Source organism: Nomascus leucogenys, chromosome 22a (genome assembly GCF_006542625.1).
Source record: "Nomascus leucogenys isolate Asia chromosome 22a, Asia_NLE_v1, whole genome shotgun sequence".
NCBI lineage: Eukaryota > Metazoa > Chordata > Mammalia > Primates > Hylobatidae > Nomascus > Nomascus leucogenys.
Genome location: NC_044402.1, coordinates 134175017 through 134278943, shown reverse-complemented (window position 1 = coordinate 134278943; position 103927 = coordinate 134175017). Strand labels below are relative to the sequence as shown.

The window sequence follows — 103927 nt, the reverse complement described above, 5'->3', positions numbered from 1 at the left end:
GTTAGAAAATCAGCTTTCTTATCACGCCCAACATTTCTTCCCCATAAAATTCATGCGTTGTTCCTAGTTCTGCACTTGGAGATACATTGATCAACATGAAATAGACACAAGCAGCTATCCCATGCTCCTTCTTTCACAGGAGTGCCCCTCTGCACTACCTCCTCCCACTCCCCACTGAGCCTTCTTTTCCGTTTGAAAGATCACTGAGGTGATGTGGTTGCCAAGTCCATTCCACAGGCCCAGAATGCATGCCTACTGTGTGCAGCTAAGTATGGCTTTCCATGCTGCAGTGGATATAGGGTAGGTGGAACACATCTCTGTCCTCTGAAGGTCTTCGGACTCAACACATGAAAAGTGATACATTTAGAGCCAGAAGTGAATGTGTCAGCAATTGCTGTGTAACAAACCACCTCAAAACATAATGACTGAAAACAACCAATTATTAAAGTTCACAAGTGTATGAGTCACCTGCATGGGTCTGTGGGTCTGTGCTTTGTCCAGCCAAGCACAACTAGAGTCTCACTCATGCATCTCAGACAGCTAGAGGGCTGGCCATTGGCTCACTGTTGGCTGAACTGACTAGGGTGATGGGGACATCGTGCAGCAGGGGTCGCCCAGGCTGTTCTCATAGCAGCTGGGCAGGGTTCTGAGACAGTCAGTGGGAATATGAAGGCTTCTTGAGGCCTAGACTTGAAACCAGTGCTCATCACCTGCCACATTCTGTCAGCCAAGGCAGGTCACAGGCCAGCCAGGACCCACAGGCTGGAGAAATAGATAACTCCTTTTCATGAGAAGAGTTGCAAAGTCACATTGTGAAGGATATGGCAATCAGGAGGAATGGAGAAAGGGGTCATTCTTAAATTACACACAGGTTGAGTGTGTAAGCTATGGCCAAAAGTAAGAGGCCCCTGAGCATGTTATCTAGAGAGGACATGAAGACAGCGAGACCAGGGAGGAAAAAGTGGCCTCTGCTTGGTTTTCCAAATTGAAAATACTTTTTTCATGGGGAAACCCTGTCTCTACTAAAAAATACAAAAATTAGCTGGGCGTGGTGGGGTGGCGTGTGCCTGTAATCCCAACTACTCGGGAGGGTAAGGCAGGAAGAATCGCTTGAACCCAGGAGATGGAGGTTGCAGTGAGCCAAGATCACAGCACTGTACTCCAGCCTGGGCAACAGAGCAAGATTCCATCTCAAAAAACAACAAAAAAGTAAATACATTTTTTTTCTGATTACAACAACAATATTGAACTCACAGTCCACTCACAAAATCAGCTTATCTTAGATGCTGTCACTCTATGGCACTTTGCACCTCTACTTCTATGGCAACTACCCATGAAATAAGAAAACACTTTATTTGTAGCATCCTGTGAGCTTAAACACACAAAAGAGCCAAGACATAATGTGGGAAAATAGAAATATTGTGCAGAAGCTGACTGTATTAGTCCATTTTCATACTGCTAGGAAGAAATACCCAAGACTGGGTAATTTATAAAGAAAAAGAGGTTTCATGGACTCACAGTTACACATGGCTGGGGAGGCCTCACAATCATGGCAGAAGGTGAAGGAGGAGCAAGGGCACATCTTACATGGTGGCAGGCAAGAGAAAGTATGAGCAAGATGGGGAAAAACCCCCTATAAAACCATCAGATCTTGTGAGAACTCACTATCACATAAACAGCATGGAGATAACTGCCCCCATAATTCAAATTACTTCCCACCAGGTCCCTCTAATGACATATGGGGGTAATGGGAATTACAATTCAAGATGAGATTTGGCTGGGGACACAGCCAAACCATATGACTGACCCAGAGGCAGCCTCTGCAGGATGGATTCTGCCCAGCTCACAAGGCTCCCTCTCCCCTGACCCAAGCAGCCACAGTAATCGGATGGTGGGAGCCATGTTTTTCTCTCCATAATCCCTCTCGGCATTGATGGTTGGACAGGGAGTGGACACCTGATCCAGCTGGACCAATCAGATTCTGACTTTCAAGAAGGTGGCACTCTAGGCCAGAGAGAATCCAGTCTGTCTCTTGTGGGATCTTGGGAGCTAGGGCAGAGGGATATAGGGACCGAGGGTCCGAAAAGACCCCGAGGAGAGAGAAGAGGAAAGCTGGCGTTCTGACCCAACAGAGACAGGAGCGAGAAGGGGAGGCTCCACCCAGCACAGGCCTGGCTGTGAGCCTCGCGTCGTCAGAAGCCTGTCTCCTTAGAAAAATACTCTTTATGCTTAAGGTATCCCGAATTGGGTTCTCTCGCTTGTAAATAAGAGTGCCTCAGTGCTACAGACACGAAGGTGCAAATGAACATGAGCTGGCTAGAGGTCATGGCAGCTTGGGGTCGCTGAGAGAGGTTGGGGCGTCAAGGAGCCAGCGGCAGTGAGGCCGAGAGATGGTCCCCGGGTGGACCAGGAAGGGCTTTGAAGAAGGGTGAACATAGTTGAGGGGTGACTGCACAGCCTCAAGGATGTAGAGAGGGAAATAGTGGACAGAATGTGTTCCAGCCACTGCCTAGGGAAGGAGATGGAGCTGGGGTCAGGGAACAATCTGAAATCTTCACTCTCCGCACTACCCTAGCTCCAATTTGAAGCTTACAAATTTAAAACTTCTGCTTGTAATACAAAACGAAAAATGTAAAACAAGGCCAAAAAAAAAAAAAAAAGTAGAGAAAATACAGTACATGACAAAAAGGACAGTCTGGTGACTGCAAGAAGCACTCTTACCAAATCCTCAGGGTAATACACTCCAATAGGAAAGTGGGCAAAGGGTATCCTCCAAAAAATAAACACAGACGGCTCATCAGCTTGAAAAGAAATGCAACCTCTAATAATAACCATAATAAAAGCACATTGTAAACAAGATCCTGCTTTTCTCCTATCAAACTGACAGGCTTTCTTTTTCAAGATAGCACTTTGTGCTAATGAGGGTGTGGGAACCTGTCTCCCTTACACGCTGATAGTAAGTTTCAGGATGCAGTATGGGGATTTCTCAAGTTATTTGCCCAGGGTAGCAGTGCAGGTGGTGCCCCACACAGATCCCCTGTGTACCTCTTCAGTGACAAGGGTGTGTATTTTTCTCGTCAGCTCTCTCTGACTGTCAGAGCCCCCTTTGTGGCCTAATGGAAGGGCAGAGAAATTACTACTACCTGAGAGTACGTCTCCATCTCTGATGAGGCAAGTACTCAAGCACCCAACAGTCGTGCTCCTCGTTGGGATAAGTCTGGGGTGTCTTTTCTCCGCTGGCTCCCAGAGTCACCCAGCAGGATTAAGCTCCGATTGACCACAAGAGAGCCGGCTGTGGATGGCCATCACATCCCTTCTCACTCTGCTACTCCTCTATCCGTGTTTCCTTTACTTCCTAAATAAACTCCTGGCCCTTGAATCCTCATCTCAGGGGAACCCAGGCTGAGACAACTAGCAATTTGTTGTAAAGCACTTTCCGACAGAAGCAATCACGAATATGTGGAAAGCCTTAGCTACTAGCATGTCCGGTGAGATTTTTGTTGTTGTTGTTGTTGTTGAGACAGAGTCTGGCTGTGTCACCCAGGCTGGAATGCAGTGGCAGGATCCGGACTCACTGCAACCTCCGACCCCCGAACCCCCCGACTCCGGTTCAAGCAATTCTCCTGCCTCAGCCTCCCAAGTAGCTGGGATTACAGGTGCTGGCAACCACACCCGGCTAATTTTTTGTATTTTTAGTAGAGACGGGGTTTCGCCACGTTGGCCAGGCTGGTCTCAAACTCCCGATCTTAGGTGATCCACCCACCTCGGCCTCCCAAAGTGCTGGAATTACAAGCGTGAGCCACTGTGCCCAGCCGAAGTCTTTTTTTTTTTTTATTAAACAAAATAATAAGAGTGAATCCAACCAGAAGTTGTGGTTAAATAAATCCTGGTATATCCATGAAATAGAATACTGCTTGGCCACTGAAAATGAGTTAAATATTATACAAAAACACCTTGGGAGAATTTTCATGACAGAGTAGAAGCACGAGTGTTAGCAAATACTAGATATACTTGATATATCTGCAATATTTATAAGTATGTGTATTTGCCACAATTGTAACTGGGGTTATTTCTGGATGATGTGATTACCGGTTTTTTTTTTCTCATGCATTTATGTGTGCGCACGCAATGAAGGCGTGTGCGTGTGAACCTCTATTATTTTCCAGACTTTCTGTCATAATCGTGCATTACTTTTGTAATTAGAAAATGCAACTTAACGATAAATAAATGCAACACCAGTGAAGAGAAAACACTTAAATAGAATTTATATAAATTTATTAATTTATTTTTAGTTGTAGGAAACATGAAAAAAAGGGAAACTTGCCCAGCACTTCATCGGTGTGTTTTGGGTTTTTATCAAATTCAGCTCCATTTGACATAAGCAATGATTATCTTCTCAAATACACCACCCACCAATTTTATAGCATCATTCTTTTTCCCCAGAGCAAGAAATCATATGCTGTTCTCGGTGCACTCCAAGCCATTCATTCATTTCACCTACGCTCTAAAGGTACAAAGGTTCCCTTCTTTAAACACACAAGGTGGCACCTATGAAGCATGGACAGAGATGAGGACCAATCATTATTGGTTAAGGATCAATCGCAACCATCTACAGAAGCCAAAAGATAAGATTAAAACTGCCATTTGCAGTAGGGGCAGCGGTGGGACCACCTTTGAATCCCGCACTCTCAAACAGGCTATGTTTCAGAGTAAGAAAAGTAATCTAGAATGCCAGCCTGTCTGCACGTCCTCTGAAAAATGGCACATGTCATCCTGATCAAAGACACCAGAGGGGGCACGATACATATTCAAATATCTTTGCTGACTAAGCGAGTCTATTATTTTTATTTAAGATAATTTTTTAAAGCACTCTGGGGCTGATTAATTTATGCAAAGTATTTCCTTAATAAGAATAAAATGAATTTAACACTGATTCTGTTTTCAAGTTTGGAACTGACTAGGGAATGGTTCAAAATTTTACCTTATTTCCCACCCACTTCTCAATGGGTCTTGGATTTGTGGGCTTTCTTAACTCGCCCTTTTTTCCCGAAGCATTTCCGGTAGCCATAAGCACAACATTTAAAGGCGATGAAGGCCACTGTCAGCACGACGGCCAGGAGGAAACCGATCACGTCCAAGGAATGGTACTGGTACCAGGTGAGGTCGTGGGCTGCGGGGCGCAGGTGTGGCGCGCCCTTGTGCCTCATCACAAACTCCACCCAGAACACGGCCAGGTCCAGCGGCTCCACCGGGCGGTCCTTGTGAAGGCTGGAGAGGCGCATGACGTTCTCCTTGTAGCTAAACACAAAGACAGTTTCGTCATGCCTGGAACACCTGTGGTATGAACAATCCTCTCTTTATGCTCATTGCTGCCTAGGAAGACTACTAGATTTTCCAAACTTGGGAAAGGAAACCTGTTTCTATTTTTGTTGTTGTTGTTGTTGGTTTTAGATACAGAGTCTTGCCCTGTTGCCCAGGCTGAAGTGCAGTGGCACAATCATGGCTCACTGCAGCCTCCAACTCCTGGGCTCAAGCCATCCTCCTGCCTCAGCCTCCAGAGTAGCTGGAATTACAGTCATACACCACTATGTCTGGCGAATTTTTAAATTTTTTGTACAAACAAGGTCTTACTGTGTTGCCAGGCTGTGTTACTATTATAACCTGAAAGGTTATAATTAAGAACCTTATTCTTAATAAATGTTCTTGATCTCTTGAAAAAAAGGAAGAGAAGGAGGGAAGGAAGCAAGGAAAGGAGGAAGGGAGGGAGAGAGGGAGGGAGGGAGAGAGGGAGAGAGGAAGGGAGAGAGGGACGGAGGGAGGAAGGGAGAAAAAGAAAGACCAAAACTACATTTTAGAAATATTTTAACCTTGCTTCCTACTCTTCTTCTTTTCTTTTTAGTGATATTTTTGTGAGAAATTTCATTATACTTTCATACAGTAAAATAAAGAAAGGAAAAGGTCATGTCAGAAATTATGAATAGTCTCCTATTTGAAGTTGTAAACAACCACCTCTGGCCAAAGTAAAAGCCATTTGTAAGTGCCAAATCCAAGGTGATGATATATTTGTAATTCATCATTGAAACATTAAACTATCCAGGTGCTAGATTTAGCATGAGGCAGTGTCTGTGCAGCCACTTAGTGCAAAATGTATTTCTGTTTATTCTGGACAGTGTTAATAGCCCAATCAGAACATCTCAATCCAAAACGGGTTAAGTGCTTCAACACTTGGTGCTACAGGAATGAAGAGGAGGCTGAAGAGGAGAGGGAAAAGGAGGAGGAAGTAGAAAAGAAAAGGGAGAAGAAAGAAAAAAAAAAGACACTCCATTTCAGGACTAATTATGATCGCTGTTGACTGATATAGTTTGGATATTTGTCCACACTCAGATCTCATGTTGAATTGTAATCCCCAATGCTGGAGATGGGGCCTGATGGGAGGTGTTTGGATCATGGGGTCGGATCCCTTGTGGCTTAGTGCTGTCTTCCTGATAGTGAGTTCTCACGAGTTCTTGTGAGAGCCGGTCATTAAAAAGCGTGTGGCACCTTCCCCCCCAACTCTCTCTTGCTCCTGCTTTTGCCATGTGACATGCAAGCTCCCGCATTGCCTTCTGCCGTGAGTAAAAGTCCCTGAGGCTCCCTCAGCAGCCAAGTGATATCAGCACTATGCTTCCTGTACAGCCTGCAGAAACACGAGCCGATGAAACCTCTTTTCTTTATAAATTACCCAGTCTTGAGTATTTCTTTACAGCAATGCAAGAACAGCCTAATACACTGTCTTTAAACATATCTATAATGTTATTTGGAAACATTATTATAATGTAATATTAGTATTTGGCCATAAATCATGTTAAATATCATCTTCCTTTTACATAAACCTTAAGATGGATTTTCTTGGAACCTTCTTTTTTTTTTTTTTTTTTTTAAGTAAGATGGAGTCTCACTCTGTCACCCAGGCTGGAGTGGAGTGGCACAATCTCAGCTCACTGCAACCTCCACCTCTCAGGTTCAAGTGATTTTCCTGCCTCAGCCTCCCAAATAGCTGGGATTACAGGCACACACCACCATGCCTGGGTAATTTTTTTATATTTTTTTGGTAGAGATAAGGTTCCTTCATGTTGGCCAGGCTGGTTTCGAACTCCTAACCTCAAGTGATCCGCCTGCCTCGGCCTCCCAAAGTGTTGAGACTACAGGCATGAGCCACCGCGCCTGGCCAGAACTTTCATTCATTCATTCAATAGTAATTGAGCACCTATTGTGGCCTGGTTGTCTGCATAAACTGATGTTTGAAAATTTTCCACTTCTTTTTATTTTGTGTAGGCACTGTCCCCAGTTCAGAGTGTTGGAATCATGGAGATTCACAATCAGACAGGGATGGCTCAAAAATGAATAGATGAAAGTTAGTTAATAAGTTGAGCTCATTGATTTGTGTTTTTTAAAAAAATAACGTATTAGAGGACTTTCACCAAGTTGTTCTTAGATTATAAGTAGTTATCTATACCACTGAAGAAAGAATCAAAATTATATCCATAATGTGAGCCTCAAGAAGGAGCTTCAACAGTGCAGGGAAAGAAGTCAGGTTTTAATGGTATTGATTTGTGAGCAGGACATCCTGACATTGAGGTGGCCAGAAGAAGCCGCTGGAAGGAAGGAATGGGACCACACCACCCAGCGCTCTGGGCACATGATGCTCAGGTTATGTGGACTTTTCATTTTTTTTTTTTTTTTTTGAGACAGGGTCTCACTCTGTTGCCCAGGCTGCTGGAGTGCAGTGGCATGATCATGGCTCATAGCAGCCTCCAACTTCTGGGCTCAAGCAATCCTCCCGCCTTAGCCTCCAGAGTGGCTGGGACTACAGGCGTGTGCCATGGTGCCCAGCCAACTTTTATCCAGTGCCACCACACACACATTAGCACCTCAAAGGTGGGAAGTCAGTCATCAGTCCTCCCCTGTTGTCCCTTGCTCAAGCTGGTGTGTCCCCCTGTGTTCTATCTCTTCTCATCTGAACATGCTCCAGTTCTTCACATCTGTCTTCCTGACTGCTGCTTCTTTCTAAAGGAGGTAACCATGGGAGAAAGCAATGGACACTCTCATAAACACATACACACACACGCTCATATGAATGCACACGCGTGCACCCACACATGAGCACAGCCACATGCACAAATGCACATGCGTGTATGCACACAGTGTCTATTGTTGGATGAAATCTACCACTGGCCACCACTTCTTCCCATAAGGTTCTGATAAGCCTATTACTAGTGAGCTTGACAGTAATATACTAACTTTAATCCAGAAATCATTTGCCCTTTGAATCGTTTTCAGGGTCACATTTGAGCAAATTTTCCTTTGCTTTTATTCTAAGCCTTTGTCTGTGATATCTTATAGCTCCTTCATTCATAAACTCCATGGACAAAATTTCTCACAGGTTCCAGTGCTGCAAAAAGCTGTACTTCTAAGCATTTGAGTTGTTTTTCTCTTAAAGATACTATGCTTCTTATAATGGAGTATTTCTTTCTGTGCAGGAACTTATGGATCAGATGTCTATTATGGCAACCTTTTTATATAAATTGGAGTTTTAAATCTACTGGGGGAAATAAAATTCTAAATAAATTATATGATAAATTATGTAGAAACTAAAGAATCCTTTTATAAAGTGAATAATAACCTCTAAATTATCCTATTTATAAATCCAGGTCGGATGCGATGGCTCATGCCTGTAATCGCAGCACTTTGGGAGGCTGAGGCAGGTGGATCACCTGAAGTCAGGAGTTCAAGACCAGCCTGGCCAACATGGTGAAACCCCATCTCTACTAAAAAATACAAAAATTAGGGGTGGAGCCAAGATGGCCGAATAGGAACAGCTCCGGTCTCCAGCTCCCAGCCCCAGCGACACAGAAGACGGGTGATTTCTGCATTTCTGCTTGAGGTACTGGTTTCATCTCACTAGGGAGTGCCTAACAGTGGGTGCAGGACAGTCGGTGAAGCGCACTGTGCGCGAGCCGAAGCAGGGCGAGGCATTGACTCACTCGGGAAGCGCAAGGGGTCAGGGAGTTCCCTTTCCTAGTCAAAGAAAGGGGAAGCAGACGGCACCTGGAATATCGGGTCAGTCCCACCCTAACTGCGCTTTTCCAACGGGCCTGGAAAACGGCACACTAGGAGATTGTGTCCCGCACCTGGCTCGGAGGGTCCTATGCCCACGGAGTCTCGCTAATTGCTAGCACAGCAGTCTGAGATCAAGCTGCGAGGCGGCAGCGAGGCTGGGGGAGGGGCGCCCGCCATTGCCCAGGCTTGCTTAGGTAAACAAAGCAGCCAGGAAGCTCGAACTGGGTGGAGCCCACCACAGCTCAAGGAGGCCTCCCTGCCTCTGTAGGCTCCACCTCTGGGGGCAGGGCACAGACAAACAAAAACTCTGCAAGAACTTCCACAGACTTAAATGTCCCTGTCTGACTGACAGCTTTGAAGAGAGTAGTGGTTCTCCCAGCACGCAGCTGGAGATCTGAGAACAGTCAGACTGCCTCCTAAAGTGGGTCCCTCACCCCTGAGCAGCCTAACTGGGAGGCACACCCCCAGTAGGGACAGACTGACACCTCATTCAACCCGGTACTTCTCTGAGACAAAACTTTCAGAGGAACTATCAGACAGCTGAATTTGTGGTCTCACGAAAATCTGCTGTTCTGCAGCCACCGCTGCTGACACCCAGCCAAACAGGGTCTGGAGTGCACCTCTAGTAAACTCCAACAGACCTGCAGCTGAGGGTCCTGTCTGGTAGAAGGAAAACTAACAAACAGAAAGGACATCCACACCAAAAACCCATCTGTACATCACCATCATCAAAGACAAAAAGTAGATAAAACCACAAAGATGGGGAAAAAACAGACCAAAAAAACTGGAAACTCTAAAAAACAGAGCACCTCTCCTCCTCCAAAGGAACGCAGTTCCTCACCAGCAACGGAACAAAGCTGGATGGAGGATGACTTTGATGAGTTGAGAGAAGAAGGCTTCAGACGATCAAACTACTCTGAGCTACGAGAGGAAATTCAAAACAACAGCAAAGAAGTTAAAAACTTTGAAAAAAAATTAGAAGAATGGATAACTAGAATAACCAATGGAGAGAAGGGCTTCAAGGAGCCGATGGAGCTGAAAGCCAAGTTTCGAGAACTACGCGAAGATTGCAGAAGCCTCAGTAGCAGATGCGATCAACTGGAAGAAAGGGTATCGCTGATGGAAGATGAAATGAATGAAATGAAAAGAGAAGGGAAGTTTAGAGAAAAAAGGATAAAAAGAAATGAACAAAGCCTCCAAGAAATTTGGGACTATGTGAAAAGACCAAACCTACGTCTGATTGGTGTACCTGAAAATGATGGGGAGAATGGAACCAAGCTGGAAAACACTCTGCAAGATATTATCCAGGAGAACTTCCCCAATCTAGCAAGGCAGGCCAGCATTCAGATTCAGGAAATACAGAGAACGCCACAAAGATACTCCTCGAGAAGGGCAACTCCAAGACACATTATTGTCAGATTCACCAAAGTTGAAATGAAAGAAAAAATGTTAAGGGCAGCCAGAGAGAAAGGTCGGGTTACCCACAAAGGGAAGCCCATCAGACTAACAGCTGATCTCTCAGCAGAAACTCTACAAGCCAGAAGAGAGTGGGGGCCGATATTCAACATTCTTAAAGAAAAGAATTTTCAACCCAGAATCTCCTATCCCACCAAACTAAGCTTCATAAGTGAAGGAGAAATAAAACACTTTACAGACAAGCAAACGCTGAGTGATTTTGTCACCACCAGGCCTGCCCTAAAAGAGCTCCTGAAGGAAGCACTAAACATGGAAAGGAACAACCGGTACCAGCCACTGCAAAAACATGCCAAATTGTAAAGACCATCGAGACTAGGAAGAAACTATAGCAACTAACGAGCAAAATAACCAACTAACATCATAATGACAGGATCAGATTCACACATAACAATATTAACGTTAAATGTAAATGGGCTAAATGCTCCATTCAAAAGACACAGACTGGCAAACTGGATAAGGAGTCAGGACCCATCAGTGTGCTGTATTCAGGAAACCCATCTCACATGCAGAGACACACATAGACTCAAAATAAAGGGATGGAGGAAGATCTATCAAGCAACTGGAAAACAAAAAAAGGCAGGGGTTGCAATCCTAGTCTCTGATAAAATAGACTTTAAACCAACAAAGATCAAAAGAGACAAAGAAGGCCATTACATAATGGTAAAGGGATCAATTCATCAAGAAGAGCTAACTATCCTAAATATATATGCACCCAACACAGGAGCACCCAGATTCATAAAGCAAGTCCTGAGTGACCTACAAAGGGACTTAAACTCCCACACAATAATAATGGGAGATTTTAACACCCCACTGTCAGCATTAGACAGATCAACGAGACAGAAAGTTAACAAGGATATCCAGGAATTGAACTCAGCTCTACATAAAGTGGACCTAATAGACATCTACAGAACTCTCCACCCCAAGTCAACAGAATATACATTTTTTTCAGCACCACACCACACCTATTCCAAAATTGACCACATAGTTGGAAGTAAAGCTCTCCTCAGCAAATGTAAAAGAACAGAAATTATAACAAACTGTCTCTCAGACCACAGTGCAATCAAACTAGAACTCAGGATTAAGAAACTCACTCAAAACCGCTCTACTACATGGAAACTGAACAACCTGCTCCTGAATGACTATTGGGTACATAATGAAATGAAGGCAGAAATAAAGATGTTCTTTGAAACCAACGAGAACAAAGACACAACATACCAGAATCTCTGGGACACATTCAAAGCAGTGTGTAGAGGGAAATTTATAGCACTAAATGCCCACAAGAGAAAGCAGGAAAGATCCAAAATTGACTCCCTAACATCACAATTAAAAGAACTAGAAAAGCAAGAGCAAACACATTCAAAAGCTAGCAGAAGGCTAGAAATAACTAAAATCAGAGCAGAACTGAAGGAAATAGAGACACAAAAAACCCTTCAAAAAATTAATGAATCCAGGAGCTGGTTTTTTGAAAAGATCAACAAAATTGACGGACCGCTAGCAAGACTAATAAAGAAGAAAAGAGAGAAGAATCAAATAGATGCAATAAAAAACGAAAAAGGGGATATCACCACCGATCCCACAGAAATACAATCTACCATCAGAGAATACTACAAACACCTCTATGCAAATAAACTAGAAAATCTAGAAGAAATGGATAAATTCCTTGACAAATACACCCTCCCAAGACTAAACCAGGAAGAAATTGAATCTCTGAATAGACCAATAACAGGTTCTGAAATTGTGGCAATAATCAATAGCTTACCAACCAAAAAGAGTCCAGGACCTGATGGATTCACAGCCGAATTCTACCAGAGGTACAAGGAGGAACTGGTACCATTCCTTCTGAAACTATTCCAATCGATAGAAAAAGAGGGAATCCTCCCTAACACATTTTATGAAGCCAGCATCGTCCTGATACCAAAACCTGGCAGAGACATAACCAAAAAAGAGAATTTCAGACCAATATCCCTAATGAACATTGATGCAAAAATCCTCAATAAAATACTGGCAAACCGAATCCAGCAGCACATCAAAAAGCTTATCCACCATGATCAAGTGGGCTTCATCCCTGGGATGCAAGGCTGGTTCAACATATGCAAATCAATAAATGTAATCCAACATATAAACAGAACCAAAGACAAAAACCACATGATTATCTCAATAGATGCAGAAAAGGCCTTTGACAAAATTCAACAACCCTTCATGCTAAAAACTCTCAATAAATTAGGTATTGATGGGACGTATCTCAAAATAATAAGAGCTATCTACGACAAACCCACAGCCAATATCATACTGAATGGGCAAAAACTGGAAGCATTCCCTCTGAAAACTGGCACAAGACAGGGATGCCCTCTCTCACCGCTCCTGTTCAACATAGTGCTGGAAGTTCTGGCCAGAGCAATCAGGCAGGAGAAGGAAATAAAAGGTATTCAATTAGGAAAAGAGGAAGTCAAATTGTCCCTGTTTGCAGATGACATGATTGTATATCTAGAAAACCCCACTGTCTCAGCCCAAAATCTCCTTAAGCTGATTAGCAACTTCAGCGAAGTCTCAGGATACAAAATTAATGTACAAAAATCACAAGCATTCTTGTACACCAATAACAGACAAACAGAGAGCCAAATCATGAGTGAACTCCCATTCACAATTGCTTCAAAGAGAATAAAATACCTAGGAATACAACTTACAAGGGATGTGAAGGACCTCTTCAAGGAGAACTACAAACCACTGCTCAATGAAATAAAAGAGGATACAAACAAATGGAAGAACATTCCATGCTCATGGGTTGGAAGAATCAATATCGTGAAAATGGCCATACTGCCCAAGGTAATTTATAGATTCAATGGCATCCCCATCAAGCTACCAATGACTTTCTTCACAGAATTGGAAAAAACTACTTTAAAGTTCATATGGAACCAAAAAAGAGCCCGCATCGCCAAGTCAATCCTAAGCCAAAAGAACAAAGCTGGAGGCATCACGCTACCTGACTTTAAACTATACTACAAGGCTACAGTAACCAAAACAGCATGGTACTGGTACCACAACAGAGACATAGATCAATGGAACAGAACAGAGCCCTCAGAAATGATGCCGCATAGCTACAACTATCTGATCTTTGACAAACCTGACAAAAACAAGAAATGGGGAAAGGATTCCCTATTTAATAAATGGTGCTGGGAAAACTGGCTAGCCATATGTAGAAAGCTGCAACTGGATCCCTTCCTTACACCTTATACAAAAATTAATTCAAGATGGATTAAAGACTTATATGTTAGACCTAAAACCATTAAAATCCTACAAGAAAACCTAGGCAATACCATTCAGGACATAGGCGTGGGCAAGGACTTCATGTCTAAAACACCAAAAGCAATGGCAACATAAGCCAAAATCGACAAATGGGATCTCATTAAACTAAAGAGCTTCTGCACAGCAAAAGAAACTATCATCAGAATTAACAGGCAACCTACAGAATGGGAGAAAATTTTTGCAACCTACTCATCTGACAAAGGGCTAATATCCAGAATCTATAATGAACTCAAACAAATTTACAAGAAAAAAACAAACAACCCCATCAAAAAGTGGGCAGAGGACATGAACAGACACTTCTCAAAAGAAGACATTTATGCAGCCAGAAAACACATGAAGAAATGCTCATCATCACTGGCATCACTGGCCATCAGAGAAATGCAAATCAAAACCACAGTGAGATACCATCTCACACCAGTTAGAATGGCCATCATTAAAAAATCAGGAAACAACAGGTGCTGGAGAGGATGTGGAGAAATAGGAACACTTTTACACTGTTGGTGGGACTGTAAACTAGTTCAACCATTGTGGAAGTCAGTGTGGCGATTCCTCAGGGATCTCGAACTAGAAATACCATTTGACCCAGCCATCCCATTACTGGGTATATACCCAAAGGACTATAAATCATGCTGCTATAAAGACACATGCACACGTATGTTTATTGCGGCACTATTCACAATAGCAAAGAGTTGGAACCAACCCAAATGTCCAACAACGATAGACTGGATTAAGAAAATGTGGCACATATACACCATGGAATACTATGCAGCCATAAAAAATGATGAGCTCGTGTCCTTTGTAAGGACATGGATGAAACTGGAAAACATCATTCTCAGTAAACTATCGCAAGGACAAAAAACCAAACACCGCATGTTCTCTCTCATAGGTGGGAATTGAACAATGAGAACTCACGGACACAGGAAGGGGAACATCACACTCCGGGAACTGTTGTGGGGTTGGGGGAGGGGGGAGGGACAGCATTAGGAGATACACCTAATGCTAAATGACGAGTTAATGGGTGCAGGAAATCAACATGGCACATGGATACATATGTAACAAACCTGCACATTGTGCACATGTACCCTAAAACCCTAAAGTATAATAAAAAAAAAAAAAAAAAAAATTAGCTGGGCGTGGTGGTGGACACCTGTAATCCCAGCTACATGCGAGGCTGAGGCAGAACTGCTTGAACGTGGGAGGTGGAGGTGGCAGTAAGCCAAGATCACACCACTGCACTCCAGCCTAAGTAACAGAGTGAGACTCCATCTCAAGAAAAAAAAAAAAAGAAAGAAAAATCCAGATTTTTATGTATTTGTTTTTATATTTGAAACAATGCTATTAAATGCTATGTAAATGTTTTCATATTTGAAACAATTTTATCATGAATGCCATGGCCAATGTACAGTATTCTATTCTTCTGTATCTTCTTTCTTACCTTTTGTCATTGATGACTGCTTTTAGAGCATTTTCTAAATCTTCGGAAGTCATTTCAAGAACATTCAGGGTCACTCCAGCTCCCTTAGTCTCCATGCGCTTTGCATTGTCCATCTGATCACCAAACAAGGGCATCATCACCATGGGAACGCCATTGCATATGCTTTCATAAACACCATGGGAACCAGCATGGGTGATAAAGGCACGGGTCATCGGGTGACCTGAGATGCAAAATAGGGAGGATGTCAGCAGTTACATCTCTGAGTTTCACGGTCAGACACATCTAGGTTCTGAAAACACTCCAAAGACTCAGTGTTACTCACATGCCTTTGCAGAAATTTGCAGAAGAAAATGTGGGTTGAGATACCCCACTAGATAAAAAGCAATGGAGGAAATGTTGGCCGTAATATTTTCAAGCTCAACAATCCTTTAGGATAGCTGTGCTTAAGCCATTTTCTTAATTTGACCCCGGTTTGACCTACACATCCAATCCTCCCAACATACCAAGCAGATCGTTTTGGGGTAGCCACTTAACAAGTATCGTATTGTTCGCAAGATTCGATGGTCGGGTTCCAGTGTACCGCCACAGGACCTTGGAGGCGCAAAAAGAACAGAATGTAAAGAAAGAACATAATATGACTAGAAAACAAATCTGCTATACTAACTAGAAAAAGGGGGTCCTCTGAAGGAACACAGTCTTTATCAGAGTGGGAGGCTCAGTAACTGTGAAGGCTTCTGAGGACTGGCAACTTTCCGCATCTTGTTTTGGAGGTTTAGTTACAAGGGTGTATGCGCTACGTGAATTTGTGATAATTTATCAAGCTGTGCACTTAGGATTTTTTCACTTTCCTGCACTTTAAGGGAAAGTTTGCTTAATGAAACAAGTGGATGCAGAAATATAAGACATAAATTCAATGTTCTAACCAACAGCTTTTTGGAGAAATACTTTTATTTAATATGAAGAAACAATATCCCATTTATTTCATTTTTAAATAAATTCTCCCTAATACACTTTTGAGTCTCTTAGAGAAAATGAGACTTCCGAGTGTGATGGATCATAGTTTAACAGAGTATTTGAGAGTCAAATTGAAAACAATGACAACAACCACAACAAAAAAAAAACCCTTTGGATTCATAGTTGGGAAGTGGCAGGGAAAAGCCAAGTCTAAAGTTCCAACTAAGAGAATTAATCTGGAAGCTGGAAGTCTGGGGTTAGAGCTCCTGTGAAAATAGATATGAGGCCATAGTATAGAATCTTCTTACTGTCTGAGGGATTTTGCCCAAAGCATCAGCAATTGCCATAGCTTTCTTCTCTGGAATTTCTGAGACCATTGATCCCAAAGAGAAAACCACAATTCCATGTTCTCCAGAAGCATTAATGTAGGCTTCAAATTCCTAGAGCCAGAAGAAAAATTTTCAGTTAATTTTTTCTCATATTCTTTGATGACTACATACAGTAAGTTATGAATTAGATATCTTCCTCTTAAAGAATATGATTGAGATAGAGTAAAAAATTATTAATATGTAAGTTTTATAGCATTTTCCTCTCCTTTACTTCCTTCTAAAGGAGGAAGGGTTCCTGCTTACAGAATTATCCTTGAGATGCAAAATCCAGGTAATGTGCTAGTTTTCCAAAAGAAAAGCACAGGTACATGCACACACATGCACACACCTGTACATACACACAGTGATAATTCCACTTAGAGGACACAGAGCAAGGCATCAGTGATACAGAAGGGAAGAGCTGGGAAGGGCGTGGTCCCTTTAAATGATGTGGAAGTAGGGAAGGGAAGTGCTGGGTAGAAGAGGGTGTGGTCCCTGGCGAGGGCTCCACCCCCAGACCTGTGCCCATGGACCTAGGTGAGGACAGGCATTTTTGTTTTCCTGCCTAAATGTTTCATTTCCCAAAACCACCCTGGCCTGCCACGCCCCCATCATGTGCCTTATAAAAACCCCAAGACCCTAGCAGGCAGACACACAGGTGGCTGGACATCGGGAGGAGCACATCAGCGGAGGGACACAAGGACGGCTGGACGTTGAGAAGAACTCACCAACAGGCACCGGCAGGCCACTGACCAGCAGAACAACGCGGAGTTTGTATGAGGCAGTCGGAGGAGAGCCCAGGCCACCGAGCCCGGGCCACCGAGCGTTCTGACTCCAGGGGAAAACCTTCCCATTCCATCCCCGTCTGGCTTCCCCCATCCGCTGAGAGCTATCTCCACTTAATAAATCCTTGCACTCATTCTCCAACCCCAGGTGTGATTGGATTCTTCTGGTACACCAAGGCAAGCCCCCAGGATACAGAAAGCCCTCTGTCCTCGTGACAAGGTAGAGGGTGTAATTGAGCTGGTTAACACAAGCTGCCTATAGAGGGCAAAACTAAAAGAACACCGTAACACACGCCCACTGGGGCTTCAGGAGCTGTAAACGTCCACCTCTAGACACTGCCGGTGAGGTCAGAGCCCCACACCCTGCCCGTCTGTATGCTCCCCTAGAGGTTTGAGCAGCGGCACGCTGAGAAAGTGAGCCCCTCCCGCTGTCACATGCCCTGTGAGGGGGACAAGGAAAGTTTTCCTGTTTCATCAGCATGGCAATTCTTTTCCCACTGTAGATTTTCAGTGGTCCAAAGAATCCCCCAAGAATCTCCCGAATGGCTTTATGGGTTTATTTATTATTATTTACTTGATGTTCTGGGATACATATTGCCATGGTGGTTTGCTGCACCTATTGACCTGTCCTCTAAGTTCCTCCCCTCACCCCCCACCCCCCAACAGGCCCTGGGGTGTGTTGTTCCCCTCCCTGCGTCCACGCATTCTCATTGTTCAGCTCCCACTTATGAGTGAGAACATGGGGTGTTTGGTTTTCTGTTCCTGTGTTAGTTTGCTGAGGATGATGGCTTCCAGCTTCATCCATGTCCTTGCAAAGAATATGATCTCATTCCTTGTTACGGCTGCATAGTATTCCATGGTGTATATGTACCACATTTTCTTTATCCAATCTGTCATTGTTGGGCATCTGGGTTGGTTCCATGACTTTGTTATTGTGAACAGTGCTGCGATAAACAAATATGTGCATGTGTCTTTATAGTAAAGTAATTTATATTTCTTTGGGTATATACCCAGTAATGAGATTGCTGAGTCTATGGTTTTATGTATGTAAAGAATATTGAGGGCACTAATAAGATTGTGTGATGTGGCAGGGCTTGCCCAAACTGAGGGGTTCCCTGGGACATGTGACGTTCAGTGCTAAAACCTGAACAGTCCTGAGGAAGCCAGGACGCTGGTCACCCTAGATGTGAGACACAGGAGACCTCTGACAGGGCTCAGCAAACGCGATTTGCACAGCAGGACTCCTGCCAAGCCTGATTTGGAACATGACCAGGAAAGCTCCAGACACTGACCATCCTTCCCCCAAGGTGAGCCCCCTCTGCCCGCCACTCTCACCAGCCCCAGGCCCTCATGAGTCCCCTGGCTCTTAAGGGCTTTGTCTTGGCCTTTTCCCTGGGGCTCATCGAAAAGTCAAGGAGGACAGAGTCATCCTCCTCACCACCATGCTGCATTTTTGGTTTGTAGCAAGAACACCCTGAGGATGGTTTTTCTGAACTCCTTCCTCCCTAGGGTCTGCACCACATCTCTCCCCTCTTTCTCTCCCTCTTTCTTGGGAGAGACAGCTCATTTCCAAGTGCTCTTCAAGCTCTTTCTTCTGAGCGATGGTAAATGGCTTACTTAAATTTCCTAGGACCTTTGCTCTTCACGAGACCCACTCTTACACTGAAGCTCACCTGGAAAGGGCCAAGTCTAAGTTCTCCTCCAGGCACACCCTCCCATGCCCACTCAGCAATCAGCAGGATATGACTGCCACAAAATTGAACCCATAGGTCCATAAACATGCAAAGTTAAATAGCAGGAGATCACGAAAGTTTAAATGGTGCGAAAGTTCATCTAGAGATTCACGCAGGGCAAACTGCAGAGAAGTTGCCATCATGGCCAACTCCTACCTGAGCCAGCTATTATGAGGCTCAATAAAGGTGAAGTCCATCCCCTACTTGGCAAAGCTTCCCTCAAACTTCGCCCTGACTTCACAGTTACCAGAATGATCAAAGAGTGAGGCAACATAGTAACTGAAAATAACACTCCAATCCCCCACCATTGATTCCCTTCAAAAAAAAGATGAGATCCCCCTGAATGAGAGAATTTCCCTGTTCTGATGAGACTTCACCAGCAAAAATGAGATATTTAACATAACTCCTAAACTTTACCAAGAATTTTGTATTTCTAGTTTAGGCTTTTAATTAGATTTTCCCTTCCCAAATGCATTTCGTTTTCCCAGAATTCTTCTTTAGCACTTAGACACCATGTGGGTCACCTGTGACTTCACCATCACGCATTTCCAGTAACCCAGGTGTATCTCAACCTTCCCTGCTCCCAAGCTTTCCTCTCCCGGCCATCTTGAAGCCTGGGTCCTCACTAATCTTCCGTTTGGTTATTTTTCTCAGACCCAACATTGTGATTGCCTGTGAACCACTGCTATCTTACCCGGGCAGGGGAGCAACATCTTGGAATTCTTGAGTTTCATTCCTTTTCTCCCAATATTGTTCCACTATCTCTTTTCCTTCAGACACACCAAAGACACGCCAGTGCCAGGTTGTGCTTTCTCTATGGACTTTTTTGTGCAATAAAAGTTTTATCTTTATTCTTAAAGTTCAGGAGTTTTATCAAGAGTATTGAGAACAGGACCATCAACACAAGAGGAATGGTAGTGCAGAGTGGCATTTTTAGTTAACAAAGGAAGAAAGAGAAAATAAAAATAGTAACTCGACCAACCAGTAAAAATCTGGAAAAAGGAGAATGGCAAAGTCAACTAAACATAAAGTAAACTGAGAGAGTTACAATCAAATCTATTAATTGTTAGATTCAAATAGGCAAAATGCACTTATTAATGCAACTGCCTGACTGGATTAAAAATACCAGTTCCATGTTGTTTAAAAAAGGAAGAAAGCTTGAAGACAAAGGAGTACTAAAGATGTGCTAGGGAAATGTAAACAAAAATAATACAGAAGTGGTTAATAGTAATATCCAAAAAGTGGAATTTCGGATTAAAACATTCGACAAGACAAAGAAGGTTACTAAAAGGTACAATTTACAAACATTTTCATACCTAAGCCTGACTGCACCAAACAAGGCAACAACCAATATGTAGTCAACACAATTCACCACTTAGACATTTATGGTTCTATCAATAAATGCCAGAAAGGCAGCTGATAAAGTTCAGTGCCTCTCCTACAAACATCCTCATGTAAAGAAGGAAATTATCTAAATCAATAAAGACTATTTGCCAGAAAACAATGGCTGACATAATGCAAAACAATGAAATGATAATCAATTTCCACTAAAATAGCAGCAAGGCAGGCATCTTTCCTATTGCCAGAATTATTCAACTGTTTTTAGAGATTCTAATAAATTCAATAACCCTGATATTTGGCATGGAATTTGGAACAGAAGAAACCAAAATTTCTTTATCAGCAAATGACTGCCTGTTATTTTTTATTATGAAAATCAATATTTTGATGAGATAGCTGAGTAGTGAGTAGATAATCAGCTAGAGATAGAAATGGAAAAAAATAACACATTCACAGTAGTGACCAAAAAAAAAACCATGTAAAATACTTAAGAAAAGATGAATGAGAAAGAAATAGAACCAATGTTCTTTAAACTACAAAATAGCTTATCTTTTTAAAGGAAGTGTTTGAAGTCACAACAACAAAACTCCTGGAATACAAATTGTAATGTTCTTCTGTGGGGAAATAGACCAGATCCCTAGCAGAATACACTGTGATACACAAGTACCATGAAATACTACTTCAGAGTTTAAAAAGTAATAGCATTTAAAACTGGAGTAATATCCGTGACATATTGGTAAGTGGGCAGTGGGAATATGCTGTTACTCTATTTTGTAGAAAAAGCAACCAAAAAATTTTATATATGTTTGTATATACATATTGGTATGTAATAGCTGGAGTACAAAGAACTAAAAAGAGCTATTGTGGATTACTTTCTCTTCAGTAACTAGACTTCAGTTGGCACCTTTCTTTTCATTCATTAATTTAACACATATTCGGTGGGTGCCCATTCTGTGCCTTAGGTGCTGAGATTTATGGGGCGCCAAATACATGCAGACCCACTGGCAGGTGTTGAGGACGGAGCATACAGTGGATGTGATTAATGCAAAGTCACACATGTCCCCACGTGGCTCATGATGTGAAGCAGACAATCAACAACTATCTAAGTGAAATGACTGCCATATTTGATGTGCTATGAAGGAAAATGCACAGGAAATTTAAAAAAAATACAAATCACATTGGAGGTATAGTGGAAATAAGGTCTGGTGCTCTTTGAAGGTGATATCAGTCCCCTTAACGGGAACCAGACTCAGCACCTGGGAAGTGCCTGGGCTGCCAGTAGATCCTCAGCCAATCTTTGAAGGATAAATGAATGAAGTTCACTGAAATGTCACCTCCTCAGAGAGTCCTTCCCTAACCCTCCATCTGAAGGAACCTCTCCTGTTCTTCTCTATCCTCTGTTGAGATTTAGATGAGGATGTGAATGCTACTTTTTGCATACTTCAAACTCTGTAGGGTAAAAATAAACCTAATAGCTTGAGAATGAAACCCACAACCTTTCTGTATCATGTCAGAATCTGAGTGTCTGGTGATTCACTCATTAGAAGAGAAGGGACTGCAGCATCTAGCTTCTTATCAGAATATTTAGAAACCAGAGCTTTAACCAGGATCACAAAGGCAACTTTCATTGCCAGGATCTATCATCATCAAAGAATGATTTCATCAGTCCTGAACATTGCCTGCCTGACTGAATCCAGGGCAAGGTGCAGGCTTCAGTTGAGTTTTCTGCAAGGTGCCCCAAACCCAGCATTCTCTGCTTATGGCATTTAACGGCTTGTTGTTTCTAATTGATTACTATCCACTGGAGCACACAGAGTAAAATGTCCAAGGAATGCTTTCCAGAAATCTCAGATACCAAGAAATCATCCAGAAGATGATGCCAAAGACAGACTCAAGCCTAGGAGTCAAGATTAACAAAAGAGGGCATTTTAAACTATCTCAGAATGCTTGCTTAGCATATATCTGGGGCTAGTTAATCGATCCAAAGTAATACAGCTGAAAGAATACATGCGTGTAAAAGTCCCCCTCCAATACACACCTGGGATAGTGGATTTTGGTGAAGGCAGTTGATTCCACCAATGAAAACCATATTGGGCATGATGGGCCTAGGGTAATCCTTCACAAAGTCACTTCTAAACAGCCAGACAGATGCAGAGCTCAATAGGTCCTGGACAGTCACCTCTCTCTGAAGGAATTCTGAGGCAAGGGTTGCATACGGGGAATAAACCACGTTGCACAGAAAGTTCTGTGAAAAGGCAATGAGCATGTTCTTCACCCGCTGCAGGAAGGTCATGTGATCTGAATTAGAGGAGAGAGGCCTGGGCACGTAGGAGAATGGGTTGGGGCACTGGGTAGCCTCAAATTCCAGGCTGCATGGCAGTGCATGCAAGAAGAATACAGTGGGCAGAGACAGGTACTGGGCCACGATGGGGCTGCAAGGAAGGAAAGGGTCCGTCAGCATGACATCAAAGCTGCTTTCTGCCAGGGAGGCCATAAGCTCCTTGTTGTGCAGTAAGTGGGAACAGCCAGACAAAAGCATAGCAGAGTCCTTTTTTATTTTCTTGTATGTTTTGATCACACGCTGCAGGAAAGAATCATTCTCAAAAACATTATGCCCAAGACTAACAAAAGACTCTTTCACATCCTCCCTTTGGAATGGCACAGGGTACGTCTTCAAGGTGTAAAATGCTCCCTCTCTGATGTACAACGAGGCGTCAGGTGCTAGGACAACTATTTCATGTCCCCTCTGCTGCAGCTGCTGGATGGTCCCAAGCATGCTCAGCCAGTGGCTGCCATCCACTGGGATCAACAGTATCTTCCCAGCATGGGACACCACCGGGCCCAGCACACACAGCAGCAGGCCCAGGACAAGTGGGCGTCCGCCCTGGGACTCCACAGCCATGGCGCCTTTACTCCTGCCAGAGGTTCGCCCTCTCCTACTTATATATATGGCAAAAACCAATCGATACACCAAGTTAATGTTTGACTGTGTCACATGACTATAAAAAGCTGTCAGTCCACAAAGGTAGCAGGGAGTTCACTTTCAGAGATAAAGAAGGTGGAGCTTTATTAGGTTTCTTAATAGGCAACAACACTTGAACTGGCTGGAATTTCATACTCAAATCACATTCTTGAGTGAACACAGCAAAGTACCTCCAGCACCTCAGGATCCATTAAATTAGTATTTCCACAGACCAAGAAGTGTTACCAGAGAGGAAGAAGGACAACTATGTAGTGACAAGTTAGGCTTCTTTATCAGAAATTAAACAGAAAGCTTTTTAGAAAGCCTTTTAGAAAGGAAAGAACACAACTGTACCCCCGCTTTCGCCATGGAAACCTGTAAGAGTGCCCTCCCCACAGCTCCCCCGGTACTGCCTGCTCACTTGTATCATGTGTTTCGCTCCTTCATCCAACAATATTTATTGAGTCCAGCACAGTGTGGGGTCTTGAGGCTGCGGCGGAGCCCACCACACGAGTCTCCTGCCTCCTCAGAACTCACGCGCCATGAGGTGAGCCAGACTCACAATTTAAAAAGATGAGCAGGAACTTAGAAATCGTGAATCATGCTAAGAAGGAAAGGAACAGGTGGGTGGGTGGGGCGGGGCGGGGGTGGGGGGCGTGCTGGGGTAGAGAATGACCAGAAAGGGAAATTCACTGGAGTGCATGTGCACAGAAGTCTTCCCCAAGGACGGGCCTGTATTAGTGTGAACCTGAAAGAGCCAGTCCTGTAAGATAGATCTTGAGTGGCTAACTGGGCCTGGATTTAAAATAGAGCCAACTGACCCTTGGCTTACCACAGGTCACACAGTTACTCTGAGTGCCCTGAAAACCTGTACCTTTTTGTAGTTGAGATTTTCAGCACTCACCTGAACCAACCAATTAGAGCTCACCCACCTCAGCCACTCAGGGCTCAGCTTCATCAACCAATCAGAATGCAGCTGCACTGACCAATAAGAACTAAGGAAGTTTCCATCCTTCATTTACATAAATGGACCTGATTGGGAACATGGGAAGGAACTTTTTGCCATGAAACCTGCCTGCCTTGTGTTCTGTGTAACTCACCTTCATTGTATACCAGAGGCTGTAACTCCCTGGTTTGCAAACTGTTCACTGGAACAAAGTCTCTTTCTTCCAAATTCCTTTTCAGAGAACTTTTGTTCACAACAGGAAACCAAATAGATAAGCAAATTCAATTAAGTTAAATTGTACTCATTCCACTGGCCCAAGATCCAGGGGAAAATAAGGCATTTGGGGAAATTCTGATGACTGAGTTGAAGTCAAAAGGGAAAGATGAGCAAAAACAATAACTCAAATTTGTGTTTATTGACCATGGACTCTGGGGCAAGTATTGTGCAGCCAGAACTGGAAGTATTACACTCTTTTGGGGGGAGATATACTGCTGTACTATACAATTCCAAGATAACTGCACAGATCCCAACGTTTTAACCATACACATCACTGGCCAGCCATACTTGGGGATGTGCTTAGAGGATCATAGAGAAACAGCTATAGAATTTTGGTGTCCTATGAGACGTATTAACAGGTAATTATGGTACCCTCTCATTCTGCTCCTCAGAGTAGGTACTTTGCACGCGTACACTGAAGCTCCTCCCCACACCCAAGCACTCTTCATTTTTTAGGACCAAGATTCTGGGCAAGCAGAATAGACATAGCAATGCTTTCACTCTTTGTTGTGTCCTTATTAGAAATTCTGAAATTCACAGTTTAATTTAAACCTTAAGGGTGATAATTCTTCCAAAGTCCCAATGCTGTGTGAGTTCATTTGCAGATTATAGAGAGTAAAGGGGCTATAAACACATAAGTCACCACTGTAATGATTTTATGACTTTCCTCCATCATGCAGAGCTTCCAAGCTTTTTGAGGCTGCTTCTGCTGTGTACCTGGATGGTTTGTGGCCACAGCTCTGCCCTTGACCAAGAAACACTTACTAATCTGAATAGTAGGCAATCCACATTCACGCTCATGAATTACAGCAGAGAACCACTACTAAGCAATCCAATTAATCTCTGCCCTGAAACCAAAGCAGAATCCATTGCTAGTTCCCTCATCCGACAAAAATTTATGGAATGTGTGAGCCCTACTGTATGGCAGTCACTATGCTAGGAACTAGGCCCAGAAAGTCAAGTTAGAAATGATCTTTGCCTGAAAGGAGGGGTCAAGTAGACAGAGACAAACTCATGACTAGGCAATTACAGGGGATGGTGCTCTGGGGGCTGAGAAATCACACAGCAGGGCAGCAACATGATGGTCTTGCTTTGGGGGCTACGAAAGAGTGATATGTCCATGGAAAGTGTTTCTGGAACCCTTTTGAAGGTACTTTCTTTTTAAGCTGAAGGCATAAGTTAATAGGCCACCATTGGACACACTCCCAGTTCCTTTCATCTCCTTTCATCAAATCAGAATGAAGGGGCTTATTACTAAAGGAGCAGCATAAACATGTCCAGCGCCCTGTAGATCATCTACAGGACCCTCCAGGGAAACAAAGCCACCTTCCTTGCATCCCCACAGCATTTTGTTCTGTTCTGCGTTCTGCCTTGTATCTTTTAGCAGTTTGCGTATCTGTCCTTGCTATTAGAGTATAGCTATATCATATATATATATATATATATATATATATATATATATATATTCCTTACAGGCAAGATTTTGGCTTTGGAATTGTGCTATCACTCAGGTGCCAGTCCATGGTTTTGGAGACAGTAAGCACTCTGGACATGCTTCTGTATAGAAGTGACTTCCCTTCTCTTTTCGTTCTAGACCCTGCATCCAAGCCAGCAAGTAAGTGCTGAATCTGGATGTTTCTACCACTGTCTCTCGGACCCAGCTGCCATGGTCCTATTTCAGGGCCCCAGCCCCCCGTTCCCCAACCCCCAGCTGTCCCTTCTGAATCACTGCATCGGCTGCCACCTGAATAACCCCACCTCACCACTTCTGGAACCTTGGTCAGCAGCTTCCTGGGCACAGAAAATTCAGAGTCCTCTGCCTTGCTCTCAAAACTCTGGGATAGACCCCAGCCCATCTGTCCAAGCTCATTCCTCCTCTCTAGCCCTTCTGCTTGCCCCCTCCCTCTGCCTCTTACCCTCTAGCCATTCTGGATCACTTGCTGTTCCCCAAACTTCCTTTGATGTTCTCAAATTGCTTTGTTCACACTGAACTCTACCCTTGACCAGCTTACTATGACTGTTCATTGCGTGGTTACCAAGTGCCAAGTCCGGGTTTCAGGTTATGTAACTAGAGGTTATATAAACTCAGAAGTTTGTTCTGGTGAGATAACACATCCTCATTACACCTAATACCCTTTATGAACCATTAGAATGTTCTTTGGTTAATCATTTTCCCCTTGGAATTGAGTGACCTTTACTAGTGTATTGCCTCACAATTTATCAAAGCAAAGAATCCAGTGTCAAAAAGAGAATAAGGAGGTGAAGAGAACTCAGATCTCAAAAAAAGTCCCCCCAAAATTCATGGTCATGATATAGCAGTTCTAGTGGAAATAATCACTGCATCCCAAGTTTATCCCCAGTGCTATAAACATGGCCTGCAAGTCTTAACGGTTTCAATGCAGTAAATAGTGCTGTATTTCCTTTTGTCTGAGAGGATCTCCCTGGTTGTTTTAGCAGTCAAGAACAGTGAATAACATGCACATTTGACCCTCCATATACTTGGGCTTCACATCTGCAGATTCAGCCAACAGCAGATTGAAAATATTTGGGGGGAAGAGCAATGAAAAAACAATACAAATAATACAAATAAAAAACCAATACTGTAAAACAACTATTTACATAGCATTTACATTTATTAGGTAAAAGTAATCAAGAGATGACTAGAGGTTTAAAGGAGGATATGGGTAGCTTATATACAAATACTGTGCCATTTTATAAAAGGAGCTTGAGTATCTAGATTTTGGTATGGAGAGGAGGGTTGACCTAAACTAATCCCTTCAGAATACCAGGGACTACTCTGCTAGACTAGCAGGTCTCTGAAGTATGAGCCAGGAAATCCTAGGGATCCCCAAGAATTTTTCAGGAGAATTTTACAAAGTCAAAACTATTTCCATAATAATGCTACTTGATTTTCTCACTGTCATTCTCCCACAAGTGTACAGTGGAGTTTTCCAGAAGCTACATGGGTGATGTGTAATATCACAATAGATTGAATGCAGAAGCTGACATGAGAATCCACCTCTCTATAGAGCCAAGTACTAAAGAGAGATGCAAAAACTGTAAAACGATGCCACTCTTCTCGCTACATTTTGTCTCAATAAAAGTTAAATGAAAATAAGATTTGCTAGTGTGTCGTGGGTTTATTCTTATTAAATTGCCCAATGAATATGTCTTTTTAATTCTGTTTTAATCTCTAATGCAGTATGTATGATAGATATAATCCATAAGAAGAAAAGCAAATGGGCACCGAGGCTGGAACGTTAGAGAACTGAAGTCCTAAACAACAGGATGTCTTCAGCCCTGGTCAGACTAAACTCACTCCCACCACCCTCTTCCCTCCTGTGGCCGAGGAAAAAGACTGATATAAAGCCGACTTTAAGAAAAACAGTTCTTCAGGCAGCCGAAGTCAAAGCCTTCTCTTTCCCCCAACCTCTTTTTCCCACCCTTTTTGGAGACCACGGCTGGTTGGGGGCCGGAGTGGGCGGGGCCTGGTCGCGGAGCATCACAGAGCCTCACAGAGCCTCACAGAGAGCAGGGCCAGTCCCAGGAGCACTGCATCCTGGGATGCGAGGCGCTCATAGGCCTCGACCAATGAGATGTGGCTGCGTCATAAGGGGCGTCCCTCCAGGCGGCCCAGGTCGCCAAGGCTCTGGCCCGCGCCTGGGTTTTGGCAGCCTTGCGGCTAGCGGTGCCAGTGCCCTGCGGGGCGTTTTGACAGTCCAGCATGGTGGACTGCTACGAGGTGCTGGGCGTACCCCGGTAGGCCTCGTCCGAGGGCATCAAGAAGGCATACCGCAAGCTGGCGCTCAAGTGGCACCCCGACAAAAACCCCGAGGACAGGTAGGAAGCGGAAAGAAGATTCAAGCAGGTGGCCGAGGCCTACGTGGTGTTGTCGGACGCCAACAAACGCGATATCTATGACCGCTATGGCGAGGCGGGGGCGGAGGGCGGCTGCGCAGGCGGCAGGCCCTTCGAGGACCCCTTCGAGTACGTCTTCAGCTTCCGCGACCTGGCCAAGGTCTTCAGGGAGTTCTTTGAAGGCCGGGACCCATTCTCCCTTGACCTCTTTGGAAACCCGCTGTAAAATATTTTTGGGGGTCGGAGAAACTCCCGGGGAAGCAGAAGCAGAGGGTCTGCACCCCTTTTCTCCGCCTTCAGTGAATTACCGGCTTTTGAGGGTGGTTTTTCTTCTTTTGATACGTGATTTCGTTCCTTTGGCTCCCTGGGAAATGGGGGCCTTTCTTCCTTCTGCATGTCCTACGGTAGTGATGGGACAGGCAGCTTCAAGTCCATGTCGACTTCCACTGAAATAGTTGATGGCAAAAAAAATCACCACCAAGAGAATCATTGAGAATGGCCAAGAAAGGGTGGAAGTAGAGGAAGATGGAGAGTTGAGTTAAAGTCCTTCATAATAAATGGCATAGAGCAGTTGCTCCGCATTGACACCAAGTAATTCCAGTCCACATTTGACTTTAAGCACATCTGGAGGAATAGCTGATTTTTTTTGGATTGAAAGTGAACTTTACTTTCAGAACAACTGTACCCAGGAATTTATAAACACTTTATGCCAACGCCTGTCTTTATTGTGGGGACCACACGGATAGGACCTCTGTTTGTTTTTCCATCATTGTAAATATCTGTATGCAATTTGCTATTTATTAAACTTAAGCCTGAGGCAGACAATGATTGTTTCCTAGTGCTAGGACAGAATGTTCATCTCAGCACTTTGAGCCTTACCTTTTTCCCTTGGGAAAGTGTGAGCCTGGTGGTTTGCTCTAAATCATTTGACTTCAATGTTTTACTGTGTGGTGGTGAAATCTATGAATATATTAATACTCTGGCTTAATTTAATGATGGCTTTTAATTGCACATAAATGCTCGTGATGTAGGAAGAGTTGACCATTATTTAGATAAAAGGTTAAACCCAGGCTTTATAAAAGCAGGTAAACCTGGCAAAGTGGATGCATTCCTTTCCTATCACGGCTGTAACAAATTACCCAAACTTGGTGGCTTAAAACAACACACGTTATTCTCTTAATATTTTGGAGGTCAGACATTTGAATCCCATATCACTGAGCTGAAGTCGGTGTAAGAAGCATGTTCCCTCTGAAGGCTGAGGACAGATCTTGGGGTTACATGGTTGATCATTGATATACTAGGACTGTCTTCAGCCCTAACGCGGTTCTGCAACTATGGTAGGTCCTGGAAATGTAAAAAAAAAAAACTGTTTCCATGCGGCCACGCACAACTATCCTATTGCTGTGCTTGGGGCTATCAAATTAGGTTGATGAAAGCCAAGTGTATCTGTAATATTGTTTGGGCGAGGCACCATACACACAACTGAGAAAGTACCTTTGTGTTGGCACGGGTTATGCCCCAGATGAAGACCTTTTGGGGCATATTGCCTTGGGGTAGTCCATCACAAATGGTCCCATCTTCTAGGGTCACCTCTGAGGAAAGGTTTGCATGAGCGCAAAAGGGCAACAACTAGACAGGCTGAAAAAAATTAAGAGCAGCATGCTGGTAATTTTTTACAGAAAAATCATGGCCTGAACACATCATTAACTAACAAATACTGTGACAATGGGTTTGGATATACTCTAGTACCCTCAGAGTCCAATCTGCATGGAATGGCACCCAAGTAATAAGCAGCAGGAAAATGGCAGTCAGCTGGCACCATCCCACAGGGGCACATGGGGTCTCACACTGAACTCTGAAATCAACATGCTCCAAGGTGGCTAGGTAGTTGCTTCTTATATAATAACTATACAAGAAATATCAGAATAAGACAGACTGTCAGGGCTTTTGAAAAATGAGTTCATTTTTTAGTGATCCGGATAAGGGAACTTACATGTGTGAAGATACTCACTGAGTAGTTTGCTGGGGGTGGGTTTGCTTATGGAGCAGTTCAGGGATAAAAGGAGTTTTGAGGTGGGAGGAAGGCATGGGAATAGTTTCATGGTAGTTTTCTGTGTTGTAAATCACCACTCTGGGTAGGATAGAATGAGTGGGTTTGTATCTACACAATTGGTTACATAAATCCCATTGTTCAGTGGTCAGCAAAGAGTGGCGTACCAGTGTCACTCAGAGGTAGTGGATCTGTCACAACTCTGGCTAGTTTTAACAGGTGAAAGCTAACACAAAGTTCAAATTTTGATATATCCTAGATTACTGATGTCATAAATGGGAAGTGTTCCTTTTACAGAAGTGTAAAGCTTGTTTGGTTATTGTTTGTTTGTTTTAGAGACAGGGTCTCTCTCTGTGGCTGTTGCCTAGGCAAGATCATACCTCACTTGTAAACATGAATTTCTGGGCTCAAGTGATCCTTCCTCCTCAGCATTCCCAGTAACTGAAACAACAGCAACCACACCTAGCTAATGTTTTTTTTTTAAAAAAAAAATCTTCTTTTAGAGATGGGAATGATGTTGACCCACTATGTTGTCCCAGCAAGAGCATTTTATTTAAACAATTTTTAGAATTCAAAAATCGCTTTTTAAAATGTCTCATCTCAAAAACATAACACTGCTGGAGGCCTATATGTGGGTATTCATCTTTTATAAAAGGGTTTGATAAATCAGGTTTCCAGAATGGAAAAAGGGGCATCTCCTCTGTTGCAAAGATGACCCTCTTGAGACCCCTAAAATGAATTCCCTCCATGGAATCACTTGTTCCTTCTCACCAAGCACGCCAGGCAAGGAAAGACATGACCCTGTGAGCCCCAAGAGACCTGGAGTCCTGTGACCATCTCAGTAGGGTCCAAAAAACCAAAATGCCAGACACTTTTTCTGGCTGGAGTTCAACACAGCTGATTTTAGTTGAGCTGACATCACACACTGGAAAGCATATAGAAGAGGGAATGATCCTTTCTATCCATCATCTTCTTCACATCTGATTCCACTTTCTGTCTCCAAACAGGTAGAGAGACTTCCCCATCTTGGGAAATGATTCACACAACAGCTTACCTTTCTAGGAATTTCTAATTCCAGTTTCTCATCAACTTTCTCAATAAATGCAGATTCATTTCCTTTTCTCAAACTCTCCTTTAAACCCTTTCAGTATAACTTCAATCACCACCAATCTTGTATTAGTCTGTTCTCACACTGCTATAAAGACGTACCTGAGATGGGGTAATTTATAAAAGACAAAGGTTTAAGTGACTCACAATTCCACATGGCTGGGGAGGCCTCAGGAAACTTACAATCATGACAGAAGGTGAGAGATAAGCAAAGGCATGTCTCACATGGCAGCAAGCAAGAGAGAAACAGAGAGGAAGAGTTCACTTGTGAGTGAAGGAGGAAGAGCCCTTTATAAAACCATCATCTCTCATTAGAATTCACTCAGTAGGATGAGAACAGCATGGGGGAAACTACACACATGATCCAATCACCTCCCATCAGGTCCCACCCTTAACACATGGAAATTATGGAGATACAATTTGAGAAGAGATTTGGGTGGAAACACAGAGTCAAACCGTATCATTCTGCCCCCTGGCCCCTCCCAAATCTCATGTCTTTTCACATTTCAAAACCAGTCGTGCCTTCCCAACAATCCTCCAAAGTCTTAACTCATTTCAGCACTAGCTCAAAAGTCCATAGTCCAAAGTCTCATCTGAGACAAGGCAAGTCCCTTCCCCCTATGAGCCTGTAAAATCAAAAGTTAGTAACTTCCAAGACACAATGGGGGTACAGAAATTGGGTAAATGTTCCCATTCCAAATGGGAGAAACTGGCCAAAAAAGGGGGGCTACAGGCCCCATGCAAGTCCAAAACCAGGCAGGGCAGTCATTAAATCTTAAAGCTCCAAAATGATCTCCTTTGACTTCATGTCTCATATCTAGGTCATGCTGATGCCAGAAGTGGGCTCCCACAGTCTCAGGTAACTTGGACACTGTGGCTTTGCAGGGTGAAGCCCTCCTCCTGGCTGCCTTCAGAGGCTGGCATTGAGTGTCTGTGGCTTTTCCAGGCACACAGTGCAAGCTATTGGACTACTCTTTGGGATTCTGGAGGATGGTGGCCGCCTTCTCACAACTCCACTAGGCAATGCCCCAGTGGAGACTCTGTGTGGGGGCTCCAACCTCACATTTCTTTACCACCCTGCTCTAGCAGAGGTTCTCTATAAGGGCTCCATCCATGCAGCAAACTTCTGCCTGGACATCCAAGCATTTCCTTACATCCTCTAAAATTTATGTGGAGGTTCCCGAACCTAAATTCTTATCTTCTGTGTACCCACAGGCCCAACACCACATCGATGCTGCCAAGGCTTGAGTCTTGCACCCTCTGAAGCAATGGCCTGAGCTTTACCTTGGCCCCTTTTAGCCATGGCTGGAGCCACTGGGACACAGTGCACCAAATCCTGAGGCTGCACACAGCAGTGGGGGCATGGACCCAGCCCACAAAACCATTTTTCCTTCCTAGGCCTCCAGGCCTGTGATGGGAGGGTCTGCTGCAAAGGTCTCTGATTTGCCCTGAAGCCATTTTCCCCATTGTCTTGGCAATTAACATTTGGCTCCTCCTTACTTATGCAAATTTATATAGCCAGTATTTCTGCAGCTGGCTTGAATTTCTCCCCATAAAATGGGTTTTTCTTTTCTACCACATGGTCAGGCTGCAAATTTTCCAAACTTTTATGCTCTGCTTCCCTTTTAAACATAAGTTCCAATTTCAGATCATCGCTCTCAAGTTCAAAGTTCCACAGATCTCTAGGGCAGGGGCAAAATGCCACCAGTCTCTTTGCTAAAGCATAGCAAGAGTGACCTTTGTTCCAGTTCCCAGTAAGTTCCTCATCTCCATTTGAGATTCAGCCTGGACTTCATTGTCCACAACATTATCAGCATTTTGGTCAAAACCATTCAACGAGTCTCTAGGAAGTTCCAAACTTTCCCACATCTTCCTGTCTTCTTCTGAGCTCTCCAAACTGTTCCAACCTCTGCCTGTTACCCAGTTCCAAAGTCACTTCCACATTTTCAAGTATCTTTATAGCAGTACCCCACTCTCCATGGCACCAATTTAATATATTAGTCCATTCTCACACTGCTATAAAGACATATCCAAGACTGGGTAATTTATAAAGGAAAGAGCTTTAATTGACTCACAGTTCCAGGTGGCTGGTGGGGGGTGCCTCAGGAAATTTATAATCCTGGCAGAAGGTGAGAGAGAGGCAAAGACATGTCTTACATGGTGGCAAGTGAGAGAGAGAAAGAGGAAAAGCTTACAAGTGAAGGGATAATGGTCCCTTATAAAACCATCAGATCTCATAAGAGCTCACTCACTATGATGAGAGCAGCAGGTAGGAAACTGCCCCCATGATCCAATCATCTCCCACCAGATCCTGTCCTTGACACGTGGGGATTATGAGGATTACAATTCAAGATGAGATTTGGTGGGGGATACAGTGCCAAATCGTAATAAATCTAGTGTGACTTCATGTTGAGGAAGAGTCAGTGGCCTCATTATTGAATACATTAGCCTGTTCTTTACCACACTCGAAAATTAGCCTTGCTAATATTCTCTAATTCTCTAAGGGGCATAGCAAGAGTGACCTGTGCCACAGTTCCCAATTCGTTCTGCTCCACTGAGATGACAGTGAAGTTTTGAGCAATGTAGTTAACACTAGAGAATATGTTCACATTGAAAAACTGGAAGAAAAGGGCAAGAGTCACTATTTAAATGCCATCCCACTTTTCAACATTGTTACAAATCTAATAAACACATATTTTATAATTGAATAACTACACTGCATAAGGGGGAAAATCACCAATAAAAAAAATCATGTGGTTTGATTTAAAAAAATGAAGCTTAGAGTGTTTGGCAATAATGCCTATGTTAATAAAAAGAAGTACAGAAACAAAAATACAAAAGGATCAAAAGTCATGGAAGTTCATATGCATTTGGTGAATATGGCATAAAAAGGCTGAATTCTCTCATGAAATATCTGGCACACCAAGGAATAAGAAACAATATTCAGGTCCCAGAGTACTATATCAGTGAACCCCAAATATTCTGGATTAAAGAAAGCTGCCTTTGAAATTGTTGGCAAAGAAGTAGATCCCACTATAGAAACTTGGAGTGGGATAGGGTAGGTTTGGTGATATGATCAGCATCACCTGAGAAGCACTTCCCTTCTTGGACACATGTCCATTCATCACTGTCCCTAGCTTAACTGAGCTTATACGCTCACAGTTTTATCTCCTCCCTAGCCCCTTCCACAATTTCTTGATAATTTCAGCATTCTAAGTAGAAGACCCAATTGACCTGCAACCATCACTATGCCTTCCAAACTCTGAGATGTCCCCACATCATGCACCAGACCCCAAATCCTGACCAGAAAAGTCTTTTGTCAGCACAGATCCCTCTCTGGAAACTGAACTCAGTGTGTAATTCTATAATCACAGACATATATCCCATCTTCGTTGCTCTATTTCCACTGAACTGAGTCAACCTCTTTAACACTTCTACTTCCTGTGAGTGCTTAGGTCTCCTGTGGTCACCTCTCTATCATTCGCAAGATGGGACCTCTAAAAATTATCACATTAACAATTGTAATTTGCTGTTGCATCATCTTTCCCCTGAAAATTATGCAAACAAAAAATCCAGGATGGGTCAAGTCTCAATGTAGTGTCCCTGCTCCTTCCCAATGAAGGACATGCACAACCATGAAGATGGTGCCTTTACAAATGAACAGTCTCCATGAGTCACACCAGTCCTAGTCCATCCTTTGATAAACATTCATCTCTGCCTCTTCTTCCTCTCAGTGACCATTTAAAACCTGAAATACGCTACCTAGACCCCTTAACAGTTTATCTCACTGAAGGCTATTACGACGACAAGCAGAAATAAAAGCACCAGAAAGATAAGTAGATATGGAAGCAATTCTAAGTAAATACATTTCTTAAAAAGTGTTTTGCCTGGAACATTGATTGGATGAAGGCACCAATACAGACCTGGGATAGTGGCTTCCTGTTGGCACAGTTGATGCCCCCAATGAAGACCATGTTGGGCATGATCGGCCTTGGGTAATCCATCACAAAGTCCCCTCGGAACAGCCAGACGGATGCATGGCTGAGAAGATCCACCACTGACACCTCTCTCTGAAAAAGCTCAGAGGCAAGGCTTGCATAAGGAGCAGAAAGAGCATGGCAAAGGGAGGACAGGGCCAGAGGGTAGAGCATGTTCTTGACCCTTTGCAGGAATGTCATGTGGTCTGAATTGGTCGTTAGTAACTTAGGAATATAGGAGTAAGGATTTGGACACTGTGTGCCCTTAAAGTCTAAATCACATGGAATGTTCCTTAAAAAAAACACAGCAGGAATTGACAGGTACTTAGCCAGCACTGCCCCACAGAGGTAAATGGGGTCTGTTAAAACCACATCAAAGGAAGTAGCATTCAGGTGCCTGATCAGGGCCTCATTATGCAGTAGCTCCACACAAGACCTATGAAAGACCAAAGACATATTTTTCAAAATTGCCATACTTTTAGAAAATGTCTTCAGAAAATGTTCTGTTTCAAAGTACAGTTGAGTGTGGCCCAGCACAACACGATCAAATTCTTCCTGGGTCCACGAAATGGCATAGGTTGTCAGGGTGAAAAAGTTCTCTTCTTTGATGTGCATATTCACCTCCGGGGTGAGGACTGCTGCCTGGTGGCCTCTGGCATGGAGCTCCCGCACGGCCTCCCGCATGCTGAGCCAGTGGCTGCCATCAATGGGTACCACCAGTACCTTTCCACTCTCAGCCCAGGGCTGGACACTGAGAAGGAGTAGCAGTCCTGTGGCCAGCCACAGCAGGGGAACCTGGGGTCCTGTGGCCATCTCAGCAGAAGCCACTGACAGCTGACTGTCCACCCCACGTTGTGCCTCCTAGAATTGTTTCCTTCGTCTTAATTACCTTGTCACTGAGCCACCTAGCAAATCAACATGTGATTGGAAGATAGAGTGCTCTCCTCCTAGTTAATTATTACCGATTAACCAATCATTGTCTTTCATTATGGCCCCCACTTTGGGAAAGACTGATCACTCCTATCTTGAAAAACTCATCTGACCCTGCGCTCGCTCTGGGGAACATCCAAGTTCAAGCTCTTGTTTCTCATCCAATTCCCAACAAAGGCCTGTGGAAACTCATTTCATGTCACAGCCTCCTTCTTCTCTGTTAACCATGTTTATCAGACTGCAGCTGAGGTCTGAGAGGTCCCCAATAGTGGTAGGCAATAGTAGGCAATCCACATTCACGCTCATGAATTACAACAGAAAACCACTACTAAGCAATCCAATTCATCTCTGCTTTGGAACCAAAGCAGAATCCATTGCTAATTCCCTTAGCCACCAAATATTTATGGAACGTGTGAGCCCTACCGTATGCCAGTCACTATGCTAGGAACTAGGGACAGAAACCCAAGTTAGAAATGGTCCTTGCCTGAAAGGAGGGGTCAGATGAACAGAGGCAAACTCACAACCAGGCAATTACAGGGCATGGTGCTCTAGGGGCTAAGAAATCACACAGCAGGGCAGCAACATGATGGTCTTGCTTTGAGAGCTACTAAAGAGTGACATGTCCATGGAAAGTGTTTCTGGAACCCTTTTGAAGGTACTTTCTTTTTAAGTGAAGACGTAAGTTAATAGGCCACCATTGGACACAATCCCAGCTCCTTTCATCAAATCAGAATGAAGGGACTTGTTACTAAAGGAGCAACATAAACATGTCCAGCGCCCTGTAGATCATCTACAGGGCCCTCCAGGGGGAACAAAGCCACCTTCCTTGAATCCCCACAGCGTTTTGTTCTGTTCTGCCTTGTATCTTTTAGCAGTTTGCATATGGGTCCTTGCTATTAGAGTATAGCTATATCCTATACATATATTCCTTACAGGCAAGATTGTGGCTTTGGAATCATGCTATCACTCAGGTGCCAGTCCATGGTTTTGCAGACAGTAAGCACTCTGGACATGTTTCTGTATAGAAGTGACTTCCCTTCTCTTTTCATTCTAGACCCTGCATCCAAGCCAGCAAGTAAGTGCTGAATCTGGATGTTTCTACCACTGTCTCTCAGACCCAGCTGCCATGGTCCCATTTCATGGCCCCAGTCCCCCAGTTGCCCAACCCCCAGGTGTCCCTGCTGACTCACTGCATCAGCTGCTCCCTGAAAAACCCCACCCCACCAACACTTCTGGAACCTTGGTCAGCAGCTTCCTGGGCACAGAAGAAAATTCAGAGTCCTCTGCCTTGCTCTCAAAACTCTGGGATAGACCCCAGCCCACCTGTCCAAGCTCATTCCTCCTCTCTAGCCCTTCTGCTTGCCCCCTCCCTCTGCCTCTTACCCTCTAGCCATTCTGGATCACTTGTTCTCCAAACTTGCTTTGATGTTTCCAAATTGCTTTATTCCCACTGAACTCTACTCTCGGCCAGCTTTCTATGACTGTTCATTGTGTGCTTACCAAGTGCCAAGTCCGGGTCTCAGGTTATGTCACTACAGGCTATATAAACTCAGAAGTTTGTTCTGGTGAGATAACACATCCTCATTACACCTAATACCCTATAGGAACTCTTAGAATGTTCTTTGGTTAATCATTTTCCCCTTAGAACTGAGTGACCTTTACTAGTGTAATGCCTCACAATTTATCAAAGCAAAGAATCCAGTGTCAAAAAGAGAATAAGGAGGTGAAGAGAACTCAGATCTCAAAAAAAGTCCCCCCAAAGTTCATGGTCATGATATAGCAGTTCTAGTGGAAATAATCACTGCATCCCAAGTTTATCCCCAGTGCTATAAACATGGCCTGCAAGTCTTACTGGTTTCAATGCAGTAAATAGTGCTGTATTTCCTTTTGTCTGAGAGGATCTCCCTGGTTGTTTGAGCAGTCAAGAACAGTGAATAACATGCACATTTGACCCTCCATATACTTGGGCTTCACATCTGCAGATTCAGCCAACAGCAGATTGAAAATATTTGGGGGGAAGAGCAATGAAAAAACAATACAAGTAATACAAATAAAAAACCAATACTGTAAAACAACTATTTACATAGCATTTACATTTATTAGGTAAAAGTAATCAAGAGATGACTAGATGTTTAAAGGAGGATATGGGTAGGTTATACACAAATACTGTGCCATTTTATAAAAGGAGCTTGAGTATCTAGATTTTGGTATGGAGAGGAGGGTTGACCTAAACTAATCCCTTCAGAATACCAGGGACTACTGTGCTAGACTAGCGATTCTCAAAGTATGAGCCAGGAAATCCTAGGGATTCCCAAGAATTTTTCAGGAGAATTTTGCAAAGTTAAAACTATTTCCATAATAATGCTACTTGATTTTTTCTCTGTCATTCTCTCACAAGTGTACAGTGGAGTTTTCCAGAAGCTACATGGGTGGTGTGTAATATCGCAATAGATTGAATGCAGAAGCTGACATGAGAATCCACCTCTCTATAGAGCCAAGTACTAAAGAGAGATGCAAAAACTGTAAAACGATGCCACTCTTCTCGCTACATTTTGTCTCAATAAAAGTTAAATGAAAATAAGATTTGCTAGTGTGTCGTGGGTTTATTCTTATTAAATTGCCCAATGAATATGTCTTTTTAATTCTGTTTTAATCTCTAATGCAGTATGTATGATAGATATAATCCATAAGAAGAAAAGCAAATGGGCACCGAGGCTGGAACGTTAGAGAACTGAAGTCCTAAACAACAGGATGTCTTCAGCCCCGGTCAGACTAAACTCACTCCCACCACCCTCTTCCCTCCTGTGGCCGAGGAAAAAGACTGATATAAAGCCGACTTTAAGAAAAACAGTTCTTCAGGCAGCCGAAGTCAAAGCCTTCTCTTTCCCCCAACCTCTTTTTCCCACCCTTTTTGGAGACCACGGCTGGTTGGGGGCCAGAGTGGGCGGTGCCTGGTCATGGAGCATCACAGAGCCTCACAGAGCCTCACAGAGAGCAGGGCCAGTCCCAGGAGCACTGCATCCTGGGATGCGAGGCGCTCTTAGGCCTCGACCAATGAGATGTGGCTGCGTCATAAGGGGCGTCCCTCCAGGCAGCCCAGGTCGCTGAGCGCTGGGTGTTGGCAGCCTTGCCGCTGGCTGTGCCAGTGCCTGGCGGGCCGTTCTGGCAGTCCAGCATGGTGGACTACTACGAGGTGCTGGGCGTACCCCGGTAGGCCTCATCCCAGGCCATGAAGAAGGCATACCGGAAGCTGGCGCTCAAGTGGCACCCTGACAAAAACCCCGAGAACAAGGAGGAAGCGGAGAGGAGATTCAAGCAGGTGGCAGAGGCCTACGTGGTGTTGTCGGACTTCAAGAAACGGGTATCTATGACCACTATGGCGAGGCGGGGGCGGAGGGTGGCTGGGCTGGCAGCAGGCGCTTCGAGGACCCCTTCGAGTACGTCTTCAGCTTCCGGGACCCGGCCGAGGTCTTCAGGGAGTTCTTTGGCGGCCGGGACCCGTTCTCCTTTGACCTCTTGGGAAACCCGCTGAAGAATATTTTGGGGGGTTGGAGGAGCTGCTGGGGAAGCAGAAGCAGAGCGTCTGCACCCCTTTTCTCCACCTTCAGTGAATTTCCAGCTTTTGGGGGTGTTTTTTTCTTCTTTTGATACGGGATTTCGTTCCTTTGGCTCCCTGGGAAGTGGGGGCCTTTCTTCCTTCTGCATGTCCTACGGTAGTGATGGGACAGGCAGCTTCAAGTCCATGTCGACTTCCACTGAAATAGTTGATGGCAAAAAAATCACCACCAAGAGAATCATTGAGAATGGCCAAGAAAGGGTGGAAGTAGAGGAAGATGGAGAGTTGAGTTAAAGTCCTTCATAATAAATAGCAAAGAGCAGTTACTGCATATTGACACCAAGTAATTCCAGTCCACATTTGACTTTAAGCACATCTGGAGGAATAGCAGACTTTTTTTAGGATTGAAAGTGAACTTTACTTTCAGAACAACTGTACCCAAGAATTTATAAACACTTCATGCCAACGCCTATTCTTATTGTTGGGACTACACGGATAGGACCTCTGTTTTTCTTTCAATTGTTGTAAAAAATCTGTATGCACTTTGCTGTTTATTAAACTTAAGCCTGAGGCAGACAATGATTATTTCCTAGTGCTAGGACAGAATGTTCAGTTCAGCACTTTAAGCCTTACCTTTTTCCGTTGGGAAATTGTGAGCCAGGTGGTTTGCTCTAAATCATTTGACTTTATTGTTTAGTGTGTAGTGGTGAAATCTACAAATATATCAATACTTCTGGCTTAATTTAATGATGGCTTAAAACAACATGCATTTATTCTCTTAATATTTTGGAGGTCAGACATTTGAATGCCATATCACTGAGCTGAAATCGGTGTAAGAAGCATGTTCCCTCTGAAGGCTGAGGTCAAACCTTGGGGTTACATGGTTGGTCAATGGTATACTAGGACTGTCTTCAGCCTGAACGTGGTTCTCCAACTATGGTAGGTTGCTGGGGATAGGCCCCCAAATCTGGCAAGAAGCTGGCCCCCAAACTGGCCATAAACAAAATCTCTGCAGCACTGTGACGTGTTCATGATGGCCATGATGCCTATGCTGAAGATTGTGGGTTTACTGGAATGAGGGCAAGGAACACCTGGCCCACCCAGGGAGGAAAACCGCTTAAGGTGTTCCTAAACCACAAATAATAGCATGAGCACCCTGTGCCTTAAGGACATGTTTCTGCTGCAGATAATTAGCCAGAGCCCATCCCTTTGTTTCGGCCCATCCCTTTTTTTCCCGTAAGGAATACTTTTAGTTAATCTATAATCTATAGAAATGATGCTTATCACTGGCTTGCTGTCAGTGAATATGTGGGTAAATCTCTGTTTGGCGCTCTCAGCTCTGAAGGCTGTGAGTCCCCTGATTTCCCACTCCACAATCTATATTTCTGTGTGTGTCTTTAATTCCTCTAGCACTGCTGGGTTAGGGTCTCCACGACCAAGCTGATCTTGGCAGTAGGTCCTGGAAATGTAAAAAAAGGATCTCCATAAGGCCACACAGTACTATCCTATTGCTGTGCTTGGAACATATCAAATTAGGTTGATGAAAGCCAAGTGTATCTGTAATATTTTTGGGGTGAGGCACCGTAAACACAACGAGAAAGTACCTTTCTGTTGGCACAGGTTATGCCCCAAATGAAGACCTTTTGGGGCATGTTGCCTTGGGGTAGTCCATCACAAAGGGTCCCATCTTCTAGGGTCACCTCTGAGTAAGGGTTTGCATAAGGCATGAGAGCAAAAGGGCAACTGAACTAGACAGGCTGAAAAAAATTAAGAGCAGCATGCTGGTAATTTTTTACAGAAAAGTCATGGCCTGAACACATCATTAACCAAAAAGACTGTGATAATGGGTTTGGATATGCTCTAGAACCCTCAGAGTCCACTCTGCATGTAATGGCACCCAAGCAATAAACAGCAGGAACATGGCAGTCAGCTGGCACCATCCCACAGGGGCACATGGGGTCTGACACTGAACTCTGAAATCAACATGCTCCGAGGTGCCTTAGTTGGTTCTTATACAATAACCATACAAGAAGTATCAGAATAAGACAGACTGTCAGGGCTTTTGAAAAATGAGTTCAGTTTTTTGTACACCAGACAAGGGAACTTACATGTGTGAAGATACTCACTGAGTAGTTTGCTGAGTAGGTTTGCTTTTGGAGCAGTTCAGGAATGAAAGGAGTTTCAAAGTGGTAGAACGGCACGGGCAGTTTAATGGTGGTTTTGTGTGATGGAAATCACCACTCTGGGTAGAGTAGAATGAGTTGGTGTGTATCTGCACAATTGGTTACATAAATCCCGTTGTTCAGTGGTCAGCAAAGAGTGGCACACCAGTGTCACTCAGAGGTAGTGGGTCTGTAACAACTCTGGCTAGTTTTAACAGTTGAAAGCAAACACAAGTTCAGTTTTGATATATCCTGGATTAGTGCTGTCATAAATGGAAAGTGTTGCTTTTACAGAAGTGTAAAGCTTGATTGTTTGTCTGTTTGTTTTAAAGACAGGGTCTCACTCTGTAGCTGTTACCTAGGCAAGATCATACCTCACTGTAACCACGAATTCCTTGGCTCCAGTGATCCTTCCTCCTCAGCATTCCCAGTAGCTAGGACTACAGAAATGCTACCACACCTAGCTAATTAAAAAAAAAAACTTTTTGTAGAGATGGAAACAATGTTGACCCACTATGTTGTCCCAGCAAGGGCATTTTATTTAAAGAATTTTTGGAATTGAAAAATCTCTTTTTAAAATGTCTCAGCTCAAAAACAGAACAGTGCTAGAGCCTGTATGTGGGTATTCATCTTTTATACAAGGGTTTGATAAGGTTTTCAGAGTGGAAAAAGGGGGCATTTCCTGTGGTGCAAAGATGACCCTCTTGAAATCCCTAAAATGAATACCCTCCATAGAAACACTTGTACCTTCCCACCAAGTACACTGGGCAAGGAAAGGCATGACCCTGTGAGCCCTAAAAGACCTGGAGACCTGTGACCATTTCATTAGGTTCCAAAAAAACAAAATGCCAGACTTTTTTTTCTGGCTGGAGCTCAACACAACTGATTTTAGTTCAGCTGACATCACACACTGGAAAGCATCTGGAAGAGGGAATGATCCTTTCTATCCATCATCTTCTTCTCCTCTGATTCCACTTTCTGTCTCCAAACAGGTAGAGAGACTTCTCCATCTTGGGAAATCATTCACGCAACAGCTTACCTTTCTAGGTGGGAGTGTAAATTAGTTCAACCATTGTGGAAGACAGTGTGGCAATTCCTCAAGGATCTAGAACTAGAAATACCATTTGACGCAGCCATACCATTACTGAGTATATACCCAGAGGATTATAAATGATACTACTCTAAGAACACATGCACACATATGTTTATTGTGGCACTATTCACAATAGCAAAGACCTGGAACCAATCCAAATGTCCATCAATGATAGACTGGATTAAGAAAATATGGCACGTATACACCATGGAATACTACGCAGCCATAAAAAAGGATGAGTTCATGTCCTTTGCAGGGAGATGGACAAAGCTGTAAACCATCATTTTCAGCAAACTATCACATGGACAGAAAACCAAACACCACATGTTCTCACTCATAGGTGGGAATTGAACAATAAGAACACTGGACACAGGCCGGGGAACATCACACGCCAGGGCCTGTTGTGGGGTGGGGGACTGGGGGAGGGATAGCATTAGGAAAAATACCTAATGTAAATGACGAGTTGATGGGTGCAGGAAACCAACATGGCACATGTATACCTATGTATCAAACCTGCATGTTGTGCACATGTACCCTAGAACTTAAAGTATAATAAAAAAAAAAAACTGGAAGGACAACAGTCACTATTTAAATGCCATCCCACTTTTCAACATTTTTACAAATCTAAATAAACACGTATTTTATAATTGAATAACTACATTGCATAAGGGGGAAAACCACCAATAAAAAAATCATCATGTCGTTTGATCAAAAAAGAAAAATGAAGCTTAGAGTCTTTTGCAATAATACCTACATTAATAAAAAAGGTACAGAAATAAGAATGCAAAAGGATCTAAAGTCATGGAAGTTCATATACATTCGGTGAATATGACATAAAAAGGCTGATTCTCATGACGTACATGGCACAGCAAGGAATAAGAAACAATATTCAGGTCCCAGGGTACCATTTCAACGAAACCCAAATATTCTGGATTAATGAAAGCTGCCTCTGAAATTGTTGGTAAAGGAGTACATCCCACTATAGAAACCTGGAGTGGAATAGGGTGGGTTTGGTGATGTGATGAGCCTCTCCTGAGAAATGCTTCCCTTCTTGGATACATATCCATTCATCACTGTCCCCAGCTTCGCTGGGCTTACAGATTCACAGTCTTATCTCCTCCCTAGCCCTTTCCACCATTTCTTGATAATTTCAGCATTCCAAGTAGAAGAATCATTTGAGATGCAACTATCACTGTGCCTTCCGAACTCTGAGATGTCCCCACATCGTGCACCAGATCCCAAATCCTCACCAGAAAATGTCTTGTCAGCACAGATCCCTGTCTGGAAACTGAACTTCGTGTGTCATTATCTAATCACAGACATCCATCCCAACTTCATTGCCCCACTTCCACTGAGTCACCATCTTTGACACTTCTACTTCCTGTGGGTGCCTAGATCTCCTGTGGTCACCTCTCTATCTTTCGCAAGACGAGACCACTAAAAATTATCATGTCAACAACTGTAATTTACTGTTGCATCATCTTTCCCCTGAAAATCATGCAAGCAAAAAATCCAGGATGGATCAGTTCCAAATGTAGTGTCCCTGTTCCTACCTAGCTGAAGGACATGTACAACCATGAAGATGGTGCCTTTACAAACCAACAGTCTCTATGAGTCACACCAGTCCTTGTCTGTCCTTTTACAAACATTCGTGTCTACTTCTTCTTCCTCTCAGTGACCACTTAAAACCTGAAATATGCTACTAGAGAATCTTAACAGTTTATCTCACTGAAGGCTATTATGACAATGAGAAGCAGAAATGAAATCTTTGGAAAGATAAGTAAATATGGAAGCAATTGTAAGTAAATACATTTTTTTAAAAAAGTGTTTTGCCTGGAACATTGATTGGATGAAGGCACCAATACAGACCTGAGATAGTGGCTTCCTGTTGGCACAGTTGATGCCCCCAATGAAGACCATGTTGGGCATGATCGGCCTGGGGTATTCCATCACAAAGTCCCCTCGGAACAGCCAGACGGATGCATGGCTGAGAAGATCCACCACTGACACCTCTCTCTGAAAAAGCTCAGAGGCAAGGCTTGCATAAGGAGCAGAAAGAGCATGGCAAAGGGAGGACAGGGCCAGAGGGTAGAGCATGTTCTTAACCCTTTGCAGGAATGTCATGCGGTCTGAATTGGTTGTTAGTAACTTAGGAACATAAGAGTAAGGATTTGGACACTGTGTGCCCTTAAAGTCTAAGTCACACGGAATGTTCCTCAAAAAATACACAGTAGGAATCGACAGGTACTTAGCCAGCACCGCCCCGCAGAGGTTAACAGGGTCTGTTAAAACTACATCAAAGGAAGTAGCATTCAGGTGCCTGATCAGGGCCTCATTATGCAGTAGCTCCACACAAGACCTATGATAGACCAAAGACATATCATTCAAAATTGCCATACTTCTGAAAAATTTCTTCAGAAAATGTTCTGTTTCAAAATACAGTTGAATGTGGCCCAGCACAAGGTGATCAAATTCATCCTGGGTCCACGAAATGGCATAGGTTGTCAGGGTGAAAAAGTTCTCTTCTTTGATGTGCATATTCACCTCCGGGGTGAGGACCACCGCCTGGTGGCCTCTGGCATGGAGCTCCCGCACGGCCTCCCGCATGCTGAGCCAGTGGCTGCCATCAGTGGGCACCACCAACACCTTTCCACTCTCAGCCCAGGGCTGGACACTGAGGAGAAGCAGCAGTCCTGTGGCCAGCCGTGGCAGGGGAACCTGGAGTCCTGTGGCCATCTCAGCAGAAGCCACCAACAGCTGACTCCACTCCATGCTGTGCCTCCTACATTTGCTTTCTTCGTCTTAATTGCCTTGTCACTGAGCCACTTAGCAAATCAACATGTAATTGGAAGACGGAGTGCCCTCCTCTAGTTAATTATTAACCATTAATCTATCATTATTTTTCACTGTAGGCCCCACCCTGGAAAAGACCAATCAAGTCTATCTTGAAAAACTCATCTGACCTTGCGCTCGCTCTGGGGAACATCCAAGTTCAAGCTCTTGTTTCTCATCCAATTCCCAACACAACGCTGTGAACACCCATTTCATGTCACTGCCTCCTACTTCTCTGTTAACCACGTTTATCAGGCAGCAACTGAGGTCTGAGGAGTCACCATTGCCCTAGTCCCCAATCATATGGTCTCTGCTGGATGTGACCCTATTTGCTAACTCTTAAAACTTTTTTCTCATGTATGAGTAACACAGTACATCCAAAAAACAGACAACATTGCTAAGTCAGCTTTCTCTAAACAGCGTGGAGACTGGCTATGTGGTTTTGGTCGTTTTTCGCACCAGGATATTTCTTGTAAGGATCAAAGAGGACTCTCTCTGAAGTGGCTGTCAATATAAAAAAAGCTGCAGGGAGGCTGAGCTCAAGATGTGATGATCAGATTCTTGGGAAGACTTTGTTGAGGATTCTCCATCTACACCATGGAAGAAGCGGTGCTGCTGTCTAAAGCACACATGGGCAAGACAACCCTAGCAAGGACCCACGGTGGGTTCAGGGAGCTCCTGCTTACCAAGGGACCGCGGGAGCTGGAGCCTGGCCTCAGATCTTGCACCATCTGAATTCCTCTTCTGAATGCCGAAGGCTCCAGTCTTCTGCAAGTCTGCTTAGAGACTGAAGTGTCCATTCATCCAGGCCTTTATTTCATCCTGAGGATTATGGTCAGGCTTTTCTCCAAGCCAATCCAGCACCAAGTTCTGATAAGAATGGGTCCTCCAGAACAGAACAGGCTGCATAATTTGTGGGGGCCCTAGTTCAAATTTCAAGATGGAGAATTAAATGTGTGCCTTTCTAAGGGGGAGACCCTGAGCACTCACAAGAGTCTCAAGCCCAGTGAGGCTCATCCTACTCCAGAAAGTCACTCCTACATATGCTGTGCTCACAAGATTGCTGATGCCACCTTGTCCTGTTCGCCTCAGGATGATGCGGGCAGGCTGTCTGGGGTGTGCACTTTCTATCTCACTGCCTCTGTGTCTTCTTGCCTGGCGATGTCTGCCATTGCTGGTGAGACTGAGGCTTCCCTTCGGGAGGAAATTACTCCCATTAGAAATCCACATTGATAACAGATTCCACCTTTGGACAGAATCCATGGGACGGGCAGTGAATGGAAGCATCTACCAGGGGGACACCCAGCTCAAGGGCAGCACACGCAGGATGGCACAGAGAAGGAAGGTCTGCAAGGGCTTTGGGAACTCTCCAGTAGAGGATGATTCCTGGGGATTTGTAAGGACATAGAGCACTAGAAAGGGATTCTCAGATGTGGGTGCAACAGCTCAGCCTCTGAACTATTCCTCCAACCCCCTTAAAACTATATGCTTCCTAAGAACCCTCCTGATGAGCCCAGGTGATGGGTGGAACACACCTGGTAGTGTGCTGTTCCCACATTCATGGGCTCCCATGTTCTACCTCCAAGTAGTAGTGTTTTATTTAGACAGTGAAGTCATCTGATTTCTTGTCACATGTCTGGGACTCCCAGACCCTGGGGAGGCCCATGTACCTTGGAAGATGGTGGTACTCCAGACACCTAGGGGCCCTAAGGATAGCAGGACTGTGGGGAGGGGGGAGCTCCTGGTGCCTGGGAAAACAGGAGGAGCTGCCCAAGGCATCAGCTTCCAGGGTCTGGAAATGAGGAAGGGTCTGGGCTGCACAGATAGACTTGGAGCCATCCGCATATGTTGAAGCCGTGGGTGTCAGTGAGGTCACCCCAGCAAAGTCCAGAAACAGAAAAAAGCATCCTGAAAGACTGATCTGCGTGGTCTTGTTCCCCTCTGCCAATCTCACAGGCCTAAACATACAAACTGGAATTCTTTCACGTTTGTAAGAGAGCACAGAAACTAATCTTCACATCTTGGGGTAAAGATTTCTTAGGGTACAAAAATAACAAATGATACAATTTTGCTAGAATGAACCTCATCAAAATCTAAAACTTTTGCTCTTTGAAAGGTATTGTTTTTTAAAAATGAAAAAAGGAAGATCAGGAAAAAAGGAGATAATTGAATGGTAAGCTGATAGCTCTGAAGCCTGGAGAGTAGAAGACTATGGAGGACAGGAACAAAAATTAAATTTAAATGACCGAATAGAGGAAAACCTCGAAGCCTTGAATAAGATGTGGGTTTCACTTTAAGCTTAGTGTCTGTGGTAGGCAGAATCACAGCCCCACAAAAGTATCTACATTGTACTTCCTCAAACCCAGGAACATGTTCTGTTACAGGTGGAAGAGACTTCACAGATATGATTAAATTAAGAGTTTTAAGATGGGGAGATTGTCCTGGGTATCTGGGCAGGACAACGAAATCACAAGCGCTCTTACAAGTGAAGGAAACAGGCGTAAGAGTGGGAGACTTGAAGACGCTGCATTGCATCTCCCTAAAAGTGGAAAAGTACCACGAAATTCCAAAATTAATAGGAAAGAGGAAATTTCTGTTAAATAAATGAGCTTACATTCAATGGAAAGAATAAGATTAAGAATGGACAGAACCAGAATGCTGATATCAAAAGAAACTATAAGATTGAAGCAATTTTGGTTTTTGTTGTGTTTTAAATAAATAAATCGAAAAACCACAGATGCTGAAACTCCTGAGCTGAATGATCCTCCCACCAGAGCCTCCGAAGTACCTGGGGCCACAGGCGCATGCCACTGCACCCAGCTTTTCATATTGGAGTTTTAAAAAATGTTTTCTAAACTTTTTAAACAACATTTCCACATGCCAAAGAAATTTTTATTTTTTTGAAATGGGGCCTCACTCTGTCACTCAGGCTGGAGTGAGGTGGCGTGAACATGGCACACTGCAGCCTCCACCTCCTGGGATCAAGTGATCCTCCTGCCTCAGCCTCCTGAGTAGCTGGGACCACAGGTATGCACCATCACACCTGGATAATTTTTTGATTTTTTGTCGAGATGGAGTCTCAGCACGTTTCCCAGGCTGCGCTCAGGCTCCTGGGCTCAAACAATCCTCCTGCATCAGTCTCCCAAAGGGCTGAAATTACAGGTGTGAGCCACCCACCTGTCTACAAATCATTTTCAAATTAAAAGAGATGGGGAATTAAAAAAAAAACATAGGAGTAGCAATACTGGTATCAGATAAAATGGATTTTAAGGATTATTGTATAATGATAACAGCAAACTATGTGAAGAAAATGTAAGTCTCAAACCTACATGCACCAGTCTAATCACTATGTATAAAGCAAAACCTATTCAAGAGCCAAAATATAACTGGAGCAGAATTTGTTATGTAAGGGGATTTTTTAAAAAGACATCCTTCCCAGAATTGGGCAGGTTCAGTAGAGGGTTTTTTAAAAGATAAAAAAAAATTGGCCCAGTGTGGTGGCACATGCCTGTAATCCCAGCACTTTGGGAGGCTGAGGCTAGTGAATCACTAGAGGTCAGGAGTGTGAGACCAGCCTGACCAACATGATGAAAGCCCATCTCCACAAAAAATACAAAAAAAAAAAAAAATTAGCTGAGCGTGGTACTGTGCATCTGTAGTCCCAGCTACTTGGGAGGCTGAAGCAGGAGAATCAGTTGAACCTGGGAGGTGGAGGTTGCAATGAGCCGAGATCCCATCACTGCACTGCAGCCTGGGAAACAGAGCGTGACTCATTCTCAAAAAAGAAAAAAAAATTCAAAAGATAGAATTTTAGTTGTGTCCATGGAACATTTGTAAACATTGACCATATGGTAGCCACTAACTTCATATGACTATTGAGCACTTGAAATGTGGCTATTCCAAATTGAGATATGCTGTAAGTGTCAGATATATGCTAGATTTTGAAGACTTAACAAGAAAAAACTATGTCAAATAGTTAAGTCATAATCTTATATTGAATATATGTTGAAAGGATAATATTTGTGATCTACCTGGTTAAACAATGCATTAGTAAAATTAATTTCAGTGGTTTCTTTTTGCTGGTTTCTAACATGCCCACTAGAAAAGTTTAAATTATGTATGTGGCTTACATTATATTTCTATTGGACAATTCTGTATTAGACCATCAAGGTAACCTATTAAGAATTTTTTAAATGGTGTCTTCATAAGAAACATTCTTACTATAATACAAAATAACTAGAAAAAATAAGACGGAGATGACTACAAAATTATTAACGATATCAGAATTAGGTAACAGCCTTATAGACAGTCACTGCGTCAAAGGAGAAATTTAAAAACTGATATTTAAATTATCTAAAAGCAATGAAAATAACAGCAATTTTTACCAAAACCTAAGTAAAAGAAATCTTTTACTCGAGCCCTCAATGCTTCATTAAGAAAAATCAAATGTAAAGAAGTGTAATAGTCCTCTAACGAAGTTGCAAAAGCAGCTACAAATCAACCAAAAGAAACTAGGATGAAATCATTAAGGCAAAAATAAGCTGCAATTAATGAAATGGAAAATGAAACAGTAAAAAGAATATACAAATTCCACAGTTATTTCTTTGAGAAGACCAATCAAATAATTCAACCTATCATAAACTTTAAATCAAGGAGAAAGAGAGGGAGAAAAAACGTAAGATTTCAACTTTGGTCTTGTATATTTGTAGAAAAATTTCAAATCTAAGGGTCAACCAAACCAAGTAAGGGTGACAAAATAACAAACGAAATTAATGTAATAGAAATGATAATGGCACGCCTATCACAGCTAATACATGATAAAGATTTTGGTGTAAATGATCTTTCATGCACTCAGTAAATTGGCACGAACATGGCAATGGTCTCCAGGTGACACATCTTGTCCTGCAGGAGTCTTTTAAACTCTACTAATGATGATGATAGCTCTTCCTCTAAGAGGCCTAAGGTGATCTGTGAAAATTCTTCTTTGTTCACTCGACCCAGGAACACCACAAAATCATGCAATTCAAGAGGTTTCAGTTTTCCTGTTCACTTAAAGGACATTCGTGAAACTACCCAGGTGGTCATCAATGTATGCATATACAAAGAGCCACCAAGTGTCTGAAGGATGTCACTTTATGGAAGCAGTGTGTACCATTTCGATGTTGCAATGGAGGGGCTGGCAAGTGTGCCCAGGGCCGAACAGTGGGGCTGGACACAAGGTCGGTGGCCCAAATAGGGTGCTGGATTTTTGCTGTGCATGCTTTAAAATGCAGAGAATAATGCTGAATATAAGAATTTAGATGTAGATTCTCTCATCATTAAGCTTATCCTAGTAAACAAAGCATCCAAGATGAGCCATGCGTCTTGCAGAGCTCATTATTGGATTAACCCTTACATGACCCCCCGCTGCCACATCAAGATGATCTTTACTGATAAGGAACAAATTGTTCCTAAACCTGAGGATGAGGTTGCACAAAAGAAAAAGATATCCCAGAAGAAACTGAAGAAAAAAAATACCTATGGCTCTGGAATAAATTCAGCATAAAATAAATGCAATTAAACTAAAATAATAAGAATGATAACAGATAATATTTATTGGGTGCTCACTATAACAACATTAAAACCACAATGCTTAGGGTACCTGTCCTAGGTCACATAGCTAGAAAAATGAGAGTGAAGATTTGAGCCAGTGCAGTTCAGTCTAAAGAATATATTCATAGTGAAAAACCAGAAGAAAAGAGCCACAATCACTATTCAAATGCCTTCCTAATTTTTCACATTTTTACAAATCTAAAGAACATATATATTTTTTACAATTCAGTAACTACATTGCATAAGGGGAAAAGAAAACCAGTAGAACAAACATCTTGTGGTTTGATCAAAAACAAAAATAAAGTTTAGTGTCCTTTGCAATAATACCTACACTAATAAAAAGTACAGAAATAAGAATACAAAGGACCTAAACTCATGGAAGTTCATATAAATTCAGTGAATATGACAAAAAAGGGCTCAATTCTCTCACAAGAAAGATGGCTCCCTCATTGGGCTTGGTGGCTCATGCCTGTAATCCCAGCACTTTGGGAGGCCGAGGCAGGCAGATCACATGAGGTCAGGAGTTCAAGACCAGCCTGGCTAACATGGTGAAACCTCATTTCTACTAAAAAAAAAAAAAAAAAAAAAAAAAAATTGCCAGGAGCAGTGGCACATGCCTGCAGTCCCAGTTACTCAGGAGACTGAAGCGGGAGAATCTCTTAAATCTGGGAGGTGCCAGTTGCAGTGAGCTGAGATCGGGCCACTGCCCTCCAGCCTGGGTGAAAGAGCGAGGCTCAGTCTCAAGGAAAAAAAAAAAAAAAAAAGATGGCTCCCTCAATGGATTAAGAAACCAAATTCATCGGTGTGTGAATTTGGTTTTTCACATCCCAGAGTACTATTTCAATGAAACCCAAATATTCTGTATTAATGAAAGCCACCTCTGAAATTTTTGGAAAAAGAATAGATCCCACTATAGAAACCTGGAGTGGAATAGGGTGGGTTTGGTGATGTGCTCAGCCCCTCCAGAGAAACCCTTCCCTTCTTGGACACATGTCCATTCATCACTGGTCCCAGCTTCACTGGGCTTATAGATTCACAGTCTTATCTCTTCCCTAGTCCCTTCCACCCACTCTTGATAATTTCAGCATTCCAAGTAGAAGAAGACCCTTTTGAGATGCAACCATCACCGTACCTTCCAAACTCTACGATGTCCCCCCATCATACACCAGACCCCAAACCCCTGGTCAGAAAAACTTTTCTCAGGATAGATCACTCTGTGGAAACTGAACTCCATGTTTCATTCTCTGATCACATGCAATGCATCCATCCCACCTTCACTGCCCCACTTCCACTCAACTGAGTCAACCTCTTTGACACTTCTACTTTACCGTGAGTGCTGAAGTCTCCTGTGGTCACCTCTCTATCTTTCGCAAGATGGGACCACGAAAAATTATCATGTCTGCAATTGTAATTTACTGTTGCATCATCGTTCCACTGAAAATCAGGCAAGCAAAAACCCCAGGATGGATCAGTTCTGAATGTAGTGTCCCTGATCCTGCCCAGCTGAAGGACATGCACAACCATGAAGATGGTGCCTTTACGAACAGTGTCCATGAGTCACAGCAGTCCTTGTCCATCCTTTGACAGACCCTCGTCCGTGCCTCTTCTTCCTCTCAATGACCACTGAAAACTTGAAATACACTAGGCCCCTCAACAGTTTATCTCACTGAAGACTATTACGACAAAGAAGCAAAGATAAAATCTTTGGAAATATAAGTAGATATGGAAGCACTTGTAAGTAAATACATTTTTTAGAAAGTGTTTTGCCTGGAACATTGATTGGATGAAGGCACCAATACAGACCTGAGATAGTGGCTTCCTGTTGGCACAGTTGATGCCCCCAATGAAGACCATGTTGGGCATGATCGGCCTGGGGTATTCCATCACAAAGTCCCATCGGAACAGCCAGACGGATGCATGGCTGAGAAGATCCACCACTGACACCTCTCTCTGAAAAAGCTCAGAGGCAAGGCTTGCATAAGGAGCAGAAAGAGCATGGCAAAGGGAGGACAGGGCCAGAGGGTAGAGCATGTTCTTAACCCTTTGCAGGAATGTCATGCGGTCTGAATTGGTTGTTAGTAACTTAGGAATATAAGAGTAAGGATTTGGACACTGTGTGCCCTTAAAGTCTAAGTCACACGGAATGTTCCTCAAAAAATACACAGTAGGAATCGACAGGTACTTAGCCAGCACCGCCCCGCAGAGGTTAACAGGGTCTGTTAAAACTACATCAAAGGAAGTAGCATTCAGGTGCCTGATCAGGGCTTCATTATGCAGTAGCTCCACACAAGACCTATGAAAGACCAAAGACATATTGTTCATAATTGCCATACTTCTAGAATATCTCTTCAGAAGATGTTCTGTTTCAAAGAACCATTGAGTGTGGCTCAGCACAAGGCGATCAAATTCCTCCTGGGTCCATGGAATTGCATAGGTTGTCAGGGTGAAAAAGTTCTCTTCTTTGATGTGCATATTCACCTCCGGGGTGAGGACCACCGCCTGGTGGCCTCTGGCATGGAGCTCCCGCACGGCCTCCCGCATGCTGAGCCAGTGGCTGCCATCAGTGGGCACCACCAACACCTTCCCACTCTCAGCCCAGGGCTGGACACTGAGGAGAAGGAGCAGTCCTGTGGCCAGCTGCGGTAGGGGAACCTGGAGTCCTGTGGCCATCTCAGCAAAAGCCACCGACAGCTGACTGTCCACCCCACGTTGTGCCTCCTGGAATTGTTTCCTTCGTCTTAATTACCTTGTAACTGAGACACCTAGCAAATCAACATGTAATTGAAGACAGAGTGCCCTCCTCCAGTTACTTATTACCTGTTAATCTATAATTGTCTTGCATTATGGGCCCCACCCTGGGAAAGACCGATCACTCCTATCTTGAAAAACTCATCTGACCCTGTGCTCGCTCTGGGGAACATTCCAGTTCAAGCTCTTGTTTCTCATTCAATTCCCAACACAAGGCTGTGAACCCCCATTTCATGTCACTGTCTCCTACTTCTCTATTAACCACATTTATCAGGCTGCAGCTGAGGTCTGAGGAGTCACCATTGCCGTAGTCCCCAACCATATGGTCTCTGCTGGATGTGACCCTATTTGCTAACTCTTAAAACTCTTTCTTCCCACATATGGGTAACACAGCGCATCCAAAAAACAGACAACATTGCTAAGCCAGCTTTCTTTAAACAGCGAGTGGGGAGGCTGGCTCTCTAGTTTTGGTCTTTTTTTGCACAACGATATTTCTTGTAAGGATCACAGAGGACTCTCTCTGAAGTGGCTGTCAATATAAAAAAAGCTGCAGGGAGGCTGAGCTCAAGATGTGATGATCAGATTCTTGGGAAGGCTTTGTTGAGGATTCTCCATCTACACCATAGAAGAAGAGGTGCTGCTGTCTAAAGCACACATGGGCAAGACAACCCTAGCAAGGACCCACGGTGGGTTCAGGGAGCTCCTGTTCACCAAGGGAGCAGGGGAGCTGGAGCCTGGCCTCACATCTTGCACCATCTGAATTCCTCTTCTGAATGCTGAAGGCTCCAGTCTTCTGCAAGTCTGCTTAGAGACTGAAGTGTCCATTCATCCAGGCCTTTATTTCATCCTGAGGATTATGGTCAGGCTTTTCTCCAAGTCAATCCAGCACCAAGTTCTGATAAGAATGGGTCCTCCAGAACAGAATAATTTGTGGGGGCCCTAGTTCAAATTTCAAGAAGGAGAATTAAACGTGTGCCTTTCTAAGGGAGAGACCCTGAGCACTCATAATGGTCTCAAGCCCATGAGGCTTGTCCTGCTCCAGAAAGTCACTCATACTTGTGCTTGGCAAGATTGCTGACCCCTTGTCCTGGTCGCCCCAGGATGATATGGGCAGGCTCTCTGGGCTGTGCACACTTTCTATCTCACTTCCTCTGTGTCTACATGCCTGGCCGTGTCTGCCATTGCTGGTGAGGCTGAGGCTTCCCTTAGGGAGGAAGTTACCCCATTAGAAATCCACATTGGTAACAGATTCCACCTTTGGACAGAACCCATGGGACAGGCAGTGAATGGAGCTGTCCACCAGGGGGCGCAGGCAGGATGGCACAGAGAAGGCAGGTCTGCAAGGGCTTTGGGAACTCTCCAGGGGAGGATGATTCCCGGGGAGTCGTGAGGACACAGAGCGCTAGAAAGGGATTCTCAGCTGTGGGTGCAACATCTCGGCCTCTGAACTATTCCTCCAACCCCCTTAAAACTGTATGCCTCCTAAGCACCCTCCTGATGAGCCCGGGGTGAGGGTGGAACACGCCTGGGAGGGTGCTCTCGCCACATTCAAAGGGCTCCCCTGTTCTATCTCCATGCAGTGGTGTTTTATTTAGACACCAATGTCATCTAATTTCTGGTCCCACGTCTAGGACTCCTAGACCCTGGGGAGGCCCATGTATCTTGGAAGATGGTGGTGCCTTCAGAGACATGGGAGCGCTGGGGAGAGCAGGACTGTGGAGAGGGAGTAGCTCACATTCCTGGTGCCCGGGAAATAGGAGGAGATGCCCAAGGCATCAGCTTCCAGGGTCTGGAGATGAGGAGGGGTCTGGGCTGCACAGATAGACTTGGAGCCATCAGCATATGTGGTAGTTGTAGCCATGGGTGTCAGTGAGATCACCCCAGAAAAATTCAGAGATAGAAAAAGGCATCCAGTAGCCTGATCTGAATGATTGTATATTCCCCTCTGCCAATCTCAGAGACATAAACAAAGACCTAAACGAAGACTAAGTGGTCTAAAGACCTCTTTCCACCCAAACCTACAAACTTAAACTGTTTAACTTTTTTTAAAAACATAGAAACAAATCCTCACACTTTTTGGTAGACAAAGATTCCTTAGATAGGACACGAGGGGTACAAAACACAAAACGTTTGCTAAAATTGACTTAATCAAAACTTACAACTTTTGCTCCTTCCTTGAAAGACATTGTTTTTTAAAAAGTGAAACAAAGGATACCACACACCAGAAGTAAACAGAAACACAACTACCTGACACAGCACTTGTATCCAGAATATGGAAAGAACTCACTACTCAAATATAAGAAGACAAACAAACCAATAAAAGTGTGCAGAAGATTTTGAAAGGGCACCTTTTAAAAGAAAACAGGCATATGATCAATAAGCACATGGAAAGATCATCATCAGTCATAAGAGGAATGCAAATTCAAACCCAGTGAAATTCTACTACACACCCATTAGGATGGCTAAAATGTAAAAGACCAAAAATAGCAAGTCTTAGCAGAAATACAGAGCAGCCAGAACTCTAATGCATTGCTGTTAGGAGTGTAAAATTGTGTAACTGCTTTGGAAACAGTTCGACTGTTTCTTATGAAGTCATACATACAGCTACCATGCAACCCAACAATCACACTTTTAAGTACTAACCCAAGAAAAATGAAACCTCAGAAACACTTGTACTCCAATAGTCATAGCAGCTTTATTCATAATAGCCAACAACTGGAAACTATCCACATGTCCATCAAGAAATAAATGCATAAGCAAATGATGATATAGCTATACAACGAAATGCTACTGAAGAGACATTATGCTGAGCCAAAGAGGCCAGACATGAAAGAGTATACCTGTGTGTTTTTCATTCATAATTGTATGATTCCATTCAGGTGAAGCTCTAGAAAAGACAATTCTATTATCCAGCAACAGAAACCACCCAGGTTGCCTAAGGTGAGGGGAGTTATTAGGTGACTGAGATAGGACAGAAGGGAAGTTACTGGGTAATGGAGTGGTCCATGTCTTGGATGTGGTGATGGTTGCACAGGTAAATAAAATCATTACAACTCAGAAATATATAAGTAAAATGGTGCACTTTATTGCATGTAAACAATACTCCAATAATGTTTATTTTAGTAGCATCAATTGAAAACATATCATTCAATTAAAAAAGAATAAAACTTTCCCAAGCTGACCAAAAGACCAAAACCTACCATACAAAGCCCTACCCATTCCGAGAAACACTCACAGCAAAACACCTATATTTAATAATGTTTCTTTCACATCCTGGTATATTTTTTGAATTTTAAGTTTAAATTTGTAAGTACTTACATATATCACAGTAGGAAAAAGAATTCCTAAAAGAGAGTAAGGGGCAGAGACTTCAAATACTAAATACTTATAAGCCCCAAAATGATTGCTTTAAAAGTTGGCAGGTCATCCTTTCTGGAGGACATTCTTATTGAGTGTTCACCCATAGATTATTAAACGACATTTAGATTAGGACATAGAAAAATCTATATAGTAATAGGTTTATATGGCAAGCTAGTAACAAAAAATCTGACATCTAAATAGAAAATATCATTAATTTGAAGGGTAATTCGCAGTGTGGACAAGTTATTTCCTATCTCATCCCAGCGGCCACCCCTCCCCAAGACTCTCAAATGTACTTCTGGTGAGGATCCACAACCAGCTCAGGATAGAACATGTGACCTAGGCCTCAACCAATCAGCATGTCTCATCCCCTTGGCCACCGTGATTAGTTCAGAGATGGGCATGTGACTTCATTAGAGCCAATGAGGCAGAAGAACTTTAACTAGGAATCCTGGGAAAAGAACTCAGGCTGAAGCCCCTGCTCCTTGGGTATTACGAGACTGAGAAGGATGTCATGGCCAAGGAAACAGAGGCAGGAAATGGAAACATATAAATGGGTTCTGGTGACATAGTTTGGCTCTGTAGCAAGCAATACCTAACCAGATATCCCCCGAGATTGTTCTAGTATGTGAATCAATAAAAGAGCTTAAAAAAGAAAGCCCTGCAACAAATTCACTGAATCAAGAATTTGGGGAAGTTGCCCAAATTAAGTGATCACAGGTTGCATTGATTTTGGGGGGCGTGGGGAGTTGGTCAGGGTCTTGCTCTGTTGCCCAGGCTGGGGTGCAATGATGCAAACATAGCTCACTGGAACCTTGAACTCCTGGGCTCAAATAATCCTCCCACCTCAGCCTTCTGAGTAGTTAGGCCTACAGGCACGCGCTACCATGCCCAGCTAAGTTTTTACTTTTTGTAGTGAAGGAATCTCACTATGCTGCCTAGGCTGGTCTCAAACTCCTGGGCTCAAGCTATCCTCCTGCTTCAGCCCCCCAAAGTGCTGGGATTATAAGTATGAACCACCACGCTCAGCCAGTTGCATCAGTTCTATTAAATCTAGAAGGTACATACCAGTTCTTATCTTCACTGGTGAAACAACTTGATAAAAGAAAACACACACACACAAAAGACGTTTAAATGAAAAATTAACAAGGGAAATGCAAATTCAAATAACCTTGAGATATTTTTTACCTATGGATTGTCAAAAACCAAAAGCGTTTGACAATAATACATGTGGCAAGGATATGAAGGAAAGTGTACACTTACACATTGCTAAGGGAAGAATAACTTGCTAATGCCTAATGACATTTAAAATGTGCACGACACAGTAAGTCCATTTTCCGGCAACTCCCCTATGGAAACTCCCACACAGGTGCACAGTGAGTCATATACTAAGATGTTTATTCTAATTCGTTTGAATAAAAGTAAAAAGCAAGATGCAGAGTGGGGGAAGATATTTGCAATGCCTAAAACTGCCAAAGAACTAGTATCCAGAATGCATACATAATTCGAGTAGACAACCCAGTGGGCGATAGACTTGAATGGGCAAAAGAGAAAATCCAAATGACCAATAAGTATATGTTAAAACCCTCAGTATAATCAGTCATGTACATAACTAATGCCTTAGCAATCAGGGATATGTACAACCACTCTGAAAAATAGTTACATCTTATTAAATTAATGATATGCACACCCTCCAACGCAGCAGCTCCACCCCTAGGTATATACTCTAAAGACCCACTCACACGTGTTTCAGAATGTAAAAGAATGTTCGTTGTAACATTGTTCACAATAGTGAAAAGCTAGACACAACCCAAAGCCCATCAACAGTAGAATGGATAAATAAAATTGTGGTGTATTCATACAATGGGATATATCCAGTACTGATAATCCACAAACTACAACTTGTAAAAACACACATCATGAATCTCTCAAACATAAGGTTGAACCAAAAAAAAAAAAAAAAAAGCAAGACAAAAAAAATAACAGTAAAATTCTATTTATATTAAGTACCGAAACAGGTAAAATCATCTATATTATTTAGAGATGCAAATTTAGGTGGCAAAATTGTAAAGAAAAGCAAAGAAATAGCCGAGGGAGGGAGAACATCAAAAAGAATAGCTCATGGATGCTGAGCTTAATACCTAGGTGATAGGTTGATCTGTGCAGCAAACCACCATGGCACATGTTTAGTTATGTAACAAACCTGCACATCCTGCATGTGTGCCCAGGAACTGAAAATAAGTGCTGATGAAAAAAACACAAAAGAAATAATCATCACAAAAGTCAAAGAAAAGAAGGAAAGGGAATAGAACGGAGGGCAGGCACCCAGGATGGATGTCTGGGTGCTGATAAACTGGAGTGACCTCCAGGGTAGAAAACCTAACGCAGAGTATTTTGGGGGTCCCTCAGCTGCCATGCAAAGTGGAGGACATGGAGATGGGACTCTGTCCACCTGAGCAGCTTCCTCTACCTTGGGGGCTGGCTGACCATGGATCCTAGGTTCCTGTTGATTCTTACTGCCTATCTGTGAAGAATCAAGTTTCTTTGCCTGACTTGCACAAGCATTCCATCTCACCAGACTCATACTCTGGCAGCTAGGATTGTAAAATGCCTCCAACCAGAGCTGGGAAGTGCCAGGTCCAGGAATCTTAGTAGAGACTGCCGAGGTGTTTAGAGTCCTGCCCTGGGATTGGCAACCCAACCCAGATGGTGCACGGTACTTCTCTCCCAGAGATGGGTACCAGTGTAGGGCACTCTGCTTCACAGTCACTGTCAACCCTGAGATTTCAGAATTCTATGACTTTTCAGTGACAAGAAGGAGTGGGGTGGGGAGTAGAAAACAAACCCACAGTGACGGGGCACAGACACAGTAGAAACACTGATTTCTCTAGTCTTCTTATCACATACTTAGGTCCACCTCCCATCTCCACTCTTACCCTGAGGTTTGAGAAACACCTAGAAAAAAAGCTGTGTTTCTAAGCCACTGTAAAATCCTCAGCACCACACCAGCCGGGACACCCTCATGTACCCAGCCTATGGTGAAACCTCAACGGTCATTTGCTCTGACCAAGTCTATGGCTGAAAGACCACGTGAAGTTTGAGTGGTAAATGTCCTTGGCCTCTGCTTTTGTACATTAGCCTAAATTGGAAGAATGTTTTTTCAGGGTCACCAGCTTGAATAATTCCAAAAGGCACTATCTACATAGCACCTGGCCCTGGGGCCCACCCCTGAGGTTGTGCAATCCAGCTGCCCGGTTCTCTCACTCTCCCAACTGCACATTTGCCCCTGGCAGGGCCAGCTTTGTGGAGGAGCAGCCTGGGCAGACACACCACATTCCACATTTAGAAGGTTCTCATGCTTTGTTTAATACTTTGCTGTCAGTGTCCTGAAATTCCTTTTTTTTTTTTTTTTTTTTTTTTTTGAGACAGAGTCTAGCTCTGTCATCCAGGCTGGCATGCAGTGGCATGATCTCGGCTCACTGCAACCTCTGCCTCCCAGGTCCAAGTGCAAGTGATTCTTACACCTCAGCCTCCTGAGTAGCTGGAACCACAGGCATGCACCTCCACGCCCAGCTAATTTTTTGTCTTTTTAGTAGAGGAGTTTCACTATTTTGGCCAGGGCAGTCTTGAACCCCTGGCCTCAAGTGATCTGCCTGCCTCAGCTTCCCACTTCAGCTTCAGCCACTGTGCTCGGCCTGAAATTCTTAATAATTTTTGAACAAGGGGCATTTTGCACTAAGACTCAAAGTATGCAGCTGATCTGTTACCGACCTACCTGCTCAGGGTATTAAAAGATAACAATATACCAGTGAATTTTTATACCAGTGGTTGTGAATATTATCTCACAACTATAACTTGTGAGAAGACCTTCAACTTCCTAGAACTGTCAACTCAGTTTTTTCTCTCTTCAGAGCCTTTCCCAGATCCATAAACCATTTCTATCCCTTGCCACAAGCAATATCACCAGCTGCTCTTCATAGCTGAAGGTAATCTCCCCACCCTGATTCTTAAAAAGGTATTTATTACCATTAAATTTGCCTCATGTGTGTCTGCTAAAAAATATGTGCAATTCTGAAGGATAAGTTATGAGCCACCTCTGAAGACAAGTCTCTGATGAGTATCATTTTAAAGGCACAAACAAAATAAAAGCAAAACCTCATGTAATAAGACAAAAATTGAGAGAATGTGTTGCTGGAAAACTCAACGTACAAGAAATACTAAAGGAAGTTCTTCAGGTTGAAAGCAAGTGACCTCATAGAATAATCTGAATTCATACAGAAAAAAAGCACTGATAATAGTAATCATGTAGTTATAAAAGGCAGTACCAATGCATACTTCCCCTTTATTCTCTGTCTCTGTCTCTCTCTCTCTCTCTCTTTCAGATGAAGTCTCGCTCTTGTCCCCCAGGCTGGAGTGCAATGGCACGATCTTGGCTCACTGCAACCTCCGCCTCCCGGGTTCAAGCAATTCTCCTGCCTCAGCCTCCCGAGTAGCTGGGATTACAGGCACCTGCCACCACACCCGGCTAATTTCTGTATTTTAAGTAGAGATGGGGTTTCACCATGTTGGCCAGGCTGGTCTTGATCTAGGCTGGTCTCAGGTGATCCACCTGCCTCGGCCTTCCAAAGTGCTGGGATTACAGGAGTGAGCCACCGCGCCCTGCCCTATTCTCTTAACTGATTTTAAAAGCAAGCCTAAAAAGCAATATACATATATATAATTATATTGTTGGGACTATAACATACGGAAGTGTAATATATTTGACAATAATAGCACAAGGGAGGCAGTTGGGAGCAAAGGTAAATTGGGCTAAGAAATGATACCATAAGGTAACTCAGATCCAGAAGAACAAAGGAAAAGAACCAAAAATGATAAACAAAAAGGTTAACGTAACAAACTCTATAAATACATACTTGCTCTTCTTTCTTCTCTGATTCTTGAAAGCATGTGCATTTATATAAAGTAATATTCTCACCATGTATTGTTTAGTTTGTAACATATATAGATGCACCATGTATAACAATAATATCATAAAAAGGAGAGAAAGGAAATAGAGCTATATAGGAATGACATTTCAATATTTAACTGGAATTAAGTTGGTATAAATCTGAAGTAGATACTGGTAAGTTAAAATTGATGTGCTAAGCCCTAGAACAACCACTCAGAACACAACTTTTTTAAATAGTGGAAAGAAAAACATTAAAGGATTTTACACGTTGCACTAGACAATATTCACTCAATGCAAAAAAAAAAAAAAGCAATAAAGGCGGAACAGAGGAACAAATAAATACTTCAGAGATATAGAACATAAAAAGTAAAATGGGGCCAGGCACAGTGGCTCACACCTGTAATCCCAGTACTTTGAAAGGCTGAGGAGGGTGGATCACTTGAGGTCAGGAGTTTGAGACCAGACTGGCCAACATGGCAAAACTCTGTCTCTATAAAAAATATAAAAATTAGCCAGCCATGGTGGCGCGCACTGGTAGTTCCAGCTGCTCGGCGGCTGAGGTGGGAGAACTGCTTGAACCCAGGAGGCGGAGGTTGCAGTGAGCCAGGATCACACCACTGCACTCCAGCCTGGGTGACAGAATGAGATTTTGTCTCAAAAAAGAAAAAAAAGAAAAAATGATGGTAGACATAAATCCATCTACATCAATAATAGTATTAAATGTGAATGGATTAAACAACTCAATTAAAAGACAGACATTATCAGACTGGATTAAAAACAAGTCCTAATAATATCTTGTCTGCAGAAGATACATTTGAGATTTAAAAACAAAAAAATTTATATTTAAAACTTAAATTTTTTTTTTTTTTTTTTGAGACGGAGTCTCGCTCTGTCGCCCAGGCTGGAGTGCAGTGGCGCAATCTCGGCTCACTGCAAGCTCCGCCTCCCGGGTTCACGCCATTCTCCTGCCTCAGCCTCTCCGAGTAGCTGGGACTACAGGCGCCCGCAAACTTAAATTTTACAAAGTAAAATGGTGGAAAAACAATATATCATGAAACAGCAACCAAAAGAAATGCAGACTGGTTATACTAATATCAGATAAAATGGACTATTTTTTAATGACACAGTATCATGAAGTGAGATAATATAGACCTTAAAACAAAAAATATTACTAGCAATAAAGAGGGAACTTGTGTAATGGTAAGTGTCACTCCACCAGGAAACTAAACTAAACACAAAGCAAGAAGGCAGAAAATAATAAAGAATAGAGGGGAAATTAACGACATAGAAATAGAGAAGCAATAGAGAAAAATCAACAAAACCAAAATTGTTTATTTGAAAATATAGACAAAATTGATAAACCTTAAGTTAGATCAACGAAGAAAAAAGAGAGAAGACTCAAATTGCTAAAAATATGAAATGAAAGAGGGAACATTACTACCAACCTTACAGAAACAGAAAGTATTATAAGGGAACACTCTGGACCATTTTATGCCAAGCAATTAGATAACTTAGATAAAATTGACAAATTCCTAGAAAGAAACAAACTACTGAAATTGAATCAAGAAGAAATACAAAATCTGAATAAAGCCATAACAGGTAAAAAGATTAAATTAGTAATTTTAAAACTTCCCGCAAGAAAAGCCTAGGCCCAGACAGCTTCACTAGTGAATTCTATCAAATATGTAAAGAATGAACACCAATTCTTGACAGACCGTTCCCAAAAAATAGAAAAGAAGAGAACATTCCCCAGTTTCTTCTACAAGGCTAGTAATATTCAGATAGCAAACACAGACCAAGGCTTCGCAAGAAAATAAAACTTCCAATATCTCTTATGGATATGATGCAAAAGTCCTCAATAAAATGCTGTCAAACCAAATTCAGTAACATGTAAAAGGATTATACAACATGATCAAGTGAGATTATTCTAGGAATACCAAGTTCGTTTAGCACCTGCAAATCAATTAACACATATCACTAGAATAGGGGACCAAAAAGAAAGCCATGTTCATTTCAGTAGACACAGAAAAAGCATTTGACAAAACCGAACACCTCAGGTATGATAAGAATACTCAGCGAGCTAGGAATAGATGACAATTTCCTCAATCTCATAATGTGGGGGGCATCTACTCCAAAAATCTCCAGTTAACACCTAATGTGCTAAAAGACTGAATGCTTCCCCACCTAAGATCAGGAACAAGAAAAGAATCTCCTCTTTCCACTTCTATTCAACACTGTACTAGAGGTTCAAGCCAAGGCAACTAGATAAGCAAAAGAAATAAATGTCATCCTTATTAGACAGGAAGAAGTAAAGCTATCTCTATTTGTAGATAACATGATCTTGAATGTAGAAAATCCTAAGAAATCCACTAAAAAAACTATTAGAACAAATAAACAAGTTCAGAAATGTTGAAGTACAAGATCAATATACAAAACTCAATTGTATTTCTAGACACTAGCAATGAACAATACAAAATTAGAATTAAGAAAACAATTCTATTTAAAATAGCATCTAAAAAGAATAAAATATTTAGGAATAGATTTAATTTTTTTAAGTGTGGCACTTTACACTGAAAAGTAAAAAATAATGTTGAAAGATATTAAAGAAGACCTAAGTAAAATGAAAGACATCCCATGTTTATGAATCAGAAGATTTAATCTCATTAAGTTGGCAATAACTCACAAATTGATCTATAGATTCAACACAATTTCTATCAAAATTCCAGCTGGAATTTTTTGCAGAAATTGACAAACTGGCCCTAACATTCATATGGAAATTCAAGGTACCCAGTATGGCCAAAACAACTTAAGGAATAACAAATTTAGAAGACTTGTAATTCCCAATTTCAAACTTGCTATAAAGCTACAGTAATCAAGTCTGGGTGCAGTGGTGCACGCCTGAAATCCCAGCACTTTGGGAGCTCGAGGCGGGTGGATCACCTGAGGTCAGGAGTTTGAGACCAGCCTGGCCAACATGGCGAAACCCTGTCTCTACTAAAAAAACAAAACAAAACAAAACAACAACAACAACAACAAAAGCTACAGTAATCAAGACACACACTGGCAGTTCCTCAAAAGATTAAGTATACAGTTACATATAACCCAGCAATTCCACTACTAAGTATATACCCAAGAGAACTGAAAACACATGCCCCAACAAAACTCACACACAAATATGTCCACAGTAGCTTTATTCATAATAGCAAAAAAGTGGAAACAACCCAAATGTCCATCAATTTACAAGTAGATATACAAACTGTGATATATGCATAGAACAGAATATTATTTGGCAATATAAATTTATTCCACAGCATGAACGAACCTTGAAATCTTTATGCTAAAGGGAAAAAGTTACTCATACATTTTGGGAATGGAATCCATAGAAATAGGCAAATCCATAAGGACAGAAAGTTGATTAATGGCTGCCAGGGGCTGGAGGAAGGAGAGAAAGAAGAGTGAGTGATAATAGATATAAGGTATCTTTCGGGAGTGAATGAAAATGTTCTAAGGTTGACTATGGTGATGGTTGGACAAATCTGTGACTATACTGAAAATGATTAAAATGAGTGAATTGTATGTATGTGAATTGCATCATAATAAAGTTATATTTTTATAACCCCTTATTCTCATTATCCTGGAGTTATCTAAATTACTAAACAGTCAAGTTTCTAGGCTTTTATGTACTCATGTTGAATACTTTTTTTAGCTGAATCATTCTAGCATTCAGCTACTCTTTAGATAATTACCTATTAACAGAAACACTGCTGCCAAACTGTTCCACATGCCTGGAAATGCCCCAGATAATCAGCCATAAAGATAAACACAGGGTTTTGAAAGAGAGGCAGAATTTTAAAGGCATTGTAGACATTGGCCTAAGCCACATATTTTAAAAAGTGCCTATTAAGAATGACTTGGCATTTTGGGGATTTTGTTCTACTGAGTTGCCTAGAATGAACCCACAGCTCAGCCAACAAAGGCTGAGATTCAGCCTGAATGAGCATTCCTTGTAAAGACCTCTACAGGGAGACAAACAGCTCAGAAGGTGGGCACAGGATCCTTGCTGCCCTCCACACCTCTAGGCTGGGGGCCTTGCTGGGTAGACACCACTGGATTCACTTGGAATTGATTTAGATCAGAGTTTCTCAATTTCAGCACTCGTGACATTTTGAGCCAGAGTAATTCTTTGTTGGGAGTTGGGGGACGGGTATTTTTCACACATTGTACAACTTTCAACAGCATCCCTGGGCTCTACCTACGTCCTACTGACTGTTTCGCCTCTCCAATTGCAACACCAAAAATGTCTTCAGACGTATCTGTCCTAGAGGAAAAATCAGTTCTATTTGAGAACTACTATTTAGATGATTCCAGAACATAAGAGGAGGAAACTTGGGAACAGAACTAGTCCTGAGGAACTGGGGTCTAGTTTTCTGGGAAAATGCTCCTTAAAAAATGCTGCAAGAAAACCACATTCATTGTTTTTATCACCTCTCAGCGAGAAAGTTTCAGCCTGTATTCAGGCCTAGCTAGGCTCTAGGCCTGAGCTTGCATTCTATTCCTTTCTACAGACCAGGCTGGGAAGAGAGGATGTCCTAGAGCCAGAGCTCTGGCCATGACCTGACTCTATGGTATGAATGGCCCTGTCCTTCAGAAGGCTTGAACTGTTCTTTGTATCACAGGTAGAAGAGACTAGGATTTACTTCTGACCTCCTTTGTTCTAAGAAAAACACTCCAATGACCCTTCTAATAATGAAATGCAAAGCTAAATTCACTTCTAAAATGGAGATATTTGAAACCTAGCCATACCAAAAGGAAAAGAGGTTAGCCCTGGGGCAGATGAAACTCAACTAAATAGCAAAAAGGACAGCATAAGAGTGTCCCAGCATCTGGCCTGGATTCAAGCCCCTATAGGAAGAGGAGAAGGGCCTAAAAACAAAGGTTCTTTTTTTTTTCCGTGCAACAGCATGAGATTCTGGGGAAGAAGTGAGGACCAGAGAGATAGACAGAAAGGTTGCAAGGCAGCTATGAGAATCTGGCATAAGTAGAACTGTTTTGGGACAGGTGATGAGGTGCACAGGGCTAGAGAGGAGGCCCTGGGCAGGGCTGGGGTAAGTTGTTTCAGGACATCTGGGACTGCCTGGTGGCTCAGCCTCTGATGTTCTTACAGCAGGAATCACCACCTGGGTGGCCAAAGAGCTTCTCCGAGGGCCAGCTTGGACAGAAACCAAGCAGCCCTCTGAGATGGCCAAGTCCCTCCTTGGGCAGAGGAGGCAGGTAAGGCTTTGGTCAAAGTCGCAAAGTCACACCAACACAGGAATAAGAGGGAAGTGATCCTGCCTTACTCTTCCACAAGGTGAGGCTGGGAGCCCAGAGGTTACCATGAGAAAGGATACTCTTTCTTTGTGAATCATAGCATTACGTAAAAAATGGTCACCAAGCTATGGTTTTCAAAAGGCTTTGCACATTTTTTTTAGAAATGTATTTGTTTTATAGTTGGGCCAATAGTTACCTATAAAGTATGCTTACTAACCTGATAGGCAGAATTGAATTCCACTGTTTATTAATCTGAATTTCTTGGATTATTTCTGAAATTAAAGATGTTCTTAAAGTTTTATTGGCCACACGTGTTCTGTTTACTTTATGTATTGCCTGATTATGTGATTTGCCTGACGAGGACTGCATTTTTAAGCTATAAATCAGGGCTTCATTTTCTATGATCTGTGATATATCTTCTTTTCTTAAATAATTTATTGCGATGAAGTGACATAAAATTAACCACGTTAAAGTGAACAATTTCATGGCATTTAGCACATTCATGTTTTGCAACTGACACCTCTATCTGGTTCCAGACATTTCCATCTGTCCAAAGACACTTTTTTTTCATAGTGTTGAAAGGGTTTGATTATTGGACAAAAGAAATTCTATTCTGATCACTTTAATTTAATTCCTAATAATTAAAAGTGCATGTTGATAATTACATATCACGATACAGAATGTTCTCTAGGATGACATGCTGGGAATACAGTTGAGATACAAACGAGGTCAAGCACCAGATACAGGGTCACAGGGCTCAAAAAGTACATTCACTATAGCCCAGTTTCTCGATATAACTGAGTACAACTTTTTGAAAAAATAAGATGATTGGTACCAACGTGCAGAAATGATATTTTTTCCTTCTTATGCCAAATATTTCTTTGTAATAAGAATAAATAGCTTTCATTTACTTTTTTCCAATACCCTAGACTTCCAGGAGAAGGAATAAATAGATTTGATTCACTCAATAGTGTGAAATCACTAAATAAATGCATAACTTTTGCTTATTAACTTCTTAATTAGATTTTCCTGAAATTAAAAAGGAAATTTAAAAATTACTTGAAACAAACGAAAATGGAAACACAATGTATCAAAATCTATGGGCTAGAGCAAAACCAGAACTAAGAGAGAAGTTTTTAACAATAAATGCCTACATCCAAAAAGCAGAAAGATTTCGAATAAACAACCTAACAATGCACCTCAAAGAACTAAAAAAGCAAAAGTAAACCAAACTCAAACTTTGTAGAAGGAAAGAAATAATAAAGATCAGGGAAAAAATAAATTAAATTGAGACTAAATAAACAATGAAAAAGACCAATGAAACAAAAAGTTGTTTAAAAAAAAAGATAAACAAAATTGGCAAACCTTGAGCTAGACTAAGAAAAAGAGAAAACACTCAGAAAAAATCAGAAATGAAAAAGGAAACACAGCAACTGACCCCACAGAAATACAAAGGATCATTAGCGATTATTGTGAACTACTATATGCCAACAAATTAGAAAACCTAGAGGAAATGGATACATTTCCAAACACAAACAACCTACCAAGATTGAACAAAGAAGTAATAGAAAACCTCAACAAACCAATATAAGTAACAAGATTGAAGCAGTAATAAAAAGTCTCTCATCAAAGAAAAGCCCAGGACAGGATGGATTCACTGCTGAATTCTACCAACCATTTTTAAAAGAACTAATACCAATTCTACTCAAACTATTACAGAAAAATGAAGAGGAGAGAATACTTCCAAACTCATCCTATGAGACCAGTGTTACCCTGATACCAAAACCAGACAAGGACACAACAAAAAAAAGAAAACTGCAGACCCGTATCTCTAATGAACATAGATGCAAAAATCTCAACAAAATACCAGGAAACCAAATTCAATAACACGTTAAAAAGATAATTAATCTTGATACATTTATTGATATATTGATATTAATACATTGACAGAATTTAGGACAGAACTCATATGATCATTGTAGATGCTGAAAAAACGTTCAACAAAATTCAACGTCCTTTTATGGTACACACTCTCAATAAACTGGCTACAGAAGGAACATACCTCAAAACAATAAAAGCCATATATGATAAACCCACAGCTAACATCATACTGAAAAGGGTAAAACTGAAAACTGTTCCTCTAAAATCTGGAATAAGACAAAGATGCTGACTGTCACCACTGTTATTCTTCATAGTACTGGAAGTCCTATCCAAAGCAATTAAGCAAGAGAAATAAATAAAGGGCATCCAAGCTGGAAAGGAAGAAGTCAAATTATTCTTGTTCTCAGATGACATAATATATTTAGAAAAATTTAAACATTCCACCCAAAAGCTGTTAGAACTGACAAGCAAATTCAGTAAAGCTGCAGGATACAAGATCAACTTACAAAAATCAGTAGCATTTATAAATGCCAACAGAGAAAAAACTGAAAAGGAAATCAACCCCATTTACAAAAGCTACAATGAATATATAATACCTAGGAATAAATTTAATGAAGAAAGTGAAAGATCTGTATAAGGAAATGAGGATGAAGACCAAATATATATTTCACGATATTACAGTCCTACATTTTCTTTATCCATTCATTCGTTGATGTGTGCTTAGTTTGATTCCACATTTTGGCTATTGTGAATAGTGCTATAATAAACATGGAAGTGCAGATAGCTCTTCAATATATATTTTTTTCTTTTGGATATATACCCAGCAATGGGATATATTGAGGCAGTTCTAGTTCTATTTTTTTTTTAAGACTCTCCATACTGTTCTTCATAGTGGCTGTACTAATTTACATTCTTCAAATGTAAATTAGGGACTGAGCCCCATCTCTGTGGGACCTGATGCTGTCTTCAGGTGGACACTGTCAGAACTGAATTAGAGGACACCCAGCTGGTATCTGGCAGAATTGCCTGCTTGCTTGGTGTGTGGAGAAAAAAACCCCACACATTTGTTCACAGAAGTCCTCTGCATTGTTTTTTGTTGAGTGAGAAAACAGGAAACCCTTTGAGTTTTTTTGTTTTGTTTTCCACTCACAGATAGTACATATACACAATGGAAAATTATTCAGCCATAAAAAAGAATGAAGACCTGTCATGTGCAGCAACGTAAATGTAACTGGAAGTCATTATGTTAAGTGAAATAATCTAGGCACAGAAAGACAAATACCACATGTTCTCATTTATATGTGGAAGCTAAAAAAGTGCATCTCATGGAGGTAGAGAGTTCATTGGTAATTACCAGAAGGTGGAAAGGGTAAGTAGGGAAGGAGGGGTGAAAATGGTTGGTTAAAATTTAAAAAAGAAAAAGAAAAAAGAAATGAAATTTGTAATACTCCAAAAACTTTGATAGAAAAGAGAAAAACATCTAAAGGGCCAATAAAGAATGTTGATCAAAAAAAAAAAAAAAGAAGAAGAAGGCCGGGCGAGGTAGCTCACGCCTGTAACCCCAGCACTTTGGGAGGCTGCGGCGGGCGCATCATCAGGTCAAGAGATCAAGACCATCCTGCCCAACATGGTGAAACCCCACCTCTACTAAAAATACGAAAATTAGCTGGGCATGGTGGCGCACACCCATAGTCCCAGCTACTCAGGAGGCTGAGGCAGGAGAATCGCTTGAACCCGGGAGGTGGAGGTTGTAGTGGGCTGAGATCGCACCACTGCACTCCAGCCTGATGACAGAGTGAGACTCTGTCTCAAAAAAAAAAGAAAAAAAAAGAAAAAGAAAAAAAGAAAAGAAAAGAAAAGAAAAGGGTTGGTTAATGGGCACAAAAATACCATTAGAATGAGTAAGTCCAAAGTGCGATAGGACAGTAGGGTGACTATAGTTAACAAGAATGTATTCTGCAGTTCAAAATAGCTAGAAATGAAGAATGGGAATATTCCCAACATAAGGAAGGAATAAATGTTCAAGGTGATGGATATCTCAATTACCCTGATTTGATCATCGCACATTGTATACATGTATCAAAATATCACATGAACCCCCCAAATGTGTACAACTATATTATGTCCCAATAAAAAGAATCCTGACATTCTAAGTTTTTATTTCATGCCCTAGACTCCCTGGAACCAGTCCAGTTATCCCCATCCCCTCACCCTTGCCTTTTCACAGTGGCTCCTGCCAACTCTTCAACTTGTTAACAGAGAAATTAGCAGGTGTAAAGAAGAAAGGTAAGGGTCTTTGGGACCTGTTTGAGGCTTTCCCTCTGATAAAAAAGGAACTGGAAAAGAAAATTCTGGCATAAAAGATAGAGGGAGTTGCCTGAAGCCCTTCAAAGGTGTAAATAATTAAATTAAAATTTAAAACTCACAGATTTTTATTTTCCGAAGTAACTCTGGGCCCTTTTCCTACATGTCAGGAGGGCATCTGTAAACACTTGCCTTAGATCAGAGGCCATCCTCCTTTTGCTGAGGCATGTGTAAGTTTTGCAGACCAAATACATCTGTGGCACATATTCTTCATTATTAAATTGTTTTAAAACTATAAAAACCATTCTTAGCTCTGGGCCATAGAAAAACAGGTCTCAACATAAAAGGAAAAAAAAAACAAAACAGGCCTTTGAGCAGATTGGGCTCACAGGCTGTAGCTTGCTGGTCCCTGGCTGAAGGTCCAGAGACAAAGTGTGGGACAGAGTTGGGAAAATGGATTTTAACCTGGACCTGTTTTCCTTAGTCAAGCCTTCACCTCTGTTTGAACTGGGACATTTCTAAGGCTCATTCAATGATTATGTGACTTCCCAGATTATCTAACTAAGCAAATCTCCTACTCTTGCCAAGCATGAGCCCTGTCTTCATCCAAATGCCTCCGTATCACTTCAGCCTCAGGTCTCCTATGTGTTCCCGCTGCTCCCAGCCAGGTATCACTTTCCCCCCACCGTTTCTCCAGGAAATCCTCCAAGGGACAGTGGGCTCAAGGAGCCAAATGAGTGAGGGAGGACAGAGCCTGGAAGAAACAAGGCAGTCCAAAAGAAATAAACCCACCAACCTGAGACAAGTCTTTCCTCTTCTTACAGTTGGTACCTCCAATGAAGACCATGTTGGGCATGACCGGCCTAGGATACTCAAGTACAAAGTCATATCTTAACAGCCAAATAGAGACCTTCTGATATAAGGTGATTATATCCACATCTCTCTTGAGGACAGCTGATGCGAGTTCTTCATACTTTGAAAACAGACAATAGAATAGATAGGGCTCCAACAATTTAACAAGGAAGTTGGCCACTCGTTGGGAAAAAGTCATGTGGTCTGAAAACTTTGTGTAGCACCTGGGAATGTAGGACACAGGGTCTGGGCTTCTGCTGAATGTGTGCTCCAGGGAACACGGAAAACCCCTGAAGAGGTACACGGACGGTAGGCCCAAATACTCAGCCAGGATCACCCCACAGGGTAAGGCTGGGTCTGTGAAAAGAGCATCGAACTTGCTCTCCTTGAGGAAGTTCAGGGTGTCCCTGTCCTGCAGGAGGCTCTGGCAGTTGATGAAGTACAGGCCAATAACGATCATGTTATTCCTGTACTCTGTCTGAGGAGCAGTCAGGAATGATCGCTCAGCAAAGTGATTGTTTCCAAATGATTGGTAACGGTTCTTCATCTCTTCTTGGTCATACGGCACTGGATGGATTTTTCTTGTGTAGTATTTGGATTCTTTCAAAAGCAAATTAACTTCAGGCACCACCACTACAATCTCATGACCCCGGTCACTGAGAACCTCAACTATATCTTTCATACTAAGCCAGTGGCTTCCATCCTGGGGGACCACCAGCAGCTTGTCACCTACAACCATGCCCCAAAGTGCTAAGAAGAAAATCCCTGCAGAAATTCTCTGAAATGCGTGAAGGAGGCAGGCCATCCTGGAAAGAGTTAAAGTAACAACAGTAATAAAGAGTTTTCACCCTCCAAATCACACGGCTCCTAGCTATTTTCCCTAAACTAACCACTGCTTTTGGCAGGTCCTGTCTACCTCTCCCTTGCTCTAAATTCTGCCCTTTAATATGTAAGAACCCAAATTAATATTTAACCTTTTTAAGCACACAGTTAATATGAACCAACTATGGCCATGTCAGCTTTCACCTGAGCTTCTGGGTGTTTCTCTTCAGCTCCACAAGTCTGCTTCTCCCTCTCTGAAAAGTTATAGCAACACTTTGAAGATGACTTGGAGAGACTCCTGAGGACCCCCTGCCAATTCTCTATCCCGAACTTGCTGGATTCCTCATGATTGACATTGTCTGTTATGTCCATGATGTGTGGGAATTTTTCTTTCACACGGACCTATTCTCTAACACCAGCCTGGTATCCTACAATTCAATTCCATTCTGAATTGAATTCTGAGTTAGCACGGACCCCACAGGTTAAGGGCTCAGTCCTACAAGACTGCCCCCACTTCAGACACCAATTGCAAGTAGTAGGTCCCCAGGTTACCCACAACTTCTGTCTGACTTGCCAAAAATCAGAGGTTCACACACCCTCTTTCTTGGAGTCAATCATTTGCTAGAATGGCTCATAGAACTGAAGAAAACAGTTTACTTACTAGGTTTGGTTTTATTACAAAGGATATTGCAAACAACACAGATGAATAGCCAGAGGAAAAAGTACAAAGAACAAGATATGGGGGTAGGGCCATGGAGCCCCATCTGCCATCTCTGGGTGCCCCACCCTCCACACCTTCAGCAACTTGAAAGCTCTCTGAACCCTGCCCTTTTGAGTTTTTATGTAGGCTTCCGTACATAGTAGGCATGACTGATTAGATTGTTGCCCATTGGTGATCAAATCAATCTTCAATCTCTCTCTCCTTTCATCCCTCTAATCGCAAGGGTTGTTCCCTGGCAACTAGCCCTCATCATTAGAGACTTTACATCTCCTTTACATAAACTTAGATGTGATCGAAAGGGATCTGTTTTGAATAACAAAAGATTCTTTGTTCACGTTTATCGCTCCCACCACTTACGGTTTCAGGAGCTCTGGCCAGGAAACAAAGACAAACATATATATTTCTTATTATACATCACAATATAATAACATTCAAACTGTTACTTGCCTTCAGGAAATTAAGATTTGAGAAGTGTAAGTCTAGCCAGTACGTGGTGAGAATCCTAGAGCAGGAGTCAGAAAGCCTGGTATCTGCTTCCGCCCCAGCCACCCATCTGCCAGGGGAGTGACTCCTCTCCTGAGCTTCGGGTTTCTCAACTGAGGCCCAGAAAGGGAGGGTCACACTGGCCCTGCCTGCTAATCACAATGCTGAGGGCGGTCCCAGAGCAAGACCTGTGTAGAAACTAGGCTGTCCCAGTGAGAGATGGTACCTTGAATTACTAGAACAGACTTGCCCAGAGCTAGTCACGCACACCTGGCTGGCACGCGAGTTCCTGTTCTCACCCTACAAGTTTGGCACTGGAGGTGTTCTGGGGCCCAGGAAGGGAGAAGAAGCCTGAGCAACATGATTAGAGGGGCCACTCCAAGGACAGGGCTGACCCCCATGGGGAATATAACCAGGATACAAATTCATTGTTCAAGGCATGCGAAGACTCAGCTCAGTCCAAGCTGGGAGCAACCTCCCAAGAGGATTGCCAGCTTATAATGATCAAAGTCATGGGGGCGGCAGCATCTTGCTTTGAGTTCATCTAGATAACAATAACACTCCAGGAAGGTTGCAAAGTGAACAGAGCTCAGGTCCACCTTCTTGAGCAGGCAGACATTAGGCAGGTTTCCTTCAAAGGACAGTTCATCTAGAGGAAGAATGGCTTAAGCAAGCATTTAGGAATAGCAGGATCAAGAGATGCTACAAACTTCACATTCTTTGTACTAGACCTCCACTCTGCTGTGGATGTTGGTCTGAGCCCTTCCAACCAGAGCCTTGCTCTGAAAATCCTGTTGCTCATATGTGGGTCCTGTTCTTAGTCCCAGAAGTCCCTACAGAACATCAGTTGGAGGAAGGAGCTGAAGAAATGAAACTAACATCACTATGCATACCATCCCTTGAATTCCTAACACCTTCTTGCAAATTAAGAAGGTATTAGAAAACATTTTTCTTTCTCCTGTGAGCTTTGACTGTACTAAGAACGGTGTGTGTGTGTGTGTGTGTGTGTGTGTGTGTCTGCACTGGACACTAGCCAGAGGAATTGGGCATGTCTATTTGTCATAATGACGATCCCTAAAGAGTAGCTCTGCTGGAGACCCAGGCCTGCCCTGGTTGGTGCTGTGGGAGTCAAGGTGTCCTCAGGTATCACCTGAGTGTCCAGGCAAAGGCCGATTTTTTTTTCTCAGGGATTGCTGCAGGCTGAATGACTCAGGCTTGTGACATATTCCAGTGGCGTGAAAGAAGTAGATCCTAAGATAAAACAAATCTCTGTTGGCCAAAGCAGATTTCCCAAAAAGTAAATGGAGGATAGCTGGCATTTTGAATAGAGGAGAGACCCAAAGATGTGCGTGAAGGTAATTTCATGTTGGGAATAAGAAGGTCTGGAAACGTGGACCCTATGGAGAGGTTTGCTTCTAAGGTGCTCACTCTTTCAGACCTTTGTATGACCTACGACCCATAAGTAATGGAGCCAGGACCCACCTGCAAGATTTCAAAGGACCTGTAAAATGTTTGAGACTTAAAAAAAGAAATTCGCTGAATGTAGAATACTAAAATGGCAAAAATTGAATTTATGAATATTTTACGAAATGGCTATAAAAACGTAACTACATGTCAATGAATCCACTACAGATTAGCTCACCAAGTTACATAGACATATGTGACATGGGATGCAGGAGCAGTTTAATCTATTTGATAGGCTGTGGGGTGGGGCTGCAAAAGTCAGAATGCTCTGGGCCCAGATCTTGAGGCAGGTCCAAAATGGTGAGATGAAGCAGGAATCCCTTTTAGGGGCCTGCGGGTTCCTCCAAGCATGGAAATAAAGGAAAATCTTGGGTTCTTTCGAAGGAAATTCCAGGCACCTACCTGGCCCTGAGAAATAAATAAGGCACTTGATAAGCAAGAAGGTAATAGTAGCCTAAAACAATAGCCAAGGAAGTTAGAATCCAGAGATGTTCGGTTCCCTACAGATCACTTCTTAACATATGTCCCTGAGCTGTTTTTCAGAAACTTGGACTCCCATCAAATGGATTCATTGGCAGGCAGACCTCAGATAAGGGGAACTAAGGACTGAACTCTGACAGCCATTCTTTGTTCCTGGAGGAAGTCACACTCATGAGCAAGAGTTAACATTCTTTTTTGCTAACCCCAAATTTTAAACCAAGCTTCTCTTCCTTAGCTAATTGCAAATCAGAAAATCTTTGACCTGCAAGCCCTCACTTCTCATGACCAAACCAATGTGTAACCTCTGTGTATTGATTTGCAATTTCTTCTTGTAACTTCTGTTTTCCTAAAATGTATCCTTGCCCTTAAAAACTTTTACTTGCAAGCCATCAGAGAGATTGGGTCTTAAGTATAAGCCTCCTAACATTCCTTGCTTGGTGCCCTGCACATAAATGCCTTCCTTTCTCCCATTGCAAATCTCAGTGTGGATGTTTGGCCTTACTGCGCTGGGTGAGTGAGCCCCAGTTTAGTTTAGTGTGATAACAACAGTCAAGTCTGAATCACCCACAGATGGGATAGGGAAGTGCGGGTAAGTAGGGCTTGCCCAGCCAGACAGTTCCAGGGGCACCTGTCCTAGTGGAAAATAAGGTGTTTATAACTTCCTTGAGGGGCTTGTAACAACGTGGGCTGTGGTTCCAGGAGCAGTGAGGAGGGGCACAGGCCACTAAGTAAGCCATGACAAAGGGATTATACAGAAGAGACATAAAGTAGGATTTCCACTTGCCCATGTTTATGAAGTAAAGAGACCCTGGAACACAGGGATGAAGGGAAGGAACATGCTGTGATTCCAAACATTTGGCTTCATGCTGCACCTGCCATCTTCCCTGCTTGGCACACCATCCCCCCAACTTCCCCCAAGATTGCCACTCCTCATCCTGCAAGGCCCCCTATGATCAGCTCTCTTTGCATCCTTTACTTTTCTTTCAAAGTATGTTTCACAGTTTGTAGCTAATCAATGCCTTCCTCTCCATTAGAATGGCAAAGCCATGTTCATTTGATTATGGCCATATCCCAGTCACACAAAGACTCTCAACAGATATTTGTTCAGTGAAGGACATTTAATATTAAATTTTTTAAAAAAGAGCCAGCTGCATGTTATTCTGTAATACCAACAAAAACAAGACAAACTCATGTTTGCTGAGGGATTAGAGACCATGTGATGTAAGTCAAACCCACTCTGGGCACATTTCACTCCATGTGACATTCCCAAAAGGATGGAGATAGGACATTTCCCAAGAAGTTTCCTGTCAACACAGGGAGGCAGTCAGGTATAGAGGTTGGGCATGTGGGCTCGAAAATTAGAACATCAGGGTTTATCGTATACAAATGTTCACAGCAACATTATTGTTCATGGCTGAAAATGGGAAACAACCCAAATGTCCACCAACTGATGAATGGATTAAAAAAATGTGGTAAATCCATACAATGAAATATTCAGCCATGTAAAGGAATGAAATACTGATTCATGCTACAACATGGATAAGCCACAAAACTAAGTGAAAGAAGCCAGTCATAAAGGCTTCCATTTCCATGAAATGCCCAGAATAGGCAAATCCATACAGACAGAAAGTAAATTAGTGCTGAGGGGTAGAAGAAGGGGGAGAAATAAGGAGTGACTGCCAGTGGGCATGGGGTTTCTTTTTGGAGTGAGGAAAATGATCTGGAATTAGATATTGGTGATGGTTGATTGTATCTGGGAGCACACAGAAAACCACTGAATTTTACGATACATGAATTCCATATCAATTTTTAAATTTTATTTGTTTATGTATTTATTGATTTATTTATTTTAAGACAAGGTCTTACTCTATCACCCAGGCTGGAGTGGAGTGAAATAGTCATGGCTCACTGCAGCCTTAACCTCCTGGGTTTACAGGCGATCCTCCCACCTCAGCCTCCTGAGTAGCTGGGACCACAGGCATGTGCCACCATGCCCAGCTAATTTTTAAAACATTTTTTGTAGAGACAGTGTCTCCCTATGTTGTCCAGGCTGGTCTCAAACTCCTGGGCTTAAGTGATCTTCCTGCCTTGGCCTCCTAAAGTGCTGTGATTACATGTATGAGCCACCACACCCAGCCTTTCTTTCTTTCCTTTTTTTTTTTTTTTTTTTTTTACAAAGAATGTATGGGCTTGAATTCTGGCTCCCCCACTTACTTGAGGCATAACCTTGGGCAAGTCACTCAACCGCTCTGTGCCTCAGTTTCATCATCTGAAAAATAGGTCTGCCAATAATGCCAGCTTCCATGTAAATACTTAGGGTAGCATCTGGTACATGGTAAGCCTCCAATATATGTTAGCTTTTTTTATATTTAATTTGCAAATTCTCCCTAAGGAAACAGTCCACTCATCTGAAGTTTAAATCATTCAAGGGAAACTTGCATCAAGAAGACAATATTGATATCTCACCATGTTGTTTTGAAGAGAGTCTGAATGCATGGTTAAGATCATTAATCTTGTGGAGGTTGGAAATAATTGTGCTGGAAAATGCATATCACCCACCGAATTACGGGGATTGTTGATTCATAGCCACATGCCAGGCATCTGCATGCATTATCATATTTAATCTAGATAACACTGAGTTTTTACACAAGTTTATGCAAGTGTCACAGCTGAAGTACTTATGAAATCAGGCTTGGATGACTCCAGGGTCTGCGTGCTCAAACACTACATTGAACCACCTCCTAAAGTCCTCTAGTGTTGAAACCAAGACTTGGGGTACAACTTCCCTGCCTTGCTGATTAATTACTGACAGCTTCCCTGCATGAGTCAGCCAGTGGGATGCCCTTTCTTGTTGACCCCTCTGGGGCAGGAATCATGCAGAAAAAGTGACAGAAAGGAAAGACATAGGTGGGGAAGGAGATAGAAAAGAGGAATAAAATAGGGAGGGAAAAGTAACAGGGGAGGTGGAAAGAGGAGAGTTGGAATGTTGCATAAAATAAAGCCAGTGAGGCTAGGGAAGGCGAGATTGTGGTTGACCTTCATAGCTGGTGGGAGGGTAAAGTCCAGAGGGCATCACCAGAATATCCTGAGTGGGCCAAAGAGGTAGTGTATCATGTTTGATATCACATTATCAAGATAGATTGAAGGAGAGAGAGAGAGACAGTCAAGGAAAGCAGCAGTAATCCACACTTAACTTCTGAAACCAGGGAGTTCAGAAAGCCACAGAAAGGTTAGGTTCTAACGTAGGTGGAGGCTCCACCTGGGCTCACCTGTTCAGAAAGTTTCATAGGAAAGGAAAAAATAGGATGTTTCATGGGAGAGCCTCCATGTCAAGAATGTGCGTGTTTATCTGCACACCTTAATAAGGGCGCCCACATGAGTTGTCTTTTCATTCTCTTGATAGTGTCCTTTGATATACAGAAGTTTTTATATAAAAACATTTTGATAAAGTCAGATTTATCTCTTCTTTTTCTTGTTTTAGTTTCTTGTACTTTTGCTACAAGAAAAAAAAATCTCAGAAACCATTTCCAAATCCAAGGTCATGAATATTTTCCTAATGTTTTCTTCTAAGAGTTTTACAGTTTTAGATTTTCTATTTAGGTCTTTGATCCATTTCAAGTTAATTTTTGTATATGATACAAGGTAAGGGTGCAACTTCGTTCTCTTGGACTTGGATATACAGTTGTCCCAGAGCCCTCTGTTGAAGACACTATTCTTTGCCATTTCAATGGTCTTGGCACCATGGCAAAAATCAAGGCAAAGGATGTACAGGATTATTTCTGGACTTTAAATTCTATTCCATTGATCTACATGTAAAAGACCTTTTTGAGACAATCAGGATAAATTTAATTATGGATTGAAAATGAGGTAATATTAAAGAATTATTGATTGTCTTAGGTATTGTGTCTATGAAACAAATTTTCCTTATTTTTTATATTTAGTGGAGTATCTCGTGATGAGACAACATTAAAACAAAAAGTCAAAATTTTTCTTTAAAATGAAAGAAAAAACGGAGAAAGATGAAGCAGTACAGCAAAATACTGAAAATTATTTAACCTAAGAATGGCTATATGGGTACACATTATGCTATAGCTTCTCCTTGGTGTATGTTTGAAAACTTTGATAATAAAAAGTTGAAATAGATAATCTTGGAGGGAGGCCTTGGGCTTGCCCAGTAACAGGTAAATTTGAATTTGGATCAAAAACAGAATGCAAGAGCAATGGGGAAAGCATAGATCTTTTCTTGCTGTAACCACATCCCAGCCCCAGTTCTCCAGAGCTGCACTGGCCCTAGATGGTGTAGATTAAGCTAGAATTCTTTATAACTGGATTCAACCATCAATTCTGCTGTAATTCACCAAAAAGTCAAGAAAAGTGGAAGTGATTTTCTTTTTTTCTCATTAAAACCATTTTAAGTCCGGGTGTGGTGGCTCATGCCTGTAATCTCAATACTTTGAAAGGCCGAGGTGGGCGGATTACTTGAGGTCAGGAGTCAGAGACCAGCCTGGCCAACATGGTGAAACCCCATCTCTACTAAAAATACAAAACAAAACCATTTTAATGTTCTCCTGAATGATGATCTACCATCCTTGTTAAAGTATTTAATTACATCCCTGGATGTAATTCCCCTGGATAGACTCAATAAGATTTTGTTATAGGAAATCTTTCAGAAAAAAAATCTCCTGTGTAGAGCTTAAGACATTGCACACAAACACACCTGCACATACAGACTCATACATGCACAAACACCACATACACACACACTGTATCATCAAGCAATGCTTTCTTTTCATCAGACAGATGAAATGCAGACTATGAATCTTGTTGTCCAACAAGGTACAAAAAACTGTATACTTTTCCAAGACACACCCTGCCCATATGAAACAAGAAAGGAACACTATACAGTGTCCATAAATTTTTCTGTGACAATTTACTTTTGCGGTTGAGCCATATCCAGGGCTCTTTGCCAAAGGGCACTCTTTGTGATCTGAATTCTTCTTTGATAATTATATTTATTTTATATTTATAAATATATACATTAATACATAACCTTCCACATCTATAAATCCTATCATATATATATTCCTTAAAGGTATATAAATGCATATATTTTATATACCATTGAAGATATACAAATAACCAAAATATGTAAAACTATCTATGGTTCAGTGTTTCACATTTTATAGATCTATCATATACCATTATAGGTGGTATAGAATCATATATAGATTTCTATATCTCTAAATCCCTTTGGGTGACACTTTGAGCCACAGCAAACTCAGCATGGGTTCAGAAAGTGGCAGGCCACATGCTTGGCTAGAGGGTGAGGCTGCAGGCAATACCTGAGTGGTGTCTGGTGCTGTAATTGATGGAGGGTAAACGGGGGAGAGACACTTTGACAAGTCTATCATCTTAGCGTCCTACAGCTTGCATCTCCTTGCCTGGTCTTGCCAAGAGCTGAAAGTCATGTTTCATTTGAAAGGCCTACAACTGTAGTCTCCCTGCTTTATAGAAAGAGCATGGTTGCATTTTCCCGTGAGTTGGTTGAACAGTCACTCTTTCACCAAACATCTGCCAATATGAGAGAGAATGTGACCGTGTTACAAAGTCTACTGCACTTTGTAAGAAGCCAGAACAATAGATAAAAATGTATACTCCATCCCTAATAAAATAACATGAGCTGAGACACCAGGTGTTTCACCTGGATTTAGCAACTATGCATTTGCCAAGAATCTTACTCTTGTATTTGTCAAGACTTTTTCAATTGCAAGTGACCGAATCCTGATTTAAGCCGGCTAGACCAACAATATTAATAATGTTTTGGAACTATATGCTCCACCAAAATAAGAAGTATAAATACCAGGGGAGGGAATAATTTGCAGATGATATTGCATACTTAATACACCTTACATACTAATACGAGAGGTTAGTAATATGACTACATACAAGATAAATGTGTAAAACTCAAAGCAGTACATTAATTATGCACAGTTAATTCAAAAGAGAAATGGGAAAATTGCCTTGCACATAATGGTTTCAAAAATAATGAAATGCAGAGGAATAAAGGTTAGTAAGAAAGATAAAATACTTTTATAAAGTGCAAAAGTTTATTTATGGACGTAAAACAAAATCCAAATAAATAATGAGGCATTCATATTCTTGAGGAGGAAGATGTAATAGCAAAAGGATGCCAATCTCACTCATTTAATGAAAATCAAGAACCAAACTCATAGGATGATACCCTACTGAGATAAAAGCAAAAATATGAAAATATATATAATGTAAAGAAAGTATATAAGAATTCTTATTATTGTTCATAAACCCCAAAAATGGAAAACACTTAAATCTCTATCAATATTAATTGGTTGGAAAACTACATTGCATCCAAAGTAAAGACTATCATGCACTTATTAAAAGAAAGTGTCAAATCTGTATGCATTGATCTGTAAAGATATCTTTAACTTATTGACAAGAGAAAAATCTAACATAAAAATAGCCAGCATATTAGATTTTATATTAATAAAATAGAAGTGATAATTTACCCTAAATATATGCATATACATAGTATAATTTCAAAAAAATTGAAAACAATTCACACAAAACTGCTAAGAATATTTTCCTCTGGGGGTAGTACCGAATTAGCAAAAAAAGGGAAGTTTCATTTCTTACTGTGGTTTTTTGTATTTTTCCAAAAATAGCATTTAGATTGCAGCCTAGATATGATCTACAATTATATCAATTGTATACACTTACATATCAACAAGAGCTGCTTTATACAATTTGCCACCCAACAATTAAGTGAATTGGTACAAAAGAATTCCTTAAACCAGAAAGAAATTCCAAATGGGACAAATGTAAATGATAAATTATAGTTCAGTAAGAAATCTTTTAATTCCCAAAGCCAGATTATTCTTAATGTGCTAAAGGGGAGATAACTTACCATAGGCAATGGCTTTCCCTGATGGCAGTTAATACCACCAATGAAGATCATGTTGGGCATCACAGGTTTGGGATAGTCCAAAACAAAGTCAGTTCGCAACAACCAAATTGATGTGTGACTGTAGAGATCATATGCCGTGACAGGGGTTTGGAGAATTTCAGAGGCTATTTCTAAGACATTTTTGAAAAAATGGGGGCAAAATAAATATTCCTCCAAGTGCACGATGTGGTTCCATACTCTCTCCTTGAAAGTCATGGCATCTGAGAACCCTAAGAGAAGTCTGGGTATGTAGGAAAGAGGAGCAGGGCACTGTGCACCTTCTTCAAGATAGTGGCAAAATATTCCCCTGGTGAAGACCACAGAGGGGAGGGAGAAATATTTGGCAACAATTAAGCCACAGGCATCAAAAGGATCGAGAAACACTGCATCAAAAGAACTGTCCTTTAAGTATTCTACTAATTTTTTGTCCTTAAACAAACTCCTGCAATTTGAAAAAAATAAGTCAAAAATACCATTGGATGAACTTGTTAATAGAGAAAATGCACTTCGCAGTGGTGCCGTCCACTGAGCATCGGCAAAAACCATGAATTCCCGGTCCTGATCCTCCAGAGTGTATGAGGTTGAGTAAGTCTTCACTGTGCAATTCAGTGATCTTCCCAGTTGCCAACTCACCTCTGGCATGACTACAACCACCTCATGCCCCCTGAGGATGAGTTTCTCCACCACCGACTGCATGGTGAACCAGTGGCTCCCATCCATGGGCACTACCAGCAGCTTCCCTGCCTTGGCAAAGCCACAGGTCAGCAGTAGACACACATATAGGGCAAGGAGGCTGGTCCACCCTGCACAAGCCATCAGAGAACTTCAGCCCAGAGCCAGCAGCTGGGATTCTAAGCTCCTATAATATAGTAGGTGGAAGAAGTACAGATAGAACCTGCCCTCAAAAGAAGGCGTGTACTCATTCATTCATTTAAAAAAAATTCACATTCACTGCCAATGATTTACTCAAAATAATATATGATTAGCCTTTGCTGAGATACCTACTTGTATGTTTTCAAGAAAAGAGTAACTCATCATCTTTGCCTTGGGGACAGATCATGCCCCGTGCTGCAATATGAGTTTAGAAACAAAATTATTAAGCAATGCTTTTGGCCTTGACGACATTGAAAGATAAAAAGGAAAGTAAATTTGAATGAAGCTAATAATTTTGGAATTTGTCACAAAGAAAAATTTGCAATTTTTTTTTTTTTTTTTTTTTTGAGTTGGAGTCTCGCTCTGTCATCCAGGCTGGAGTGCAGTGGTGCGATCTAGGCTCACTGCAACCTCCGCCTCCTGGGTTCAAACAATTCTCCTGCCTCAGCCTTAGTAGCTGGGATTACAGGCACATGCTGCCACACCCAGCTAATTTTTTGTATTTTAGTGGAGACAGGGTTTCACCATGTTGCCCAGGCTGGTCTCGAACTCCTGAGCTCAGGCAATCTGCCCACCTCGGCCTCCGAAAGTGCTGGGGTTACAGGCGTGAGCCACTGCACCTGGCCAAAGTTTATAGACAAATTTTATTTGTCCTCTGCCCTGAAAGAAATTGGCATCTCATGTTCGACAGAAAGAGAGCAAGGGTCTTAGCATTGACCTCCTAACTGGGAGGAAATTGCGGCTCACCTGTGTCTCTGCAATACACAGCTCACTTGCGCATTGCAGAGACGCACGTGAGCCACAATTGTGACACAGGCGAGCCACCAGTGCTGCCTGTCTTTTTTCATTTCTGAATCTTCTGAGGCCTCTGAAATGCTGTAATGAGATTGACAACCCTGCCTCCATGGACCCTTCCAGAAATTTGATGGAATGTGACTGTCACCTGTTTTAAATGGCTTTCCTCAGATACACTGTCTGCAGTGGTGAGTCACCGTCCCTATGCTTGCCCAAGCACTCTGATGAGCTGCCTCTCTCTGCCCACTCTGCTTCTGCATCCTGAACAGAGATGTAGGCCTCTGCTATGGGCCCACCCCAACCACTTTGGTGCTCATCTTCAGGAATCTGTGTATTGTTTCCTCCATTCTACTGAGCACCCCTTGAGGATGAGATTACATCTTCTACCTGTTTTCATCCTCCTTCCACAGCACCCATGCTTTGCCTTGCACAGAGGAAGTCCATAGGAATTCTCATTGCATTGGGCTGAATTCCATCATGCAGATGTTTATGGGTGAGCTCAGCGGTGTGTGTTAGGCAACACCCTGAAGAGCATTTAGTGAGGGATTCAACAGCCAACCTCAGGGCATAATTCTTGTAGAAGCACAAGATGGCTCCCTCCAGGACACCCTAACTGGTACTAGACATTTGCTTAGTCACTTTCCTCTAGTACATACTACACTACTATAATAATTTTGTTGCTACCTCCTATTGCTATTGCAGTGAGCTAAAGTGTGGCTTAAATGCATGTGATATAATGCTTATACTCTCTGAGCATTTCTTCTCTCCAGTAAATTGCATGTCAGAGTAAAAAGTGATCTCTCATGGTTCTACTGTATTTTTCATCAAGTTTAGTGTAATATTGTAAACCTTGAATACCATCATGGGACTATAAAGTGCCACTAATGATGTTGAAAGTACTCCCAAGAAGCAAAGAAAAACCATGACATTACCAAAAAAAACTTGAATTACTTGATAGGTACCATAGATTGAGCTCTGCCGCTATGATTGCCTGCCATTTCAAAATCAATAAAGATAGATAAGGACCATTGCAAAAGAAAGAAAGAGAAAAAGAAAAGAGAGAGAGAGAGAGAGAGAAAGACAGAAAGAAAAGAAAAGAAAAGATTCATGAAGACATTGCTGCAGCAATGCCAGCAGGAGGCAAAACTTGCATTTTTTTGTGAAATACATTTTTGTCTCATATTGAAAGTGCAGCTTTAATGTGGGTGTAGGATTGCTATAAGAAAGGCTTATTTATAGATGCCAATGTGATTTGAGAAAAATTGAAGTCATTATATGACAACTTAGAGCAAAAGAGAGGTGTGGAATCTAAAACTGGAGAATTTAATGGCAACAAAGGATAGTTTGCTGGGTTTTTTTTTCTCTTTTTTTTATTATTATTATTGTACTTTAAGTTTTAGGGTACATGTGCACAATGTGCAGGTTTGTTACATATGTATCCATGTGCCATGTTGGTGTGCTGCACCCATTAACTCGTCATTTAGCATTAGGTATATCTCCTAATGCTGTCCCTCCCCCCTCCCTCCACCCCACAACAGTCACAGGAGTGTGATGTTCCCCTTCCTGTGTCCAAGTGTTCTCATTGTTCAATTCCCACCTATGAGTGAGAACATGCGGTGTTTGGTTTTTTGTCCTTGCAATAGTTTACTGAGAATGATGGTTTCCAGTTACATAGATGTCCCTACAAAGGACATGAACTCATCATTTTTTATGGCTGCATAGTATTCCATGGTGTATATGTGCCACATTTTCTTAATCCAGTCTATCATTGTTGGACATTTGGGTTGGTTCCAAGTCTTTGCTATTGTGAATAGTGCCGCAGTAAACATACATGTGCATGTGTCTTTAGAGTAGCATGATTTATAGTCCTTTGGGTATATACCCAGTAATGGGATGGCTGGGTCAAATGGTATTTCTAGTTCTAGATCCCTGAGGAATCGCCACACTGACTTCCACAATAGTTTGCTAGTTTTACAAAGAGGTTTGGCTTTAAAATTGTCAAGACAACAGGAGAACCAGCCTCTGCCAAGCAAAAGGAGGCAGATGAGTTCCCAGATGCCATGAAGAAAAGCATTGAAGAGAAAGGATATCTGCCTGAACAGGGTTTTAATACAGATGACAGTGCCCTATTCTGGAAGAAACAGAAACAAACAAAAAAAAGATGACACAAAAGACATTTATTAGCACGGAAGAAAACCAAGCACCAGAATGTAAGGCAGGAAGGGATAGGCTAACTCTACCGTTTTGTGTAAATGCAGTCAAGTTTACACTCAGGACTGACCTCATTGGTAGAACTGCCAAACCTTGAGCCTTGAAAGGAAAAGATCAACACTCACTGACAGGTTTACGGTTGTACAAAAAGAAGGACTCGACAATAAGAACGCATTTTCTGGAATGGTTCCATCAATGCTTTGTCCCTGAAGGCAGAAAATGCACTGCCAGTAAGGGACTGTCTTTTAAAGTTCTTTTGATATTGGACAATGCTAGCCACCCAGAACCCAAGTTCAACACTGAAGGTGTCAAAATGGTCTACCTGCTTCCAAACCCAACATCTCTAATTCAGTCTCTCAATCAGGTGTCTTAAGGAACTTTAGAACTCATTACACACAGTTTTCTAAGGAAAAGATTGTCAATACTATGGAAGAGAATCTGGATAGAGAATGTCATGAAAGTCCAGAAGGATTACACCATTGAAGATGCCACTGCTGTTATAGAAAGAGCTGTGAAAGCCACCAAGCCCCAAACAATACATTTCTTCTGGAGAAAACTGTGACCAGATATTGCACATGACTTCACGGGATTTATGACAGAGCCAATCAAGGAAGTCATGAAAGGGATTATGGATACAGCAACAAAATGTGGGGGATAAGGCATTTCAAAATATGAATCTTGGAGACATTCAAGAGCCAACGGATGCCACACTTAAGGAATTAATAGAGGACCTGATGAAGATGAGTGCTTTCCAATCAGTACTTGATGACAAAGAAGATGTAGAAGAAGCAGTGCCAGAAAAAAATTGGCCTTAGACAATACAAGACTCATAGAAAAGCTTCCAATTATTTAAGACTGCTATTGACTTCCATTATGACATGAACCTTTATGGGCATTGAAACTAAAGCAAATGGGGAAGAAGGATTAGTACTGTATAAAAGCATTTTTAAATACATCAAAGAGAAAAAAACAGACAGTAATTATGATGTATTTCCATAAGGTTACACCAAGGGCACCTGCCTCTCCTGCCTCCCCTTCCACATCCTCTACCTCTTCTGCCTCTGCCACCCTGAGACAGCAAAACCAACATCTACTCCTCCTCCTCCTCCACAGCCCACTCAATGGATGATGATGAGGATGGAGACCTTTATGATGATTCACTTCCACTTATACACACTCAACTTTTATTTTAGGTTCAGGAGTACATGTGCAGGTTACCTGAGTATATTGTGTGATGCTGATGTTTGGGGTATGATTGCTCCCATCACCCAAGTACTGAGCATAGAACCCAGTAGTTTTTCAACTCTTGCACCCCTTCCTCTCCCCTTTAGGAGCCCATAGTGTCTATTGTTGCCATCTTTATGCCCAAGAGTACCCACTATTTAGCTCCCATTTCTAAGTGAAAACACATGGTATTTGGTGTTCTGTGCCTGTATATATTCCCTTAGGATAATGACCTCCAGCTGCATCCATGTTGTTACAAAGGACATGATTTCATTCTTTTTTTATGGCTGCATATTCCATGGTGTATATGTTCCACATTTTCTTCATCTAAGCCACTGTTGATGGGCACCTAGGTTGATTTCATGTCTTTTCTATTCTGAATAGAGCTGCAATGAACATACCAGTGCATGTGTTTCTTGGTAAAACGATTTTTTTTTACATATATCTAGTAACGGGATTGCTGGGTCGAATAACAGTTCTGTTTTAAGTTCTTTGCAAAATCTCCAAACTACTTCCCACAGGGGATGAACTAATTTGCATTCCCACCAAGAGGGTACAAGGGGTCCCTTTTCTCAGCAGCCTCACCAGCATCTATTGTTTCTTGACTTTTTAATAACAGCCATTCTAACTGGTGTGAGATGATATCTTATTGTGGTTTTCATTTTCATTTTGCTGATAACTAGTGACGTTGAGCATTTTTCATATGTTATTTTTTTAATAACATTTTCTTTTCTCTAGCTAGCTGTATTGTCATAATACAGGATATAATACTAATAACATACAAAATATGTGTTAATTGACTGTTTATGGTATTGGTAAGGTTTTTGGTAAACAGTTGGCTATTAGTAGTTAAGTTTTTGGAGAATCAAAAGTTCTATGCGGATTTTCTACTGCACACGGGTTGGTCCCCTTCATTCCCACATTGTTCAGGGGTCAACTATACTAGCAATGAACACTTGAAAATTGGATTAAAAATACCACTTAAATAGCATCAAAAACATGATATACTTAGCGATATATCTGACAAAGGATGTGAAAGACTGTACACTGAAAACTACAGAACACTGATAAGGGACCTAAATAAATAGATATGTTAATGAATTGGAAAACTCAAAATTGCTAAGTTGTTGTTTCTCAGTTGATCTATAAATAAAATACAATCCCAGTCAAAATCCTAGCAGGCTTTTTTGTACAAATTGATGAACTTATTTTAAAATGCATATGGTAATGTAGAAGACCTCCAGTAGCAAAAGCAATTTGAAAAAAAAAAACATTAGAGAGGTAACACTACCTCATTTATAGATTATTACACAGCTATAGTAATCAAATATTTCACAAATAGATCAACAGAACAGAATGGAAAGTCTAGAAATATGTGCACAGATGTATGAACAACCAAGTTTTTACAAAGGTACAAAGGCAATGCAGAGGAGAAAAAGTTCCGCTTTTCTACAGTTGAATATGCACATGCAAGAAAACAAGAAAAGACCCTGTGTCTTCCTACCGAAAGTCTGTAAACCCAGTTTTACCATGATGAAAACATCAGGCAAAACACACACTGACATTCTAGAGGAACATTCTACAGGACACCTGACTAGGACTGCTCGAAACTGCCCAAGTCACTAAAAACAAGGAGAGTCTGAGAAACCGTCACAGGCTGGAGGAGACAAAGGAGACATGATGACTCCATTTCAGGTGGTATCAATGAGATCCCATAAAAGAACAGGGAAATTAAGTAAAAATTAATGAAATCTGAAGGAAACAGACTTTAGCTTTTAGCTCATCATTATGTGTCAATATCGGTGAATGAGTTGTGATGGATGTGCCATAGAAACATGAGATTTAACAATGGTGGAAACTGGACACAGGGTAGATGAGAAGTCTCTAAACTATTTGTTGTAACCTTGCTATAACCCTATATTTATTCTACAATGAAGTATTTGTAAGAAAAGTCACTCATCACACTGTGAGAAAATATTTGCAGGACCCCTGTGGATGCACACGGGTGATTCATCAGTGAATTCATCATCAAACATGCCTCTGATGAATCCATCGGTGAAGGATTCATCAGAGGCATGGTGGGAGCTGGCTGGATGATCTCTGCAAATGGTTTTGGAGTCTGATGCTGGAGCATAAGGACCCCAGGGTGGGTCTTCTGTTGAAGAGACTATTCTTTCCCATTTGAATGATCTTGACACCCTTGTCAAACTTTGGCACCTAGTCAGTTGGCCAAGGATGTATATGTATGGGTTTATTTCTGAATTCTCCATTCTATTCCATTGATCTGTATGGAAAGATGTTGTGTGAGACAATCAGGGGAAATTTTATTATGGACTGTAAATGAGATAATATTAAATAATTTTTATTGTCTTAGATATGATGATATTGCGGCTAAGTAGCAAATTTTTCTTATTTTTTATATTAAATGAAGTATTCAGTGATAGAATGACATGCCAAGAATTTCTTTTTAAAATGACACAAATTTCTTTTTAAAAGTTTTCTTTAAAAAGACAGAATAAAGGGATAGATGAATTAGTACAGCAAAATAGTGAAAATTATTTAACCTAAGAATGGATAAGCGGGTGCTCATTACACTGAGTCTCTCCTTTGTGTATGTTTGAAAACTTTGAAAATAAAAACTTGAAGTAAATAATTTTAGTGGGAGGCCTTAGTCTTGTCCACCAAAAGCTAACTTTGAATTTGGATCTTGGACTATACCCAGAATCTTAGAGCAATGGGGGAAGCACAGCTCTCTTATTTATCTGTAACCATATCCCACCCCCAGAGCTGCACCTGCCATGGATGGTATAGACGAAGCCTGAATTCTTCTCACCTAAAACCAGTCACTAATTCCGTTGGAACTCACCAAAAATTCAAAAAGACTAGGAGTGACTTCCTCTTTTTCCCATTAAAACTATTTCAATGTTCCGCTGAATTATTTACACATCATTAATCAACACACACACATTAGAACGCTGGAATGTAAAAGAATGACCATACAGAATGATATAGTTTAGAAGTTTGTCCCCTCCAAATCTCACGTTGAAATTTGATCCCTGACATTGGAGATGGGGCCATCTGCCATCCTTGTTAAAGTATTTAATTACATCCCTGGATGTAATTCCCCTGGATAGGCTCAAGGAGATTTTGTTACAGGAGACCTTCAAGAAAATCCCCTATGTAGGGTCTGGGACACTGCACACAAATACACCTGCATATACACAAACACATACATGCGCAAACACATACTCCATCATCAAGTAATGCTTCCTTCTCATCAGACAGATAAGACGCAGACTCTGAATCCTGTTTCCCAGCAAGATATAACCAACTGCATGCTTTTCCCAGATACATCCTGGCATCTGAAACAAGGAAGGAGCAATATGCAGTTTTCATCGTTCTTTTGATGACAATTTACTTTTACTTTTGTGGTTGGGCCATATCCAAGGCTCTTTGCCGGAAAGCCTTCTTTGAGATCGAATTCCTCTGTGAGAATTCTGCTGGCTTTACACGTACAGTCATAAATATATACATTAATATATATAACCTTCCACAAGTATAAAAACTTTCATACATCCATATTCTTTAATAGACACAAAAACACGTTTATTTCATATCTCATAAAAGATATAATCAAAATAAACAAAACCATTTGTAGTTTGATGTTTCATATTTTATAGATATCCCTCTATCATCGGTGATATAAAATCATATATAGGTTTTTATATCTCTAAAGGCCTCTGGGTGACCCTGTGAGGCACAATGAATTCCGTGTGGGTTCAGGAAGTGGCAGGGCCTCACCCTCAGCCAAAGGTTGTGGGGTGCAGGCAACACATAAGTGGTGCCTGGTACTATAATTAATGGAGGGTACTATAATTTATGGAGGGTAAAGGGGAGCAAAGTGCTTAGACAAGTCTAACCTCTTAGATTTCTGCCGCTTGCATCTCCTAGCCTAGTCTTGTGAAGATCTGAAAGTCATGCCTAATTTTGAAAGGCCTACAACTGTAGTCCTCCTGCTTTTTAGAAAGAGCATTATTTCACTTTCCCATGAGTTGGCTGAACAGTCACTCTTTCACCAAACATCTGCCAATGACAGATATGACTGTGTTACCAAGTCTACTGAACCTTGTAAGAAGCCAGAGCAATAGATAAATTGTATACTCCATCCCTCCAAAAAAATATACTGAGATTAGACATTAGGTGTTTAATCTGGATTTAACCAACTACACATTTGCTAAGAATGTTATTCTAGTATTTGTCTCGGACTTTTCAATCACAAGTGATTGAATCCCTATTTAAACTGGCTACTCTCACAATATTACTCAATAGTGTTTTGGAAGTATATGCTCCAGCAAAGCAAAATAAGTGGTATAAATATCAGAGAAGGGAATTCTTTGCAGATAACACTGTATATTGTACATCTACTGTATACTACAAAATAATAAGAAAAGTTAGCAATGTGGCTGGATACAAGATACATATGCAAAAAACAAAACTTTAATTACCCATAGTCAGTTACATGTAGAAATGGAAAAATTGTCCTGTACCTAATAGTTTCAAAAATAATGAAATGCTGAGGAATAAATGTTAATAAGAAACAAAAAATGCTTGTATAGTGAAAAATTTTATTTGTGTATATAAAACAAGATCTGAATAAATAGTGAGACATACATATTCCTGAACAGGAAGACATAATAGCAAAAAGATGCCAATCTTCTCAATTCATGAAAATCCTGTAACCCTACATGTAGGGCTCTAGTCAACTAAAATAAAAGCAAGAAAATGGAAACATATTCATGTAAGGAAAGTATTAAAGAGTGTTTACATGGCCTGATTCATAAAGGCAAAAAATGCAAAATGCCTAAATCTATATCAATATTAATTGGTTAAAAACTACATTGCTATATACCCAAAGGATTATAAATCATGCTGCTATAAAAACACATGCACACGTATGTTTATAGCGGCACTATTCACAATAGCAAAGTCTTGGAACCAACCCAAATGTCCAACAACGATACACTGGATTAAGAAAATGTGACACATATACACCATGGAATACTATGCAGCCATAAAAAATGATGAGTTCACATCCTTTGTAGGAACATGGATGAAACTGGAAACCATCATTCTCAGCAAACTATCGCAAGGACAAAAAACCAAACACCGCATGTTCTCACTCATAGGTGGGAGTTGAACAATGAGAACACATGGACACAGGAAGGGGAACATCACACACCAGGGACTGTTGTGGGGTGGAGGGAGGGGGGAGGAATAGCATTAGGAGATATACCTAATGCTAAATGATGAGTTAATGGGTGCAGCACACCAACGTGGCACATGTATACATATGTAACAAACCTGCACGTTGTGCACATGTACCCTAAAACTTAAAGTATAATAATAATAAAATAAAATAAAAAAGAATATGTGAACCTCTTATCAAAAATAAACTACATTGCATCCAAAGTAAAGTATTTTATGCAATTATTAATAGAACTTGTCAAATCTGTCTGTACTGGTATATAAAGGTATCTATTATTTATTGGCAAGTGAAAAATGCAAAGAAAAGAGTATGTCCAGCTCAATACTAGATTTTATTTTAACAAAATAGGTGTGAGAATTTACATTAGATATTGTGTATACCTAAAGTACTTTTTTAAAAAAATGAAAAGAATGTACACAAAACTGTTAAGACCATTTCAACTCTGGGGGGGGGTCATATAGAATTAACAAAAAAGGGGAGTTTCATTTCTTACCGTGGTTTTTGGTACTTTTCTAAACATGGTATTTTAAAATGCAGGCTGAATATGATCTACAATTTTTAAATTATAAATACATATCTTCAAGAAGGGCAGTTTTATAAAATTTGATAACTGACGAGTACGTGCATTGGCACAAAATAATTTGTTAAACTGGAAAGAAATTTGAAATGAAACAAATGAAAATGTCAAATCACGTTCAGTAAATAATCCTTTTTTAATTTCCAAAGCTGAAGTATTCTTAAGGTGCTAAAGGAGAGATAACTTACCATAGGCAATGGCTTTCCCTGATGACAGTTGATACCACCAATGAAGATCATGTTGGGCATCACGGGTTTGGGATAGTCCAAAACAAAGTCCGTTCGCAGCAACCAAATCGATGTGTGGCTGTGGAGATCATACGCCGTAACAGGTGTTTGGAGAACTTCAGAGGCTATTTCTAGGGCATTTTTGAAAAAACGGTGGCATAATAAATGTTCCTCCAAATGCATGATGTGGTTCCGTACTCTCTCCTTGAAAGTCATGGCATCTGAGAACCCTAAGAGAATTCTGGGGACATAGGAAAGAGGTGCAGGGCACTGTGCACCTTCTTCAAGATAGTGACAAAGTGTTCCCCTGGCGAAGACCACAGAGGGGAGGGAGAAATATTTGGCAACAACTAAGCCACAGGTATCAAAAGGATCAAGAAACACTGCATCAAAAGAACTCTCCTTTAAGTATTCTATTAATTTTTTGTCCTTAAACAAACTCCTGCAATTTGAAAAAAATAAGTCAAAAATGTCATTGTATGAACCCATTAATAGAGAAAATATACTTCGTATTTGTGCTTTCCATTGAGCATTGGCAAAAGCCTTGAACTGCCGGTCCAGATCCTCCAGGGTGAATGAAGTTGAATAAGTCTTCACTGTGCAATTCAGTGATCTTCCCAGGTGCCAACTCACCTCTGGCATGACTACAACCACCTCATGCCCCCTGAGAATGAGTTTCTCCACCACCGACCTCATGGTGAACCAGTGGCTCCCATCCATGGGCACTACCAGCAGCTTCCCTGCCTCAGCAAAGCCACAGGTCAGCATTAGACACACAAATAAAGGAAGGGGGCTGGTCCACCCTGTGCCAGCCATCAGAGAACTGCAGCCTAAGCAAGCAGCTGGGTTTCTAAGCTCCTATGATACAGTAGGTGGGAGAAGTACCAGCACAAAACCTGACCCCAATAGAGGGCGTGTATTTATCCTTTCATAAAAAAATCAGTCACTGACAATGATTTACCCAAAAGAACAGAATACATGAGTAGCCTTTCCTGAGATATCTATTTGTATGTTTTCCAGACAAGAGTAGCTTACGGTCTTTGCCCTGGGGGCAGAACATGCCCTGTGCTGCAATGTTAAGTTTAGAAGCAGAATTATTAACCAATACTTTTGGACCTTGAAGGTTCAGAAAGATAAAGTAAAAATAAATTTGATTAAAGCTAATGTTTTTGGAATTTGTCCCAGAGCAAAATTTAGATTTTACCTTTAGGCAACCAAATACTCTCTGTCCAGAGAAGATGGCAACTCACGCTCCAAGCAAAGAAAACAAGGCCCTTAGCACTGACCTCCTAACCTCCTAAATTGGGGCTCACCTGCATCTCTGCAATGCATACATATTGCTGCTTGTCTTCTTCCATTTCCAAACTCTGAGAAGCCTCTAAAATGCTGAAATGAGACTGACAACCCTGCTTCTGTGGACCATACCAGGGACTTGATGGAAAGTAACCGTCTCCTATTTTAAATAGCTTTCCTAAGATACATCGCACGCAGTGGGAAGTTGCCTGCCCAATCCTTGCGTGAGCACTCTGCTGAGCTGCCTCTCAGTGACCGCTCAACTTCCACATTCTAAACATGCCATCACTCCAGTGCCCTCCTTCAGGAAAATATGTACTTGTCTCTCTCAGTCTGCTGAGCACTCCCTGAGGTCAGAGGTGATGTCATTTTTGTGTTTTCACCCTCCTTTCACAGTAGCCATGCTATGCCTTTGACATAATTTGTATGTTTGTATGTTTGGGTTTACAAATAGGACTGCCCCCATCCATAAACCTGCTAGCCTCCAAGCCTTAAAGAGAAAAGATCAATACCCACTGCCAGTTTTTTTGTTGTACAAGAAGGCCTCGGCAAGAACAAATTTTCTGGATTGGTTCTATCATTGCTTTGTCCCTGAAGTCAGGAAATATCGTGCCAGTAAGAGACTGTCTTTCAAAGTTCTTTTGATTTTTGGACAATGCCCCTAGCCACCCAGAACCCACGAGTTCAACACTGAAGGTGTCATAATGGTCTACCTGCCTCCAAACCCAACATCTCTAATTCAGCAACAAAAGGTGGGGGATATGGTCTTTCAAGATACGAATCTGGGAGAAATTCAAGAACGAATAGACACCACACCAGAGGAATCAACAGAAGATGACTTGATGGCGATGAATGCTTTTGAATCAGTACCAGTACCAGATATTAAAGAAGACATAAAAGAAGCCGTGCCAGGAAACAAATTCCTATTAAATAGTTTGGCAAAGTCTTCCAATTATTAAGACTACTTTTGACTTATTTTACAACACAAACCCTTCCATGAATGGGCACTGAAACTAAAGCAAATGGGGAAGAAGGATTAGTACTGTATGAAAGCATTTTCAAAGAATTGCAAAGGCAAAAATGTCAAATAATAATTATGATGTAATTCTGTAAAGTTACACCAAGTGTACCTGTCTCTCCTCCTTCCGTCTCCTCCACCTCTTTCCCCTCTGCCACCCCTGAAACAGCAAAACCAACCCTCCTCTTCCTCCTTCTCAGCCTACTCAATGGAGGACAATCAAGAGGAAGACCTTTATCATGATCCACTTCCACTTGATGAATACTTAATTTTCTCTTCCTTAAGATTTTCTTAATAACATTTTCTTTTCTCTAGCTGACTTTGTTATAATAATACAGTATATAACACATATAATGTACCAAATATGTTAAGCAACTGTTTCTGTTATTGGTAAGGCTTCTAGTGTACAGTAGACTATTAATAGTTAAATTTTTAGGGAGTCAAAAATTCTATGTGTGCTGGGTGTGGTGGCTCACACCTGTAGTCCCAGCACTTTGGGAGGTCAAGGTGGGCGTATCACTGGAGGCCAGGAGTTGGAGACCACCCTGGCCAACATGGTGAAACCGTATCTCTATTAAAAATGCAAAAAATTAGCTGCGGGTGGTGGTGCATGCCTGTAATCCCAGCTACTCTGGAGGCTGAGGCAGGAGAATCACTTGAACCTGGGAGGCGGAGGTTACATTGAGCTGAGATCACATCATTATACTTCAGCCTAGGCAAAACAGCACGACTCTGTCTCAAAAATAAAAAACAAAAAGAAACCCACAAAAACCTTCTATGCTAATTTTCTACTGCTCGGGGGTTGGTACCTCAATCCTCGCATTCTTCAAGGGTCAAATGTACTAGCAATGAACAATTGAAAATTGAAATGAAAATAGCACCTAAATAGCATCAAAAATAAAAAATACTAAGAGATAAATCTGACAAAAGATGTGAAAGATTGTACACTGAAAATGACAAAACATTGGTGAGAGACCTGAATAAATAGATATGTTCATGAATCAGAAAACTCAAAATTGTTAAAATGTCATTTTTCCTTAGTTGATCTATAAATTTAATACAACCCCAATCTAAATTCCAGCAGGCTATCTTTTTGTACAAATTGCAAACTGATTCTAAAATTCATAGGGAAATGTAAAAGACCTACAATAGCAAAAATAACTTTTAAAAAATAGAAAAAAATGGTGAACAATTATTACCTAATTTCAAGACTTATTACAAATCTATAGTAATCAAATATTTCACAAACAGATCACTGGAACAAAATAGAATACCCAGAAATAGAAGTATGAGCAACCAAGTTTTTTCAAAGGTGCAAAGGCAATTCTGTGGGGAAAAGATGACTCTTCAACAGTTGGGTATCCATTCGCAAGAAAGCGGGAAAACACATTACCCTGCGGTCTTCCTCCTAAAAACCAGTAACCCCTGTGTTACCAGGATCAAAACATCAGACAAACTCAAACTGAGGAACGTTCTACAGAATACCTCATGAGAATTGCTCAAAACTGACAAAGTAATCAAAACAAAGGAAACTCTGAAAAACTGTCACAGGCTAGCGGAGATGAAACAAATGTGATGAGTAAATGTCATGTGGTATCCTGGATGGGATCCCAGAAAAGAACAAGGACATTAGGTAAAAATTAATGACATCTGAAGAAAACATAGACTTTGGTTCATCATAATGTGTCGGTGTTGGTTAATGAGTTGTGATAAATGTGCATAGGTGCTGGAGAAGATGTGGAGAAATAGGAACGCTTTTACCCTGTTGGTGGGAGTATAAACTAGTTCAACCATTGTGGAAGACAGTGTGGCAATTCCTCAAGGATCTAAAACTAGAAATACCATCTGACTCAGCCGTCCCATTACTGGGTATGTATCCAAAGGATTATAAAACATGGTACTATAAAGACACATGCACACGTATGTTTATTGTGGCACTATTCACAACAGCAAAGACTTGGAAGCAACCCAAATGTCCATCAATGATAGACTGGATTAAGAAAATGTGGCACATATACACCATGGAATACTATGCAGCCATAAAAAAGGATGAGTTCATGTCCTTTGTAGTGACATGGATGAAGCTGGAAACCATCATTCTGAGCAAACTATCGCAAGGACAGAAAACCAAACACCACATGTTCTCACTCATAGGTGGGATTTGAACAATGAGAACACTTGGACACAGGGCAGGGAACATCGCACACCAGGGCCTGTTGTGAGGTGGGGGAATGGGGGAAGGATAGCATTAGGAAAAATACCTAATGTAAATGACGAGTTAATGGGTGCAGCAAACCAACACAGCACATGTATGCATATGTAACAAACCTGCACGTTGTGCACATGTACCCTAGAACTTAAAGTATAATTAAAAAAATATGCATAGTAACCTAACATTTAGCAATAGGGGAAACTGGCAAAAGATATATGGGAATTCTTAGTGCAATTTTTCGCACCCTTGCTTTAAATCTAAATTTATTGTAAAATAAATTTAGTGTAAAAGTGTTCCTATTTCTCCACATCCTCTCCAGCACCTGTTGTTTCCTGACTTTTTAATGATGGCCATCTAACTGGTGTGAGATGGTATCTCATTGTGGTTTTGATTTGCATTTCTCTGATGGCCAGTGATGATGAGCATTTTTTCATGTGTCTATTGGCTGCATAAATGTCTTCTTTTGAGAAGTGTCTGTTCATATCCTTTGCCCACTTTTTGATGGGGTTGTCTGATTTTTTCTTGTAAATTTGTTTGAGTTCATTGTAGATTATGGATATCAGCCCTTTGTCAGATGAGTAGATTGCAAAAATTTTCTCCCATTCTGTAGGTTGCCTGTTCACTCTGATGGTAGTTTCTTTTGCTGTGCAGAAGCTCTTTAGTTTAATTAGATCCCATTTGTCAATTTTGCCTTTTGTTGCCTTTGCTTTTGGTGTTTTAGACATGAAGTCCTTGCCCATGCCTATGTCCTGAATAGTATTGCCTAGGTTTTCTTCTAGGGTTTTTATGGTTTTAGGTCTAACATTTAAGTCTTTAATCCATCTTGAATTAATTTTTGTATCAGGTGTAAGGAAGGGATCCAGTTTCAGCTTTCTACATATGGCTAGCCAGTTTTCCCAGCACCATTTATTAAATAAGGAATCCTTTCCCCATTTCTTGTTTTTGTGGGACTGTAAACTAGTTCAAACATTGTGGAAGTCAGTGTGGTGATTCCTCAGGTGATCTAGAACTAAAAATACCATTTGACCCAGCCATCCCATTCACAATAGCAACGACTTGGAACCAACCCAAATGTCCAACAATGATAGACTAGATTAAGAAAATGTGGCACATATACACCATGGAATACTATGCAGCCATAAAAAATGATGAGTTCATGTCCATTGTAGGGACATGGATGAAGCTGGAAACCATCATTCTCAGCAAACTATCGCAAGGACAAAAAACCAAACACCGCAAGTTCTCACTCATAGGTGAGAATTGAACAATGAGAACACATGGACAGAGGAAGGGGAACATCACACACCAGGGCCTGTTGTGGGGTTTGGGGAGTGGGGAGGGATAGCATTAGGAGATATACCTAAGGTTAAATGACGAGTTAATGGGTGAAGCACACCAACATGGCACATGTATACATATGTAACTAACCTGCACATTGTGCACACGTACCTTCAAACTTAAAGTATAATAGAAAAATAAAAATAAAAAAATAAAAATACAAACAAACAAAGTTTACTTTAAAAAAGTCATCTACAGACTGGTAAAGGATAAATATCCAGAATATAAATAACCTTTAAAATTCAATTTTAAAAAATGTGTTTTAATGAGCAAGGATTTGAACAGAGAATAACCCAAGAAGGTACACAGATGGCAAACAGGCACATGTAAAGATGTTCAAGATAACTAATGATTAGAGTAATCAAACTAAAACTGAGGTTTAATCCACATCCCAGTAAAATAGCTGCAATGAAAAAGACTGACCGTATCAAATGATATAGTTGAGTTATCTGTCCCTCCCAAATCAAGTGTTGAAATTTGATCCCTAATGTTGGAAGTGGGGCTTAGTGGGAGCCGTGTGGGTGGATCCCTCATAAATGACCTAGTGCCCCCTCCCAGTAATGAGTGAACCTCCCATCTATTAGTTTCAGCAAGAACTGACTGTTAAAAAGAGCCTGGCACCTGCCTCCTTTTTCTCTTGCTTCTCTCTCTCTCGCCATGTGATCAGCAGCCTCCATCCTCACCTTCTGCCATGAGTGGAGGCAGCCTGAGTCTCTCGCCAGATGCGGATGCTGGCGCCATGATTCTCGTACCACCTGAATGAACCACAAGCCAAATAAACATATTTTCTTTGTAAATTAACCAACCTCAGGTATTCCTTTATCGCAATGCGAACGGACTAAGACATCAAGTGTTGGTGAGTGTGAAGAGCTGGACCTCTCATATGCAGGTGGTGGGAGGGCACCTTGGTCTGGCTGCTTGTAAATATTGTTTGGCAAATTCTCAGAAAGGTAACCATACACCTACCATAGATCACAGCTATTCCACTGTTGGGTATTTATCCATAAGAATAAAATACTTCCTGTATTGTGTGTATTTTTAAATTTTCTGTATATTATGATATTTTCACATTTTAAAAATCCCTATCTAGTAGGGATGCAGTGCACCTCCCCGGGTCAGCCAATTATTAGAGACAGCAAAGGGCCTGCCCTTAGAGCTCAGAGCCCACTGAAATTATTCAAACCAAGCAATGCTAAACTGTTTCCCCTGCCCTACCTTGCCTTTCCTGCAGAAAATCCAGTAGAGCTATGGTCTAGCCTCTACCCTCATTCCTACTCCTTCTGCCTCTTATATTTCAAGTCAAAAAGTGTACAAGGCACTACTTTGCCACACCCATTACTTCCATTCTATAGCAGTCAGGGTTCAATGAGAGAAGTGAAGCTGCTGGGTATGCACATAATGAAGAATTCATCAGAGGCTACAAATATGGAAATATAGTAACGTAAAGAAAGTATTAAAGAGTGTTTACATACTAATGTGCACAAAAACAAATTTGGAAGATGCCTGAATCTATACCAACATTAATTGATTGAAAAAACTACATTAAATCCAAAGTAAAGACTTTAACGTAATTACTAAAAGAACTTGTCAAATCAGTCTGTATCAGCCTCTAAAGATGTCTATAATTTATTGGCAAATGAAAAATGCAAAGTAAAGAACAATATGTCCAGCCTGGTACTACATTTTAACAAAATAGATGTGAGAATATACATTAGATATATGCGTATGCATAAAATAATTTCAAAAAGTGAAAATGATACAAAACTACTAAGAGCATTTTCTATAGAATTAGCAAAAAAGGGAAGTTTCATTTCTCACTGTGGTTTTTGGTATTTTTCCAAAAAGAGTATCTTTAAATGCAACCTGGATATGATCTACAATTATAAAATTTGTTAACTGAGAGGTCCATGAAGTGGCACAAAATGATTCATGAAACTGGAAAAAAATTCCAAATGCGACAAATGAAAATGTCAAATCACAGTTCAGTAAGTGTTATAGCTTGGATATTTGTCCCTACCCAAATCTCATGTTGAAATATGATACCCAGGGAGCCAAGATGGCCGAATAGGAACAGCTCCAGTCTACAGCTCCCAGCATGAGCGACACAGAAGATGGGTGATTTCTGCATTTCCATTTGAGGTACCGGGTTCATCTCACTAGGGAGTGCCAAACAGTGGGTGCAGGACGGTAGGTGAAGTGCACTGTGCACGAGCCAAAGCAGGGCGAGGCATTGCCTCACTCAGGAAGCACAAGGGGTCAGGGAGTTCCCTTTCCCAGTCAAAGAAAAGGGTGACAGACGGCACCTGGAAAATCGGGTCAGTCCCAATACTGCGCTTTTCCAACAGGCTTGGAAAACGGCACACCAGGAGATTGTGTCCCGCACCTGGTTCGGAGGGTCCTATGCCCACGGAGTCTCACTGATTGCTAGCACAGCAGTCTGAGATCGAACTACAAGGCGGCAGCAAGGCTGGGGGAGGGGCGCCCGCCATTGCCCGGGCTTGCTTAGGTAAACAAAGCAGCCAGGAAGCTCGAACTGGGTGGAGCCCACCACAGCTCAAGGAGGCCTGCCTGCCTCTGTAGGCTCCACCTCTGCGGGCAGGGCACAGACAAACAAAAATTCAACAGGAACCTCTGCAGACTTAAATGTCCCTGTCTGACAGCTTTGAAGAGAGTGGTGGTTCTCCCAGCACGCAGCTGGAGATCTGAGAA

General features: G+C 41.8%; 2 protein-coding genes and 1 pseudogene across 13 annotated transcripts; 2 read left to right on the top strand and 1 right to left on the bottom strand.

The window, feature by feature from the left end:
• Window positions 1–4253: 4253 nt before the first annotated feature.
• LOC100592283 (UDP-glucuronosyltransferase 1-1) lies at window positions 4254–96248 on the bottom strand. Of its 12 annotated transcripts, none has more exons than XM_003278546.4 (6): window positions 75226–75376; window positions 73180–73246; window positions 16576–16707; window positions 15817–15904; window positions 15314–15533; window positions 4259–5298 (listed from the first exon to the last, which is right to left on the bottom strand). In XM_003278546.4, the coding sequence occupies exons 2-6, from the start codon at window positions 73237–73239 to the stop codon at window positions 5001–5003; spliced, it is 798 nt and encodes a 265-aa protein (XP_003278594.1). In that variant the 5' UTR covers window positions 73240–73246; window positions 75226–75376; the 3' UTR covers window positions 4259–5000. The 12 variants fall into 12 exon arrangements, with proteins under 12 accessions (XP_012356595.1, XP_012356590.1, XP_003278594.1 ...); XM_012501124.2 differs by lacking the exons at window positions 73180–73246; window positions 75226–75376 and adding exons at window positions 35614–36103; window positions 54126–54583; XM_012501141.2 differs by lacking the exons at window positions 73180–73246; window positions 75226–75376 and adding an exon at window positions 95319–96248 and having other exon boundaries at window positions 4254–5298.
• Window positions 28400–29128, top strand: LOC115832371 (annotated as a pseudogene).
• LOC100594426 (dnaJ homolog subfamily B member 3) lies at window positions 39773–40500 on the top strand. Its single transcript, XM_004093155.3, is given in 4 exon segments — window positions 39773–39956; window positions 39959–40227; window positions 40229–40438; window positions 40441–40500. Coding segments are annotated over 4 exon segments (723 nt in total).
• Window positions 96249–103927: the final 7679 nt, after the last annotated feature.

What these genes read in the sequence shown, in the direction of transcription:
- LOC100592283 (XM_012501124.2), bottom strand. Translation starts at nt 54,502, where the DNA reads ATGGCCACAGGACTCCAGGTTCCCCTACCGCAGCTGGCCACAGGACTG. An exon ending in ATGTCTTTGGTCTTTCATAG is followed by an intron (nt 36,104 to 54,125) that starts GTCTTGTGTGGA and finishes GGTCTTTCATAG; the next exon opens with GTCTTGTGTGGAGCTACTGC. An exon ending in GCAGTCATCAATGACAAAAG is followed by an intron (nt 5,299 to 15,313) that starts GTAAGAAAGAAG and finishes CTTTGTGTTTAG; the next exon opens with CTACAAGGAGAACGTCATGC.